General features: G+C 38.3%; 1 protein-coding gene across 5 annotated transcripts; it reads right to left on the bottom strand.

The window, feature by feature from the left end:
* Positions 1 to 37,477: 37,477 nt before the first annotated feature.
* Positions 37,478 to 101,466, bottom strand: PLPP4 (phospholipid phosphatase 4). 5 transcript variants are annotated; one of them, XM_074831416.1, is made up of 8 exons: positions 99,774 to 99,804; positions 99,534 to 99,669; positions 81,553 to 81,661; positions 77,140 to 77,230; positions 73,737 to 73,800; positions 72,077 to 72,201; positions 44,953 to 45,123; positions 37,478 to 40,527 (listed from the first exon to the last, which is right to left on the bottom strand). In XM_074831416.1, exons 3-8 carry the CDS (start codon positions 81,556 to 81,558, stop codon positions 40,328 to 40,330), a joined length of 657 nt encoding a protein of 218 aa, XP_074687517.1. In that variant the 5' UTR covers positions 81,559 to 81,661; positions 99,534 to 99,669; positions 99,774 to 99,804; the 3' UTR covers positions 37,478 to 40,327. The 5 variants fall into 5 exon arrangements, with proteins under 5 accessions (XP_074687517.1, XP_074687516.1, XP_074687521.1 ...); XM_074831415.1 differs by lacking the exons at positions 99,534 to 99,669; positions 99,774 to 99,804 and adding an exon at positions 101,052 to 101,466; XM_074831420.1 differs by lacking the exons at positions 99,534 to 99,669; positions 99,774 to 99,804 and adding an exon at positions 100,646 to 100,683.
* Between the last annotated feature and the right edge of the window lie 42,713 nt (positions 101,467 to 144,179).

Raw genomic sequence — 144,179 nt, 5'->3', positions numbered from 1 at the left:
TGTATTAAGGCTTCTCAACCTTATAAAGAAAGTGGTCATTTCATCTTGTTCTTTTGAGCAACTTTAATATTTTTAACATTTTGTCCAGTGCATTTTTATAAGTACAAGCCATGCAGTAGACTGTTTGTAGAAATATGATACCAAAAAGATTCAAAAAGTGACTAATGTTACTGCATAAAAGCATTCAGATTTTTTTGACCTTATTTTACATTATGTCAGTATATTTCTTATGTGGACTGTCTCTTACCTTCTTCAATTTTATGAATAAATACTGCACTAGGGAGGCCAGGCTTGCAGAGTGCCTTTGGAATAAGTAATATTGCCTTCTCCCCAAGAAGTTCTCCACCAGAAAAATCTAGACTTTTCCCCTGAAATCAGCTGTACACAAATTGCCAGTTCAGAGTTAGTCAAGTAGTAAAACGACCCCATGAATCACACAATGATGAAGGTGGCAATTAGAGTGCTTCTGCGGCAGGTGATAGATAAATCTGACAAAAATGAAAAGAATTTAGAAGGGTTCATATTCTTTCTTTCTCTATATTGCTAGTTCTGGGTTATTCATCAGAGCTTAACTTTGGTAAATACATCCCCAGTACTATTCTTGCCCACAGCTAAAACAACTTTCCTATCCAAGATGAAATAATTTGTTTGGTCAATCATGTAACTTCAGCAAATACAATTAACATAAGTAATACTTTTTCTAGTCTGCGCATTGGGAAAGCCCAGCTCCCATAAAGAATAATCAAATTTGTATAATTGTAAGTGCTGTTGATACAAGCTGGGTTTACTTTTTTTGTTTTGTTACTTTCTTTACCACATCTGGATTGATGATATTGTTGAAAATTACAGCCTATGCCATTTAAACTCAAAACATCCATAAATCCTGATAGTGCTCATATATTCCATTTTATTTTCTATTTGTGCACCAGCTAAACAAAAAGCTACATAAATGGAAGGTGATTATAGTTCTGTTAGAACCATATACTTCCCCACTGCCGCTCTTTTGATAAATTCTGTTTCCCACTCTTACTGTTGGGATCAAGTGCTTTTAAAGTCCAAAGACTTTTTCATTAAGTAGTCTCTCCGCCTAGTGGCTTCCCCAAGCTGTGATCACTGCATTCAGCTTAGAGAGAATGTTGTAAAGCTGGAGGTACATACATACAAACATCTTAAGAACCAAAAAAGTAGTATCTACTTGTATTCAAATATTGAATCAGAGTGACTTTTGGTCGGCTCTTAGCTTTGTATTTATTGCTGAGAGAGGAAAGAATACAAACCAGCTCCATTTCTCACCTCAGAGCAAATGTTAAATCCATGTACAACTTTACTGTTTCTCTTATCTAATAATACTTTTTCATCCCACCAAAAGATAAAACTTCTGTGCAGAAGTGAACAACACGTAAGCTGACATTTTCAAACAGGAGCCTAAATCTCATTAAATCTCAGAAAACTTGGATATATTTGACTGTTGACAATTCCAGAATTAAACAATAACATAAAGGAAATGCTTTCAAGTAAAGATGATGTTTTCGGATACAACTCAACATGGAGTTGAGTTGCATTTTTGTGTTCATCTGCCAGGCACCCACCCAACAGTTAGAAAGAACATTGGGTTCACATGGATGCCACAGAGGAATAAGTGTAATTGAGAAACTGATCCCATATTAATTTCCTGATTCATATAACGACAAGGCTAGAAATAACCAGAACCACTACCTTTCTGATCAAAGACTTTAAAAATAAAGGCTGTGCCCAGAAGCCAATACCCAGATGTACCTCAGTGATTCTGATGTTTCAGTGATGGTTTGACATGCTGGCAGAGTCAATAAAATTCTTAAACATATTGACCTATACAAAGGTCTCAATGCTTTGAAGTGCATTTCTGCAGTCCAGCAGCTAGTTTAAGCTTTCACATTGCTACATTTCAATCCTTTCAGATTTTCAGATTTCTGATCTGTTTAAAAAGATTTGAAATTATTTATCACCAGGATTTGAGCTTCTTTGAGAGTTCCAGATACGCAAAATATCTTTTTTTTTTCCCCCTACAAATGAGTCCATTCCAGGTTATTGTAAGATTAGTACAAGTCAGTTGAGGATTCATTAAAGAAAAGGAGATTTAGAACAGTCATCTGTCACAGGCATCACATTTCCAGTTGTGCTGAGGATATGTCTGCTTGTGTGGAAAGTCTGCCTGTACTAAAGCAGTGCCACTTGTGCCTGAAGAGCTACCTTGCTTCGACCCTCAGATTAGATCAAGAATGGTTAGCACCTAACAAAACTTTTCCCAAAAGTTCATTTCTGTCAAGTCATTTATTAATATAAAAGTGGTGGTCTTCACCAGAGCCTCAAATGTTAAAGCAGAAACATTTATCACACATCCAAGTTTCTGCCTATGACTTCATATACTTTCAGCAACATCTAACAAAACAAGAATAAGAAACATCAGCTCTAGGAAAGTCCAGAAGAATGATATATTAATTTTATCTATTTACAAGACAATTTTTAGCACTTCCTAACATGAATGTGGCTAAAAATTTCATTCTTCATGATACAGATGATTTTTTTTTTTTACACTTACTTTTCCACTCATTGTAATATTTCTATGGTTATATTACTATTGCATCTCAATGATGTACTTAGTTACTAAAAACCATCCTAGAGAAATATAAATTGAAACCAGAAAAAAAATATTTTTCTCTTCCTTCTAATGAACAGTAAAATCCCAGTAGGTTTTCTAGCCATTAGAATGGTTCTTTATCTCAGTATACGCAAAATTTATTTCACTTGTATCAAGCAAAGTACTCACACTTAAATTTTCCATGCATGCCCTTCTAAAATGCTCAAGAATTACAACAGTGAAGAAAACAATTGTAGAATTCTGTTTTTTCAGTTGATTTCTTTAAACAGTGGGATGTGTAGAAAATTTTTACATTTTTATACAGTACCCAGATGGATTGATAACCATGGTGAGGAGAAGGAGGACAATGAAGCCAGAAAGATAACAAACTGAGAGATTAAGTTGTATAAGGCTTCAGAGGGACTGTTTCTCAAAATAAGCTTTTAGCAAAAGTCTAACCTTTCAAAATTTTATATTAATGAAAAAATAAAAAGTTACCAAAATCTAATTAGGAAGAATATAGCCTGATTTCTGTGAAGAACAAAATGGAATGATGTCACAAGGGAAAAAACCTCCAGAGATGTATTTTAAAGAGCTTCTCTCAGAAACATTAAAAAGGAAAGAAGTTAAAATTAGAGCCAAGTAAAATGTTCACAGTGAGACTGAAAGGCCAGGCAGAGTTAAAAAAAGTTAGAAATGTGTGTACACCTATCTTAAGCACTAATTTCAGGACCAGGTTTTATTTACTGATACATCCTCCCTCACCATTGCATAAAAGTGACTTTCTGTAAAATAAGTATAACAAAGAGCAGCTCCACTGATACTAATATCTTGTCCAGATCTTCTCACTAGCATCAGTAAGAGTAAAATAAGCAAAATGGAAGCAATTTCTCTCTCTGATGTTAAACATTTTAGCCCTATCCCTTTGTCAATATTAAGTTAAATTAAGCTTACAGAGGGATAGGGATGTCAGCCCGTATTCTTTTCAGTTTTTTGAAAAAAAATCCAACAATTTTTAATTTTTTTCCAAATATTTCTGTGTAGATGCTTTTTTTTTTTTTTTTTTTTTTTAAAAGAGCTCCACTTAGCCATACTTGTATAATAAGCATTTAGGAAAGAAAAGCAACACTGTGGAATTTCCATCTGATATTCTGATATTCTCAACTGGCATGAAACATTTTTGTTTTATAGGGTCTCTTATTATGTGTTTGCTCTTCAGATTTGTCTCTGCTGCTCCTGATGTTCCAGCTGAGGCTGGACATGGAGCCAACTGCTCTTCTGGCTGTTTACCAAGGCAGGGGACCTCACCACAATCCAGAAGCAAGTTGACACCAGTCAGCTGTCACACACTCTTCTCAGAATGTTGACTTCACAGAAAATACTTGCTCCCTAACATATTTTTTCCAGCTTTCAGTGAATATAACAGGAAACAAAGAGACAGAACAAGTGTATCACCTAATTATAGCATTAATGTTACGCAAGAACATAAGAATTGGCATGGTGTGCATGGAGAGGAGGCTGAGGAAACACAGCCTTCAGCAAAGAGTGAGCAGGGTATGTCTTCAGACATTACTTATGATAATTCAAAGACATGATTGTTTAAAATGCATATAATATGAAAGATATCAGAGTATCAGAGTTACATACAGAGGGATTATTGGTCAGATATGCTGATTCATCTGTACATGACTGCTTAAAATGAATGGTTTCTTCAAAGAATCACAGAATCATCAATGTTGGAAAAGACCTTGAAGATCATTTAGTCCAAACATTTTTGTGAGTGTTCAGTGAGTTTCCTGAGGCACATCACCCTAGCAGAGGTTATAGCATTTGAATGTGGAAATTTGATGCAGGGTCATTATTACAAAGGTACAGCCATCAATGCATGAAGCACTGGGTCTTCAGACCCAATCATGAATGTGTTTGTGCATATAGGGAACTTGAATTTCAGTCCATGCATATAATTAACTTTCTGCTTGCCACTGAGTGTTGGAAAGGAGAAAAAAAAAAAAAAAAAAATCACAAAAACAATTAAGCGAAAGACTTCCCTTAATTTTACTAAAATTCAGGGAAAAACATCCTATGTTCCATCTCCCCTACTCTCAAGAACAGAACAACTAGGTGCGTAGCATTAGGAAGAAATATAGATGCTTTAGGAATGTACATAGCCATATATGCCATCCACATGTTAACAAAGCTCCTAGCTATACCATCTATATGCCATGTGCTTGGTGCTATGCAGGAATAACTGGATGCCACTCTTTGAACAGGTTCCCCTGCCAGCTACTCTGATTGTCATTTATTTCTCAATGCTTTTTAATAAGCTGCTCAGGATCAAGGCATTAACACATTGCATCTGTTGGCCAATAATTACAAGGGATGCCAAGTGCCAAGGCTGAGCTCAGCTGCATCTTCCACTAAAGTACAGAGCCCAGCTTTGCTGGAAGCTGATTTATTGCCACTGGGCAAGGCTACAGATCAGACAATTCACTCCAAATCTGGGCTATCTCATCAGGGGTAACCACACAACACTTGAGAAAGGGACATTTTGCCTGAAAAATATACCTCTAAATCCCAGTATCCCAAGGCTTGTAATAGGTAATACTGCACCCACTTCCTTTCATTGCATACTTTTTGCCTTTACTGACTAATATTAGAAAGAACCCAATTTATCCCCTCTTCATCATACGCCTCAATGTACTGAACTTTTCATAATGGACCAAACCTTCTTCCCTCTATTCTGTCAGAAAGGGGAGTGTAACCCAGAGCATCTGATCCATGATGAATCTGTTGAATAGAAAGCTCGAGTGGGGATATAAAAATATGGAATATGCAGTGATATGGAAATCCCTGTGAGTACATGAAATTTAAAATAACCTGGAGGGTTTCACCTGATTATTTTCCTCAGTAAGTGCTTGAAGCAAAGTTAATGGCCTGTCTAAATAATTTGGCAATACAAATCTGTACTCCTCAGAAATGTACAGGCAAACATTTACTAGAGACATTATATTTACCAATAGATGTTTAATATTTACTGGTGCATGCAGAAGTCCTCAGAAAAGCCCATCAGCTCTTAATCTTTGACATTCTAACAAGAACGTTTCCTGCAAAAACTAAACCACACATTATATTCTAAAGGAGAGACAAAAAATAGCATAAACAGCGTGGAGGAAGTTAGAACTAGAATATAGCAACAGAATCACTAAGTTCTTGCTTCCAAAAATCCAGGCAGCAAGGTAGAGGCAGCAGGCACAGGAGTTGTTAAACATCCTGTAGAGTCACATCCTCATTGTTTATGATCAGACTTGTCCAAGTATTCTGGGACAAGTTTTTATTTTCTTACGATACTATGTGTTCAGGTCAACCAAAATTGTTTGCAACATTGATGCACTAGGTCCCAAATTCTCTGACATCCTAGAAGAACATTATAATTTACAAAATACTGGAATGGACTGGTTTTATTTCTATCACGTCTCTTCACAAAGAATATCAGATGTACATCTGATAATTTTTTTGGCCTGTCTGGCCAGATATAGCCAGTCCACTTGTAATTAGAAGATCTATTAAACACTTAAGCAGTTTTAATTTTTTTACTTGTTTTAGAAATACTTTTTCAATAAACTACTTAAATGCGGGAGTGGATATAATACCCATCTGAGCTTTAAAATAATAGATTGTACTCCAATTTATCAAAACAAGGTGATACAATACAGCATATTTTGCCATCACTATTTTTATTGGTTTATGATATCTTGGATATTAATTCTGTATTCTTCTCATGATTGTGTCTGTGTTTGTGGATCTGCAACTGAGATAGGTATTCTGCTATGAGAATTGCAGCGATTTATCTTTCCTTCTCTGTGACACAAGGAACACAAAAGTCTTACAATTTCTCTTCAGAAAACAATTTTACTTGGGCCTCCAACATTCAGTTAGAGTTTTTTTACGTTCTAATTTACATTTCACCTTTAACAATGGAGGCTTATGTGCAAGTTTATTTTGCATAAGCTTCAAGATAGCTTCAAGAGACTTGTAATACAAAGACTTAGGGAATAGGGTCTATCTTATTAATGCTCTATGTTGCATTCTTCCTGCATGCAAAAAAATGTACTTGCCACCTTCTCATTGTAATAGTCACTTAAACACATTAGAAACTAATTAAAAATGTAAGAAGTGATACTTTTTATAGCCTTCAGAAGTATTTTCGTGAGCTGCACGGTGACTCATTGATCTATGTTTTATAGCACTGGGTAGCCCAATATATGTATTTTTAATGCTTTGGAAAGTGCTTATAAACTAGTATCCCCATCCTGTAATAGCTCATGACTGTGTATAAAAGGAATCCATTATTTCAAAAGGAGTGTAAGAGAGAAACTTGCTTAGAAGTACCTGTATCAGCACTTTCAGGAAAGTCAGAAACTTTTTATTCTGATTTCAAGCTAGTTGTATTATTGTGTAAGATATGGGGTTTTAGATTCCTGACACTCAGACACCTACAAGAGAATTTAATTCACCTGGTACCAAAATTGTTTGGAGGTCTTGGGCACATGCAACCAGCTGAAGTTTAACAAGTTACATATATCAGATGAGCTGTGATAATTGTCCAGAAGCAGATGAAAGCTAAGCTGAGTCACTTATCTCAGGCTACAAAACCACACAGCTGTACAGTTAGTGCGTCTCAAGTGATGAGAGAGAATGTAAGCCTCAGTAACGTGACTATTTATCTGAGTCCAATCTGTAAGCGTAGGGTTTTTGCATTAGGGTCTGTCCTGCAGTTCTTTTCACAGGATAGTCATCACCAGTGGGGTTAGTACTAATACAACACGGTAACAGGGGTAAGAGATATTTTCCCAAATATGGATAGACAGATCTAGGCTTTTCACACTTGTCTCTGGCTAAGCTCAGTGGCTGAGCCCACATGAGGTTCTATCAATAATTAAGGCTATATAATGCTCCTTTGTGCTGTTTATTTACCAGTTAGACAAAGTGTACCTCTTATCAGTTGCTATCAATTATCAGGCATTCTGAGCCATTGCAGAGGAAATATGTATTTCTTCTTATTTTAAATGAAGAATAAGCAAGAAGTTAGCTGTGCTTTCTACAGATGAAACTTAGCTACTTTTCCAACAGTGTTGTTCTGAAGCACTGAGTAAACTAAAAAAGCTTATTCTAAATACTAGATCTCAGATAGGAAGATGCAGGAATTTACTTTTGTCTGATCTGGAGAACATTCACATGTAACCATACACCTTGGATCAGCTGGATTATAAATTCATAATACGTATACACTGTTATAAGAATGGCTTTCCAAAGTTTGAGGTTAAAAACCCAAAACAACCCTTCTCAGTTGCACCAATATTAGACTCCCCTTCTCCAGGCTGTCCTAAGAGCGATGCTTTTCCACAGCACTACAAATGCACAGACTGCGCTTTCTTTCCTATGCACATCAGACTTTATAATCATTTTTTTCTAACTTAGGATACTGTATTTCTGCCTCCTGATTTGCACACAGGAAGATCCAGGGACCTATAGAATGACACAAGCTAATGGATTACAAATCACAAAGGGAAGGAAAGAGTAGAGAAATGACACCTCCGTCCTTGTTTTTCCACCTCCAGCTCACTTTGGGTCCTGAGGCAAAGGAGCAGATGCTCTTCACTGACTCATTCCTTCCCTTTGCCAAACAGCTGGGATAAAGGAGAAACAAATTACATCTCTCCTCAGATGACAGGGGAAGGAAGAGAAAAACTGTTCCATGACTTCCCTTGACTCGGGAATTGACTATGGATTGGAAAAATCTCAGATCCTGTGTCCCAGACCAGCATTAGAAAATGATTTAGTCCTAACAATATCTTCTCTATTCTGAAGTTTATTCCAGCTCCACCATTTTCCACAAGGAGTCAAAGCACCCAGACATTAAAATCATGTTATGGTTTCACAGAAAAGAAGCTTGCAGACATTTCTAGGGGAATACAAAGAACAAAATCTATTTCCCAGACATTTTTGAAGGTGTTTGAACACATCCTTGGTTGATATATTGGGTCACAGTATGAAATAGCAAATAACTTCTGTATCTGCTTAGATTAATCCCTTTCATGTAATGTTTACCAAGAAAGATTACCTTTGGAAATATTTGTACTTTGTTTAGACGTAGCAGATCATTAGCTACTTTGTTAGTCAACACTGGGAAGGGGGGGCCATAAGAAATATCATGTTGTTACCTAGAGATAATGCAATGGAAAAACAAATCTGAGATTATTTTGTAATAATTCATACTTTTTCCCACTTAGTTTGCATAATTTTATCTTTTATCTCCTCCATTCCTCAGATATTAAGACAATAAATAAAAATAATAGTGTCCTCTAAGCCCAGCAAGGTTTCACATATTTTTTTTCCTCAAAATCAGTTAAGAGAAGACAGCAAAACTGGGTGTTTTCTGTGTCACTCAGGGACAGCCAATGAAAGATTATTTATTATTGGATTAAAACACAGGAAAGTTCAGTCCTGTTGTCCTAGGTGAAAGCAAGTAATGCTTTGAAGATTTTATAATCCAGACAAATTGCCGAACACATTTACAGACAGACAAGTGGTATGCAGAGGCATTTCAGGGTTAGAGAGGTCTAAAATAACCTTCAGTGCAGCACACTCCAAGACTCCTGTGCTTTCTAACTCCATGGATGGCCCAGGACCTTCTACACCAGAGTCCATATTCCAGTATGAGCAACAATGTGTTAGAGACCACGGAGCTATTACTGGAAGTCCTTACTGGATACATCTGACCTATAGATGCTGTGGTGATGAGTGAACTATATTAATATCTCGATAATATAGCACAGAACAGAAGAAATGGGAGAACAAGTCAACTGAACAGCTCTTGGAGATGCTATGCAACCATAAAAAACACCTGTCTTTCCAGTTTTGGACAGGATCTCAACATTTATGGAATGAAAAGTCCAGATTTCCATGAAGAGCAGAAGTTTTTCCCCCCCCTCAGAAAGAATTAATCCAAACACTACTGAAGTAAAAGAAAAAATTCATTTAAAAAAAACACCTTCTAGAGGAAGTTCTTTGACCAGTTTATCAGCTACCTGAATGAACTGTGCTTTGAGCATAACTGCCCCCAGCCTACCTGTAGTTGTCTTCCTTACAGACCTCTAATAAGCAGCTTAATACTTTGCAACTTCTGTCTCCTTTGTGCCCCAGGTCCCTCTAGAATCTATTCAGATCTTTAGCATTATATTGTCATGGTTCATTTTAACAGTGTTCGTGGCTTTCCCTGCTATAGAAACAGAATACTGTCTTCAATGCATTGAGCGATACAGAGTTGAATTTTCTTTATTCCTACGCCTTACCTGTCTCAAAATGAACTGCCTGATTTGAGATGTTCCTCTGCATTCCCTCCATCCTCCATGTTTCAATTTTCTGTGAAGCACTGCCCCTACCTCCTAAGCAGAAGGTCTACCTTTGATTCTGCACCCATTTTCTGAAGTTTCAGCATCATCTTTCTAAACATTACAGCTGTTATTAGAAAAGGAAAACTAGTATTTCTATATTTAACAAGCTCCATAAAGTTTATGCTAAGAACAGTTTGAGTCATTTGGCTTTAATCCTTCAATGTATCTTTTTCTCCATCTTTAAGAAGGATGCAGGAGGGGCAATAACTGGTGGTTTAGAAATAAAGAGAGCTAACTAAACCATATCATTACTATGTAATATAATGTGCTTGACTGCTGAATACAGACTTTTTCCGTTCATAAATAATGATAATACCAAGTTCTTATGCAATGTTTTGCACCAGTACAGTTCAAAGTGATTTATTAAAAAGCAAATAACAACTGAGGTTAACTCGGTTAGTTTGCTTAAAAGAAAGAAGTTTACTGTAAAATACAATAGTAAGATATAAATTAGAATTATGCCACTGAATTTTCACACTTTTCCAGGCTCCTAGAAGTTATATATATATCAGTGTCACTAGGATTTCATGAAAGCTCCAGAAACCAGCTGTCTGCAGCTAGAAAGGGCACTGCTAACAGAGGAAACTATTCACAAGTGCACTACTTACAAGCTGTTTCTGGAATTTGCCCCTCCATCCCTGAAATTTCTTATATTTTGTCTTATATGAACAATAGAGCATATCTGCCCAGAGGAAATTTAAGGAACAAAAGCATACATAATTTTCGTCTGTGGCAACCAGATCCTGACTGGGAGAAAAAGAAACTGCCATTATACTTTGCAAGAAAGGGACTGTAATTAACATTAAGACTGATAGGCCCACAATTAACCTGTTAAAAAAATAAAGTAAAAGAAATGAAACAGCAGTAATATAAAGAGAATAACAACTACTTTTCTAAGTAAAAAAAGGATGTCTCAGAGCTAACTGTGCTATAGAGAGTCTTTGCAAGAGTAATTGGGGATTTATCAAAGCTTTTAGCTTTAACATTTAAAGAGAAGGAAGAAGCAGATGAAAGGAAAAACACTGATGAGCTGATGAACATGATGGCAGTACCAGAATGGAAGGAAAAGAATTAATGGACATCTACGGCAGCCTAGAGAAGCAACCTCTAAAAGTAATCACTTGAACTCCAGGAGCTCAACACAATTGTGATCAGATTCAGGTGAAGGTGTGGAAATTGTAGAGCAACCTTCAGGGTGAAAAATAAAAAGGTTAAAGATTAAATGAAAGCATGTGATTGTGTAAATGACATTCAGACTTTGGGTAAAGATCAAGGGACAGAGTACCCCAGTCTCCTCTGTTTTAGTAGGTCACAGCCCTCTCCTATCTCGTGGCATACCAGGAGGTCCCAGGATGTAGGAGAGACAGATATGAAAGCGATAGCAAAATAAGTGCTCTGAAATCTTGCTAGCATATCCCATTCATCTCGGTCTGCTTTTAACCTCTGTCAGTTTTTTCCCTACCCATGTCTCTTCTCTGACCTGAGGCTGCACAGTCTAAGTCACTCAATGAGCACACAAGTACTTCAGAAACAAAAAACTAATAGGAAGACTAATTACCAGCTCCTCCTACTCCATAAAGGTGTGTCTACTTCATTAATTTGCCACTCAGGATTTTACATACATTAATACATATATGATACCCTCCAGTTCCTACCTGGGTTTCATTACACCCGTGTAGACCCTCACAGCCCTACCCTCAAATTAAACCGATTCCACTCAGCCCAAAAGAAACACGGTGAAGTGAAGGGCGAGAGATTGTAAGGATGAACTGAGGAAAAATAGTCCTTTTTCTTTACTTGTGCTTTTTTCTGTAAAGGACTAATGGAGACAAATGTGCAGAATACATCCATCAGAAATTGGGAATAACAGAAAAAGTTAAATAAGCTTAAATTTCAAGATTATGTATCTTGAACAGCTTTTCCAACAAGAAATCCTCCTTCATTTTCAGTATTTAAAAGTAATTTAGCATGAAGCACTACCTAGGTAATCACCACAGAATCCTGCTTGTTAGCAGAATGTCAAGTTCAAATCCACATTAAAAAAATCAGAAATTTTACCCATACAAGCTTAATATAAAAGCTGCTGAGAGGTTTCATTGTTAGCAAACTTCCTCCGAGGAGGAAAGAAAATTAAACTTCAACAAAATAGGTAGAAGTGTATAGTTTCTATTATCGAGTACAGGTTATTATAGAACAACTTTTCCTTTTTTTTTTTGATGCATCTCTCTGATCTACACATCTTTGGTATCATGATTAATTTATTGAACTGTAAAACAACTTTCCCCCTCCCATTCATTTAGGTCCCTCTTTTCACTTCTAAAATACTTTTTAGCTTTTCAAACAGCATATTTGAAGTGTTTGTGTGCAACTATTCTGGGAGTTACTGTTTGAGACAGGAAATCACTAAAGTTTTTTTTAAAAAGCACAAAAGCACACAAGGGAAAATCAGACCCTTCACAAGAGTTATGTATTTTGGCTATAACCTTCTAGAAATAAATTGTGCCTCCATTTTCTGTATTGGACAGGCTAAACATATTATAACACCTAACTATTAATTAATAACTGTTCACTGAGTAACTTCAGTGTCAATTTTTCTCTGTACTTGCAGAGACTACCAAACTTGTTATTCAGTCCATGCACATCCTGCAGTATTATGAGATCATGATTACCCAATTTTTCTTCCATTTACTTTTAGTTTTATCCTAAGTGAATATTTTTAGGCTAATCAGTATCTGTTAAATTAAAGCAGCAATTCCCTCTCATCAGCTCATGTAAGCCTTCACTTTCAGCATTTAACTGTGCACATAAGAACCACCTATATTTAATATAAGTTCAGGAATGTTTGTCATATGAGGACAGAATATGCTGAGAAACTTTTTTAAAATGCATGCAGCATTCAGCACCAAAAGCACAGAACACCACAGTATATATCACTAAATGTTAAAAAAAGTTATAGAAAAGGACACTCACATTGCCATTTATCAAAAAGTTCATTTACTAGACATCAGAGAGAGTAATGACATTCAATGGGAAGGAGGAATAGACACAGTGTAAGTCTCCGTCATCATAGGACATGCTGAGCAGGTGATAAGTCCAAAGGTATTAGAACTGTTCTGCTAATCATATAAATTATAAATATTCCCAAGATTTCACTGAAGGGAGACTTAGTAAGGTAGATTAGACTGGGAGTTTAAGTCATGTAATATTTTGGTGCTGTGACTCTTAAGTTCAAGTGGAAGAATATTTTAGATGTGTGCATCTTCGCTGAGAATTGTGTTTCTCCTATGAATGATATAACCAAGATCAAATATGTGTTTATTTTTAAAGTGCATAGCTTTTGATCTACAAACCCTTGTGAATATTTTAATGAAGATTGAAATATTTTGGTTGAAAAATCTTTTTGTTCAAAAGACATTCTGATGGAAATTTGTAAGCTTTTTTTGACTGGCACACATCACAGAAATTTGAGATAACCCCTGTAGAGACAGAAACTCTCCAAACCCAGGAGCACTTTGCTAATACCAAGATGAAATCAACCAATTTGATTAATTGCTGAAGCCAAGTGAAGTAAAACACTGTGCAAAACAAACATGACTTGTGAAAAGCCCTTCGCATAGGTGGATTGCTATGCAAGACTGAATCAGAGGGGTGCATTGGCAGATAGCTGCGGTACCCCTGTGCTGTGGGCAAATAAAATCAGTACAGCTGCCAACCAGACAGGACTTGGAATTTATTAACAAAATACCAACTTTGTGCTCTCAAAGATCACAGTGCTCACCACCTGGAGAGAGCATATGAAGGAGGGCTGTCAGCAAAGCATGCTGAGAACACAGCCACATCTCCCTACCTGTAAAGGCAACAAGTTAGTTTGTTCTTACCCGTGATGTTTACCTACTTCTGTCAGATCCCTCAAAGCTAGACTGTAATTACACAAGCTGCTGCTACTAGTAGTACATTTAAATAATGCCTGAAATTCAGAGATACAGAGATTTTAAGGATACAGTGATATACTTTTCATATACACAAGAGAAGATGCAGACTTAAGTTAAAGAATGAGCTCTCTTGCATTCTAATCTTTTGACTGTAACCAAATAGCTAGCAAAAATTTAAAAAAAAATCATTGTTTGGAAGCTGATTTGTAAGGCTTTGAGCATGGCTAGATTTTAGAAAGTACTGAAAACTATCACAGGACTGGACTCATGGTGGGTTGACCCCATCTAACTGAGCAATCAAATATAACTATATGACAGGGTGATTTAAAGATCTGCATCTCTTGGTCTCTCCACACTTTGGTATCTAAAGGTTTATGCCAAAAACCCACAGAAATTGAAGAACATTTGTTTCTATTTTCTTGCAGCTGTTCAGACTTAAAAGGCTCCATATAAACAATTAGACCTTATGATATTTATACAAAATGAAATTACTCATAGTTTTGGTGTTCACTTGTCCCTTCTCTGCTGACTGTAATTTTTCATCAGCAGCTCCTTACAACGCAATTAAGTTGGTGGCAGCTCTGACTGCAGAGCTCACGAGATGAATGATAGCATTAGTTCTGTGATAAAGCTCAAGGTTTTGTGCTGAGCTGGTAGAATTAGTATGGCAAATTGCAAGTGACAGATGTAAATGATCCAAGGAATTCCAGCCTGGAACATGTAACTGCCTGTGAATTTGTGGAGTGTTTCTGCCTGTGGAGATCCTTTATAGAGTACAAGGCACCTGCATGCTGAGGAACTGTGGGCTGTATTCCATTTAGCCACCAACTCGCTGCATGGCCTCAGGTGAGTCTGTCCACACTTTTCTGTACCTAAATTTCAGCCTCATCTTGTCAAATTAATAAGTTATCAAAAGGCAATTCCCCCTCCCCAGTCTAAATCAATGAAGTCCTTTCTTGCATGTGGTCTTCATTACACATTACATAAATATTCATAATAACTGTTTCCCATTCACTGGTTAGATTCCTACTCCATAAACTTGTTTTAATATTGGTTTTTCTTTGTCTGTTTTAAAGACCAAGATAATGACAGTATAAATAAAAGCACTTTCAGAGGAAAAACATGTGGTGTTATTATCTGAACGCTTTCCATTTTCCCTTTCATTAACCTTCTGTGATACAAAAATGCTGCTTTGTGTGATTTACTGGTAAGACAGAAATGCACCCCTTTTCCAATCACTTGGAAAGAGATTATATCCATGTTTTCAGAAAGAAGTTCTAGTGTCCAGACAAGTATGCCTCTGTGCCCAATGGTCTTTCAGTTTAGGAAGTGTTTGTGCAGGGGCATTTTCTTCAGAAATTTAACCCTGGCAGAAGGACTAGGCCAGTGATGTTCCTATCAACCTTGCCGAGATGCCAAAACTGAACCTGTGGTCAATGCTGTGGTAGCTAGCTATGACAGGCCTCAGCCTCCTGTGTGATTTTGGTGTGTTAACTCCATACAACTCCATTTTTTCTAGTTTGAAGTAATTATGTTAACCAAGCGAGTCCATGTTGGAGTTGAAGTTTGCAGTTGATAGACCTGTAGCAACTGCCGTGGGCTGAATGGAAACAGTGAGCACAAATGTCTTTGAAAAGCTCAGGGTAGTTTGGAGATAAGCCCTGGCCATTATGTTCTGATCTCAGACTTCTTGTTACAGTCTCTCTTTTAGCAAGGCCCAGATCTTGCAGATAAAAACTCCAGCTGGCATCAAGCCTCACTGCCTTTAGCAATGGATCTGGCAGCACATGGAGAAATAATCGCAGTGTTTGGACCATGGTACACATGTCCTTGAAAATCACTTTAAGAGCTACTCTCCGACTCCACTGCAGCTGCTTATAGCCACAATCTTTTATACTTCAAGAGGGTGCGAGAATGTGGAAAAAAGAAAAGATCTGATTTGATTCTGGGGACAGCATTGGTGTCTGGATTAAAGCTCAGCAAGTTCCTCTTATCTCCCTTAAACAGAAGTAGCACAGCCTCTGCAGGTTGGAAAAATCAGAATGATACTCCTATTTGTGGACTTACTGAAGTATTTGAATAAATTCCTGAGATCTCATTTCGTTTCAAATGTGCTGGTGAATATACTATTCATACCACCAAACTTGGTTTTGCAAGTAACCTTTTGTCCATCTCATGGGTTTTAAATTTTTAATCAAATTACCTGATCCAAAGCTACAGTTTAAGATGACAGAAGGTAAGGTTGGTTCAAGTCTTTCAATACAAACAAAGATCAAATCTTCTTTTGCAGCAGAAATCCAAAGCCCACACAAATATTCTGAGCTATGCTAGGCCACTCCAAACTTCCTATCAACCTCAACAAAAGTGTCAGGATTTGGCTGTTCCTCATCACTTCTTTCAAAATAAACATGTAAGTGCATGGCTTTGAGCCATATTGGTCAGACCCTTATTTAAAAGGTAGTAAAAAGCTTAATTGTGCATAGCTCTCTACTACACAGGTTATTAGGATAAGGCAATAGGAAACAAACTGTAGAAGCTGTTAAAACTGTTTACAACCAGTTACAGCAATTTACATCACACAACCGGTGACATGAAACGATTTTGCTTTCCTAAATGATGGATTTAAAAAAATGTATAGTTAACTCTAACAATTGAAGAACTACATGTCTCTTAGATAATGATGAGAGAACAGAACATTTTTCAATTTCTGTGTATCCAAGACAGCAAAAGAGTGAGAACTGAGATCTAAACTAAAGAAGTTATTCCATGAGACATTATTTTTTTAAAACTTCTCCAGGTTTTAATTTCAAATAAGATATTAGAATATATTTCTAATTCTAATATCTCTCCTCCTGTAAAACTGCTCCAAGGAAAACAGTACAGTGTTTGTTCTGTTAGCAGGGTAGACAAAATTAACTATTTAATGCAGAACTTTTATAGACTGTAAGAAATTACAGGAGAAAATCTATAACTTTAAGTTCAAATTGTCAATAGCCTGAAAATGGAAGGTTCATCTGTTTGCTTTGTACTGGAGTCCATATCTCCAAGTTCAAAAGAGTTGAGGAGGATTTAACTGTCTGTTTGAATATAAACATTTCATCAGAAGCAAAATTATCCACTTAGAACATGTAAGCAGAGGGTTACAAGGGCCTAATTTATACACTTACAACAACTTCAGGTGAATTTTTAGAGCTCCCTTATGAAAATGGTTTTCAGCACTTCGTCATTTCCCTTTTCTGATTTTAAATATACTTTTGTAGAATATTAAAGATGTTTGTGTTTATTTTGGGCTAAGCATATTAGCTTGAGATACTCTTGGATCTGCTGGGCAAGTCATCATAGCTCACTTGCTACGACTTCTATGAACTACGCTATGAGCTTAGGGCTCTCCCTAAAACTATTTTCCCTATACAACTGTTTCCTTATTCTATGATAGTTCAATATTCTTAAAGTCCAACTTCCCCTTATCAAGTGTATTTATTAAACCATCAAGATCTTTATAGTTATTATTCGCAAAGGAAAAGGATTTGTTCTAATTAAGCTGGTATAAAACTAATTATCCAGTGCATTTATATAAAATTTTAATTTCATGTTCATCTGTGTTTATTTCCTTTTATAAAGTTCCCAATAAGTTAATAACCTTTTGCGTGTTCTTTCTTCTCTAGAAGAAACAAACATACATCGTTCTTAGGGTTACTTTTAAATCCTAGTACTGAAAGCCCACCTTTTCACATGGGCTACTGCTTTATTGGTCTGTTCTGTGGAAACTCTATTGAGCCCTATTGGCACTGAAAACATCAGCAAAACTTGCTCTAAAGGCACCTCCCAAATGCTGAGAAACCCAACCATCTGCCAGTAAACTCAACACACTTCCTACTGGGTTTTGTGCTCTTGCTCTTCCTCAACTATGCATGGATCTAGAGCCAAAATTGTCATGCATTTTTATCAAGCTCAAAGCATCCTCAGGGCTTAGGCTGACTGAAATCAAATGTTGGCTGGTGTCTGCTTTTCCTGAGGAGTTTCTCCAGGCTTCATACTTAGAGTCAAGGTCACTTTTCTGCCCTGAGAGACACTGTTACTCCTCCAAAAAAGACAACACAAACTGTGGAGGGAGCCTAGTACACAGACAGCTTTGTAGTTTAAAAGCCCGTAGGCTTGGCTTACGGGCCTTAATATTGACCCATCCAAGCCTTATCAGTATGAAGCAGAATAACTCAGGTATTTGCTTTCTTACCTAGCATTTTATATTTTAGTGAGATAGAGCCACACACAGAATGCTTGATAATCACTGTGGGCTTCACAATTGACTGTATTAGGCTAACAATATCAGCAAATATTTTGTGTATAGATTGATAAAGCAAGATAACTTTTCTTTGAGGTGAATGCTTTCTTTACCGAGTTATCATTCATCATCCACATCAGAAACACATTCCTGTGAACTGCTGTTCTGTTCACACACAGAGCAGCAAGGGGCAGCACGTCCCCTTTTCTCAACACTGGTTAGCAACAAGAATGGGAATTTACAACAGGGCTGCACTGCTTGAATGGAGCAGGGTTTGTCAGCTCAGTGCTGTGCAATTCCTTATATTTGAGTTGATGCTTCAACAGCCACAGTCAATAAGACATTTTCAAAGAGCTTGTAGATAATTAGATTAATGAGTTGACTCTCCTCAAACACACGATTTGCAGTAAGCCTTTCTGCTCATTTCTTTATTGACTGGCACAGTAATGATATCTATTAAACTTCACTCAACTATCAGGTAATACAAACATATTCTGCAGTTGGATGCAGTCAGAGAAGCCAGGCACACTATCGCTGCAGTACATATATTTTCTGAGACAATTAGCAACCTCAACTTGGTATTAATCAGGAAGCAATAGGACTCTAACAAAGTACCAAATCGTATCTTGCTGGAGTAGAGTTCTCCGAGGTATGATGTCCATATAAGGATTGTTTTGTAGGGAATCATCTAACCCTTTAGTTTTCTATTAGTAATGGGATAAGTCAGTCAATCCTCAGGGTGAAAATCCTGATTGCTCTGGAGAACCACCTTGACAAGCCAGAGAGTTAGAAACAGAAAGTACATTATGCAAAGCATCTTATTCACCTCATCCCAGCCCAGCAGCTGGAATTCAGGTTTTTAGCATGGAAACCTCTGCCAGTGTCCTTCAGTGACTTCCAAGTAACAGCTAGCAGAAGCAAAGCAAATTAACAAAAAGTAGCTAGAGCCTCGGAAGAATGGAAGGAAAGAGGATGTAAATAGCAGAAGATGTAGGTACTCTGCACCTGTGAGCTACAGATTTTAATGAACCTAGTCAGAAGACAACTTGTTTCTGACAATATCTGGTTTTGAGGCACTTACTGTTTTAAAGGTATTCAGTTAACTCAGGAAGATGAGTTTAAATGAAAAAATTCTGTTCAAGGAGTTTGAGGAAACATGCACTCACATGACGCATACAAAATGCATGTTTTAAAGGGAGCCAGAAAAGCACTGATATTTTCTTCAGTTTCACCAGTTAGACTGAATGGAAAAATCTTACAGCTTTGGCTAAGCAAGTCCTTTCTGGGACTTTACCATGACCGGTATGAGAAATAAGAAAAACCACACAGAAATATAATTGGCCCAAAATTAGTCCCTCACAAGGTAATTAGCACCTGCAAGGCAAAGGGACCCAGTCAGTCTCAGAAGATTGGGGACTATAAATGCAATAGAAAAATCAAAATTAGTCAGTGAAGAGGTCTAAACTGAACAGGCACACAGGGAAAAGAGCTCCTTAATAACAGCAGAAGGAACAACAACAAAAAGCAACAATCGACAGCACTAGAAGTGTAGAAATCCAAGAACTTGACAAGAGAGTCAAAGTACAAATACCCCAAAAAAAGAAAAAATACTGCACAGCTGGATATCAAAAGGGTTAATGACAAGACTAACTTCTACCAGCATTTGCAAAGCTGCAAGGGAAAAAAAAAATCTGCTACACTATGTTGTAAAGCAGCAGATAAAGCAATAGTTAGTTAAATTGTAGAAAGTGACATTGGTGTCAGGGCACTTACTTGAGAGGAAACCAGTAAAAGAGACACTGCTCTGTAATGCATGTGATATTTTTGGTGAAAAGCAGTAGACTATTCATACAAACGATTATGAGTTGGAGAATAGAAGCGTCCTATCTGAGTGACGGTCTTTAATGCTGGTACATGTGCCAGGATGGGGCCAGATGCTACAGGCAATAGAAAGCAAACACCCAGTGCATGGAGAGGGAGCTCATTAAAACCTGGGATGTAATCACATATTGCAGGGGATGTTTAGCACAATATGTCAGCTGCTATGTGGATGAAAAAGGTGACTTCATTAGAAAAGCAGGGGAATAAAACTTTCCATACAGAGAAAGGATGGATTCCTAGAGCAGGCAGAGATCAGAGCTGAGGAGAGACCTCATCACTCTCTACAACTACCTGAAAGGACATTGTGGAGAGGTTGGTGCTGGTCTCTTCTCACAGATAATTAGTGATAGAACAAGAGGGAATGGCTTTAAACTGCAACAGGGGAGGTTCAGACTGGACATTAGGAAAAAATTTTTCACAGAAAGAGTGGTCAGAGAGTGGAATAGGCTGCCCAGGGAGGGGGTGGAGTCACCATCCCTGGATGTGTTTAAGGGTCGTTTAGATGAGATGTTGGGGGATATGGTGTAGGGGAGAACTTTGTACAGTAGGGCTGATGGTTGGACTCGATGATCCCAAGGGTCTTTTCCAACCTGAATGATTCTGTGATCTGTGTGGTCCATGAACCACATACCCCTCGGCTTTCCTGCTGCAGTGTGTTATCTGGTCATAACAAGAACCTAATCCTTCACTTATACATCCAGTTTTTCAATTAAGTTTAAGAACACAAAGTTCTAGAAGCAAGGACAGCTGCACTGCAGGCGTCATAACCAAAACTAATGGAGATTGTTACCTGACTGCCATGTTGTCAATACAAAAACCACAGATCAGTACAAAACAAGGTGATATTAGCAAATACTTATAGGCACCAACTTTCTGTATTTCATGAAAGCTGTGTTTTAAAGTTTATTGCTGTATTTTGTCTGATGAGGAAGATAAAGGGGGCTGTACCTTCTTAAAGAATTGTGCCCTAAACCAGATGAAGGATGTCTGCCATCTCCTAGAGGGATTCTTGCTGGGACAGTGATCAGTGACAACTTGTGCACTGCATTTAACAAACAACTACTTATCAGTTTAAGAGCTACCAGAAAGTTTAGGAAGTCTTCAGTGCCAGAGAATAGATGGGATGAGGACACATACCACATTGGAAGTGTTTCTTCTTATCCTAGAAAAATATACCTGAACTGTACCTACATGAAAAATGATTTCTTCCAGGTTTCCCACATATAGTTTAAGTTGATGTTTTAAACAAACACATTATTCATTATTTACCCAGAACATTAAGACTTGTTATGTTCCTAACAGCATACTCTCACAAATTTAACAGCACAGAATAATGCTGTGTAGGGTATTACCTTCGTAACCAGGCTGAAGAGAAATCTACCCACATACATCATTGCTAGCCCTCATGTTCTCCTATTTATGGGGATGATTTGCCTAATTCTCCAACAACCTGAGGCGCAACTGTAATTGAAAATATAAGTAGGAGTATAAATGTACAGCAGAATATGCAAGTCTGTAGGTATCTGGCATGTGCGCTCCCTTGAAAGAAAAAAAATCCTCCTGCAAAAACATCCATATCAACACAGGAATTGCTGATAACCACCAACCCCTGTGGGAGATGTGTCATCCTTTCCAAAAGCTTGGTGAGCTACCAGGACAGTGCATGAATGAGAATACTTTATCTAGCTGCAATCCAGCAGGAGCTTAAGATACGTGAATATCCCTACCAAAACAGACAGATCACTACTGCAAATCTCTGCTTTTTGAGGGGTTAAAAATTTATAGACCTTGCTTAATCAGAAAATTGTAATGAGAAGCATAATGACACCAGGTGGTGAGGTATTTTTTATTAGTATTAAGTCTAAACAAATACAAATCTAATAACTTGGTTCATTCTTGCCCCACAATTTGGAGATAGGCTCAGAGATAAGTTACAGAGAAAAATTACACTTAGCATGTTAAGTCTTCAGTGCAGTGGGTAGATCTCCCTTGGGAGCTCATGCATCCAGAGCCAAAACCCACTTAATTTATTTTTGCTGGCAAACTTACTATATAAAATATATGCCTATTTGCTTGTGTGCATTACCAGGTTAATACTGCTGAATTGTAAAGTGAAAGACCCCCAAAACCATTACCTCCTAGTACATAAAAATATGTAGGAAAAAATACAATAAAAACTCTTCCTGATAGCTTTGACAATAGATGTTTGGAAAGTTAAACATGAATTTGTCAGTCAAAAAAGCCTGTGGGATGAGTGGGAGGAAAGGGGTGAAGACGGTTTAAAACTGCTAAAATAAATCTATGATATATATTTATTATGCTTGTTCTTCCAGTAAACCCTGAAGGCCTAACCTAACTTCCCTTGCAAACTGATGAAAAGGAAGTAATTCCAACCTAAGAAACTTCTCTAAAGTTTTTACTTGTCACAACCAGAGTCCAAATTCTAAAGCCAGAGATTTTTTCCTGGTTGCAAGTTTAATCATTCACTTATGCAGATGAATGGATTTCAAACAAGAAAAAAATATTATTGTTTTTCTTTAGCTTGACTTCCCATTAACCTGAGATCTAATCAGAGCATATCTTTTGGAAAGACACACAGACCTGATGTATGGGATTCTAGTAGTGTTGATATCACTACCACTTATACTTAATAATCAGAAAGGATTAAAAATACATTCCTTCACTTAGAAAAGTGGTATCTTATTTCCAGTTCAAGTATTTCTGTCTCAGACTTTCTACCACCAGTTCTTGTTCCAAGCTTTGATTTTTACTTTAGAGATCCTACTTTCAGCATAATAACAGGTTGTATAACCTTCAGCCAGGGGTTAAATATTGACCCTGATCTCTTTTTTTAAGCCTGTGGCCATGTAAGTGTATCCTTCACAACACTGAGGTAGGTGTCAGTGTGCAGTGTGCCAAATATTTGCTAACCCTGGTAGGAAGGATTTTCCTGCCAGCCTTCTGCATAGGTACATAACTGCAGCTAAGCTGTTGCCTAACCTGCTGTGGAATGTAAGAGATGCACTATTACGGCGATTGGTATGCCATCAGTCATTAAAATTCATTAGTCAAGATAGATGTAGGTTATTTAGCCAACTTTCCATGTAATTGATCCATAGTCTTTCTTGGGTAATTCCAGAATTATCCCTAGGTGGATTTAAAATTAAGTATATCATTTATAATGGATAATTCATGACAAATTAATGTAGAGGAAATAAAAACCATTCATACATAAACTGTTGGTAAAAACTCAAGAGCTTCGGAAGTACCATTCAGGAAGCCAAAATTTAGAGCTCCTGCCAAAACTCATCTGATGCTTTCTGCTGATCAAGAGGCAGAATCCTTGCAAGCAGAGGACATCAGCAGCCAGTCTGCACTGTGGAGTGCTAGGGGTGCAGGCAGTGCTGCTCGGCGACTGTATGTTCCTCAGGGATCTTCAGTTTTGCAAAACCTTCCTTCTCCAGAGACATAGGAATGATCTATTTTAATAGCATCACTAAGGATTTCACTGAATATTAGAACTTACCTAAGCAAGCTACAAAATTTGCTGCCACGTGAATGACTGTCTTTGAACAATTAGTTTTGTTTTCAAAGCAACATTCTCTTTAAAATACACTGTTCTGATGGACACGTGCAAAGTAATATTGTTGTTAACTGGGAGGGTTAGCTGTAGAAGTGGAACATGCCAGGTTCTATGAAGTTTAACATAGAAGCTAAAAATAAATTAGAGATGCATAAGTTACACAGTGGATCTTTATGAAAGTAGCTGTGCTAATAAAAAATAGAGAAGTTTCCCAAGTAGAATATCAAAGGCATTAAACTGAATGAGTTGGGGAAACAAATGCTTCTTTCCAGGAAATGTAATCCCTGCTTTGTGATTAATATTTTCTGATAAGTGTTCTCACCTTTAATAGTTGTTTGCTTAAGCAAATAGTTATTTGCTTATGTATTGGCAATAGCTTTCCCCCCTTAAATACAAGGTAAACAGTGGTTTAACTCAGAGAGATTATATAGTTTATGAGTCAATGCTGTGTTTTCTGTTATGCAAAAATATAGATTCTTGTAATTTTTAATGGGACATAGATGTAGAATAATAATACATATGTAAGGTTATTATAGATAACCATCATAGAAAGGTCAGAGTGATAGATATCTTCCCGAAATAAATTAGTGGCAAATTGGATGGTCACCTAAGGATGTCAAACTCACTGTTGAATTGCAGTGGACTCTTTGTTTGGCTTCAAGCTGTGCAAGATCGTTTTCTGAATGCCCTGAGCATTGTTTTGAGTCTTTGGATACAGGACTAAAAAGAACTGATTTACTTGGCTGTAACAAGGCATAAAAATGAGCTCAGCTCCTTGCAAAACTCCTGGTCCCTGGGTGTTCAAGAGCTTGTACTAACCTGAAGCAGAGATCTAGATTTGTTTGCTTGAAACCCTGACCTTAAACTACTTCATATCTTCAGAATACGGATTATTCAAAAGCACCCATCTCTACTACTGTAAGTGATAGATTGCTTGAAGTCCTACTCCAAAACCCTTTGGGACATGGGTAAACCAGAGCTGAGTTTTGATTTTGTAGTGAAGAATAAGCTGAACATCACCATTACACCCTGTGCTGCACTTCAAGAAAGAGCACTAGAAAAGGTGTGCAGCTTCTTGACACCCAGGAATGGGACGGACTCCCCAGATAGAAAAATCAAAAGCAATACCATAGACAACTATTTTGGGTAAAATAACTGGCTTGATTCAGAATCAAGAGGTCATATGATAGTGATGAATTTGGCCTACTGTTTCAGAAATAAAAGATTCTACAATAATTCTTCACTATTTTTAAAGATCTTAAAGTTATGCTCAGAATACATATAACTGATCCTACATGTTCATTTTCATTCTGCTGAAAACTACAAATTGTATTTAGTGGAAGTCCCTGAAATATTTTCTTTCATGTCATGCATGATGGAAATCATCACTGCTTATTTTTTCTGTATGTGCTTTTTTATTTTTACATGAATATAACATGTAAATTTTAGGCTATTTCTAGAAAATTAGACTGGGGTTCCAAAGGAAACTACCACTTTCCTAGTGCAGATGTACTCTGACAGGTAGTCCGCACTGCCCTGCCTTGTCTCCTGGTTTTGTATTCTCTCTCCATTTCAGACTTTGCCAAATATTTCAAAGGTCCAGGTTCTGATGTCTTGCTGCAGTCGCACTGTATAACACTACTGCACTTTACACAGTACTCTGATTTTAATTTTGGCCAGCTGCTAGAGACACAAAAAGAAGCCAGCTTAACCATATCCTAAATGGCCTGCAGCTAGGTGCCAGGGAGTCATTACAGTACATCTATCTAACCAAGGATGGACAGATTAATTTGCAAATGAGTGACCCAAATTCAGACTGCATGGTTTGAGGGTTTGAAAAAGTTTGCAGAATAATTTATTAGTGTCATTGTCTGCAGCTTTCCAGATGTTCTCGTCCTGGAACACACACAAAGGAGAAGATCCCAAATATATGAGTAACATGGATTTGAGACATTTTTCTACTAGGAGGCATGAAATCTGAAAAATTAAAGGTGACAAAACATGCAAAAGTTACTTAAATTAATGAATGACTTTGCATCAAGGCCAGAGGCAGGGAAAAATATCACTACAGTCCTTCTCTCACTTATATTAAGGTAGAGTAAGTCTCTAATCACTATTGCGTGTAAAGAAAGTATAGAAGCTTTCCCGTAAGATGAGGGATACCTTCCCTGAATGCCCAGACAGTATCCCAGGGAAGACACCTCTTTCTCAGTCACACACACCATGTTGATAACACATTGTCTCACAGGCTTCCATTCACAGCAGGGTTTTGTTTAATAATGCTGGTGGCTAATCATGCTGTCACCACTGTCCTTCACCCATCTAATGAAAGTGCCCTCCACTGATACCCACCCAGGGGATGCCACCCCAGCTGAGACACTGGTAATCTCTTCTCTGGGTCGCTAATGCTTGCAATATTTAATCTGTGCACACAGCCGCATTACTATGGATTTCACAGGTAATTTGCAATGTTAGATGGAACAATTTCATTTAGTCTTACATTTAAAACACAGCCTATGGAACTGACAAATCCAAGCAAGTAGCCTCTGGAGTTCATTGTAGAGTCACGGCAAATCAATCTTCTTCATTCACAGGTAACAAATTTCCTGACTGGCTAAGTTGTTAAAGAATTAGCTGACATTAATTTGGACCCTACAGAAATGCAGTAGGTCCTTAGTGATTGCTTACACTGCGGGGGAAATGAAAATGCTTCCAGTTATTTGTTGTATAGCATGTATGCTCAAGTGCAAGTTTTCTCAGGAGAAAAAGGAGAAAAGTCCCAGGCTCAAGGTTTATAGTACACAGCCTATAGCTCTTTTCCATACTCCATGGCTCCCCTCATTAAAATAGAAGTGAGGGGCTATTGCAGAAATGAGTTACTGCATATGGCCATAAAGTGTTCATGACAAATTACTTGGCAAGTGAAGTATGGTCACTGAAATTTAGAAAGGATACCAGACCTCCTTCCACATTACAGTCTCATGAGTCCAAGAATGGAATGAACAAAAGAGTTGAGGCAAACAATTTCTACTATATTCCTAGCTGTATCCAGAATAAATTGCCTATACCTTGTCAGGTGAGTGGTGTTAATCTCCATCTGCTTCAGGAAGAGGCTGTTGGAGTGTGCCCTTGCACAAGGGATAAAACAGCCCTTCATTGAGAAAGTTTCTGGGGTTCACCCCAGCCATTCCCCAGCTCAAGTTTTCAAAAACAAACCTTCGCCTTGAAAGATTGCCTGAATCTCCCTTTTCTTAACAATGAAGTTAAGGCAACTAAAATGAAGGCATCCACTGCCTGCACAAAAGCAAAATGCTCAGCTCAGAGCATCTCAGTCAGTTGCTGACTTTGTTACTCTAGCTCAATCCTCTGTTGTGATCCCATTTCAATAAAATAAGAAGTGACCCTGAAGCCAGCACACTTCGGTAACAGTGGGGTCCCAGCACACAGTCATCTAATAATGAAAAGCCCTCAGTTGTCCAATAAAATAATAAGGGGGATGAAAACAAACCACAGCCCATGAATAAAACAAGCCACAAACAAAGCAGGGAGTAACCCCATGTTTCATGTTCAAATTCTTATCAGGATTTTCACTTAGCACAAAACCTAAGGAAGGAAAAAGCATAATATGTATAATCAATAATTAACCTACTTTATTTTAAGTACCTGAAAGAAAGGTTTATTCAATACCTAGCACTTAATAAAAATTTGAATGATTCTAACTAGAACCAGGCATTAATACTTAATGACTTGCAATATTCCAGACCTATTGCCTATATAAATACAGTGCTCACACAAGCTTCAGAGTTTTCCAAGGCTGCAGTGTGATTTTGATTGTTGTGATGGTGTTAAATGCTTTTAGGTTTACTCTTCACATTAATTTGCCTTTTCAAGCAGTTACTAGCTTGGCTAACAACAAAGATGCACTGAAATGCATCCTGGGGAAGTTCTGGAAAGGGCACTTCAACCATGTTCTCACATACTGGAGGCAAAGCTTGATCATGGACAGTAGCTACAGACTTGAAAAGAGGGTAAATTTTTTTTGGAGTTAATAACCATCAGAACCAGCAGGATCAAATCCATTCTGAAGCTTCAGGAAAAGGGTAGCAGAACTATGTATTCTTAGAAAATACGGTCATATAGCTAGTATTATATTCAATGTGTGGGAAGGGACATGCATGAGACAACACAGTGAATGGGGCTCCAGCCAGAAGCACCTGACAAAGCAGTACATCTGGAAGGATGGTGAGTCAGAGCTGTGCTCTTCCAGACTTTTCCTGTTGAATAGCAGGGTGCTATTATGCTCATTGCAAATAAATTCAGGGGCTCATCTTTAAGTTAGTATGGATGCAAATATTGTTGTTTGAAATATTGCATCCAGGAATATTTTCCTTAGGAGCACACCATGCAACGGAGGAAGGCATTTTCACTGGACTCATTTAACCATAAAGAAACAGAAGAAAAAAAAAATGTCATCAATCCACTATTTCCCCCTAGGACACCACTTCTGTAGGGATGCACAGCCATAAACATTAGAAATATTTCTGTTTACTGCTTAAATCTGACAATTTTGCTGCTGATACATGCGGACACCAAAAAGCATTGTCTAAAAACAAAAACCCTCTCACAATCAAGTTGGGTTTACATTTCATTCAACAAAACCTGCAAGTCAATAACTTGCAATATGAAGTTTCTACTGAGTGTTCCGACATCTGGTTAACCCTGGCAAGGGTTAACTGGCAAGATGCTTTTTCTTTGGCAATTACACTACTGCAGATGAAAAGTTGAGGCTCAGATATTACAGAGCCATGGGAGACCTCAGAGCACCAAGATGGTAACTGGTTTCTGTAGCATTGATGGCTTGGTTGTAACAAGCACTGAACAAAGGATGAACAGGAAAACAGCTCCTGCCTAGCAGAGTTAATGCCAGAAGAGCTAAAGGAAAGATGAAAGTTACTTGTATCCCTCAAGCCCTTTCATGTCCTTCATTGGGTGTTATCAGGAATATAAAAAAAATAAACCAAGCAAACAACAAAAACCAAACACCTTTATAGGGGATTAGAAGTGATTCAACCCCTGTGTACCCCAGACAACTATCTGCATCTACTGTGTAGCAGGAAAGAGCAAAAGATTGTATCAGAGCTCAAGGATCAGTGTGAATAATTGGTATTAAGATTTATTGAAGTGGAACAGTTTGACTGACCCACTTTTAGACTTCAGGGAACTTTCATGTAAAAAAACTATTTTGAGTTTATGATTACTTGTTTAAGAGCATCTGCATGCCAGCTCACCTTACCACAGACAAATTTATAGAAAATTAATGCGCAGTATAATGCTAGTATTCCTCCACTATATTTGACCTCCATTGGTTTCAGCAGTGATCAAAGGAAGTTTGATTTCTTAATAACCAGTAATGACATTAATTTTGGTATAAGCTTGTCTACAGTCGTGATAAGGAAAGATATCTGTATTTGTCCTAAACAGAGACGTGGATCCACTTGCAGCTGGAGATTTAAAACCTCCTCTAGAGCAGTCTAAGTACAGAATGGTCTGATGACTATAAAGAAAGCTCAGAGCCACTAAGCCTCATTTAAGGGCCCAACATTGGGTTGAACCTGGCTCAGACCCCACTTACATCAGCCAGTTCCAGCTTCTCTGAATAAAAATCTGAACTTCTCAGCTGTGTACCCTGTACTGCTGAAAGCAAAAAAGAAACCACCATTTCATTGAAATAGGAAGAGCCAGTGCTTTACAGGAGAATCTCAGTTTCTTAAATAACCACCTTTGGAATCACTGTTTAATAATAATAGGGAGCAATCACCACACACAAAAGATACTCAGAGCCCATTTAAAAAAACCTCACGCCTAACAACTCAGCTTCTAGATGTTTTTTCCTGTGTAGTACCATTAGCTCACAAAAGTTATAGGGGACACTAATGTAAGCATTTTGAAATGACCCAAAGCAAAAACATGCAATTTAGCCTGAAGAAAGACATAGTGTGTTTTATGAAAGCACATCACCGAACCGTAACAGTTGTGATGCTACAGGAGAGCAGGGCTAGAAGGGGAAAGTACTGCTGAATCTTCCTCTACTTACCTGAACATTGTATGACTAGTTTCCCCCTTTGAACCTAACCTTTATTCCTTTAACTCACCGAGAAGTGTAAATTGTTCCTCTTGCCCTCCTTTGAAATTAAGTAAAAATTCAGCATGATGAGGAAGTGACAGAAAAGCTTTTAGTCGAGTTCAGCTGACAACAAGATGTATTTTTGACCCGTTCTCTCCTAGCAAAGATATTGAAATTCAGGTCACAGGGCTGTTTTAGACTGTATTGTGCCTGTTAGTTCTGGTGTTTAAACAAATTCTTCACAATCTTGATGTACCTAGGTGAATGTCAGCAATGCTACCAGCAAAGATTTAGCAGAGGAAAAGTAAGCTTAGAGTCCTTAATGTAGGATTTGCTTCACTAGGTGCTGAGAACATTACACATCACGTATGCTTCTAAATGGTAATACTAATCACAGCAGTGACTCTAGCTATTTAGTGGATTATCACAACGTAATGAGACAATATTTCTATAATTTAACTTGTAAGCACCTTTTTTTCATAGCTGCATTTACTGCATTATAAGTGTTTCTTATTGTATATCCATTACCAGTGCCATTAAACTCTATAAACTATCATGTCACGACTGTAATTTTACAGGAAAATAGTAATACAAGTAGTGTAACTTTTCCTCTTATTTTTAGGAAGGGCAACGTAATGACAGAATACATATTTACTTGCCTAACAGTTCTGTATAGCTCCTTAGAAACTACTATAAGCATTAAAAAGCTACATGTTCAAAAAACTAGTTGACTTCTTCAGAATGATCATTCCATAAAAGTAAAGATGGAAGAGATTAACAGCCTTGATTTGTTATAAGCCAGTACACTTCAAGTTAGAAGCTAGTCTTCATTTAATGGCAGATAGGAATACATTTAAGAACACAAACCCTAGTGCTCCTCCATTTATTCACAGTTAAGGAAAAAAATACAAAGCTGAAAAAGTTCACCAGGTAATCAATTCCAATTCTCCCTTGCTGCAGAAACCTTCCACAAACTAAGGGCCATCAAGAAACAAGATCCATTCTTTTGTCCTCCCTTCACCCATAACACAGAAGTGTTCCACAATTTGACTGTGTTAAACTGCACAGTGCTTAAACTTCACAAATCCCAAGCTGAAATAAACTCACAACTAATTTATTTCCATTTACCTTTGGAAATCTAAAAGAGAATAAAGGCTGTTGTAATCTCTTCGTGTAAAATGTAAATCCACTTACCAGCCAGGAGTTCCTGTAGCACCTCTTCTTGCACCACAGACCAGCTCTAGCCTTTCCCTGAGCTTCCCAGCTCTTATTTAAAATGTTAATACAGGAGCCTGAGTTTATCTGTGCTAGTGCTTGTTCTCCATTAGCCTGAACTGGATATTCAGATCAGCTGTGCTCATCTCTTTTTGGGGTTAATAGCACAGGAGTTTTCTTTTAGTATTAAAAAAGAGGGTACTCTAGCTGATGCTAAAAATAAACTGGTCAAAAATTAAAATGAAATTATTTCGCATCAGAACAATTCACAGAAACAGAAGAGTTGCACTGACATTTTGGGGGAAGTTTCTCAGTCAGGATAGAATTAGGAAAGAACAAATCACCCACTTGAGAATAACCCTGTTACTATGAGCATTTGCTTGACATGAGTGGGTTGGAAGCCTCGAAATAGCAAGGGTAGAAATCATTGTGTCCAGATGCTGGGAGAAGGCTTTATACACTGAGATGTATGGAGAGATTGTAAGCCTTTTTCTATTAAAATATTCCCAAAATTTTGAGTTTTATTAACATATAGAATTAAAACTATTTTCTAACCCATCCCATTCTTGTGAAATAGAATTTCTGTTTTCCAAACAAGCCTCCGAAACGTGATTTCTAGCCCTTTGTTTCATTAAATGATTTCTTTGAAAAGACTAGCTCCAGTCTTTTTCACACTCACTGATACAGAGGTTGTTTTAAGTTGCTTTATCTTCGTTAGACAATGATGCAGATATGAATTCCAGCACATTCACTCCATAGACAAGCTTACACCTCTTAGATTAGAGTGACATTGTGACATTGCCATAATGTTCTTTTCCCTTTCCTTTTTTATAGTGTTATATTGGTTTCAGTAAGAGCTCGCATCTGAATCTTTTATTGTGGCTTCAGTCTTTTGGACTGGAAATGAAGATGAAATGCAGTTTTGTATACACAAATGCTCTGTAATGCTGATAAGAAATGATGTGCACAAAATACAGACTAATACAATAGTATTGTATATTCAGCCTGTCTGGTAAAGGAGATAGTTATTCAACAGTCTGTTGAGTAACAATAAATGATTTGTAAACATCGCCCTCAAAGTGGGGACTCCTTTCTCCTAATGACCCTGATACAAGGAATTGAATACAAAGCTCAAGGAGATTTTTGACAATAATATGACTCCTGGGAGCCCTCAAAGTCACCTACTCTGTGTGTCCAGCAAGGGGCACTGGGCAAGGCTGTTGGGACTAATAAATCAAACATTCCCTTGTTTAGATCTCTTCCAGCAGTTATGTAATGGGCATATATCTTAATTAGCATCTCTTCACTCTTAATCTTCTGACTGGTCTCAGAAAGTCACTTTGAGAGAGTGATGCTGACTTGAATAGCGGCAAAATTGGCCTTAGCTATGGTTCTCACATAAATGGTTCCCATGAGGGCAGATTAGTGTCATCTTTATTTCACAGATTGTTTCCATCCTGCTGCAGTGACCACCTGTCAAAAAGCTGGAGGGTAGAAATAGGCTTCTAAGAGCAGTAACGTCACAACGCTGGAAATATGGAACAAGGGGAATCAGAACAAATTATTTTACAAAGCTTTTTTATTTCACTGAATAAAGTGAACAACGTAGTTTCATTAGCCACTGCTCTGAAGAAGAGCAGCTTTATTAGGTGTGCTCTGTCTCTTCCTGAAGTAGCCACATCTGGATTCATACTGTCTTAAATGGATGATAAACCAATACCTGTGCCAGGCTGAAGATGTCTGAGGGCAGGTTAGGCTAAGAAGTTTTTTGTATCTCAGAAGGTTCTTAAAAGTGAAATATTAGCCAGCTGTGAGTGCATCTGTGTTGGTAGGCTGCCTTCTGAAGGCATCATGGAGGAAGTGAGAATGTTTCTGAAGCATTGTCTCCAAACCACACTCACCAGTCACTCACAGCATCTCACAGCTGAGATGTGCATTTGCTCAACTTATAATGTCAAAAATGTGAAGAACAGAACTCTGCTTCTGCTCCAGCTGTGGATTACTTATTACCTTTTCTCACTGCAATACTGAGAAATGTAAAAGTCATTTTCTTAAAAGTGCCCTGTGGCTTAAGAACACGAGGTTTTGTGTGTCAGGCGATGGCAACGTGATTCCTCCTGTTGGAGCTTGTTTTGGTTCTGTTGGGTAATTCTGTAACGGTATCTAGTCCCTTAAGAGTTGCTTTCAGTGTTGTGGGTAAATGTTGTTTACATTATGTAAGTGCATTAATTATACTTGGAAGCTTATAGATATTGATGCTTCTGTTAACCAAAAAAAACAAAAGCTCCCTCTCTGGGATAAGTGTCTATGTAAGGGATTAAGCTTGGAGGGGTTATTATACTTCTATATTTAATTCTTAATATTCTAAGCTTTTTTTTTAGTGGCTTCCTGTTATTAATTTTTGTTTCGCCCCAGTATGACTACTGCTGCCACTCAGAGGTCTCAATTTCTCCATTTGTTATTCATATGAAGTGCAGGTATTCCAGATTGTTCCATTCCTGAGATTTTCCAATGTGCAAATCTAAATAGCATTTCCTCATACAGGCTTGCTTAGGGCAGTCACAGCAGGGGCTGGTGAGAAAGAGAGAGACTTTGTTTTCCTACTCACAGAGCAGGTCTGGAGGAGGTTTCATGCAGCTTGGGCAGATGTTTCTATTCTGCATGCTGGGTGCCTGGAGAACAGCACTGCATTGCTGAACCCAGGAGGGGCAGGGAAGCGCAGGGCAGACTCAAGTTGCAGTGCTTGTGAGCGGTCTCTCTGGTATCGATCTACATGTGCAGATCCCTTAGTGTCAGTTTATTTATTTCACTGACATTAAAGAGTGAAAGCTAGCCCAAACAGCTTAGCCCAAAGTAACTGCTGGCTGCTTTCCCCGAGCGTGGAAATAACAGAGTTGCAAATGTTAAGTCAAACCATTCCGGTCTGTGAATTAAATCAGTGCCCCAAAGGTGTGTCTGTTGTGTATATCAAGCTGACTAAAGCTGTGACTTCAGAAAAAGGCAGTTTTCAAACATGAACAAGAGAATATACAGCAAAACAACAGAGAAGACCACTTTAAAATCCTCAAATTAATGTAGAGAAGGTGGAAGAGAGAGAGGAGGGAGACTGACACCATCCAGGAGAAGGTATGTGTAGATGTCAGCAAACATTTCTCTTCCCCTTCCCTTCATCAGTGGAGTAGCTGCTCTGGAGATGAAAAGAGCAAGAAGGGACCTGAAGGAGCTCAGAGGACATGGGAGGCATAATTAAAAAAGCACAGTTATACCTGTGGACAAGCAGCCAAATAAAAGCAAACCATATATAAACATTGGAATAAAAAACAGAGCCTCCTTGTGCCCAGCCCTGTGTACTCCTGGAAATAAACTTCTTTCAGACCATGTGAATTGAGTTTTCATATCAAGTGCTAAATTCCAATAGGTCAACAAAATCACAGATGACGGCTGTAAAGCTGCCAGTGAAATTAAGAGCTTTTTTGGTGAACTAACAGAGAATCTCAGCCCAAAGGTTTAAGGTTTACAGAGCCGGTTGAATTGCGTTTCATGCTTGACATTCTGCAATACTCATTAACTGGTCGAATGCATCGCTGTGTTGTTTTTATCAAGTCAAAGCACTGCGCAAAGATTTTCTATTTCATGCCCCGTTCATACCTTGCTGCATGGATTGCATAATGTGGGCTACCCCCAAATGCCTCTTGGTTTTCCCTTTAGAAAGTTTTCTCAGAGCTGGCAGCAAAATAATAACAGGCAGATCTTCTGTAATTTCAGCATACATCTACTGCAGCTCAGATGTTTTTAGTACAGTTATCTGGGTTCACACAAGATCCAAATCCAGCCTGAATGGTCTGAATGTGGAGTTCTTGGCTCTCTGCAACTCTAAACAAAACCCCTGTAGCACTCGGCCAATGTGCCAAGTATCTGTAAAAGGAATCCCAGCTCAATTCAGTGTATCAGGATCTCTCTGCCCAGTCTTGTCATTCTAACTTTATACATGTTGAGTAAGTTTTAACTTAATGGAAAAATGATAAATGTTTTGTCTCTGTTCAGGGCGTGTTCCTGAGCAGGGAATGATTTGTGCGCCTGTAGAACAGTTCTATATATAAAAAACTGTATGAAACTGGGTGCATCCTACCGGAAACTTCTAATATAGTTTTAGCCTCTTAGGAGAGCAATGTGGAAATTCTACTAACCAGATGAGTATGGAGTGTACCCTAAGATAGCAGATGAGATTATATACCTTGTAAAGATGGCAAAGAGTAATATGGAAAATATGCCTACAGGTTATGCTTGTGGGTGTTAATCTTAACTGTTCAACAATACGGTTGTGCTTAGCAATTTTAAGATACACTTTAAAGTGTGGGAATAAAACCCTTGTAGGTGCTTTAATTTTGTATTTAAAATAGTCAATTAAATTAACTAATTTGGAACTATTTTCTTATCGATTTTTACATTGTGTCTAATCTACTAGCTATCCTGTTGTTAATGTATAGAATTCTGTTCTTTTTGGACTTAAGGCATATTAGCACGGCCTTGAATTGTATTTTACAGCATTACGTAAAGATTACCAATCCTACTGAATGCATAGTTACAAATAACAATTGATCAATATGATATTCTTCTGCTTTCTCTGGATAAAACTGAATTTAGCGGTTTTTAAATTTTGATTTCTATGCTTAATTTTATTTCATTTATACTGTTCTGAATTTTTCTAAGTGTTCTTAATAAAGGGAGCTGCTTGTATGGATGATTGCCTTTCTAAGAGAATTGAGAAAAAAAGTAGAGAAAACCACTGGAACATCTGGAGAGGATGCTTAGACTCTTTGATCAATGGGAGTTCTGGGGAAAAAAAATAACAAGTATTCAGCATTTTCTCTCAAAAAATAAATTCTCCATTAGACAGATGTTCATGCAGCTTTTAAACCTCTCAGTTATAGATGGAGCCTGAAGGTTTTCCTGCCCTGTTGAAATGGTAACTGTGAATCTTTAGACTGTCCTTCCCCAGACAAATGTTTAGGCACACAAGCTCTGAAACTTTCCTGTGTTTAGAGCACGTCCACAACAGGATGACTACTGCAATATAACACCTACGTCCAGAAAGGAACGACAGGCTCTCCTTTTCACATTTAAGTTGATGAAAGCTTACTGGAAGCAAGATCCAGCCTACAGTGACAAAAGACCAAATCTCAAATTTTGCTTAGATGAGTATTATTGTGAAGTAACCCCATGCAATACAGCAGTGTTTACAGTGGTGTAATGAAGAGCAGAATTTCTGTTTTCTTTCTGTGAATTAATATAAACATTGTGTAACTCTTCAATACAGGACTCGTATTGTATTTGTCCCAGCTGGCACAGCACTGCTGTAAGCAGTAACACTGGTGAGCAGGTAATACAGAAATTTTATAATCATTGTTACCTATTGCTTGTGGCAATTCTAAACACATTCTGAACACCAACAGAAACCTGTTTCTAACCTTTTCACTCCTATCATCCTGATGCTGCTGTCTTCAAGACTTTTCCCCCTTGTTAGGTCAGAGCAACCCAACAGTCTTCTAACTTGGGAGAGATATATGTTATCTCAAGAAATCAAAATTGCAGACAAATTAGTTGCAATATTTTGCTAATTATCCTCCTAAAAATGTAAGAGTGTGAGCAAAAACTGTGTGAAGCCTTTATTCCACCTTCTGGATGTGATGTGCTTAGTGATCCAGAGCAGTTCCACTGAAGTCAATGGAATTTTAGTACCATAAAACAAAAATAAGGCGCTTTTTTTCCCTTCTCTCAATCCATAGCACAGTATTTTTTTGCCATGGAAAGAAAGAAGGAAAATGAGGTTCTCTTTTCACATTAAATAGAAAGAATAGAGGCCCAAATGAGACTAAATTGCACACAACAAAATGAGAATGAATCAGCATAAACGCTCCAGCTCTATTCCTAACACACTGCCTGAGATCTGCATTCACTGTGGGGACATTTTGCTGACTGGTTCACAATCTTGTGCTTTTCTTGGTTTCAGGATATTTCTGCTGTGTTTGATTAGATTTCATTATCCTTTCCAAGTCTAACCACATTTGTATTAAATACAGCACTAGTACTATTTGAGATACGGAACTCGGCAGATGAAAGGGACCTGTTGAAGTTGATCTGGTTAAATGTTTCAAAACCTTGCAGACTTACACTGTACATTTTCCTGGATGAAAGTTGGATAGCATATTTTGGTTAAAGGAGGAAGGCTGTTCCATTTTAGTGGTATCAGGAATGACTTTCGGAACTGCTGTTGTTTTTCAATAATGCAGTCACATTAGGGCTTGCTTTTTGTAACACTCCACGTAGTATATTAATGAAACTAACTTGGTAACTTTTATTCTTCTCAAAAAAATGATGACACACAGATGTACAAACCCACATTCATGTGTTGTTTTATTGGTGCGTTACAACGTTACATTTCCTTCACACTGAGAAAGCATGAGATTAAAATACATTGATCCACAAAAATGCCTTCCCTACACTGACTTTGCATTGGTAATTACAGCGCCTACAGATCCCTCCACAAGTTTCATTTCATTAAGTCTTTCATAATTTTAATTACATTTTAATCAAAGCTTTTACATTGTCTATTTTATGACTTTCGATTTAAGTATTCCCATTAAAATCTGTTATTCTTTACTGCTTTTCAAAGTTCACCAATTGCTCTTGCAATGAAAGTATTTCTGCTGCATTACACTTCATATTCCAATCTTTTACAGCCACTGCTCATTTAAGGACTGTATAAGCTTTCCCCATCCCAAAGAAGATAGCTTGTTTGTATCAAAAGCCATTAAAATACTGGGAATGTGTACAGCACAGTTAGGAGGCCCCACTCATTTTTGAGACTAAGCCAGGTCTATATAAAAACATGCAAAATGCTCTATGCATCAGTATTAAACTTCTAATTTTGATTTATGATTTTTTTTAACATTTGCATATAATCTGGAAGACTAGGGTTCCTGCTGAAAGAAAAAGCTAATGGCTAAGCCCTACACAATGTAAAGACATGATACTCTTACTCTAGGGCTTTCATTAATCCTCCTGTGTGAAGTAATAGAAAATGATATCCCTCTTACAGAATTCTGTAGGATGGTTTAAAAACTTTATAGAAAGATTAAACCTCCACTTAACTGTGTGGATTTCTAGAATAAGACCTCAATTACACTAGAGGAGTGTTCTGTCAAATTGAGTGCAAATGCAATGCCAGAAAAATTGTGCTTTGCTGATGCTATTTTTGTGAACTAGCATATATACACCAGCAAAACCACAGTTATATTTGGGTAACTGTCTCTATCCTAGGGCTCAGAATACTGTAACTGTCAGTAAAAAAATCCTACCTTTAACTGATGCAGTCAAACTGATATCAGTTTTACAAGGAGATCAGGCCCAATTTCTGCAGAACCGTCCCAGGTTCATGCCTATTACATTCTGTTCCTTAATGTCATTTCCTATTTATAGTTATTTCCAAATATCGTATCAATTTATACATAGTAAGGTTGCATCCACTTGTACACAATTATTACATTTCTTTTTAAAGGGATTCTAATTTACTTGCTTTCTAAAAAAATTCAAGTGTTGCCAATCAGGAAGTAGCTCTTCTCAAAAAATCTACAAAGCTTACCGTTGAGAAAAGTAAATGACAAGCCTTACATAAAGACACTGAGCTGTTTGAATCACAAAATGCCTACAAGGCCAATACATATTCCAACAGGAACACATAAATTATAATTATGGCAGCAGTCTCCTCCAGTCTAAAGCACCGTAATAATGGTCGTTGATCAACGTTGTCTTGATCGCTTTAACCAGCAGCTCCGGCTAAGAAATGTTCAACTGCCAAGGTGTGGTCTGGAACATTTGCCTGCATTTTCACAGGATATCTAAGAAAAAAAAATTCTGGAATCTGACATTCTGCCATCCAAAGGTACATCATTTCACAGGAATGTGATGTATACTGCATAGTGCATACATAACAAAACAGGATCCTACCAGTAATAAATTAACTAAAGTAATACACTTAGTAATCTTCTCCATACCAACAGTGTTTTGATTCAGATGAGTTTCAATTCAGGTACCAAGCCAACCTGCGCAAACACCATGCTCAAGAACATGATGAGCTGAAAATGTAGAATGGGTCTAGTGGAAAACTGCCTCCAGCATTCCTCTGGATATGTTACAGTGCTGGAGACCACCACAAGCATTCATGGTTGTGCGCCCAAAGTCACAAATGAAAATCTTTGCATTTCTTTAGATCACCAGTGCTGCAGTGAGTCACTACACAAGAATGAACATGGCACACCGAGATTCACAGAAAACATTGTGTTTCTTTATCCTCAGAGTTTTAGGATGTTTTTAAAAATTTGTTTTAAAGACTTCAGCTTCTTGAATGTCACGGGTGTTCTTTTCTTTCATTTTGTTTTGATGGTAATTACTGCAAGAGCTCTCAAAAAACTGCTGATGATGTAATACCAAGTTTCTAATCCATCCTATGAAAATATATATTATTGTAAGATGATAATTTTAACAGTGTGGAATTTATTGAATGTCAGAATCATCCTGTGGAACCACTAATGCACGAGGCTTGGCTCTTACAAACCCTTAACCCTTTCATACCTTTCATCTGCTTGATCATTAGTAGCTCAGAATGACCTTGTCAAAACTTGACAATTAATACAATGTTCTACCAGCATGTAGAGATCTTTTTAATGTTAGAAGGCAACAAGATAAACATAAGGATGATGTCCTAACATCAAATTACATAAAGAAATGGCTGGCCACAATAGATGCTGAACATCTGATGAAAAGTGCTGTGTGTACTCACCACCCATCAAAGTCAATGAGTGCTGAAGACGACCAGAACTTTCTAGGAGATACTCAGTACTTCAGAAAACCTGTTTCCAGATCTACTATATCCTCAACCATGTCTTCTTAAAATTGATTTTAACCATTCTCCACATGGGATTGTTCTTATTAACGTTCTTTTCCCTCCCTCAAGTAGTCTATCTGTTTGCAGTAGTAGACTGAAAACAGATAATTCAGCAAGTCAATATGAACTGAAAATTTAAGTATGATGATATTATGGCATTAAAAATAAAGTATTTCTCTTTATAAAAAGGAAAGAAACAAAAGAAAAAACACATACAGTAAGAAACACCGTGTTAAGAGACCAGTTTGGAGGAAATGTGAGAAGGCTAAAAGTTCATTCTGCACATTTCTTAAAGTCATACAGGACCTTCAGTTATTCCTTCTAGAGGCAGGCCAGTAGCATTATCTGCTGTAGGTCTCTCTTCTTTCTTCACAGAGTTCTGATCTAGCAGGCTGACGTAAGATTTATGACAAGCTGTATTACCCAAAGGAGGGTAGTGTTGTCTGTAGCAAATATAAGCAAAAATGAGGCCAATGATCCCTCCAACGAAAGCATCTAGATAAGAAAAGCAACAAAACCAGAAGCACGTTACCATGGAAAGGTCAGCCAGTAGTGACAGCTGTAAATAAAAGACATTTGGTTAACCTGGAAGTGTTTAACCCAGAAAACATGGTTTCAAATTTTCAGAAAGATTTTGGAGCTGAATACCACAATCACACAGGACACATAAAATCAGTATTTTGTCAGGGACATCACCAACATTTTGAATACCCAAAACGTAGATTGTGTGCTATGTGTTTCAAGAGACGAACAGGGGGAATAGAATGGTGTCCATGGGGCATTAAACATTTATGATGTTCCAGCTCACCATTGATGAACATTTGTGGATAAGCAACGCACATATCTTCTTCCAGTTTGCCATGATTTACAATGACCACCACCGGGTTTTCTATTTATGAACAACACAGCTGAACTATGCTGTTTACAACATGCAGAGGTCTTATGCTGACAGGTACACCTCAAACTATGGAACTGCCTACAGTCTGCTCCTTGTCTCTGCCCAAGTACCTGCAGGAAAGAGGGCAGCTAAAGTGCCAGATCTACTCTTGACTGGTTTGTATTCTGGAAGGCATCTTCCAATGCAGACAGGGAAAAGGTAGGATATAAGATGGAAAATTATCTTCCTTCAGGAAGTGGGCCACTGTAGTTAGAACAATTCATTTCACTTGCAGCTCCTGAAAGGCCCCTGAGAAAGACAGCCGTCAAGAACAATTTCAAGCTGGGTGAATTCTTCCTAAAAGCACCTGAAAGGTCAAAGACTAAGCACGCCTGTTAGCTGATTTAACACCTTTTGAATATCTTTCTTTGATGCTCTTTACTATCTTGTACTGCTACCAGAAAATAAAATAAGATAAGATAAAATAAGGTCATTGTATGAGATATTTGCAGCTCTAACACATGGGCAATTTTAAGTTTTCCGTGGGAACCGCAGAGCACCTGAAGGGCAAGATGATTCATTCTGTTGTCAGGTTCTCCCTGACTCTTACTAATACACACCCCTGATCTTGTGTTTCATTTTCAAGCAATCAGAGCAAAATTTCACTGAAAATACACACTGACTGAAAGCCTCAGATCTGAACACAAACATTAACGGAAGTGAGGCAACAGGCACTGGCTAGAATATGACCTGACACCGTGTTTTATTTTAACATGACTTACTAAGCACCCTACCATCTGTGCATACCTATGTTTCTGTATTTTACTTCGGCTACAAAGAAACCACAGTGTAATAAAAATGGCGAATCATTGAGTTTAATGACAAAGAAGGGTAAATCAATACAAATGATTTTTCTCTAAAATACTTAAATACAGATTAAATGCCCTAGTTTGTCAGTCTAGTATATATTAAAACAAAGGGCATGTGGTTCACCTTTCAGTGGGTAATAAATGGCTTGTAATCATCGGAGGAGTGAGATTCTGAAAGGCCTTTTAACAAGAATAGTTAGGGCAAGAATACGTGAAAAATTTAATACTGAGACGGATAAATTTAAGAAATGTGATTGTAAGTCACAGTTGTCTGCTGAGGAAGAGGACTAGACTGAATGACCTAGGAGATCCCTTCTAATCCTATGTTCTCTTCTGACATGCAAAAGGACATAACAAATCTATCACAAAGATGATAGAGACTCAAGTAAGATTTTAACAGGTAATTGTGTATACACAGTATTTGCAAACAGACCAAAGCTTATCCTACCCATACAGGAAGCTGACTGATTTTGTACCGTTCAGACTGTCTATCAAACTGTCATGGTACAAAAGGTACCAAGGGCAAGAATTTTCACTATAGTATACTATTACAGCATCAATCAACTTGTAAAAAGTGTAGTTATTGTGACAAGACTCATTTTCCATAAACCTGTGTTGGTTGCAATTCTCAGATTACCCTCCTTTAGCTGTGATCGACTGAATACTGTTCCAGCTGCTTTTTTATTTTGCTTAACAATGAGGTCAAGCCTATGATTATTATTTTTATTTATGGAGAAACACCAGGTTTCTGCCAGTCCTCTGTAAGTTCCTTGGTATTTCAAGACTTGCTGAAAACTTGCCTAGATAATTTATTTCAAAACCCATTACACACAAATTATGCAATTCTGGGCCTGAGTTTGGGCACCACAGTAATACAAGTTCACCACATGAATTATGCCAAAGATTTCTAGTTTATTGACCTTGACTGGGGGGTAATAAGCAAACACAGAGGCAGCTATTTTGACTCCTGGTTTTGAAGACAACAATTCTGTGTTTTGTTTGAGCTCATGGTAGCCACACTTCCTTTTTTTTTTTTTTTTCTCTCCTTTGCCCATAAAGGAAAAAGAATATTCTTTCAGTCTCAGTATTTATCTCTACTGTTTTTCGTACAACATCTCCTCTTATTTAATGAGTAAATTAACATTTTCAGAGTTATAAGCCTGAAAAGAGATCTAGGGACTTAAAAGCAGTCCATACATTCAAGATTCATAAGGAAATATCTGAATATTCACCAATACCAACACTAATATCTTGAATACTACATTCTCCAGCCAAACTGAAGGGAGCTCATAAAGTCCTCATAATATTAACGTTCTGAGCCCACTCAGTGGCTTTTTAACATAAGGATACTCCACTCCATCTTTCACCTACAGTATGCTAAGTTTTGGACATTATATTGATGGTCCTTGTTCATTCCCCACAGCATAGTTAAGACTCTATCACAAAGCCACCATAAATAATTTAGCACAATTAGTTGACTCTGCTGAGAATAAAAGATGACATCTGAGCTTCTGTGCTGTATATTAGAGTCAACTAGTCTCTCCCTTGAGAATGCAGTTCTTTCAGGTAAAAGCATATGTCACCTGCAGGATAATGTCTGCCAGCACTGTTCTTAGCTTGGGAAGAGCTGAGTTTTCAGCTCTATCCCCATAAACTTCAGACAAAAATATGAGCAGCTGTAATGAACACAGTCATAACCCCTTGGGTGTAGTTTTCTTCTATCATATATAAAATACACCATAATAATCTGCCTCACAGCACATGTTTCAGTACATAAATAATTCATACTCTTGGCAAGAGATAGTACACACTGTAAACATGCGTTCAAAACTTGACAGTAAACCTGTACACTCATTCATTCACACTCCTCTCTCTCTCTCCCTCTTTAACAGAGAGTTCAAACCAGCCAAGTGTCACACGTTGAGCATGAGATTCGTAACTGCCGTCTGTCCCGCCCGCCAGCCTGGCGAGGCACGCACCTCGCGTTCAGCAGCTTTGTGCTGGAGGCTCTCTCCGACTCCAAGTGTCGGTGAGCAAAGAGTAATGAGCCCTGTAACAAGACAAGGTGTCTGCAGGAAACCAGGCGACTCCTTAAAGAACATGTCAAGACTAATGGTTAGTGATTAAGCAGCCATGGGAGAACAGGAGGCTGCATGAACACAAAAAATGGAGCAAGAAAAAGCATGGATGAGCCTTGCTCTGGTATGCTGACTGCTGTATGAGATAAGAAAGTGCTCAGCAGGACAGAGATATGCTTAGTTTAATTGAAACTATGTAGAAGAACCAACAGAATGATATGTCTTTGTATTGGGTTTGCGTGACAAAGTTCTGGTAGTGGGGAGCTACAGGGGTGGCTTCTGTGAGAAGCTGCTAGAGCTTCCCCCATGTCCAATGAATCCAATGCCAGCCGGCTCCAAGACAGACCCACCGCTGGCCAAGGCCGAGCCCATCGGCGACAGCAGTAGCGCCTCTGGGATAACGCATTTAAGAAGGGGGAAAAAAAACAACTGCACAGCAACAGACGAAGAGAGGAGTGAGAATGTGAGAGCAACAGCTCTGCAGACACCCAGGTCAGTGAGAAAGGAAGGACGGGAGCAGAGATTCCCCAGCAGCCCGTGGTGCAGCCCATGGTGAGGCAGCTGTGCCCTGCACCCAGGGAGGTCACCGGGGGAGCGGAATCCACCTGTAGCCCGTGGGGGACCCTACACAGGAGCAGGGGGACATGCCCGAAGGAGGCTGTGACCCTGTGGGAAGCCCACGCTGGAGCAGGCTCCTGGCTACACACAGATACTTCAGTCTGGCATAACGCACATGGAGCCACATATTAACAGTCACTCACATACCCAACAGGTCCAGCTTACAGCTGGTTCCATCGAAGACAGCTATGGCACTGATGTACATTTGTGAAAAATGATGATGTAAAAAACCCACTGACGCAGATTTATACATAAATATGATGAAATATGATGAAATAGTGTATATAAAAATATAGAAGAGTAACAGGCCACTGCAGTATTTTCAGACATTGAAACCCTCAGCATCAATCCAGGAACAGGGAAAATCTATAGCATACAATTGCATTTTAACTCATGCGATTTAATGAAAAAAATAAAATCAAAGAAATACAAGGCTAATTTAAAAAAAAAGTAGATAAAAGGTATCTCCATGGCTCACCTTGCCAGTGATGTTTGTAATCACACATACGCGACAGGGCAATCATCATGGCACAGTAGAGTGGGAGAATTGCTGCACAAAGTCGCCAGCTCTTGCCCCGGCCATTTTCCGTGAAGCAGTGTAACTTTCCAGCCAAGTAGAAGGTGGTAAAGCCAAGGCCTGAAAATGCAACTGATAAAAAAACCCACATAATTACAGTATTTTGTCATTAACGCTGTATGATACTACCCCTTAAGATCTGACAGCAGGATTCTTCTACTGCAGAGGAGTCTTGCACTTTCTAGGGTGATACTAGGAGCTGAAGTAAGTTGAGAAGATCCATCTGCAAAAAACTGAGGTAGTTTCATAATTTGAATGGTGATTCTTATGTAACTATATAAATGATGCTGTTATAACTTAGTTTTTTAAAGGAATGTAGCAAATTGCCTAGGTAGACAGTTATCTTGGGGTTTTTTTTGGTTTGTTTTTTTTTTTAATAAAGCAATCATGATCTTACAAACTTTAAAAAAACCCCACAATTCTTCAGGGGTTAATGGGAAAAGGTAGTCTCCCACAAGATCCATGACATACATATGTTCTCCACAGCAGTGGTGTTATCTAGGTAGCAATGCAAGCAATCAGGCAAGTGAACACCGCAAAGCATATCGACTTCCTTCTCATAGATACTCAGCCTTCACATAATCTGACATGTCTGCAAATATTGTGGTAGCTCTAGACATTCATCTATCCAATAACAATTGATTTTTTTTTTTTTCCTTTAGCAATTTACCTTTTTCGTCGGGGGAGACATCAGCTATGGAAAGAATCCCTGATTTTATTTGCACATTAAATTAAACATATAGGCAAATTGTTAACTCAAGTCACAAAAGCTCTTTCATGCTTAATCTTCAGATGTCTTTCCTGATTTTAGACCTCTTCTAAAAAGTTAAGGTTCAAAGCAGAAAGGGATTCAGTCATTTGAATTACATTTAAATGAGATTTTTAGGTTCCATTAACATGTTTCTATAGAACATGCACAACTGGCAGTGACAACAGAACTCAGGCACCAAGTTTCCATACTGAACTTCTTTCCTCTTGTGGCTGTTCACCTTCCAGATACTGGATAGAATTTATTTTTTTTTTTAAATATGCATTTTTATTTTTTCTAAAAAACATTTGAACTTTTTTTTTTCCTGTAGAAAAATTAGTGCTGCATCTGAACAGGTAGCTCCGTGAAACACTTCTACTTTCTCCACAAATGTCACACTCAATTTTGTTCCTGACTGCAAAGATCAAAATAGAACATAAGCACATAAACCACAGATAGCAAAATTATAAATATTTATGCAAGCATTTAAAAATCTTTTTTCTGACTACCTTTATACTTTTTATCTTTATGATATCTAGGCACCTCTATAAGAGGTAATAGGTCACATTTATAATATATAATTCTTTTCTGATTCTGCCACCAGTGAATTTAATGGTAAAATCACCATCAGTGTGGGATCAGATATGCATCTTTTTTCTAATCTCCTGCTAGGGCTTTTCAAATGCCCTTCTTCTCATGTTCCCAAACACTAGATACGATAATTACTTTGTATTCTGCTGATAAATCTATGGGATGGTCAATTTTAGTTGACAGTACAATGGAGTGGTTTCATAAGTTTATACTACACAGCTGTTTGAATGCAATTACTGAAGATTTGCATTTCATCTTTGAACACACAAATAAATCACTTCTTTAGACCGGCTGTGTTGGAGCAAGACAGAATGCTGATTAGTCATCAAACCACTACACCAAATATATTGTTTCCTAGAAGCTTCTTCAACAAGTGCTGGTTCCGTACTTGTCAGAAGACAGTGGGAGGCAAACTCGAAAATATAACAAACAATCCTGAATAAATAAAACATTTCTTGCAGACCAGGTTACCTTCTTGTGTACAGACCTTTGAAAATCATATAAACTTGCTTTGCCTTTCAGACTACCTACCAGACAAGAAGAAATAATTTCTTCTGACATTTCTACATCATAGTATTATTGAAATGAATGTATTTTCCTAAAAGGAGCATGTTTTACACAGAAACAGGCTATGAGATGCATAGTCAGAGCACTAGGCTATAGCCACCATGGAAAAAATAAATCTATGATCCTGAGACAACATATCTCAGCAAAGTGGAATACCCCTCCTCCATTTTCAAACATCCTCTCCAACTCTTAGTAGCCAGTGTAGACTGACACACTTGAAACAACAAATAAACATTTCTTCTTTCCAGTGTAGACTTTCTCTTGTGCCTCTCCTGTTTGCTAGATTAGCCACTGGAATATGACAAAGGACAACACTGTTCTCTTCCATGCTCTTCCTGTTGCTTGTGGTATTGTCTTTTGTATCAAAGAATCACAGAATCATCTCGGTTGGAAAAGCCCTTGAAGCTCCTCCAGTCCAACCATTAACCTCACACTGACCATTCCCAACTCCACCAGATCCCTCAGCACTGGGTCACCCCGACTCTTCAACCCCTCCAGGGATGGGGACTCCCCCCCTGCCCTGGGCAGCCCATTCCAACGCCCAACAACCCCTTCTGCAAAGAAATGCTTCCTAATAGCCAGTCTAACCCTGCCCTGGTGCAACTTGAAAGACCTGCAGCTCATTATAGGGTCTTTTTCTGATGGTTAAAACACACATTCACATCTGTGTGAGCAGACATAGGGTCCATTTTGCAGACCTTTGGAACTAGAAACATGTCTAAACTTACCTGAGACTTCAAGGACAGGACTCGTCTGCATCATTTCTTCTTCCAGCTGAGTAAATGGAGTGAACAAAACTAAACCTGTCTTGAATATTCATTATCAAGTGCAATTATAGAAAGAATACTTTCAAATACTTCCTCTCAAAAATTAGTTTTATTTTCATATTTCCATTTTCCACCTCAGTTTATTATTTTTTAGATCCTTAGAAGAAGATGAACTGAAATCTGAAGACAGTATTCCCAGGCAGAAGCATCAAGTGCTTTGTGGCTCCATTTTCATGCAATCTACAATGCCTAGCAATTTAGAGGGCTTACAGAAATATTGCTCAAACTACAGAGCAGACGTTCACTTCTCACAGACTCATATTCAGGATTACTAGCACTGACCAGGCAATTTTACTAGCAATTGCCAGTGTGGTGAACAGCAGTAGCAGATTTAGCTAAATGGGCTTTAGAGCAAACTTTGTGATATTTTTTAAAAAGTACTTCCCCAGAATTTGTTTTTCTTTCAGGATCTGGCACATTTCCAGAAGGAGGTGCTCATGAATGAATATGGAAGTTCAGCAGGATCTAGACTTGCACTATAAACAAAGGCAGATTTTTGCCTTAAATGGTTGATGTGTTCCTCTAAACTTAAGGTCAGGAAGAAAAGAGACTCACAAACACTCCTCCAGGGGAACTTATGCCTAATGTAAGATGGAAAAGTAATATAACTATGGTCTAGCTTGTAGCTATGAAATTAATATTCTGCAGAGCACTTTTACATTGCAATATTGTAAGACTGACTTCCATTACCCTGGAGCATGCACATCCAGAAAAATCTGCTTGACCCAACAGTCCCAGTGTGTGTAGAGTCAGCACAAAGAACATGGAATTAACAGCAAAACGTTCTGCAATGCGGGAGTATCCACTATAAATGTAACTATTTATTCCAAGGCAACTCAATTGCTGTGCACTCCATGTAGGCAACTTTGCTTGATGGCTGTATTTTGAAGATGTTGTCAGTCAATAACATCAAAAAAAAAATCAATTCACTCTTCATGAATCCTAGACCTATAAGTGATATTTACACTGAAGAATTGGTCATCAGTAAAATATATTTGAGCATTTTTTTCTGCACCAGCTAGAGTCAATACCTCACTGTATCACAAAGAAAATGCAAACACACGCACACACACCACATGCTCTAACATATTACATACTGCTTAATGTTATAATAAAAATTATTATTCTGTATAAAACACAGATTTCAAAGAATCAGCAAAGCAATGGTCTTCATCTACACCAATACTTCTGCTAAGTTGGTTTCTTCCCAGATCATAAGAAATTAATACTCTATACAAAGAGGGCAAGAGCAACATAAAAAACCAGTCAGCCCTCTTTGGAGACACTGACACAAACGAAAATAAGAAAATTAGTCTGATTTAGTTTAAAACAATGTTAACTCAAGATAGATGTTGATGCAAATTCCAGACACAAATATTTAATTGATTTTAAGTGTTGGAAGAGGAGAAAGGAATGAATCAAACACACAGTATAAAGAAATGAGGTATTTTAAACAATTGGCGTAGCTAATTCAAATCGAAGTCCTGATGCTACAAGTTGCTGAACACAGGAAAACCTCTCCTGAGACAAGCCACATGTTCTGTCAGGGCTTGATAAAATGCTGTAGATTTTGTGAATGTATTGAAAGACAGAAAATGGAATATTTGCATGGCAACAGCTCTGAAAGGTCTCAGCTGAGACAAGGTTGCGCCAGGGAAGGTTTAGACTAGATATTAGGAAGCATTTCTTTACAGAACGGGTAGTTAGGCGTTGGAATGGGCTGTCCAGGGAGGTGGTGGAGTCCCCATCCCTGGAGGGGTTTAAGAGTCGGGTCGACATAGCGCTTAGGGATATGGTGTAGTTGGGAACTGTCAGTGCTAGGTTAACGGTTGGACTAGATGATCTTCAAGGTCCTTTCCAACTTAGACGATTCTGTGATTCTGTGAAGGTTACCATTATTCTAAGTGCTATGCAAACACAGAGAGAGGACACTGTCCTACAAAGTTTAGAAGCTAAAGATACAAAGGCAAAGGAGGCAAGGTGAAGTGCAGAGAATGGAAGGGATTTGCTCAGTCAAGAATGAAACCTGGCTCCTAGAGAGACAGGGTCTGTGCCCTAGCTCGAGGCTTCTGCTGCCGCACTGTCCTCCCTCTGCCTTCTGGAAGGTGTTATTGAACTGTTCTCTTTAAATAAGGCAGCTATGGTTTCCTAAGAAATTAACAAAGGGAATTTTGGAATGAAAAGGGAAAATTTAAGTCTTACAGGAATAAGTGCTATGAGCTATCTTAAAGGGGATAAAAGACTTGAAATGAGAGGAAAACACATTAAGTAATGTTTGATTTGTCCCCTTATTGTTTACTTCCATTTCCCCATCTGCTGATAGCATCAGATAATTGGTTCAGGGCCAATGGGGCTATTTAAACACTAGCAAAAATCCTGGATTTGCACAGCTTTGTACCTTTCTGACCAGATTCTGAAGGGAGTTGAGATTCACAGTGCATGTTACCCATGTTTTGAGTTTCTTTAATGGAATAACTGGAATTCATATGTATTGCGTTTTTGCTCTATTTCTATGGTTTTATTTCAAACTATTATCTACAAAAAATCTTTAATAATGCATATGCACTCTCCAGATAATATAAACGGTATTTAGACTGTCTCTCTGTCATGAATAAACATTAGTTTGTGAAAAATTAAATCGTTTCCATTCCTTCTTATACTTGTTCTAGCTGTTCCACGTTTTCCATAATGTAGACCTACTGGTTATGTAGACTTGCCAGTCAAAGGTGTCTAACTGATTTTGTTTGCAACATGGCTATAATCCACTCCGAAACTGTACTGCAAGTTCTGTCACACAATCCAAGCCAGCGTGGTCACAGAGAGCAAGCATCTTGTCTCTCTGCTCATCAAAATGAATTCCCTATTCCCACTCTCAGAATGAGACTTTTGAACAGCAGTTACACATGGGATTGATCAACTTGAACTCACCACTTTAAGTCAGACCAGTTCACAAAGCACGCTGGGGTTTTTCTCTGCAGATAACACTGCCTATTTTGCTTGCTGAATAAGGACTGTTCAAAAGTTCACAGAGTTGGCAGCCAGAAGGGACCAGCTGATCTTTTCACCTGACCTCCTGTGTATCACACCATTAAGTATGATCCAGTTAGCACCAGGATGTGAGTTTGGATAAAGTATAATTTTCAGATATATAATCTGAAGATAGAGGAGGAGAATTATCTCAGATGCAAGAGGACTTGTATCACCAAAGTTCTTACTGACAAAACCATGATCAAGTTGTAAACCACCACCATCATAAGCCATCTTCATCTGATGATCTGATTCAGCAAAACAGAACAGAAAGAGAAATATAAACACTGCTATGTAGGCAAAAAATCAATAAGGCTCTCCAGCAGCCTTCCTACAAATGCTGCTCCTGCTTCACAATAATCAAGTCCATGCAGAACTGATGCAAACACTGTTACAAGCACTTATTGAGGTAGAAGCAGAAGGAAGTATCTGTTTATTTACTATTACAGCAATGGCACGAGCAAAATACTTCATAGAAAAGAATGAAAACCTGGCATGCCTTCTGCCCAAGGAGTTCATGTCCTAAGCCCTCATCCTGCAACTGGATCAAAGGGTACAGAAGCTTGCCACTATGGCAAACCTTGATGGGGATAATGGCACTCTGTAAAGGTACCAGGTCCAAGTCTTTCAGATCTTATGAACCAGCAGAGGGTAAAAAAAAATGGAAGAGTCAAAAATACCCCAACTGAATAGTTTTTTAGATCTAACTGGATAGCTGTAGGCTTCTGTGTGAAGACAATAAAGTGTTGTTTTGACCTTTACAGGCTAGGAGTTTAGGAATTACTAACTTAAGAAAGTGTCTTTCACCTTGTTTTGTGTAGGTGGGGTTTCTGGTACTGCTACTGGAAGGCACATTTTAAAAATATCCCATAGTGGTACTTGAAGTATCAGCTTCCTCTTGGGCATTATCATTACTGGAAGAAATAAAACTACATTAGACTCAATCTTTCAGTTTGTTTTTATCACCTTCTTTGAAGAAAAAAAAAGGTTCATAGAAGAAATAAGGATGATGACAGCATCTGGAGATACTGCAGACCCCATCCTGACATCTCATTCTCTCCAGACAGGGGATCTAGGTGACTTTAAAAAGCCATCTGTACAGACCAAACCAATTACCAAGTTGAAATGCATAAAGTGAGAAACTGTGAACAAGAATCTGATCTAAAGCACCCCAAATAAATTATTCATTAAAACTGTAATTGCTTTTGTGGGTGTTTTCTGGAAATTAAACTACCCCATGAGGATCTTCAGCTTCTCAAGTTTTAATGGATGCTTTGCTAAGCACACAATACAGGTCCTTCTTTAGACTAAGCAGTTTTTGAGCTGAAGAAAAAATCCTCAACTTAAGTGGCAACAAACTATGAAACTGCAAAACAACCATTCAAATGGCCTACGTAACAATCAGAGAAAATGATCCATCTCTTTGTCTGTAATGTTTTATACTTGCAGTGATTACTGTATATTTTCCAAATGCAAACACATACTATTCATCACTGGAATTGCACAGCAGCCTACTGCAATTTTAGCTAGGGCTACTGGTGAATGTTTTCAGTTTCACACTGTTCAAAGACTGAAATATTTATCTTTCCTGAAGGAAAAAGTATGATACCAAATGGCTGCATAAATTTTAATGCTGAAATTCAATTCAAAGAGGATTTTATAGAAGTACAGTTCCCACACAACATTTTGAGCTTATTATCACAGGCAAAATATTTTTATTTTTTTCCAAGTGGGACAGTCAATCACCTTCCCTTTGGCTTAGCTTTATTCATTTCTTTTCACAAAGAAAGACAGTTCAGCAGAAGCAACATGAAAAGCACATCACAAGATACAAAAGTATGCAGGGACTTGGGAAACAAAAAGGAGATATTGGAGACAGACATATGTTAGAACAAAAATAGACCTATATTATCTGAAAAGCAAGTAGCTAGAGTATTAGTCATTAGGTTGTTTTTGCAGAACTGTCACAGTGAACTCTTATGAAACTTTTTTGTTTTTTCTGACATATTTTATTTTCATGCACCTTTCAAGATACCTCATTACACCTGAAATATCTAAAGTGGTCTCAGGGTGCATCTCATTGCTACCAAAAAATAAGAACGAAGTTCTGATTTGTTCAGTTAATGATGTCATTTACAAAAAGTCCTAAAAGTGAACCTGTTCCATAGCCTGCTTTGTCATTTCTGTTGACAGAAACCTTGAACAAATCCCCTTTCTCTGAGAAGACAGTAAAGACAAGCCTAAAAGGGCTCAGATTCTGGAATTACTTTGAAGACAAGGGGTCAGCACTCATGCACTAGCATGCACAAGCAGCCTTAGCATTAATATAAGCTGCAAGAGACTGTCTTGTAAACTCAGCCCTAATCATACAACTGTATCAGACTAGAAAGACATCTTTCTCTGCAAAGTATGTTTTTTTACTCTTTACTCACTGCCAAGATCTCCATGCTTCCCAGTTACACTTGGTGAAGTTAGAACCAACCAATGAACTTGTACCAGATTTAAACCTAGGACAGAATGATATCAGGATGCAACTGGTCCTTGAACACACCCGTGATGGTGCTGCTCTAGTATAGTCCCTGGCTAATGCACTCACTCTTCTCCTTACAGGCATCAGGAATACCAAGTGTTGACTGGATTTTTTTTTTGTTAGATCAGATATGCATCCCTTTATGAAATAAAGTCCTGATACTATACCTCTAGTTTCCTAAGAAAAAAAAATTTAAAACTGAGATAAGAGTTGCTAGGTTAATTCAAGCAGGTCAATACTAATTAAACAACTACCACCTTGTCAATTATCAATAACCAGAGAATAAATTTCTCTTTCCTGAAAGAAAAATTTATTTTTCCTTATTCACAGACCTTACCATAAATCCAGTATCTAGCCACAAGCTTTAGATCATCAGCTCTCCAACACAAATAGAAATTATTGTCACTGGGGGATTTATGAAGTATCTACTTACAGACAGTCCCTGTCAAGAGCAATTTTTAATTTCCAGTTCAATTTTGGAATATACCAAGTCCCACACATTGGATCAGGGTAACTTCTTGCCTCCTGCTTTGCCATACATATGCTATCAGTAGTATCCTTGAAAACGGATCACATCCTGCTCAACTACTTGTCCTTCCATTCATCACACCACATATTTGTACGAATCTTTCAGGGACGTGCATTTAATTTAAAATCCATTTGAAGCAAATTGGCACAAGCATACAGATTAGCATGTAATGTACAGTTAAAAGACATGTTGAAGAGAACCTTGATGGATGGAAACTTTTTACAGTGGAAGATCGGAATATTTCTGTCAAAAATATGATGCAGCACGGTAGCCAGTGTCAAGGAGTTTGCTGGATTACACCAGTGTTAGTACTGCCTGCAAATAATCCCCCTAAATACTTCAAAAAAGAAACCAGGAAAGCCCCAAGACTGTGCACAGCCAGAGCAGTAATAGTTACGTAGAAGATCTCTGCTTCTTTTTTATACTGCAAGACCCAGCAGGAATAGGAAAATGTTATTTATTCCTGCTACATGGCAAAGTGCAAAGCAATGAAGCCTGATCTATCCACCATTTGCAAGAGGAAATTATCACTGTGGGTTTTATGTAAAGAAGAAGAGTTTGGGGGAGGAAAAAGGCAAGAGATCTGAAGCCTTCCTTCAACCACACTTTAAGTAGCAAAGTGAACCAGAACACCAAAAGGAGAGTGGCTGCATGGCTATATTATACCAACACTGAATTCAGTGCTGGGCTCCTAACTTGTAAGTAACTCTCATGAGAGAAACTTTTAAATAACTCTCTTGAGAGAATTGGGGACTGGAAAGTGGGTATCTTCATTTCCAAATCAGTCTAGATCCTCTAAAGATAGCAAAAATAAAGTTGCTGTCCATTTTGGAGTACACAGTAGAACTGGGGTTAATCTCTTTAATCATGCAGAGAAAAGGAGAAAATATATTACCATATACTACCATTAAAAAAAATATTGTGTTAAATGCTACAGTGTAAAAGACAATGCAATACAACATGTTTGCTAGGTAGGATAAATACCAGTGAGGAACCACTGTTTTACACTGACATGATATCACATACTAAAAACCCTCTTTTTTTTTTTAATTCATGAGTCTTTTGGAGGCATGCTGGAGACATACATAATCTGAACCTCAAACAGACTAGCAAGAGTTGATTTATTATTAGAGCTGGAAAACTAAACTTAAAGAGTTCATCTCACAAGCCCCTCATGAATTCAAACAGCCTTTGTTATTGAGTACTGAGAGGGGTAAATATGTCAAAGAGGTAAAAGCATTAAACACAACCATTCCTGAGTATACTTAAAGTTTGAATTAAGAAGCCAATAAACCCCACAGGAGATTTTATTTTTCTCCTTGCATATCTAAGAAATCCATTCCTTATTTCCCTGGATTCTTCTTTAAGAGGATGAAATATTTCAGAGAGATGCTGCCATACAGCTGTTAATTAAGAGATTTATCTTGAAAATAGGGGAGTAGCAGCAATTACTGCCAAAAACCTGTGGCTTGCAGCTCATCTGTTACTTAAAATGTTCACTTTCAACTGAAGGAAATATGATTATCCTCCATGAAATTGCTAGCTAAAGATAATTAACAGTTCAAATTTAGATACTCAACTATAATTACATGTACTGCAATAATATTTTATATAAATTATCACAGGATAGCAAACAATTCTATTGAAATTCAATAATTTCTTCACTCTGAAGCACATAAATCATTTTAATTTTTCAAACAAATGAATGGCTTTTAAAATGTACAAATCTTTACATTTTTACTACTGGCTAATTTCAATTATTTAGTGAAAAAGGGGAGGAGGAGCTAGCTGTCCTTTCACTCTAAAGACATAATATTTTCCAAGCTCCTTTTTTCTTTTTAGGGACACAGCAAGACACACCACAAATACTACATTCATTTAATTAGTGCTTCATCAAGCAAATCTGGTGCAAGCACGAACTGCATAATCAAATTTGATATCATAAGAGAAGGCAACTCCTTGGGGGAATACAATGGTAATGCACTATCCAGTGACAAACAATACTGAGTGGAACGGTTAATTGTGGAGATAGAAAATAAAATATTAACCAATCAGCCAGTGAACAGCAAAGGTGCTATTCAAGAACTGTTGCAGTAGTCCTCACCTGTCTAAGGTGACAACTCACACCAATGAGACTCCTAGTCTGACTGTCAGAGACTTTGTAACTGTTTTAGAGACAGAGAAAACCGGAGAGATTTCTCTCTCTTTCCCTCAAAACCAAGGAATGGACTTCACATAAAGCTAATTTAGGAGTAATCTTGAGAATGCTTTCTGCCCAAATAAGCAGAGTTTAGCTAGGAGGAATGGGACACATCCAAACAAATACAAACACTGGTATGTGAACCAGTTCTCGAGACTATATTTGCTAGAGATAAATAAGCATTTCCAAGGTATGGCATATAACGTTTCTGGTAACAGAATCAAGGCCAGACCCATGAACAGTCACATGCAAATTATACTCCTGCTCCTCATATTTAACTCCTACCCATTTCCTACCCTACTGCAAGAGGCATTCTCTGGATACAGAGAATACAGCTCTCTTTTTCATTCAGACTCTAGCCTCCTCGCCATACTAAACAATACCAGAAAGCGATATACTATTCTATTGCTTGATAACATAAATACAAAAAAGTCTAAAGGCAAGGGTTGGAAGGTTATTTACAGAAACTAGTGGCTCCATTTTTCTAGACAAGATCTTGCTGTGTTCATCCACGCAAACTTACTGATTTCAAGCAAGTAATGAAGGAAGACAGCCGGAGGAGGGAGGGAGGAGGAGGAGGAGGAGGAAGGAAGGGAGGGAGGGAGGGAGGGAGGGAGGGAGGAGAAGGAGGAGGGAGGGAGGAGAAGGAGGAGGGAGGGAGGAGAAGGAGGAGGGAGGGAGGAGAAGGAGGAGCAGGAGGAAGGGCTTCTTCAGGGCTAACCAAAACTTAAAGCAAATTATTAAGGGCATTGTCCAAATACCTCCTAAACATTGACAGGCTTGGGGCATTGACCATCTCTCTGGGAAGCCTGTTCCAGTGTTTGACCACCCTCTCAGTAAAGAAGTGCTTCCTAATGCCCAGTCTAAACCTCCCCCAGTGCAGCTTTGAACCATTCCCACGCATCCTGTCACTGGATACCAGGGAGAAGAGATCAGCAGAGAAGACAAGCTCAGCAGAGAAGACAGGCTAATACAATGAAGACTAAAATGGCTAATCATGTGATAGAGAATGTCTTGCATCACTGAGCACCCCTCACCAGTTTAAATCATATTTAGTACCAAGTGTCTGTGGAAATGCTTTATCAAAAACATCTGTTCAACCATTCTGATTTCTATTTTCTGATTAATTTCCTCAGTAAAGTCATTCAGAGATTTTTGCCTTTCCCCCTCCTCCCCAGAAAGTGAATGTTTTTAAAAAAGACCTCCTATGATATTATCCACTGCCTGTTTCACCCATAAATCCAACTTACATTGCCTTTCAAAATGACCAGAAACTTCCAACGTAATCATTCTCCAAAAGTTTCTGGCTGTTTAAACAGAACGTAGGAACCCCAGACGGAGAGACTTATAAAGTCACTGTCTTAGTTCAGACTGAAACAAGCAAAAACTAAAAGTTTCAAGAGAAAATCACCAGAGAGATCAGTTGATTACAACAAACCAGTATTAGTTTTAAAAATATTTTGCATAAACATTTTTTGTGTAGGTTTCATTAGATAAAACACTGACTTCATTATTTGCTCAGTCCTCTGCAGAAGGGAGGGAAAAAAAGCCTACCTACTTACTTATCTGTAATAGCTGGTGCTTTGTAGAACTGACAGTAACAGCAAAATCCAAACAAGGCTCTCACAGATGTTCTGTACTTTTCTCTTTCTGGCATAAATAATATGCTTGATTTCCTGCATTTATCTCATAGCTTTTATCTCAAGAGACTTTTAATATCCCCTTGTTTTCAAGAGACTTAAATTAATGTTTTCAGAAATCTTTATGACTGAGATTTCTGCAATTTGATAAATCAGTCAGCCACCTCTAAAGAAAGGTGCCTAGTATTTTAACTTTATAATTCAATTTCAAGGTTTTTATTGATTTATTTTTCTTTTGCTTACAGCAAAATTGTAGTTCATACTCTTGTTTTTATTGAAATAATTCTGGACTGAGTCAGGGTTCTTTGCATTACAAGAACATGTGCTTATGTGAGTCAGCTCTATCACTCTTGCTGCTCAAAAAGTTTTTGAGCCAGCCAGCAGCATTTGGAAAACACACACCCCAACTCATGAAGGTGAGCACCCTGTAGACAGATTTAAAGTCCCCATAGAAACATAATTGTTGGTTTTACTTCCAAGTACCTCTAGTCTAGGCAGAACACTCTCATACATATTCTGCTTTATTCTTATCATGGGCTCGAAGACCACACCATGATGTGAAACACAGTGCTACAAGAGGGGACTGTCATAACACTGTCTTCAACAGCTTATGCCTGATCAGAATGAAAATGCTGCCACAGAAAGTCTTACCCTTAGCCTCTACAGATATAGAAAATTGCCCTATCAAGATTAAGAGCAAGGACTGCTTCTAGCAGTCATTCCTGATCAAACCTGATAAAAATGGTTCACAGCTGATGGGACCAGGGGAAAATTCACACACAAATATCAGCTTCTAGTTCTCAAAACAGGAAATCTGACTAGACCTATGATTCTCTATTTTACTCTTTGCAGAGGAGGATGAAGAGATATCCTTCACAAGGCCAGTGTCTGACTTGAAATTAAAGTTAGAAGAAAGCAAAGAAACATCCTTATGCAGTGAATGCAATGAACATGCAACCAAGCCATGGTTTTGCTTGGGCTATTTACCTGCTTCTCGTACACAGTGCAGTAGCCAAACTTCTCTTACCTCCCAAGTGCTGCCTAAAACAGCCCACTGTTGAGCTTACCTACCTTAAAGAAAACTCCACACTGAAGGTTATATTACTAAGGAAGAGCTAATAACACATCTGATTTAGAAGCATCTCTACATTTGGTTTGTTCTTACACAGAAACGCTACACAAAACCATACCAAACGGATTTCGCAGTGTGATGTCAGTGCTATGCTGCATGGCAATTTCAAGGAATCTCAATATTTGCCAGTGCTGCAGTGAGACTTCTCCTTAAAGATGGTCACAAATTGATATGCCAGCCTCCTCTGTCTGAGCTGAGAGTCATCCATTTTCAAATTAGTCTTGAGCTTTCTGACCCATTTTGCTCCAGAGAAGAGCTGTCACTGCAGTTCACAGATGAAAATTGATCTCTAGATATCTAGTGTAACTCAAAGTCCTTTTAACCGAAAAGGTCAGTCAGAAAAACAATGGTTTTAGGGCTTACATACAGCTAAAGTCTACAACATCACAACAAAGTCTTCTGCAGGCTGCGAAATCAAGCATATACCTTAACATTAGCTTATGAATTTTACCTGAAAAGTTAGAAGTTACACAAGAGAAAAGCGAACTAGACTGAAAGGTAATTAAGCTTGTTCACTACACTGATGAAAGCAAACTGAACAGCTATAATAACCACAAAACAGCAATAGCTGCTGGAAAAACTGGTTTATTAAAATTAAGGTCAGAGATTTACTCATACTCCCAGCTCACTTTTTAAGTTCAGCTCTCCAGCACTTTATGAAGAACCATGTTGACTCACAGAGTCATTCCTTCTTTTCCTCACTAATGACCTAGGATTCAAGATGATTCTATGTTTTTACTTACTCTCCTCTGAAGTCTCTCTGCTCTTGAGTTCTCTGCATGATCTGGTCTCCAGATTAGGAAAAGCAAAAACAAGTAAAAAGTTCCTCCACACACCTCTTCGGTATCCTCTGTGAATCACAAATTACAGTGGACTACACATCAGCAAATCACAGTCCTGTGATCAAAAAAGCAATAGCTTATCTGGTACAATTTCTGATTTTTCATGCAGTTCTTGGTATTGCTAAATAACATGTTACCATCAAGAATCACATTACTTTCAGCTTTTCTTCACAAAGGTCTGCTGAATTTTGCTATATAGCAGAGAGATATGACACCTCATGCTTCAGTTCTTTTAATCCTTTTAACAAAAAAGGCTGGGTGCTGGTGAGAAACAAAGAGCTCTTACATGGCTTGGAAGCAAGCCTACTGTTCACAGAAACACTGACGGAAAGATGAGGACCTTTCCTTTCACCTTAAGATTTGGTATATTCTCAGACAGATAGGTGGTAAGCACTGACAAAGATGAATAGCAAACCTACATGGCTATATCTTTTCATAAAGAAAATAGGCAGATAAATAGCCACCTTTTTTATCCCAATAGTATGCATTATAGTTGCTTGATAAACTGGCACCTGAGCCAGTTTATACTTAAACCCTTGATAGCTTACGGAAATTAACTGTTGATTTTTCTCAGCAAAAGGGTGGAGCACAGCATTCATTTTACCTATTCTAGATTAGGGAACTATCTCCTGAGTACTGCCTCTAAAGTTAGATATACTGCCATTCCTGGACAAGGTGGGATGCTCTGTAAGGGATGAGGTTGGTGGTGCACATGGTCATTTCCTCTACTGCCACCTGCATTCAACGACAGTCATCAAACGCAAATGCCAACAGTAGTATTAGCTTTCCAGTAGAGACTCTTTCATTCTGTGAGGAGCCTTGTTAAAGAGCAGTCCTAAGAAGCTAACACAGAACCTCCACTTCTGGGCAACATCAGTGCTGGAGGGAAAGACATGCATGTTCCCAAGATCTGCAGGATGTGGCAGCTGACCTTGCTCACAAAGGAAGAAATGTTAATGCAGTGAAAAAAGTCAGCTGGGTTTCCTCTCTCCTTATTTGAAGACAGAGCTGGGTGACCTCTGCAGAAGAATTTTTCTTATATATTCTTAAGCTTGTTAAAACGGATTGAGCAATTACTTCTGTCATTCATAATGGAGTCTGGCTACTTAAAGTAGGAAATTACTATTCAGGACTGGTCTGAAGATATAATCTCATTTATTATGCCAGCAGAAAAGGGTAACCAAATACTTTTTTCCTATTGTACTTCCTTTCTTAGAGACACTGTTCTTTCTCCCAACAAATAAGCACAGATGACCTCATATCCAGTACTCATAATGTGCATATCCCTACTTTTAATATAAACAGAATTTACAATGTGTAACATGCTGCACTGGCAATGTTTCCCTAACGCTATATTGAAGCGCACAGTAGGCATTAAGATCCTAATTCCTTGGTCACTGCTTCCATTAAACCTGTTTGCTGATGACTTCTTTGATGTAGTAATGATGGCTATTAATAGATTAGAATTCTCCAGGCAATTCAGTCTGGCATTGATTTTGATCAGACCAAGGTTATGCCGTGTGTTGGAAATGGATGCTTACCTTGATCTGAAAGAAGTTCACACCTGTGAAGGCTCATCCTGAATAATGAAACCGAAAAATCAATTTTTTGTGATGTCACAACCGGTTTCAACTTTGCAAATCTGGCCACCGCAAATATCAGTTACGTTAGCAGTGATGTATGACTACCTGGGTCTTATTTGTATAAAAAGTGCAATTTATTAAAAATATACAGTGAAAGGAACTGTTTCTTTGAAAAACATAAAATTCCTTATAAAAATAGGATCAACCAATACATAAAAGTTGAGCATTTACATATTATTTAGCATCTTGTCTATGAAGACTGATGTAAGTATAAACTATAGCTTGGAAGGCAAAGAAAATAATTTTCTTCTTCACTTCTAAAAGGCCATTATTCTCTCAAACACATCAAGACACCTTCATTCATCAAAGAGGTAATTAAAAAACATACAACGTAACAGTCACTGTTATTGTCCCCACAACCAAATACTCTGATTACATGCTTCATTTCAGATTTCTGATTAAATTCTCTGATTTCTTCAGCAGTATTCAACAGTAATCGCTACAGCTCTCTTCTTCTTTGTATTATACTGGCTGAAAAAAAACCCAAAACCAAGAACACACACACAAGAAATAAGACCTCTTATAAAGCACTATATCAACATTCACCCTGAAACCTGTACAAATCAAACTGAGATGTTACCACAAAATAATTTCTGCAAACCTTGATTTTTTTCTTGCAAAAAGAAACCTCTGGAATCAGTAAAGATTTTTATTTAAAAAAAAAAAAAAAAAATCAATGGCACAATTGCACAATTTAGCCAGAAGTCAACTTTTCAAACTAATTTAAGTAACTAAATTGCAGCTACAAAAATAAAATCACGTACGTATTTTATTTATTTTGTTGCTAGTACAGCACTTTTATATAGAAAGTGGGTTTTTTAATTGATTTTATTCCCATGAATCTATCCAATCCAACATGAAATTGTAAGTTTAATTATCTCTGCAGCCACTGTGTTATTCAGTTGACTAATTTTTATCAAGTTGGTCTTTCAGTCAGTTGACGTGAATTCCACTAGCATCAGTTTGGATCTTTCTGTCTGGGATCAATAGCCAACACGAATCTCCTGAAGTTCAACACAGGGAAGTGCAAAATCCTGTACTGGGGGAAGTAAAGCCAGACTCTTCTCAGTGGTAGCCAGTAAAAGAAGAGACAATGGGCACAAACTGAAGCACAGGAAATTGCGTTTAAACATAAGAAACAAATTTTCACTGTAAAGGTGGTCAAACACTGGAACAGGTTTCCCTGTGAGACAGGTTGTGGAATCTCCATGTTAAGTTATATGCAAAGCTCAATGGGACGCCGTCCTGAGAAACCTACTCTCACCAACCCTGCTTTGAGCAGTGGGTTGGGACTTGACAATTTCCGGGGGTACCATCAACCTAACAATTCTGTGAATCAATCTATAAGCTGATACAAACCAGAGTAGCAAGTGATTATTTCATTTATTCATAGCAGACATATCAATTTCAAGATACCTGTGTGGGTATTCATAGAATCATAGAATGGTTTGGGTTGGAAGGGACCTCAAAGACCGTCTAGTTCCAACGCCCCTGCTATGGCAGGGACACCTTCCACTAGATCAGGTTGCTCAAGGCTCCATCCAACCTGGCTCTGAACACTTCCAAGGATGGAGCATCCACAACCTCCTTGGGCAACCTGTTCCAGTGCCTCACCACCCTCACAGTAAAAAACTTCTTCCTTATATTTAGTCTAAACCTCCCCTCCCTCAGCTTCCACCCATTCATGACAACCATGGGCTTGATCTGCCACTACCAACACTAAGCAGTACAGGCTCCAAGGAGGGTAAATTAAACCCTCACCAAGCCATTCTTTCTCTCTTCAGCACAAAGGTATCAAAACCAGTTTCATGCAACCTCCTCAAATCTATGACAGCAATCCCTTAGCTGAAAAACATAGCTTAAATAGTTCTGACCAATTCAGAAATAACACATTTAAAAATAGTCACTAAAGAAAGCTGAGGCCAAAACTCTGGCAATTGCAATCTGCTTGCAAATGTTTTGAGTAGAATAAGAGCCTAAGCAGAGTTATATCATGATGAATTAATCACTTCCTCTAAGAAAGCAAAAAGGGTCAAGAATTTGGCATTTCATTCACACAGGATTTTTGGTGTTTCTAAATAAAATGTGTTGTGTTACTATTATTTACCCATACTTACTTGTACAAGGACTTAATTACTACAGTCACATCAACATATGATATCCCACTGTCTATGAATTTTTTTTTTTTTTTAACCTAAACAACCTATTTTACTCAACAATATTTGAAGCCAGTCTGTATTGCTGAGTTGCTACTCTTTTCTAAGAAAGCTTCAGGAGATAATCCGTTCAGAAATCTTTTACATGGCAAGTAGATCAGAAGACAAAACTATGGGTTTTGCTGCTTGTTGCAAAGCTGTATGTACATCAGAATGGTCTATTGCTTATTGAGCTGGGATATGAAATAGGTCTCTGGACATATCCTTTCTCTGTACACAATATGGCTTTGGACATTCCTTTAGCTGTTTAATAATAATAAAAAAATAATATTTTCTTATGACTACCCAATAAACAGTCAACAAATGTGAGAGAGAAGGCAGGTTATGACAGTAAGAGCCCCACACCCTGAGACCACTATGCTATGCTCCCCTCAACCCTCTTGACCATCACAGTTCACAACATTCATAACCAGACACAGGAACATGAGACTATTCTGTGGCTGGATGCAGCACAGCGATATTTCTGACTGACAGCTCAGTGGTGTTTAGTTCCTTTACTTTGTTTATCTACTTACTGCTCTGGGAAGTAACATATTAATAGAAGCAAACATCTAAGGTCAGATCTCATCAGGAAGTTGACCCAGCTTTGGCAATGGGTCAAGACTCACTCATTAAACTATATTAACATAAACACATAATACTTTTGTAGCACTTTTTTGCTTGCTATTGGTGGCCTATCCTCATTTATACAGATGAATTCTGGGTCAAAGACTCAGTTAAAATGCCATGGGTCAGGTCTTTCTCCCTCTGATTTAGAGGTCTGTACTCAAAACTCGGTATTACCAACTTGGAAAGATGGTCTGGATTCATATTTTAGGCCAAAATCTTCACACCCAAAAGCTTATGGAAATGAATTTCAGACAGCAATTGGAACAAGACTTGGATTTCTATTAATTTGTGCTTCTAAAACATGCTTTTCTTGAGAGCTGTTTTTCCTATCTTTTTGGTATGCCTCACTTTCCACCTCTTCATTCCCTAAACTGCTTACTAGTCTTCCTTCATCATACACACAAAGTATGCTCAGCTCCTTCTCCACCTGCAGATATCTACCTGCAGTCCTGGTGCAGTCTGCCAGCTGAGATAAAGATGACATTATCCCACTCTGCTCAGCGCTTGCCAGGCCACACCTGGAATACTCTGTTCAGTTTTGGTCCCCGCTATAAAAAAAAAAAAAAAGATGTGGACAGGCTGGAGAGGGTCCAGAGAAGGGCCACAAAGATGATCAAGGGGCTGGGCAGCCTGCCATGTGAGGAAAGGCTGAGTTAGAACTGGGTTTGTTCAGCCCTGAGAAGAGAAGGCTTAGGGGAGACCTTATCACCATGTTCCAGTATTTAAAGGCTGGCTACAAAGAACATGGAGACTCCCTTTTTACAGGGAGTCACATGGAAAAGATGAGGGGTAACGGGTACAAGTTACTCCTGGGGAGATTCTGATTGGACGCAAGAGGAAAATTTTTCACAATGAGAACAATCAGCCACTGGAATAATCTCCCCAGGGAAGTGGTGGATCCCCCAACATTGGACACTTTTAAGATTCAGCTGGATGGGGTGCTGGGCCATCTTGTCTAGACCATGCTTTTGCCAACAAAGGTTGGTCCAGATGATCCCTGAGGTCCCTTCCAACCTGGTATTCTATGATCCTATGATTCTATGGTAAATGTTGCTTTATATCAACTACCAGTCATACAAATAGTCTAACGGTATCCAGTAAAGTAGATAGGTGTTCATTCTTGGTCGAAGACTCCACCCACTAACTGCAAAACTGAAGTTTTTTCCATAACTATCCTTCAAAGGATCTTACATAAAATTATTTCTTGGCAGTAGTAATTAAAATTTTTGTAGCTGACAGTCTATTTTGATAAATAAATCAGAAAAAGTAAAACTCTACATAGGCTAGCCTTTCAAAGACTTCAGACCTAAGGAATGGAAAACTGGTTCAGTTTGTTTGCTCCACTTCTAAAATTGCTAGATTTTAAATGCGTCCTGAAATTAATTTCCCTGCTTTGCATTGTAGAGTGCCTTATGGGATTTTCAGAAGACTAGAGCATATATTGTGATAGCATTGATTTTACAGGGCACCTATTTGTCTTCAAACACTTGTTCTTCATAGCATATTCCACAAGTGGTGCTGACAGGAACCTCACAACTAAGCTTACCCTTACATAGGCAACTTAGAGCATGCACAATTACAGCACGCACTCTACATCACTTGCCAAGAAACATAGAAACAGGCTTTAAAAGAGAATATCAGCGATACTCTGACAGCTCCTATAGCATCATCTTGGTCCTTATATTAGCTAGAAATCAGATCTCTTTGCACCAGTCCCCACAAACAGTGTAAGAACCAAAGGAGACTGTAACTTCTCACGTCCTGCTGCTCATTCCAGCACACCATGCAACCCTCCCTCCTCCTCCTCGTTGTATCTAGTTCTACCACATAATTCTTTCAGACATCATCAGATGTCTTCCAATGTTTTCAATACCTGGCGAGTTCCACAGTACAGTAGCCCAAATAATTATCTCCTGAAGTCTTTATTAGCATACTTGGTGAGAAAAACAAGCAAATGTGCTACCAATGATATACATGAGTACAGAAAATGAAGTTAGCATGACAGCAAAAAATAAAAAATTATGCATCAAATTATTGGAACACACAGCAAACTGTAATATTAAACTGCAGCTTAATAGAGGACAATCAACTGACATGATGAATTCAGAGCAATCTGAAACGAGGCACCAAGCTCAGAAAAGAAATGTCCAATTAGATCAGAGAGAGGTATTTATCCTAGACTGAACTCACAAACCATACAATAACGAGCCTAATTTTAAGCTGCAGAAAAATCCTACTACGTAAGATGCTTAAAATTAATATAAGAACTTTTTTTAATTTGTCAGGAATCACATGTATATAGCAATGAACTGATTGTAAATGATACATAAGAAGGCTTTTCCACATTCAGTGTCTATGAATCTATGTGTGGACCTGAAAGACAAAGTCTGTTCCTGGACTGAATTCTGCAAGATTTCAGTGTACAGGACTTCCAAGCTAAACCGTCCAAAACCAGACAGAGGATAGCAGATATTCCCAAACTTCATACACAAACTCTGAACATTTTTTGCATATTGAGTGTTCAAGAGTTTAAGTGAGCTCTACTGTTCAAAACAAGGAAAAAAACCCAATCAACCAACCTGCAATATCTGATAGAACTAGTTTATATCTGTGACATTAGTAGGACCATAAAGTGAAAAGAGAATTTGCCCTTTTAGTTCTCCCCCTACTTACAGCCACCTGACTGGTGATACGGCAACATCACAGCTACCTTATACTGCTCATACACTTTTCTTCTCCTCTGCCTCTGTGTCATGACCACCACTTCCTCTAGCAGAATAATCGTAGTGTATCAGTTACAGATCTCCTGCAGTTCATTTGTTCCACTTGTAAACCTGTTGGATTTGAACATGCATCTTTTGCTGCTTCAATTAATGGAGTAAAAACACAGCGGGTTTTAAAACGAAAGTCAGCATAAGCTGAGGAGGCACTAGTGTGGTTCAAACAAGTCATCATTCTTTGTGAATGGAAGTTCTAACCAACTGCAATGGGTGACTTGCTGTGCATCATCCGTCCACTCCAGCATCCTTGTGATAGACAATTGCCAAGGATCTGGAAGACATTTTTCTATCTAACCAGAGACAGGCAAGAAATCAACTTAACTTTTTATATCTCCCACTCCTGGAAAGTAAAGGTTTCATCTCCTGTATAACGAAGGAATGGGCATGTTAATCACTTCATGTATTTTAAAACATTTCCTTGTGCTTAGGAAAAGAACTGAATTTTTCTTCAAATTCATTTTTTATCTGTTGCTTGCTGCTGCTTTTTGAATCTTGCTGTAAAGAGAGAAAAATGGTGAAGGGTCTTGTATCAGTCCATCAGCAGTTGCGTTATGTACTTTCCAGCACTGCAAGGAGTGATCTGAGGAAACAATACATTCTCACTCCTGCTGCACATCAGGAGGTTGAAGAAGGAAAACTATGTCCCCCCAGAAAAAAAATTAAAAAAAAATACAGCAAAGGACAGTTCCCATCATACTTCACCAAACACAAGAAAAAGTTTCTTCAGAAGCTCACCACAGAGATGGCTGAAGTCCTCCACTCCTTACTGTGGTCAGCACTTTCAGATGGTGTACCTGGCTTTTGGACATTCACAAACTCCCACTATTCTCAGGGCCATGTTTGAGAGAGACTTGTTTATTATTTGGATAACAAGCTTGCAAAGTACACCCAGAAGAAACCCTGAAGAGTATGTGTGCTTACTCCACACATCTTGAGAGGTTAGGATGCCATGAGGTATCTCCAAGGCAGGCTGCCTGAAGGCTCCCTGCAAGATAACTCTACAGAAGACACACAGGAAGGACACAGGCATGGGGAAGAAATGCTGTGTTTATGATCTTCATAAACACCATTCCTTCAATAAAGTATGGACATAGAGAAGCTGCACGGTATCTTCACAGGTAGTAAGTTTAAATATCATAAAATTGCCAATGGATTAATAAAACCATGGAAATACTAAATATGGAAAAAATAGACCTGTATTTTGGAAGCATTTTGGTCAGAATAGCTACATATAAACCTGGGACTCAGGAATACCTCTGAGCTACTGGATGCAGGCAGGAGTCTTGGCTCCCTACCCCCAAACATCGGTTTGCTCAAACAAGATATACTGGCAGTTCAACCAGAAAAAGAGGCAAAATATGCCACAAACAAACCAGAAGTTCTAGGCACTTCTTTCATCCAGTAGAACCTGCACTACTGGGTAAATTTCAATAGAGTCATTAAATGCTGGGTTGTGCTTGTGTATATTCTAAACTCAAGTTGTTGTTATAAAAAGTTATCAAGATGAGTCACCTAACTTCAACAGTCTTTCCAGTAAAAGGACAACAAAAGACAGAGCTAGGGGACAGCAAACTTGAACGAGGTATGCCAGCTCAAAGTACATTTTCAGCAGCCATTGCAGGTAGAATTCTGTTCCTCATTCAGAGAAGGTAGCACCAACAACCCTGTCTTCATGTGGGTCAACCTTCTGTTCTGATTTGGTACAAAATGCCTCAGTTGTTTCAGGCAACTATAGTTTGCACCTATCTGCAAATCAGTCTTTGGCTTTACAAAACAGTTTGTGCTCCCTACATTTTTCTAATTTGTATTACAGGCACTCCTTGGCACAGGGGGATGAAAGAGATGGTAATTTAAGCCAAGAAAATCATCTATGCTCTAATAAGGAGAACGCACTCTTCTTCAGGGTACAAGTTGACTCTCAAAGTGGAAGACAAGTAGTTCATAACATTTTTATTGAGTACGTAAGGTCAGGTCAGGCCATCTGGGGGTGTGAGTACTCTCACTCTTGTTATACATCCCTGCACTACATTCTTACAGTACAGCATTCACAGCACCACAGACTTTCTTTTTAAAGGCCTCATTTTCATGGATGAGGTTTTAGATCCTGGTATAACAAAGCTTTTGATTGACAGCCTGTCCAAGGAATGCTCTAAGAAAAACTGTTTTGAAGATGAAAAAGGCTCTTGACTGAAGCTTCTAACCTCTCTTTATGAGCTGCCTGGCAGCTTTTACTTGTGATTTATTTTCTTCGTGTGTTCAAGTGAAGTAGAAAATACCAAGTGGTAGTGGGCCACTTGTAACTATCATTCCAAGGGAGGTACTATAGTTTATGTCAACTCTCATCCTCCCCACTTACATTTCAGCAGCCATGAAAATAGAAAAAAAAAAAAACAAACCAAATAGTAACAGAAACAAAAAAACTTTTTTTAGTGCTGCTTCACTAATTCCACAATAAAGAGAGAAAGGATGACAGAAATCTGAAGAATGGAATTCCTTCATTTTACCTTATGCTGAAGGAAGGGAAAAAAGAGCCAAGAAAAAATCTTGGACTGAGTTCATGGAAGGAAAATTTGCAATTACCTACATGTTAAGAAGGCAGGAAGAACAGCTTCTTAAAAATGAGATAAGAGAATAATTTTTCACAGGGAGCAGGAGGTAAAGGAGCTATAGTTCATACATTACACAATACAAAATACTGAAAACGTAGAATTACAGCAAAATATCCAAACATGAATTACTATATCCTCAACATTATCATTGCTTCATATGTCCAGGAAGATAGTATAATGTCATGTTTCCCATATTTTTTGCTTTTCACTCTTCAATCTAGTGGGGGATGAAGTAACAGCAAGAATAAATGTATTATCACAGATATAAACTATTCTTGAGAAAATAATACTAACAATCCTGGTTATCTAAATAGTTTTGCTACACAGAGGAGCAGAGGTTAGCATTGTAAGATTATCAAATACGTACTGATTTTGAGCTTCAAAACACACAGTCTTGTCAGAGACTTAGATATTATAACATCAGGCTTCAAACTAAGTACCTCAAGCAGCTGCAGAATTGCCTCACTCTTGCATACACTTACCAAGAGATAAAAATTACTGCATATAGAACATCTTTTCATTCTTATCACATTGTAATAAAAGGCTTTGTAGTAAGAAATATAGTCAACTCAGCCACATGCTAGTATTGTATTAGCGATGGAGAAAGCTGTTCTGATCATTTTGATCTAGACACAATGGGCCATCATTCTGCTCCAACTGAATTTTGTGTGAGCTGCAGTAACATAACTCAGTGTTTATAAAACTAATACCAGTTAAAATTAAAACCCCAATATGCATTCTATGGCTGCCCCACTGGCACAGGGACAAAGCACTTCGCTGTGTGACGAGCAGTCTCGTTAGAGAACCAGTATGTGTGCCAGAGCTTAGCAGAGCATGCTACACATACAGTGTTTCTAGTCTGTGCAAAAACAAAAGCACGTTGGGTGTCTTCTGCAACTCACACTTTGCAGACTCAGGGTAAACTGTTGCATTTTAGTAAATGAAAGTGACCAACTATAACACTTGCTGAGTGCTAATCTGTAAATTCTAGTACATGAGTGTATACATGCACTTATTTTAAGCCTTTGTTGTTATACATTGATGAAATAATTGCAATCCTCTTGGTTAAGTAAGTGTGACAATCAGATCTGAAGGCAGACTACAAATAGCAATAAATACCACTTGTTCTAAACACCATACGATATATTCTGCTATTGTCTCTTTAATGTAATTGAAGCTTAATTTGAGACAACTAAATTGGTTTATTTCTTAGGACTATAAAGCTTACGACATATCCACAAACATCTACTACTCCCTTATCTGTTTCTGGGACTCAAACAAGAAAAAGGGAACAAGATCAGCTCAGAATTTATTCATCTCATTACCCAACTTGTTTGCAACATATAATTCTGCACAATTAGACAATTTGAAGTTATTACTTTAAAAAAGATCAGAAAAACAAATTCCAGAGCTATGACTTACTGGTACTCAATTGGTAGTTCTCAGAAACAGAACAGCACAAGGCAACAAACAATACCAGTCAAAAAAAAAAAAACCAAAATCAAAAAAGCTCACAGCAATCAAATTATTTTACAGATGAAAATGTTTTATTAGACAATTGACATAAAACACTCTAGAAGTCAGCTCCTCAAGACAGAGAAAGGAACCTTTGTAAACATCTGATTTAATACAACTAATTAAATCAGACATAACGAGTTTTCATAAAGCCACCTAACGTCTGCCAGGATACAGCATAAGCTAGGAGTAGCTGATCAAACTATCAGACCTAGACCGAGGACCACCTCAAAGCCAAACAGAGTGACAAGTGACTGTGCTGTCCTAGGAGCAGACAAGAAAGCACAGAAACTCCTAACTGTGCCAAATTTACCTCTGTTTTCTGCCCACCTGCTCCTCTAAATAAGATACTATTGATACACCTGTAGCCCCCATTACACACTACTACTGTGTTACCACACTGACAGAACAGTCAGGATGTTCTTCCTGTTCTCCTCTGCTTGCTTGAGCTGGGAACAGAGCTACCATTTACTCCTGGCTGTGCCCAGGGCAGTAGACATCTGAACATTCTACCCCTTCCACCCTCAAGCACACAACCTCCCATGAAGAAACCTTAATGATAAAAGTAGTTGAACTGTCTTTGCAACTTGAACTTTGCTTTAATAGATCTAGTACTTGAAAGATATTAACTAGATCTTGCCAAAGCTATGCAGGTCAAACATGCTTTGTCACATTTCATGCTTCAATGGAATATAACAAAATAAATATTTACTATATAGACAAAGGTTATATACAGAAGTCTGCATTAGGGAACAGATACCCCCTCAGAACCACACTCTTCTTTAACCTTGAATCGTGCTTCACTCAACTGACAGTTCTGCTATGGTACTCAGTGATAAGGAAGGGTCACAGGCTCACAACTTTATTTCCAGAAGGAAATTTCTGGGAGTGGTGACCTAAGACAAAAGTCCAGGCCCCTCCAGCAAAAATCAGGTTCATGATCTAACAAAAAAAGAGCAATTCCAAAACATAAATAGGACAGCTTTTTACAAAAGAGGAACTGCACTTAAATGAACTTACAGGAAGAGTGGATACTCGGAAAGCTTTTTCTGCCTTCAGACACCAGATCTGGATCACCTGTGCAGTGCATTTCAGAGTTCATTACTCCATCTGGAAAGCAGCGGTAAAAGAAATCGGGACGCGGTCTACAAAAAACACCATGGATATTAAAAATATAAAAGCTGTAGTAACAAATAAACCTCAAAGTGATTATTACATTTACTGCTTTATTACATACAGAGTTCGTTCCCTTCTGCCTTAACACAGCAACAGAAATCATAGAATCATTTAGGTTGTAAAAGGCCCTTAAGATCATTGAGAACAGTAAATCCAACACTGACAAGTCCACCACTAAACCGTGTGCCCCAATTCAAGATCACTTTATTTGCTGGCAGGCGCTCTCAGGGAAGCTTCCAGTGCAGCATGCAAGTGGGAGTTGTCTCTGAAAACAAACATGCAGGGTTACTCTAGCCTAGAGCAACCAATCTTGCACAGCGCTTCCAGTGACAGAGCAAAGCAGCGTCGCCACCCCACAAAGCTGCACAAGCCTTGCCAACACATCTAGAGAACAGGACTACAACTTGGGCTACAAAACAACTACCAAATTCTAATACCAGCCTTGATGCTGACTCTCTAACTGCATTGAACAAACCTCCGAGTTTCTTTTGACCCTGCTCTGAGCTGAATGATAGCGCGTAGGTTTGACTGGTGTCATACTGATCCTGAGCTAATAAACCATGTAGAGAAGCAAGGTGAATGACCACAGATTCAGAGGCAAGCTGACAGAGCAACTAGTTGGCTGGGAGCGCAGGCAAAATGAGCTCATGTCTGCCTGAAGAAGATGGTGCAGACATTCTTAATTATATTTCAAAAGCACTCTTAAAATAAAAGTGCCAAGTTCTATTATTGTCAGGGCATCAGTACTGTAGCAGGAAGGGTTCATCAGCAACCAAGCAGAAATACTGCTTCCTCAGTGCTGCAAAACAGGTGAACAACAAACGCAGCACTGGACTCTATTAAATAATGGCTATGAATTCAAGTCAAATATGTATTTTTCCGATGAAATTATTCAAAATTTTGGTAAGAGTCAAAAAATACCTAAAAAAAATTTATTTTCCAGAGTTTTGGGTGCTACTATTTTTCTAAGCCCTTCATTCAGATTTATGCTTCCCTAAAAAAATGGCTTACCTAGGAGTCCACTTACTGCTTAGCTCCAAGGTTTGTTCTGCCATGGATCTTGTTACTTGGAAATACCTCATTCAGTAACATGCTTCACACAAAGCACAGGCACTGGGTTTTACAGAGACTCAGTTGATTCCTATTTAATGAGACTAGTGGCACTGGCATCTGAACTCCCACATGCTGTGACTCTTCCCTTCTGTGTTGCCAATTTAATGAACGGGTTTCAGCTCACACCTTTCTTTCATACTCCTTGTTTGCCTGGATCCACCAACCGGTCAAACAAATAACAAAACACAAGGGCACAGATTCCTACCACAGCTGGATGTCACACAATGAAGTTGTACTACACCTGCACCAGGGAAAGGACAGCTTCACAAGGGACTGCTCTAATTCAGTGTGCAGCAGCAGCTATCTTTTTACTAAGATGTATTGTATTTGTCAATCTGTCTTCATTTCTCTTAACAGTTAAAGCTATAATTTATAACATGACAAGACTTACCTTCCCACTATTAATTTAATAGTATTTGTGCAGACGCCATTCAGAGCTAGAGCCAAGGAAACAGCTACAAAACAGAATGAACAAACAGAACAATAACCTAAATACCAAGCTATAAATTGCAGCATTACAGCATTTGATTTACAGACTGAAACCTTTACTGGACTGAAAACTGAATGATCTTTGCAGCCTACTGGTTTTTTTTCTTATTACCCAGACTAAGGACAGACCAAAGAGCATCATAATAATCACGACTGACTTTGTTCTGCTTTTACTCTTGAGAAATCTGATTTCCTTATGCAAAGCCAGTCTTCCTATCATGCCACAGGTATAAATCATCAAATGGAAACAATTATTAGAGAATCAAGTACTGTGTTTACCAGTTTTAGAATTTATTAGATGAAAATCTTACACTCTTTGGGTCAAGCAGAATTCCTGCACAGACATATACGTAAGATATATATATGCATGTATGTGTGTTTATGTTATGTGTGTATATATATGTATATGTATGATGCAATCAAGCAGTCCACTTTGAGGCTCAAGAATTGCCTCTTGGTGAAAACTACAATTGGATGATTTTCTTATTTTTCTTTCAAAAGGATGTGGACATTTTGACTAAAAATGTTGACATTTTCCCCTTACATTTGCTCCTGGGATTAACCAATTTTCCTAGTTAAACTGGAGTAATAAACAGGAACTGCCACAGTAGATATGTCCAAATCATCTTTTTCATTTGTACTTGCATGCCAAGTCCCTCGACTTTCCGAAGAACCTCATCTAAAGCCTGTGGAGATCTCTGCCTTGATTTCAGTGGCACATGGATCCAGTGCATACACTCCTTTCAGATTAAAACTGACTTAATGTTGCAGTCCACACCATAGCTCCCTGTTACAACGTAAGAGCCACTGAATTTTATTTGCCATCAGAAAAAAACCTATCAGGCAAATCTCCAATTTCCAGCAGAATAGTTACAGTAATATAACTTTTGATTGTGACAGCTACACGAGCTATTTTCTCATTGGACTACTGCCCCAGATGCTGCACTTCAGCAGCACTCATCCTGTCTACATAAAATCTTTGCCTGAGGATATTATAGATCATAAAAACGTGTGTGTTATAGGATCTATTTTTCTTTAAGTTGAAAAAAAGAGGTCCTCCATCAAAGGAAAAAAAGGGTTTTCTCAGACTATAGCAATACCTGCCAGCAAAAATAAAAGAACAAGTCAATCCTAGAGACACTGATATTGTTCAAAACTGTCTTCCACTTTCAACACCTATGTCCACAGTGACCACTCAATCCCATGCTCTCTTTTTCCTGTCAATTGTTTTCTCTCCGTTATTTATGGTGATTGCATGGTGAGGTGAAATTTCCTAGAAAGTCAAATGCATGTGAACAGCAATGTCACAGCAGTACATTCTCCTTTTTAAAAATGGGACATGTAGAAATATCGGCTTTCTGAGACATGCGGTAAAGTTTACTCTTTTCATTGAGCTTTGTCCTGACTGTTCATTGCATATGTGACTGAACCTTGCTTTCACTGGTGCATATTCCTTACAACAGCAATCCAAGTATCAAATGACACTGTGAATGTAAGCTGATAAACAAACTGCATTTGCTCTCATTTTGTTCCCCTTAGGAAAGACTCAGACTGCCCACCAAAAGTCACGTAATCTAGTCAGTAGAGAGATGTAGGCACTTCCAGGGGAAGGACTAAGAGCACCTACATTAGGAAGCTAACTACTCCTTACCCTAGATGCACTGAATCACCTTCTTTATATTAATGGCTATGTGAGGGGCAAAGCATTTTCACATCCTTTTAACTTTTGATCTCTTCTAAGTATGATGCCTAAAGAAATTCACCTTTTGGGGGACTTCCCGATCATTCATTATGAACATTATGTGCCAGATCTCAGCAAATAAGCAAAGCTCTACCACAGTTACCATCACCAGACACATTAACGTACTGAATCATATTAATGTACAGTACACTTGAACATAAATAAGCCACAAGAAGTTCCACACTTATGGTGCATACTGAACAGGGATACCCTGCAGAACAGAATATCGAGGCTGGGGTTTCCTTAAAGTCTGAGCAGCAAGGAGAATATTGGGGAAGCTGGCAAGTTTTCTCCTGGGAATCATAACAGAAGTCAAGAACAGCAGAAATAATGTCTCTCTAGAACAAAAAGGTGAGAATAAGTGATGGAGAAACCAATCCAAAGCTCCTTTCCTTCTTAAACAACAGAAAGTGAAACTCCGAAGTGTGACTGTATGCATTTTATGAATCAAAGTTATTTCTATTGAATGGACTTGTCAGTAAAGTATCACTATAAGACATTTCAGAACTTACTACAAATGACTGGCAGCAGCCAAAGCAAAACTAGGATCTTCTCACACTTGCGTTAGAGCAACTGGAGAAAGAACAAGCTGGGAATCCAGCCTTGTCTAAAAAAAATTTTCAAAGGCAGATACATAGTGCCATTTACATCCTATATAGCTAAGGCAAGGCTTAGAATCAGTTTGACTTTATGATCTAAGGGCCAATAAATTAAAGTGTAAATTAGCCAGTAAAACAGAATTTCAGAATTAGGCATATTTCAAACATACTGCCAACAAAACCATTTTCAGTTCTTAGTGCTTCAAAGTATCCTCTGCCAGTGAAAGTGCTTTAGTCAATTTTGGTCTCTGGCAACATCTATGTAAAAAGGATCTGGGCATACATCACTAAAAGACTTCAAAAGATAGGCACAGCCAGAATTAGCTGGAACATTTTAAGACTTACCATCCACATTGTCTCCTCCTCTGCTCGAGGTTGCTGCCTAAAACTATAATTAGACTTCACCCATAGCACAGCCATAGCAGTTCACAGTCCAGGATTAAGTGCACATCTAACTCCACTGGCAGTTTAAGATGAAACATCAGCTTATGATCAGAAAAGCTGAGCCATGAGCACGGATTTTGGAATAGGGAACAGTAAACTCCAAGAGAAGGTCAGAGGAAACAATGAGAGGAGTAATTTCCTACACTGAGCAGCTGTGTCTCACAGGACTTTCCAGTCAAACCCTTAATTTAGAACAGCTTCAGGTACAAGTAAGAGGTAAGTAATAGACTGGCTGTGACAGGAAAATATACATCTGAACAGTCTCTCACATGGTCTTGGCTTTGCTGATTGAATTCTGGCCCTTGCTAGCTAGTCTGTGGAATTAACACACAGAATTTGTACATTTAGAGATATACATAAAACCAAAGGCTTTTGTGAGATGGCTTGCAACTATAACTGCGCTGAAAACCACTGTAATGGACTGTAACGGAGACGGGTTTTCTTCAAGGTTTAGACTACAATTGGAATCGACCTCTGAGAGCTATCACACATTCTCCATCTTGAAGTATGACATACATTACCTAAGAAAGCCTCTTTAATTTCAGTCTTGTCTGTTCGCCGGATTATTTTCACCACAAATATGACTGCTAGTGGCGTAAGAAAGGAAATTGCCTGTAAGAGATAACAAATATCATGTGTGAGAGCATCAATTCCTTTTCAGTCCAACTGATTAATAATTAGTTCCAGTTAGCTCCATTTAAACTGGAAGGCTGAATGATCTTTATCAAACTCCTGACCTTAAGCAAAGAGGGATGATTTGTCTTTGCAACTACAGGGCAACGAATACATTAACATTGTAACACAATTGTGGGTTATAATTGATTTGTAATTGCCTAGAGCTGCATTTAAAATGTCAGCTTCATAAATGAAAAAGCAACAGTCTATAAGGTTCACAAAATTCATACGCTGATCCATACAGATCTTGTGTATTTTTTCCACACACAGCATTGCTCCACAAGGCCACCCATCCAGGCTATGCTCTCAGTAAGACCCTATTCAACATAACAGACTGCAGGACCAACTTCCTGACATTTTAAAATGCTCTTTATTTTATTTTTTGTTTTCTTTTTTGTTTTCTTTTTAACAGTCATTCTTGAATGCATTGAGAAGATCATGTCTTTATGATTCTTCTGTTTACAAGTGTTTGGATGTGAACTCCTTGATTTTGTTCAAAACCAGAAAAACAACACCTGAACCCTTACAAGTATACTCATTGGTTAAGCAGAACCATAATCTTTTATTGTCAGTGCTGTAGGACAGGATTCTTCCTACAAGGAACCTGAAATAGCATCTGCACATCAATGCACACACTTGTTTTTCATGAACAGCATCCCCATTATCATAGAGCAATTTGGACTGTGGTGGATGATTCACTGTAAACATGCCAGTTATCTGAAAAGCATCCTACTTTGTGCAGTGTCTGCATACTGCAGTCTGTCCTCCCAGAGCAGGTATTTATTGTCTTTCGCCAGAGAAAAATATCAGTTTCTCCCAAGCACAATACCAGGGAGTTTTTCATTAGTAGCTTGCCATGGAAACTATGATTTTGTTCCCAACTGGTCCTTCCATCATCCCTTCTGTCTCAGACCTTTAACTGCAGAGGTAAAAGGCAACTTATGGGCAAGGTAGTCTATCTATGCTTCTTGCTGGTTCCAGCCTGTTAACCAATTAGCTTCTGGAATCTACTAACCTCTTCACAATCACATTTGTTCAAAACCAAATCAAGGTCTTTCAAAAACATTTATTCTCTTGAAGAAAAGTGAAAAGGACCATTTTTTTCTTTTTTTAAACAAGGTGAAAATTAACCTGTATATGGCACATGGGGCACCAGGGCTTAAGTAAGATTATGCTATCTTTACTGAGGCTGAACAGTGCCTTACTTCTTAAACAGCCCCACTGAAATAAGAAACAGACAGGACAGACATGTTATGACAAAAGATGTGTGACTCTCTTCTTTTTATAATACAAATTAATCCCAGTCCTCATATCATGCTTTTAGAATATCTGAGTAGAGAACGTGAAAATGCACTATATTTGTTATTTTGGTAGGGTATCTTGGACCAGATTTCCCTCACCTGCATCTGCAAAATATTATCTTACTCAGTGAGCCATACAGATTAAAACACAGTCTGGAGTCTGCCCCCCTTTTTTATATTTAGAAAGGCGTGCATCAGGTCATGTGCAAAAAGATTCACCATTTCCACTTAAAACTCCCTTCTGTCTACAGTGTGTGTGAAATTCAAGTGAGGATGCCAGTGCCATATTACTACCACAGAAATGTTCACTTCTCTCTATCCTCAGCATTAGTTTAATTTCTGCTTTTAGAGACAAAGAGTGAAATTTAAAAAAAAGGTTAAAGCAAAACTTAGAATTATTAGTTTCATTCTAAAAAGAATTGCCACCAGGAAACAAAAGAAGAAAGATATCTACATTCCATTGTTGAAGAACATATAGAAATACAGCCAGGCTGACAAGCTTATAGTGGTGGTTTAATGGAGTTAGAAATCTTTTGAACAAGCAGGAGCAGCAGAAAATATCAGCAAAGGATAGAATTCAAGTGGCAGCTTGTTCCAAACCACTTTACAATCAATCTTCAGAAATCTGGTAAAACTGCAGATTTCCTCATATTTCACAAGCATATGGACTTTTGAGAGAGATAAAGAACTATTCATGTTTGCAGTACATTGCTGTTCCTTACACAAAAGCATTGGCTGGAAGGTCTTTTTTATTCTGCAGCAAAATGCACAAATACAGAAAGTTTGGCTTGCTAATGATGCCTTTTTCTTTATTTTGCAAAAAGATTCTCTATGGCTCATATCCATAACAGATTTGGCAACAGTCTAATGAGCAACACTCTCCTCAGATGCATCTCAGTAATGTTTTCTTTTCCAGCAGTGAAATATTCCAACATTGCCTTGCTTTTGTGAAACATGGACGAAATCTCTCTCGTTCATTATTCATCCTGGCAAGCCACAGATATGCTAAAGTTATAGGGACTCCCACGTACTTCCATGATGCATTCAAGAGAAGTTGACAGTACCTCACACTTTCCAAGAAAAGGAATATCCACTGAGAGAGAGCCAGAACAAGGCTCAGGTCTTTCTAGCCCTTGTGGCTTGCTTGCTACCCACACAGAAGTCAGCTTCGTTGAATTTGGATCTGTGTTTGGAGTATTCACAACATTTCTCTTGAATTCAAATCTCTCAGCATTTAAAATAATCCAGCAGTTCATAAAGTCTTAGAGATTGCTTTCTGGTAAACCATAGCCATATACTTCAGAGTACAACACTAGTGGTAAGAAATTCTTTACATAATGAAAGCTTGTGATCAATGCTAGAGTTGGATTTTTCTTCTTTTTGATTAAAGAAGAAAAAACATTTAGAAATTATATACGTTTCTTAATTTAAAAAGCTGTTCACTGAGTCACCGAGATGTCAGTGGTCTGAGCCAGAAAGAGAACACAGACTATACAAACATTATGGACTCAGAGGTGTCTGGAAGTTCCATGTGCCATGAGGTATACCAAAAGCTGGCTCTATGGGAAGTGGTTAACAGGAAAATGTACTACACATATCCCAGCACTGTGCTTCCCAGTGGCTAGTGCCTAGAGAACAGAGGATGGACTAGTAATTACCCCAACTGGTTTCAAAAATAGTTTCACCACTGCAGCAAAACTCTGTACAATGATTCACTACTGGTTCTTGAACCTTTCAGTTATAAACACAGATCAGAGAAAGCATGTAGCAAGGTAATGCTCAGCCTAAGGAAAAATGACAGAATTTACAGAACGGGTTGTTGGGCGTTGGAGTGGGCTGCCTGGGGGGGTGGTGGGGTCCCCATCCCTGGAGGTGTTTAAGAGTAGGGTTGATAGGGATGTGGTATAGTTGGGAACTGTAATGTTAGGTTAATGGTTGGACTGGATGATCTTCAAGGTCTTTTCCAACCTAGACGATTCTGTGATTCTGTGAATAACTCAGTCTTTCCCAGCACAACAATTTAATGTTTGGTTGGGGGGGGGGGGTGTTGTGTGTGTGTATTTTTACACAGCTGTCTTCCATTTCAGGAAAAACAGGCCTTAATCTGAAAAGTAAAATCCTGGCTTCACTGAAGACACAGAAGAAGATGCTTTGACATAACGATACTAGGATTTGACCTCATCTGCCATGCTCACTCCTGGAAAATCTCCACTTTGACTGATGAAGCTTTTGCAAAGACTGACCTACTTATTTTAATAGCCTGAACTATGACCATAATTTCTTAGCATTTCTGTAGCAGTCTATCTTTATTGCACTCTTATATATGTAGATTATTACAATTGTTAATCATTGCTAGTGAAGGTTATCAAAACCATGAATTTTGATAACCACACAAACCATCAAAATCAGACAGCCAATCTGCATGTCAACATGAGCTGTGCTGGAGAGAGCCAGAGCGGTGACAGCAGAGCAGCTCTATGATATATTTAGTATGTTTGTTGACAGAAGCTAAAACAAAGGTTTTTATCTACATGAAAAAAAAAAAAAAAAAGCATTTGGAGGCAAATGTCTCAGTGCCTAACATGCCAAAAACAAATCGGATTTAAAAATTAAAGCACTTAACCTAATAAGAGCATGGCAAGGTTTTGTCATGTCACCTAACCAGCTAATTCAAAAAGCTTCTCTAATAATTTCTCTAGCATCGCTCTAAGTTAACACTAGCTTAAATCCTAAACTGTAAAATCAACATTCATAAATTCAGTCACCTGGTAACGCTGCTTTTTACAAACACCCTATGAATTCCTACAGTTTGTCGTTTTGGACATCCCTAGTTTGGAAAACAATTGTCATTAGAATTAAAGGAACACCCTGTACTTCTGAACGATTTCCTACTGCTTACCAAATGAATGTGTACTTAGTTTACAGCCATCAAACGACCAATAAACCTTTAGTACTTACAAACATAAGACGCGTAGGTATGTTGTCTGATTGCACCAAAGGATTTTTATACAACCAGATCTCTTCTGGCTGGATAACCCGCTGGAATGGATCCAAAAATTCTGTAAAACTGAAAATAACAATTAAAGATACAATTTTTTCACAATTTGAAATGATGACTGAAAAACCCAGAAGAGCCCTGCTGATTTAAAGCTTCTCACAAAATTAATTATGGTATAACATGCATGAATTATCCTTATAATACATTGCTATCCCACCTCACTGCTTTTTAGTAATACAACCTTCATAAATATACCCTTAGGAAAATGACTTCTAATAGTCTATATGCTACAACTTTATTCTCCACAGTAAAGCTTATGGAACTTTTATAAACCGTAATTTTATTTTTTTGTGGGAAAAGTGTGCAAAGAATATTGTGGGGTTAGAAAAAAAATCACATAGCAGATGTTTTACACTGAACAAACTATATACCAGATATTGAATACAAAATGTGTCTTTCAAATGTCAAGATTCAGACTTTGAAGTATGACAGTTGTATTTGCAGGATCACAAAGCAGGGAGAAAGAAGCAGCCCAGACAATTCCTTCTACTGATAGAAAGAACAGATAACTTTAGGGAATATCTCCAAAAGAGACTTACTCCTAAAACAGGATGAGCTCAAAGAAACGCTTTTTTTCTTTTTTCAGATTGCCAGTATTTTATCTGGCTGTCAAGCTTAAGAATAGTCTAGCTCTACCAGAAATGTCTCATTCTACCAAAACTGTTTCAATTTCATTCTCATGTCATTTGGCTCTCTTAAAAAACAAACAAACCAAAATAAAACAACAAACCAACCAACCAAACCCCACAGTTTTGTAATTACAGTATTTTGAAATGAAGAGCATCAAAATTAAATGTTGAGGTTAAAGTTTTATATAGAAAATAAATTATTTGTGTGGGTATCTCTTGTCCAGCACTGAAAGAGGAAGCAGGAATTGCGATCTTTGACTGCAGTAAGAAGTTTCAAAAGGTTTTTAGGACTACATAAATTGTCTCTCTTCATTTAAGGCATACTCTTTTTTTCCACCGAGTTCTTCACTGGCTTTTAACTCTTTTTAGCTTTGAAGTCATATCAGACTTCCTGGGAAGTTTTGCCTTTACTGTACTCATTTCAGGACTAGTTTACTAGCACTGAAAGAATGGCTGCTGAGAGAAGACACAGGGACCAGTTTTCTGCAGGCTGGTCTTATCTAATAAGCCCACAGAGCCAGAACACAGAGGTGTAGTGGCCCAAAGTTTTTTTTACTGTAAATTTCCCAAAGCCAAGGGCTTTAAAACCATCCAAAACCATGTTTTATACAAGTAACAGCTACAACAATTGACTTTGTAATAGAAAAAGCTCAAAGCAATCTGTAAAGCAGAGTAAAATTAAACCATATATATGCAACTCTCCCCTGTGAAGACAAGTCCTCAAATCTAGCCAGGTCAGCAATTTCCTAAATAACAACAAGCCTTATCCAGTCTTCTGGGTCTTAGGAAATCCTTCTTTTTATCCCATGTGAGGATTGACCAGCTGTTCTTCATTTTCTCACTGTAGTCTACAATCTCTGCATTAGCTAGTCTCCCACGTTCCCAGCACCTGCTACTACTGACCCCCTTTACCTGAGCACACTCACACTCCCACTAGGTAGAAGGTACAAAACTCTGTCTACTCCAGAGAGCCCAACTGACCTCTACTTTCTAAAGGAAAACAATGAAATCTGAGGACCAAACAAGTCAAACACAGTCTTGTCACTTGTACTGATAGTTATGCTTCCCTTACTGATCTACGTGGACAACCAGATTCTTCTGGAAACTTAAGGAGTCTGGTATTGTAAGGAGAGTATTTACTATTATAGTCAGCTTCTTCAAATCCAGGGTCTGACCCTGCTCTCCAAAGAAGGTGCAAAGTGAATTTCAGAATTGTCAAAACACTTTGTTTCAGTGTTTTCAAAATGAAAACTTAAATCTTTTTTAAGTTTAGGAAATAATGGCTTGTGTAAGACATGAAAGAGGGAAATATTTCTGAAGAAGATAATTTCCAGGAAATAAAACACCTCATATATGAAAAATTCATTTTATATATTTTCTCTTCAGCTAGAAAAATAAAGGTTGGTTTCTAGACAATGCAAGCAACTTTGTTTTCAAATTTCAACTGAGAGTCCTAAAGTATATTATTTTTATTTTCAGTCTTTAAAGATATTGACAGAAGCTAGAAGCAATTAACTGCTGGTTGAAAGGGTTCAGCTGCCAAGTAGAGTCACAGGCCTGGGTAAGGCATCAAACATGTGTCACCTGGGAGAGCTGAATAGCAAAGTTCACAGCTATCCAGGACTTAACATTTGTTATGAAGATGTATACAGGAACCATGGCCAGGACGTACTTCACCACTGTCATCTAAACGTAAATAAATAGATAAGCACATGCATGTCTGGGCATACAAGAAGTTAAAGAAGCCAGCTGAGTTTCAATGACTACATTTTTCAGCCAGTCATGTCTTTTCTGACATACTCCCTCAGGTATTTGCTAGTTAGACTGTTCTGAGGCAGTTTTCAAAGCACTGGGACTGAAGGATACGCCAAGGAATGCCTTGAAGCAAAGACACATTCTTTGATGTATCTAGGCCTTGAAGCATTTCTAGTAACGCAAAAAGCAAATAATACACATTTATGTTTCAGAGTGATCACAGTATATCCGTGCAACACTGCACTTTTGGAAAACGTGTCACATTAGACCAGAGATTTAATTAAGTTGACATGGAGACATTTGATATTATGAGCAAATGCCAACAGAGTTAAAGGTTTGGGGCTCTTGTTCTTTTGTTTCCTGTCTGCTTGTGATGTAAAAAAACTAAGATTAAAGTATAGTTGTTTAAATCTGAGAAATAAATAAAAATCAAATTCACAGTTCTGACAGGAATCATGCTATGACACCACAAATATGTGCTATGTTGTAAGATTTAACTTCTTTAAGAGCAAAATAACATGTGCTAAAGAGATTAAACTAAAATAACACAAATAGTATCTGATTCCAGTTGAGGACTGATTTTCTGATTAGTATATACTTGCTATCTGTACAATTCTAAAGAAAGATTTATTATAATTATTATTTTATTTAATAACAGCAGTTTTGTATCCACTACATATTAAATCTGATTATGTATCCATTTCTTCCTCTGACTTGTGTTCTGAATGTCTTCCAAGAACAGTGCTCAAATATGCTGAAACACAATGCAAAAAACCCCAAAAATTTAATTGCTGAAACCACGTAAAATAATTTCAAAATCACTACTGAAGGAGGAAAAAAAATAGATGTAGAAGGCAGCAGATCTTGTCTGTGTGAACAATACAAAAACACAAAGTAAACAGTTAAAGGAAAGTGACTATATAAAAAGAAATCACTTTTTTTTCATCTTCAGAAAGAGCTCAGCTGCTAATTAAATTTTTATGCCAAGACTCATAAGAGAACAATTCTCTTCTTTTTTTGAAGCATCACCAATGGGCAACTGGATACGAGATTTCACAAGCTTGAAGGCAATTCCCTTTGTACTCTATTAAACAATCATGAGGACATACTGGTTTCTAAGCTGCCTGACACTTAGTGATTTATGTTCCTTCATCCTAACCAAAAGTACAGTCTATTACTATTCATAAGCCAGCACAAGCTTGTTTAAATGCCTAGATGTTATTAGAAATGAATGTAGTCCTTGGATAAAGAAAACTGGTTTCTAGAAATTTTCTATTATGCCTGAAAATACATGCTCAGTCATATAATGTCCCCTGGTAGCAGGTGGGCAACTTAGAAAGCTTACTTCGTATTAGTACATGAAATTTTACTATTAGCTTTTTGGCCTTACATTTTCTGCATGTTTACATATTCATCCAACATTGTGAACAGTTTATCAAGTAAGACTTTGAACACTTCAGCCTGATAACATATATGTAAGGCATAAAAGGACCTCCATGAGCTTCAAGAACCTTTAACTGTGACTTTCAAGGCAACCTAATGGAAACAGGAGCCCTAATTTCTTTAAAAACATCAGTGCCCAAAAACAGGTGCCCAAGTGGCTTGTAGTTGCTTTGGACATCCCAACATTACTGCCTACAACCCCACACTAAAGAAAAATGTTGTCATTTTCTGAGGACACAAGCGCTTCCAGGTTACAATAACTTCATTTCCATTTAACGGCATGTAGCCCGTTAAGATAATTTCTATGCAAGAACCATATCACAGACTGATCAAGGTAAAAGTGTACAGTAGTTTTGTGACAATATGGACTAATAATGGGGTTTTTTTAATGAAACTATTCAATGGTAGTGAATCAAACACTGTATAAATATCTCACAGAGTCTTTGCCCTGTGCTTCCACAATGGTTTTCATCTCCCATAAGTAACAGCAGGGTATTGTTTAGCACCTCATCTTATTGTTTCAAACACTGCTTACAGTAGCTACCATTCCCTGGCATTTAGCAGGGATGAAATCAAGAAGCAGTGACATTTGGCAGTTGCTAAGATCAGAGAAAGAGTAATAAGCATTGGCAAAGTTGGTAAGGTGAAAACCTTGAAATGTTAGAGTAGAAAAGTATGTTACCAACCTAGCAACAAGAACAGGACAGGAAAAGGATAGATGGGCCTAACATCAGGATTGTATTGTTGTATCCTGTTAGAGCAAGACAATGACTAGTGTGAAATCACCTCAGAAGTACTTACTAGTGTTACAAGGACTGCCACTGGCCAACAGCTCCATTTTCAGAGAGTAACAATATGAAATCACACATAGGCTTTGGTCCTGGCAATCTTGGAGACTTAAATATCTGCTTCGTCAGAAGAGTTAGACGGTTAGAGACTGCTTCCTGGGTTTAAGGATCAACTAAAGGATGTACAAGGGGGTTTTTTGCCTTTTGCCTTGTCTCATGCAGACAAGGCTTGTCCCAAGTAACAAGTGACAATAACGAAGAGAGGACACAGAAGACCGTATGGCATGACAAAAGTACCAGAAGAGAATGAACATGAACTTGTAACTGCAATACTCAGTCTTTCATACCAGATGCCTAATGACCAACTCTCCTCTTTTCTAAGCTTCATCTGTTGATAAGCAGATCTGATGCTAAAATGGCTTTACATGCAATTCCTCATTGGAACAAGTAATGAAGAGATAGCAGGTGTTCATAAACCCTTCTTATAAATCACCTCTGAGGTCTTGTGGAAAAAAGTTTGGCTCTAACCACCTCTTGCTGACGGCAGAACTGTGTGAGCAAACTCACCACTACCTCTCCCACAGAAACATATTAGCTGCGACTGTGCTATTGGAACTCCATTGTGAACTTTCTTACATGGATATTTCCTTGAGTATTCCCCAAATTAGGTCTCAAATCTAGTAGTAAAAGCTTTTATAGTGTATCTGCTATGTTAAATTGTGCCATCATTTGTCCTAACACTAAAACTGCATAGCTGTGAGCAGCACCAGGGATGCTGAAGTTGGTAGGGCTCTGTGTAGGCTGGCCTAATTACAGAGTATATACACAATACATAACTCTGTGAGAGATTCTCACACAACAGATTCGCAGCGCCAACATTTTCAATGAAGAGCCATAAAGTAGAAGACATTATAGGGCAGAACAGCTGTGAAGATAAGAAAATTATGTTCTGAAAGACAGAATTTGCATTAGGAGTTTCCAACAAGTGACCTAGGCTAAACAGAAAGAGCCCAGTAGGCTGGGCACGTTGCACTGAACGCTGCTTAGTCACATTGCCTTTGCTCACATTTGAATCCAAGACTTCAACTTATCCATTCTGCAACATACTAACAGTGGGTAAAGCATTCCTGTCATGTTATTTGATATACCTGGAAAGAATAACTTATTCTCATGCCATGAGAAAACCCAGTCTTGTTTATTCCCGATAGGCAATTTTAAGGAAAAAAATGCTACATTTTAGTGGTTATCTTAGGAACTCCTGCAAAGACAGACAAAATATGAAAAGCTTGAAATGGTCTGTGGCTGGAATGCAAAATTAACAGAACTGAAGCAGACAGGATAATGATGAGGTGAGATAAGAAACAATGCCTGTGGTTTATCACTGTCATTCTGCTCACCACAGTCGGAGTTCAGTTTTTGAAAAGCTGCTGTCTACGCTTATTAGCATGATGAGATAGTTTTGTGTTAGCTCAGAGGTTAGCACAAGGAAAGAGATCTGAGCCATTTAATTTCTAAAGTAATTTGGGAAATCCACAGTTTCTCAGCCATGAAGAAGGGCATTATGAATTGGGGTACAAAAAATATGACCAAGGCCCAATTATTAATGATGAACTTCAGTTTCACCAAGGAAGAAGCTGACATAAATTAAAAGTTTAACATCAATACTATAAACTTTAGTTTTGATAGAAAGAGAAACTTTCCCTATAGTTAAGGCACAACACTGGGTATCAAGAGATTTGATGCTTTCTGCCACTGTTTTCCAAGGCAAGGTAGGGCAATTCATTCCAGCAAGAAGTGTCAGCATCAGAGCAAGACTCCTAATGCTGTACTTTGGTCATTAGCTGACCTGGTATTCACATATGCCAAGTATGCACTGCTGACAAGCATTCAAGTAGGAAAGCAACAGCTTTAACCACCATGGAAATCAAAAGTAAAATGTTAAATTCTAAAATATGTTAGAATTTATATTGCAATAGATATTGACTGCATAAGAAGCATGTACATGAGAACAGAAATTAATGTTTTATTGGTTCTTCACAGGCTTTGATGGAAACGTGTTATTACTACCATCATCTTGTAACTGCACTAAAACCAATTCATTAAGTAATTTACATTTGCACTAAGAGGTACAGAAGCAGCTGTACCAATAAATTATCTCTACTTTTTTAACAGCTAAAAACTTGTATTTCCCAATGCAATGCCAGGCAGTGTAGACACCTACCACTTCTGATTAACAATCTATAATCCTAATATGGAGCTTTATTGGGTTTGAGTGTCCTGCAGGATACAGGGTACTTAATATTCACCAGGAACACCCTACAAAGATAATTCAGAAGCTGTTTTTATTGCTACGGCAATGAGCAGATCTGATGCCTCTCTTCATTTGCAGTAACCTTCTGTTTGTAGGCGCAAGTATTTACGAAGACTGAGAGGAGTACTGGCAGAAAGCAAATGTTAAGAAAAATGTTGCAGGAGGCTTCTTTCATTCAGTCCCTATTCAGTGCTCAATACGGCTCTGGGAATAGTGCAAGTTGATAGCATTTTTTAAATTTCTGTATTTTTGAGAAGCTAGAAATGAAGCCTTCATACCACTTCCTGATAACATTTGATATTCCAATCTGAATGTACACAGCTTTCCCCACTTTCAATTTTGTGGGTGCACTTGTGTCAGGAGGAGCCAAAAGTCAATGAAATTAAATCCTGGGGCTGATAAGGACAAAGAGTGGGGGCAATATTTTTGGTTTTTTATTTAATGTCACTGGCAAGTAGAGAACTGGTTCTCAGGGGTAGGTTTGGCTTCAGATGAGTCAGTATCACTTGCTGTAAACTATTTCTGAATATTTTAAATTAGCTAGCAATTGCAGTGTGACATTTAATTAGCACATATGCCCACATTAGCCCTTCAGATATATGAGAAATCATTTTGATCAAGAAGAGATTGAAAATAAATTCTGATGCAATTTTAAAAATATACATATTACCATAGCTGTCATATTTCCCAGATGTGGTGAAAAAAGAGAGTTTCCAGTATTTTATTCAGTCTTACTAACAGGTTTCCCAGATTTGTCTCGTGTATCCACAGATTCAATAGATATATATTGGGGATGACTTCTTCTAAAGATGAACAGCCACCCTCTTTACTCTCCTCCTTATGTACTATTACTGGGCCAACAAAGCCAACCATGACGTGAGACAGGTTCTTCAACCAGAACGTGTCTAACTAGATAGAGTCTGTGCCAGTCAGTGTCTCTGAATGATTTCTGAGCCACTGGACCCTTCTGTGATACAGCATCTGGGGTATTTATAAAGGCTTCACCAGCTGTGCCTGAGATTAGGCTCAAGTCTGCTACAGCATGTGACATGAGTCACGTGTACCCCCACTGAATATACATACGAACAGAAACAGGTTAAAACCAGACCCAACCCCTCTGTTCAAATTTTCTCTTCCTTGTTTGGCCCAAATTCAAGAAACAATATGAATTAAATGAATCAGCAAGGAGGCAACAGCTGGGAAGCCTGGGCTCAGTTAAAAGCTCAGATCTTGAACTAACAATATAGGTTCACAACAGGAGTCCTGTAGCTTATGAAATAATATATAAATGATATGTAAACGTTCTCAGACTACCTAATATGAAATAGTGAACGAGCAATCTTTTCACAATGCTGAAAAAAGAGACTAGCCTGGAGTTTTAGAACCTAATGTTAGTTTCTTTAGTACCTAAATTACACTTCTACTGCTTTCTCAATCCCTGGCACTTGAACTCTCTCTGGGTAAACTGTTTTCTTCCTGTGACATTATTTCAGTTGTACTAAACCTAAGAGAAAAGGGAAAGGATTATCTGAGCATACATGAACAGCAATTGTTGAGCAAATGAACATGCAATTAACGTAGCCAGCCAGTTTTTCTTGTGCGCCTGAAAGAATCCAAAAACTTCCAATCCATACATTCTCCTTGCTCATGGGCTGAGCACTTTGAATGCAAGTAGCACTAAATGTCGCTGAGTATCATTATTGCCAGTATGAAGTGATTGAATCTAGAAAACTCCCATTCAATGGGAATAAAAATGGTTATCCAGGCATTAAACTACTTAACTGGCTTAGATACAACCTTTTCACCATCATTTCTCTTCCTTAGAGAAGCAGAATATTTGGAAATGAGCAAAGTGAAAGGAGGAAAGAGGGGACAGTTGGTCATGCTGCATTGCAGCTTTGAAGAGAAGAGCAGGAGACAAGAGTGGCTATACTGAAGCAGAAAAAAACTACTGCAAAATTAGTCAAATTGACATATTTTGGCTCGTTTTACATTTTTAAAAGTTCCTTTGACCTACTATTGAAAGCCATCTTTGCATCTTTTGCTTTCTTGGCAGTAGAATATAAAATAAACCATTCTGAAACAAAAACATATTTGTTTTGGCATTTAGCTCCTCCTGAGGTGAAAATGCAGTTCAGTTCTTGTGATCCCAGCTCACATGGAGCAGTGGCACACTTCAAGCATGAGGCAAGCAGGTCAGGGCTGCTACTAATTATGTCAGTGTACAGTACTTAAGGCAATCCAGTACAGCTGCACTACGGTTACACAGATAATCAACAGTGGCAGTCTTACTGAAACAACAGATACCAGCAAAGTGAAAGCTATTCGTTAACATTTTCATTGCATTATCTCTCTTTTTAGCTAATAAAAAGCATGATTTATGGTATTAATTGTTGCCTCTATGCTCTGTTTTTATTAAATATACCCTATGATGCAAGCTATTTCACAAAAGCCATTTTAATGTGTGGTTTGGGGAGAAGGGAGTAGAGGGAAAAAAATCATCAGTATATGAACACTGATGTAGCTGTTAGAAGTTTCAAAGCTGGCAGCAGTACATTATTCTAAAGTGAAAAACAGAATTCATATTACAGGCTTAAATCACCAAAGCACTTATCTGAATAATGAACCAAAACACACTACACAGTCAAAATTTTGCTTTTGATGTTTTTTAATTCTTGTTTTTATTACATCTCAACCTGTTCTCAGCCAAACAACTCTCCACAGTCCCTTGGACAACTATCATAGCAATTTGATAGAGCCAAGTAGTCTGATAAAGTTTCTTCTGTTTTCATACCTGCATGCCACACTCCTATTGACTACAGGTTTGGACCTGAAATGAAAGTCAAGGATTAAACTCGCAAAGATGCTGAGTTTCTCTTAGCAACCAAAGCTTTCCCTCTCCATTATTTCTGTCCCTCCATCACTCCTTCTCCAAAATTCCCTTTGTAGCTCACTGGTACTTCAATGCTGCTCACTCCTGTCCCTCCTGCAACAGCTCTTTAAGATCTTGCTTGGAACAAGGTTTAATCAGTTGGAAGTGACAGCTTGGCCCTAGCAGCTTATTCAGGAGCAATCTTTGAAACATGCCAATACGTTTCTCCATGCTGCAGGACCTCATCTCCGATCAGCCACTGCCCCGCCCCCAATCTCTTCAAAAGCCCCATTTCAAAAACCTACTACTGCTACACAAGAAATTTTCTTTCTCACTCAGCTTTTTGCCAGAACCTGAATTTTAATAATAGGAGCACAATTTGATAATTTTCTGCCTAGTTATTTTTAGTCTAGAATATCTTTTTTATATGATATTTTTATTTGTATCCCATTCGCGATGCACTACTGTTTGCTCCCTTTAAACATATGATGGATAGACAGAGACATGACCTTGAAAGAGAACCTATATGGCAGTGAAGCCTGTTCCCACATAATGCTGTACCTGAGGGGTGGTATAGGCTGAATAAAAGTGAGGATTAAGTAATATCACACAAATTGTCCACAACTAGAGCTAACTGCCAAAACACATTCTCAGACCGCTTTTCCAGACCAAAAACTAAGGAGCTGGTAAGGAAGTGAGAGAGGGGAGAAATACTATGGACCAATCTAGAAGGCTCAATCAAGAGGTTTTTTTATGTTAAATTAAAACATTGCTTTTTGGTCAAGCAGGAACATATTTTAACCCAAACTTAAATGAAATATTTTGTCTGGGAGTCCATTAAACTAATTTTAATAAAAAATGCATTTAAAATGCAAAATTTAAAATAAAATACTTCAGTATTACTAAAGAGACACTTTTTTGGCCAAGTTATTTACTAAATGTGATACAAATTCACAAGTTATTTTGATCACAGTTGCTGTATGCAATGACTTCATTATTCTCTGGGAAAAAAAAGAGACCGGTCTAATGATATTCACAATCAAATCCAACTATTTTAAAATCACTCCATCAAAAAACACTTGTGTGAGTAACTACATGTTCCAGAGCATTAATAATGATATATAAAAAAAAATATTAAAGATATAGTAATAGGGAATAGGAATATCACTTTTAGCATTTTGTAGCAGTCACTAAAGTCCAGTAGCAATAGTTACACTCCTGTAAAGCACCCTGGACACTAAATGAATGAAATTATTAATGGTCTCTCTGCGGGCTATGAGAGTACAGTCAGGCTACTAGATTTGTTCTCCCATTACTGAAAATTGGCAGCTAATGAAAACGTAACACTTTATATCAAATTATACTCTCCTCTGTTGTTTTCGATTCGCAAGGCTTCACAACACTTGGCAGGGTGCCACAAATCCTTCAAAGCTGAAATATTTCTGAGCTGACATTTACACCTCCGTTATAAATTCTAAAGAAGTAGTAGAACTTTTCACTCAAAATAGAGTAAAATGTTTAACTGCAAGATTCCAGAGCAAAACATTTCACCTAATCTAGGATTTGGTTTTCCCCACAATCTCATCAATGCAGAATATTTAGAATATGGTAGCTGGCATGGCGCTGCCCTCCAGCCAAAACGGATCAGCTTCTGCTCAGTCTTTGCTAAAGTGCTCTCCAAGTACCTGAACTGGTAACACCATTTCCTTTTCTTCCCATCAACATGAGTCAAAAATCTCTTACAAGAAATTTTGCTTTAGTGGCTTTCAACTTTTCCCCACGCACTGCGGCACTTTCAGGCAGTGTAAACTTCAGTCCAATAAGTTGATTCGTGCCAACTTACCAGACCACCTAGTCTGTCTCCTCACAGCCGTGCAGCAAAGCAAAACATTATGTAAAATACTCGCAAGATACTTCAGTGTAACTTGCTTTTTAAAGTTTCCATTGGTGGAGATTCTACATATGCCTCAGGCAATCTATTACAGCGCTTGAAAGTCCTTACAATTAGGTTGTATTTCCCCACACTCAGCCTAAGTTTCCCTTGCTACAAGTTTAAATATCTTTCCTTTCTGTACAATTCCAAAAGGGCATGAAGAGCAGTTTGCCTTCTTCAGACATCTTTATGGCAGCTGCTTACATGTGAAGATTACTGCCATGTCTCCTCAGATTTCTAGATTAAACAGCTCCGCTATTTCTATCTTTTCTCAGAAAAGGTGTTTTCTATACCCCTCTTACCATCTTTTGCACTCTTCCCCAATTCTCTGAAATTCACCTGCATAAGTAATCTTAATCAGCCACTCACTATGAAAACACCAGTTGTAAACCCTGTTACTCTAGCCTACTGTGCCTACAGTAAAACAATCCCCACTTACTGCATTTTATCTATATGCAATTTTAATTAAAATTCAATAGTATTTTACTATGGAAAATATTTACTCATTTGGATAGTAAAAGCTAAAATGTTTTGTAATGCAGAGGAATAAACAAATACAATTCACAGTGACTGTAGCAATCTGATTTACAACAAAGGAACATTCCTAATCTAGTTTTCTGCAGAATCATTTAGATCAGTCACAGAGTTTCTTGCATAGCAATGACTTGTGGTCCAATGATCACAAATTTACCATTTACAAGGCAAAGGGAAAACATGAATGAGAAGTACCTTAAAACCCATGTAGTTATGAAAAGCTTAGCTCAAGTGCCATATCTGATGACAACTTTGTCTTTTCTGTGAAGACAATCAAATTGGATCATCTGTAAAGCAGTTATTCTGATTCAGTAACCAGTGAAGCTTTCCTTAATCGTTCAGGTTTAAGTCCCTGATGTTCATTAGTGGATCACAATCAATACCTTAAATAGGGACATATGTATTGTCTTTAGCTTTCTCTCTCTGTCCACTAATCCTTGCCAGTATAGATGCACCACTCAAACATCCCATGTTCTGTGCTTACTACAGAAGAAGTTACAAGACACACTAAATGTGATCCTTAATCTGCCTTTAGCATCAATAATTCTGCCAACTATTTCCAAGTACTCACTTTTCAAAGTCACCAACAGATCGGGAGACTGTAAAGATCTTGGTTTACTGTGCCAGGTATGAGTGCACTCTCAGCAGTAAGACTGTACTTTTTCTTAAAGTCTTTGCCATAAGAAACACAGTTGTGCCACAGCTTGCCTGTAGTTAGATCAAAGTATAAATATCTTTTCTTTTAAAGAAAAATTTCCCTTACAGAAACCCTGTCAGTCTTAGTAGCATTCTCACTATAAAACATGCTCAATCAGGGCTGGGAGCAGATAAAAGCACAGTGTGCCAAAGTCAGTGAGTAAATAGGATTCAACAGGAGACAAAGTCACCATTTACTCCAGAAAAATATGGATTTAGCATCTACAGTAACATCCTTTTTTTGCATGTATTCAGCTGTGAGTTCACCATGGACATCAACTGTAAATCCCATCCTATTAACAGGACAATTAGAATTCCTGTCATTAAATCCCCCTTTTTCCACCACTGGGACTCAGGGAAGACAGATGAAATAAACTTAGTTCCATGATCTAAAGTATTGATACATCAGTCTGTAAAACAGTCTACCTTTTCCACAAACGGACAGGTATACTTTCCCCTCAGTAGCTGTTATCAAAGTCAGTAAAATCCTACCCTAGTTTCAAGAAATATAATAAGAAAACAATGGAAACAGAAGCTTCAGCTCAGTGGAACACCAAGTACTAAGTGTCTCTGTTAGCTCGGTGATACTTCATAGATATTAGGACAGGCACACGGTCATTTTATTGTGTACTTCATATTACACTAGGCATAATAAGTATTTATGGCCTTTTGTTTTACAGTAACCTCTCAAGGACGCAGAACTGAGCAAAGTTAAAATTCAGGTTACTTTGTGATATATCAGCTGCATCCAGCGAGTTACAGAACTCCATGGCATTCTAATTCTTCCATCACTTCAAAGGTATAACAGACTCTGATGAGCACTGGAACAAGTCTGTTGCTTGCCACTGGAGCTCAATATGCAACCTTTGATACATGTTCTCAGATCCTAAGCACCAGAGAGACTACGGTCTTTTTTAGAGCAGGTCTTTCCCTTAACTGTTCATTAACCCTACTTCAGCGAACTAGACTTCAACTCAGGCCATGAAACTAAATCTTTCCCTCATTTTAGTATCATCTATATTATGGTTTACAATATAGTACCTATTTTTAAACAGGTTAGAAATCAAACATGTTGGTGTTCTCACTTCCTATTGTCATTACTATTCATGAAACTAACACTGAAAAAGCTCCAAGCATATTTAATGTTCAATGGGTTTGGCTACTGTCCACATACCTCATGATGAAGACTTTATCAATTAAATGAACAAAAGGTGAGGAAAAAAAAGTATTACTCTCCTTTCTTGAAGAGAAAATAGGGTACAGAGAAATGAAGTCCAAGACTTTTAAGATCAGAAGCCAAAAATCAGGTTCCAAAAAAAATCAGAATTATGGGATACTCAAATCAAGAATGTAGGACACAAAAAGACTAAGAAGCTCATGCGGCCAAATACCTACTCCACTTTGAAACATTCAGCTAGAGAGCCTAGGCTTAAAAGGTGCTTTGAAATCTTGGTCCAACTGATTTGTGCAATTTGGCAGCATTTGTGTCAGCATGAGGAAATAAATCTTAATGTCTCAGACTGGTGATTTCTTCTCAATACCATTTTGCTTATATTCCCTACAGATCTCCAACTGCTCGTGATTCATAGCTCAGTCTATCCTCCAGAAATCCAGTAGATACAACAGAGAAAAGGCAAGCGCAAGCTGAGAAGAGTAAAGCGGAACTGCAGCATTGTGGAATTTGCTCAGCTAATTGATTCTCTGTCTGTGTTAACAAGACAATACATAGTATCATTTATGAAGGCAACATATGCAGAATATCCAGAAGATCACCACCCATGACAAAGAAAGCTACTTGAAAGAGCTTTCCACACTAAATCATTTCATGCATATTCATAACTTGATTAGAATCTTAATATTGTAAACTTGTAAGAAACCCAACATGCACAGAATCAGCATTTATTTTCTCAAACCAGAGTCTGAACATGGCACACACTCACCCAAAAGATGCCAGCATTAGTCAGTACTGTACACTCACATGTGTGTAATGTATACGTATGTTAGTCTGCAGATAAACATTTATTCTCAAGGGAGGCTGCTAATGAGACCGTGCTGTAGGGAAGCTATCCAATTACTCTGAACGACATTTATATTTTAATCACATCACACTCACTGAAGAGCTCGAGGTTTGATGAAGCCATCCTTGAAAGACTGTCTTTTTAATCAATTAGCTCTAGAAACATCAGTGATATGCTGTTGACAAGTCATGGGGCTAAATATACAATACGTGCAAATTCTTCTGTCTTCCTAGCAAGACAATGATGTGGTCTTTTAAAACTTCTGAAACAGCTGAAAAAGTTTTCCTTGTAGGAAACATGTTCTGGTATAGGTATTTTGCTAAAAAAACAAGACATCCCTACTGGCAATTACAGGCTCTGAGCTACCACTCAATGAATTCTTTTCAGGACAGATAAGAGCATTGTTTTAAGGGCATCACTCATGTAAAAATATCAGACTTGCTCACTAATCTTTTTACAATTGCCTTAACTGAATAAAACCAAGTCAGTCAAAACAATTTGCTTTCGTCAAGCATTAAGTGACAAATGCCACTGTCCACATGGAGCAGATGAAAGACTGGCCATGTTTTACATATTTTAGCATGAATCAGGCATCTTAAGATGTTCCAGGTCATAGGAACAAGTACAAAATGAAGAAAATGGAGATTCAAGACCCTAATTCAATCATGCTTCAAATTAGCGTTCAATTTTTTTCTATAAACAAAGAACATGCTCACAGTTGTTATATTAAACAATAGACCATTACTACTTCTGAGATCTTACATGAAAAATTTCACTTTAAAAAAATCCAGTTCTGTACCCATGGATATTTCTTAATAAATAAAAAACTAAAGAAACAAAAATATGAAGTGAGAATTTATTAAAGTCAAGGTTTAATTGAAAAATATTTGAAACTGCATAGTGTATTAACAATGTAATGGTCAAATTATAACGTGAGAATTTTCTTTGCCTAGTAAGTAGCAAACCATCTATGCTCATTAGGATCAGTTCAGCCCAGTCAAAAGGTGTAAGGCTAAATATTTTGAAAACTAAAAATTAATTTGTTAATGTTAAGAATGGAGAAAAACTGTAGGGCAAACCAGAAATATCACTGTTCTCCTTACAGCTTGTGACTTGTGGCTTGAGAGCTGTCTTGCTGAAGGTACTCAAAGAACATCTATTTACCTTCCCAGTAAAGTGTGCATTAAGTATGTTTTTGACTTCAACCAGTTGTGTTTGGGTTTTGGCTGGTTTGTGGGGTTTGGTTTTGTTTTTTTTTTTTTTAACTCCTGCTTCTAAATTTCAGACAGCTGTAGTTTTTCTAATTAATCTCTCCTAACTAATCCTTTCTTCAATACTAGTAAATCCTGAGGGCTAAAATGCCCTTCAGCACAGATCTTTGTAAACGCAGAGAAGCCTGAGTTGCTGATTTCAATACCTAAACCAGTCTTTAACTGCTAAGCGAACTCTTAGCAATTGCTAAGAACACAACACCTAGAACTGAGTCAGTTGTTACCAATATCCTCCCTGAGTGTCTGTTGATTTCATCCAAACCAGTACACAACCATCAAAAACGTGTATTACTTGTAATGGTGTACATTTGCATGATAGAAGAGATCTTACATAACAACTATAGATTTCTGCCTTTGGTGGAATGACTAAAGTTGATAAATATGGCAACTGTGGGGAAAAAAAGGTTGCTGGTCTTAAGTACAGAAAATATGACTGTTGTTGCTGTAAAATACATTCAAATTGGCAATACATTCAATTTCAGCAATCATCAACATAAGTTTTCACACCTCCATTTTTATGAAATGACATTTATCACCAAGCAAAACTACAACATGGAATATGCACCTTTTTCTCTTTTGCTTTTTATGGTACAAAATATGCCAGTATATTACTCTAAAGTATATTAATCAGTAGGTTGAAGCTAAAAAGACATCTGAGAGGCACAGATGGTTCACGATTGGCAAATAGCTATAGAACCATTATCTTCAAGGTCAGACTTTCAACACTACAAAGGTTGGTAGTGACCCAAAGTCATCAACACCTTCTCAGAATGAACTAATTCTCTTCAGTCCAGTCCCTGATGGACCAATACCGAGATGATCTCAGACCAGCCCTCAACTCACGGATGTTAACAGCCCTCCTTCCCAAAGGAGGTGGGAACTGTCCAGCCTGCTCATTCCTAGAAATAGGTTCTGCAGTAGAACCTACATTTCTGCTGCCTGGATTCCAGTCCCAGGGCTTCCAAATTTGCCACTAATTGTTCATTCTTGAAAAGATATTTTAATGAACTCAACACTCCATAAAAATCCTTGCCCTAACTGTCTACAAAACCACAAAAAACACAGAATTTAAACCTCCATAACGTAAGTTTCAAAATATGAGTAACTGCCTCTTTAGAAAAACTGAGAGAAATACTGAATATTATCTCAACAGCAAAAGATTACCTTGGTGTTAAGATTATCTGAATACAAAAGCTATTCTTTAGTCTACCTAGAGATTATATTCCTGCACCATTACAAGCAAATAAAGTACAGTTCTTCATGAAACTAAACACCAACCTGAATTTAGAATATTAAGGTGTTTGGTCTTGTAATAGGTCATTTAGAACATTTATTGACATCTACATTGTCAAAATTATTCCCCAGAATTCCAAGAAGCTAGGAGCTGAGCTACATGAAAACGTGAAAAGTGCTTGCGTAGGCATTTGCCATTATGGTGACTCTACCAAAAGCTTTTCCTTTAGTCACCCCTCAGCTGATTTTAAAACCACAGCATAAAGAATAGTGAAAATTACAGAATCTTTTAGAGAGGAAATGAAGACAGAAGACAAGCATAACCAAGAAATTACTACTTATAATGGGTCATGATTTACATATATCATGGTAATAAGCTATATGAAGAGATGTCTTACTGGATGGTGTACGTGATGAATTACACATGCAGTTGTAATGAAGAGAAAGGTTCTGATGTAGCATCAAATTCTGAGGTCTTTGCTCATCTTCTAATTCCACATATTCCAGAAAAGAGTTCTGCTGAGACGAACAGGTCTACTTGCAAAGTAAGATGCAACTGAACTGAAAGGTATCAAAGGTACCTTACAGGGTTTTGAAGGTATCAAAGTTTATATTAAAATGAAGAGGAACACACTTACCAAACATGTTGCAAATCAAAAGAATTGCATCAATATTCAAGACTAATGAGCACTGAGGAAAAACACAAACACCAGTAAATTGGGCAAGTTATTCATTCACCATGAGAGGTCAAGAACGGCATCGCATCAAAGCATTTCAGTATCACCAGCTGTAAGTCAGTATCACAGCTTAATAGATGCCCTGTGCTATTACTGCCTGCACCTGTGACCAACAGCATCATCCAGCCTTAAGTTGACAAACAGTAGCAGAATCTGATCCAGTTTCAGTGATACTTCTGAGAGACCACAAAAATTGAGAATATTCATCTTCGAGCATTAAGGAAATGAAATGCAAACTTATATGAAGAGTGGAACTTTTCATCATTCAAATGCATGGAGAACACAAGCTGCCAGAAAGAAAAAACAGGTACAGCCCTGAAAAGAAGGGGGAAAGCCTGCCTGAAGTACACAGAGCAAAGTAACACATAACTGCTTTTTCCTAAAGAAGGTAAAAAGAGTGTTCCCGCAGCGATAGCTGCACATCTTTCAGGGACCAGATTTTCACGACTTTCCTTCCTACATAGCAGCGTGCAGAGACGCATCTCACACCGCGCTACCCCCCCTCACATCTCCCGTTCGGGCTCCGAGCACCAGCGCGGAGCTCTCCCGCACAGGGTGCCTGCCCCGGGGCTCACTCACTGCGGGTTCCCGCTGCTGCAACCAGCTGTTGAGGTGCATTTATAGCCCTGGCAGACGAGCCTCGGTCGGGTGCTTCCTGGCTTTTTGCACACTTCGCTCACAAACAGTAGTTTCTCCGACAAAAATTTCCCGCAGGTCTCCGGCAAAATCTCAGGGCAGAGAGAGGGGTCCCCGCGGCTCCCGCAACGACTCACCCCGGGGAAAAATTTCACCCCGCACCCCAGAGGGGGAAACGGCGGCAGTTCCCCCTCGCTCAGGGCTCCCGAAAGGGCCGGCGGCAGCCGGGGAGGGGGGTCCCCCGCCGCGGGGCCCGCCTCGCCGCCACAGCCCACCGGCCTGCCGGGGGGAGCCCAACCGCCCCCAGCCCGCTCTGAGGGGCGGCCGGGGGGAGCCCAACCGCTCTGAGGGGTGGCCGACCCCGCACCCCCAGCCCGCCCCGCACTCCCCCGGCCCGGCGATCCGACACGGCGCCCGGGTGTGAGGAAGGACTCGGGCGCCGAAGGAAAGTTGAGGCAGTCTCGGCGGTCCCCGCCGGCGCCGTTCCGGCTGGAGCCGTGCGTGTCCCCCCCTCCCCGCTCCCGCTGTCCGGCGGGTACTCACACGAAGACCCCGAAGAGCAGGACCCGTATGCCGATCTCGATCGCCAGCTCCCGCATGGTGGGTCCCGGCGGGCTCCGGCAGCCCCGCGGCGCCGCCTCTCATTCCCCGCGCGGGGCGGGGGCACCCGGGGCAACTCGGCCGCCTCACGCCGCCCGCCCGCAGCCCGCCCCGCCGCCCCGGGGGAGGCAGAGCCCCGCCAGGTGCAGCCCGGGCCCCTCCATCCCCCTCCTCCGCGCCTCACGGAGCCGCCGCGTCCCGTCGGCGGCGCGGCCGGGCGGAGCGGGGAGCGGGCAGCGGCGATGCCGCCAGGCTGACGCGGCCGCCGCCGCGGCGGAGCCCAGCGCCGGCACGGGGGGGAGGGTCCCGGTGACTAACGCGGTGTCTCCCCGCGCGGGGGCCGGGGGGATCCTGGGGACTCCCCTCCCTCCTTCCCCGCCCCCGAGCCGGTACCGCGCCGTCCCGCCCGGCCCCTCGGGGCCGCCCTGCGCCGCCGTCACCCCCCGCCCCGGGTCCCGCCGGCCCTTCTCGGCGGCCCTGGGCTCTTGCCCCCACCTAACCCCGAGGAAGGGAGGGGGCTCGGGGCCCTTTGGGCGCGAAGGGGCGTCGAGAGCGCTTTTTCTGTCTGGTTTAACGCGCCACTCCCCCACCCTCGGCTGGAAGGGAATTAACCCCCTGCCCATCCGTGCAAAGGGCTGGCGTTGTGTCCCACCGCCGTGCTGTCCCCCCCCCCCCCCCCCCCGAAAGGGTACAGCTCCCAGGAGGGGCTGGGCTGGCCTTGCTGGGTTCATCTGATTCGTAAGGAAACGCTGCGCTCCCGAAAAAAAAAAAAAAAATCGGGGCGGGGGGGAGCACCACTAGGCACAGATAATAGCGGCTGTTCATAAAGATGTAAACTGCTGGTCATTTGTGCAACGGGCAATTACATAGCAGACCACCCATGCTGACACCGAGCTTGGCACATTTACTTGGTCTTTGTATAAAGGTTTAACAACGTTTGAATACTTTCTGCAGTATGTATATAACAGGCTTTCTGCCCATTCATGCCGTTTTAAACCCTACTTCTTATTGTTAATGCAACTAACCCAGCGTGTCACTCCTGCTTCACTTGGTCTGATGCTGCCCAGTATGTTATATTATAGCCTAAATTTGCATTTAGTGCAGAGCCCGTGCGTTCCCAGAGCTGGGTCCAGCTCAACCTCTGCCTAGAGGAGGTAGTTATGTGGGACAGCAAATTGCTGGGATGGGAGAAAGACAGCAAAACAACGATGGCCTTGGTTACTCCTGTGATTCCTCCAATCCATCCTCCCTTCCTGCCAATGGCAAGCTCTGAGCCACACTAATCTTTGTATTCCCTTAGCCTAGTTTTGCACAGAGTTCATTTCACTTCCTCTCTGCATAGAGGGATTGAATCCTGAACATCTTTATTGTAAGAGATGTTCAGCCTTAAGCCACAAAATGCAGCAAACTAATTCACATTTAAATGTATTTAATTATCTGCTTTCTTGTGGCCTTTGAAGGCATGTCCTTCAGGAAAGTGTTCATAGCTATTAATACTGCACATAGTTACAAAACAACCATCAGTATTGCAGTAGGCATTCAATTCGCTTTACTACATTATTATTGCTAGAGAATTAATGCCAGAGAGGCTTTATTAAACCTATCTGCTTAATATAACCACTATGCATCAAATGGAAGCTTTCAACTCTGAATTAACTACCACGTAGTAAAACTTTTATTGACCATGTTTGTGGAAGAAGAGAGGCATAAGCTTCTAACATCATCTACAGATAACTACACCAGTGCTAGATTTGTTGCAAACAGGGTGACTGAAGCCCAGAAAACACAGGTGTGACTGGCATTGGCGAGAGAGCTTAAAATGTGTTACTTAAATGAGATCTTTCTCCCCTGTATGCCTTATTTCACCAATTTTCAAGACAGAGCCTGGTCAACTATTTATATTCTAGATTTTAAAAAAATGTGATTCTGTTTCAGGAAACAAAGCTAAATCATGAAATCTCCATATTAATCTGCTGGTGGTGGTAAAAGACAAAAAGACACGTCCCCTTCCTTTGCAGACACTCAACTAGTTTGTCTTCTCCTGTCAAATATTTGTACTTCCCCTACTTTGTACCCCCAGTGACTGAACATGTATGTATATTGTTGCTAGGTGTGCACAAAAAAAAATTTTGTTTTCATGAATAATCCTTCCCTACAGAAATAACCTCATAATTTGTGTGAATCAAGCCAGTCATGAAACAAGGAGCTGCAGGGGCTATCAGATAATGCTGGCAGTCTGTACTGCAGTTACCAGTTCCACACAAACCGTGGAGGAGGCAGGTGACAGAAGTGGGTAAGCTCTGTTTGCTCTCCTTGAGCGTCTAGACACCATGTATATAAAGGGGAAACAGTTACAAGTCACACATCTTTTCCCCTTTTCATTTTTGTCCTGGAATTGTATAGATCTCTTCAACTGTGTTGCCTTAGCCCATGGATCCTTCAGCACCTTTGACTTCGCTACTATCCTGCTACAGAAGAGGGGATTTTCCTCACAGATTAGTATTAGTGTTTGGAATCATTCAACTCTTATCAGCAGAGCTAATAAACAATACTATTTAGAAATTACACAAAATTTGTCCTGCTGCAGCTATCTACTTGCAGTGTTCTGATTCTCCAATATGTATCAGCTGATGGTGATTTATGAAGCATAAATACTTCAGATTGATTTTTTCGAAACTAGACCCAGCTTGCAGCTGTCTGCTGAGCAGAACTTGCTTTGACTTTAAAACCAAATATGAGGTATAGGGATAATTGGCAAGGAACAGATTTCAGGCTACATTGTGACGTTAAGCTACAACCCTGCAGAAGGAGCAGTGCAGAGTCACTGCGCTGCAGCAGATTTCAGAGCAAACCACAATGACCCTGGGAACAACCCAAGTTCCTATTCATCCCATCCCTACAACAGGCACAGAAGATGCTCTCAGTGCTGTTTGTTTTCTTAGGTGTGACTGCAAAGGAGAGAGAACTGATGCCACTCTGATGGAGACAGTTATCAAGCCTTTTAGGTGACTAGCTAGGGTTCTAGGTATTTTTCTCTCACAAGGAGTAGTCTCTATTTGTACTGACTTCAGTTGGAGAGCAGAAAGGAGAAAGCTACTTGAATCCTTTCCTCAACTGTATACTTAGAGGGAAGGCTGAGCCACCTGCAGCCTACTTTCAGTCCACAAAGAGATGTTCGCAGGCAGAAACAGCTGCAAAGCTGATATGGCTTTTCTGGAGGTTACAGCTCTCTGCCAATGCAGCAGGATGTGTGTGTGCTTCTTACCTGCCTTGGGACAAAATTTTGCAGCTCATGGTAAACTGAGTTTAAAAAAGACTGATTTTCCCATCAAAGCGGATAACTTTTATCCCACCAAAAAGCTGTGGAAAATAACGACCTTGCAGCAAAAGGGACATGACAAACACCTAAGTGGTAGTAACAGCTGAAACTGCAGAAGCTGGTTTTTTAACTGTTCCCTAGAGCTTGTAACTCTTCTGGGATCTTAAGGACAAAAAAAACCTCACTAGAAATAATGTTGTCTGGCCCATTCTTAGGTCTTTTAGTTGTGGAGGCTCTGAAGTCAATGGAGTTTCATGGGCTGATGATGTCTTTTCTTCCCTATAAAGGATTCTTAAGAAGGTTACATGAAAGTCTAACTTTTGTAATCTTATGTGGCTACATGCACTGGTTAGTGAAAGAAAAATCACAGGTCCAGCCCAAAACGTTTGTTAGACGACAACACCATCTCCACCTACGGTTTTTTTTGTGTTTATCAGAGACAAGTATTACCTATAAAAATTGATAAATCAAGCATTCCCAGGCTGCACTGGGTGAAGAAAAAATTCTCTGTGAAGATCTACCAGTAGTGTTTCAAAAGTTGAAGAAAAACATTTCAGTCCTAAGGAATGCATCATCAGTTGGAGAATGCATGGGTTTCAGGAGGGGAAGCGATAGCAGGATTAACTTTAAAAAGAGTATTGTTCAATTATTTCAGAATTCAGATTAATACTTTTAAACAACCTCTGTTTTTCATATCACTGCAAAAATGTAGAAGGTTGAAAGTCATATTTAAGCCCCACTGAAGTTGATAGGAATCTTTCTACTGCTCAAGATGTTAAAATCTGTCATTTATCTCCAAAATGAAGCATAGCAAATTCCTACCATTGTGCTCACTCAAAAAGTTCCAGTTAAAACTAAATTTCACAAAAGAGCTCATTATTATGATTGGTAGAAAACAAAGGATATTTACTATTAGGGCCTTACATTTGTTCGTTCTTGAATCATTTAAAGCAGTGATTATGTTCACTCTGTTTTTAAACTTCTTTGGGCAAAAAGTATTTTTCTTTTTTTTTATTCTTTCAATGCTTAGTATTAGTATCTAATCTATGAATAGAAATTCAAATACTTTGGTGTATTTTTTACAAAATCACATAAATTAAATTATAATGTCAGAAATTAAACTAAATTTCAAATGGAAGCCATTTAGATCCCCAAAGTGTACCCACTGATTGAAAACATATCAAAATAGAACATCTCCTCTATTTTAAATTGTTTCACTTCCTTCTTTTTTTTTTTTTTTATTTTCTTGAAAGGAGAATTTTGTGGATCTAGGCACTTTTCAGAAGTCCAAATCTTCATTGTAAGGGTCACGTATGTAAGGGTCAGCACTTGCAACGTTGGGGCCCATCTGCACAGTAAAACTAGCCCATTTCTTAAGTTTTCTCAAACTTCCTAACCCTGTCTGGGTTAGCAGAATGCAGTGGAAGTTGATTGAGCTGCACTCTGAGTATACCTTGCACATGGGTTCAGATGGCATATGTGTACAGTCAGCTCTTTTACCCAAATGAGGTAGCAAATGAGCAATGACAGTACCCATGTCCCTGTGCTACTCAACTAATGTACTAAAAGTATTGTCCCTGTGAGTAAGAGGGAGGTCATAATCCTGCTGAGGCAGTGGGACTGAAGGCAACAGGCAACACGAGAACACAAACACAGCTTAAGGACTTCATCCTATGCAGGCAGGCCCTTTTGTGTGCCTCAATACCTAATGAAAACAGGAGGGCTTTGTATAGATTTACGCATCTGCCCAAGTCAGCCTCATTGATTCTGCAGTGACATTATTAACCATGTGAAACTCTTCCATTAAGTTGAACTGGTGTGACCAGTTCACATCAGTCAGTGAACAAGAGCCACAGTTTTTTCCTTTTCTTCCCTGAACTTTTTCCAAAATGCTGTCATTCCATAGCCCACTTCTGTCTGTCATTCACTATTTTGGGTTGTGTAACCTAAACCAAAATGATGAGGAATTAAGAGAATAAGAAATACGGACCAAATATAAGCACATAATTTATTTCTGAGAAAATCTCTATGTATATGTATGAGTACCTCAAGGGAAACTCTTAAATCTGCATAAGTCATTTCTTAATTACTAGAGCTCATTCCAGAAAGAACTAGCCTATATTTGTTGTTGTTAATTTCTGTGGTACAAAGCATGGTACAGAATGCTTTAGCTGATTGCCCAGAGAAAGATTATGTGACAGGTTTGTCCTACATTAGGTGGGTCAGATCTACACAAATAACTCAGAATCACGTTACTTAACAGTGAAAAATGGCCATTATTTTTTGTGTTATTACCAAAATAGTTATTATCAGTAATTACTGTTATTATAACTGAAATTATGATTCCTTGAGATCTAAAAGATTCCCCAGAAAAGAAAGCCAAACCTAGAATTTTCAGATATCGTACTGAGAAATTTATCTAGAATATCTGAAACAATCGTGCTGTCTATGGACCAAACACCCTCGCTCTTACCCTTTATAAATTTACTGAGGCTTTTTACAGAGTAAATGCCTCACTGTTGAAGCCATGAAATCACGGTTATTATTCCCTTATATGCAAAGGGGAGTATCTGAGAGCTGAAAACTTTGGTTTATATTTCCTCACAATGATGCTGCTACTGTTGAAATGAGCAGGAAGTGTATTTTGAGGAAGAGCCTTTCCTTTCAGAAAGTAAGAATTATACGTCCAGCATATAATAATATCTTACACAAATATTAGATAGGACTTACTACATAGCTCAAGTTTAGTGCTACCTCCAAGTGAGATAGGTTTTTCACAGGACAAAGGAGGCAGAGCATTGATTCTTTGTTAACCCGTATAAGGAGTCTGGAATGAGCCCTTAAACCAGGCAAGGGTCTCACACCAACACATATATGTGAAATAATTTTGTATGTTTTAAGAGATGTTGGTTAAAGCTTGACAATTTTGTCAATTGTTCATGGTTCTGATGTAAAATCAGGTACAGCTTGGCAGCCTGCCACATTTATTTTGGAGTTATTTACACTCAGATTTGTCACATGACGTAAAATTGATGTGGGTTCAAATCCATTCAGATCATACACTAAGACTTGTCTGGATGAACAAAATTTTCAGTTTCCCATTGCCAAAGTCTGTAGACAAGCAGATGATTAAGCAAAAACAGCTGGCCAAACAAACAGTAAAATCAAGCCTGGCACAACAGTTGAGTAGCTTTCTATTCTTCAGCAATTACAATCTATTAAATAAATCTACTTATTCTTTTAAAGACATAAATGAAAGCCTATTTTAGCTCCTTTCTTATACTGCCTTTATTTCTGTCAGTATTTTTTTCTTTTACCTTTTCCTGTTTCTCTTATTCTTCTTCATGTCTGCTTGACTAACCAAATCTAGGTCACCATGGGGAAAAGCCCTCATTTTCTCTTCATCTTCTGCACACCACATATCCGGATTCCCTACGCATACTCACAAAATTACCCTGATGTAACTGCTTCGTGCTGATTGACATCTGGAGTAATCAGGACTAAAGCACAGGCAGAGCTCTCTTCTAGGGGAGTGGCAGCCAAGAGCTTGAACTTTAAACTGTCTTTTGCCAGTTTATGTCAGTCAAGAATTTTACCTTTCTGAATGGTTAAACTTCCTGGAGTAGTGGAACACTGCCAGCACAAACCAGTTTATATAGTTTAATTCAGGAGATTTTGTCTATTACACATTATTGGTCTATTACAGCTTAGTTTGCTAATTTTGGTAAGTGAATTTTACATGAGATTTACATGAGATGAGTAAAAATTTAATCTGCACCAACAAAACCCTTTTCCAGGGTGTAAGAGCAATCTTTGCCTAGTATAGGACACATGTCTTTGTGTGCCAGCGGTTTAGAAATCAGTCTATGCCAATGAAAAGACAGACTTTATTCTAGTTCTAACCTTCAACAACTTCATAACAATTGACTAGGGAAAGAAGTGTCCTGCTCATTAGAGAAACCTAAGTAACACTGGTGGTCTTACTGGAGAGCTTCATCTATACTGCACACCCAGCCCTTGTTGTGTAATTACTAGAGTAACTCTAAAGTCATGGAGGGGTTTTTTAAGGAAACCAGAGTCAAGACTGAGAACGTTTTACTTATTCTGTACATGTCTACACTGATGCATATGGCAGCTGGGAAGTTCCCATCATCAGTGGACTTGTCTGCTATTCCATATATACTGATGATGATTGCTTTCCTAAGCACCTATTGGGGCTCTGATGGACAAAAGAAACTCCAGAGAACAAAGCTCAAAGGAATTACAAACCCCAATCAGCATGATGTAACCATGCACGTCTTAATTGCCCTAGATATCAAATTGTTAACGTTTCTGTTTAGTTACTATACAAAGGCCTACAACTGGCTCATGATTATGTCTAATTAAACAGTTCTTCTAAACATTAATGTATCAGCGTATTTCAGTAGTTGCCATTTAATGAAACTGTGTCAAGCATATAGTCTGAAAATTTATTAGGCTTGAATGTATGTGCTTGGAGCCATCGTGTGGCTCAGGACTACACTGCAATAAACGTGCTACTGCCCGTACCCGGGCACAGGCAACCCTGGCCAGTACCCACTGCATTTGGGCATCCTGCCTTGCCAAGGCAGCGAGCCCTGTGCACTCCACTTCAGCTGCTTTCAGTGGAATTTGTCTACTGAACCCTGACTTACAGGTTTGAAAATACGTCATCTCTAACTGTGCTTGGCCGCCATTGACAGGGGCATATTTTCAGCTGGCACATTATTGCACCTAATAATCAGCATCTCAGTGAAATTTGATAAATCCAAATAATTAAATTCATGTATATATGAAATTGATATGTATTATTTATGAGCCAATTGACATTTGGAGCACTGTAGCTTTAGTACTCAATGTACTGTGTATATTGCTGTGGGGTTACAGCTGTAAAAGTATTAATGCTCCCATAATAACCTTGTGATAAATTCTAGTCTTTAACATTTACTATATTTAGTATTCTTGTGCAGTGTTTAATAGGGGACTGTGACTTAAAGCAGACGTCTGCTATCTTTAATCTTAAGTAACACTTCATGCCAAGAATGGCCTTATTGACTTCAATGAAATGGTTGTGTAATTACTTTTTTCCTTTTCTTTGTTTTTTGCTTGTAAATGTAGTAAAAACAACAGTTGCCACAGACATTTCAAATGACTCTTGACCCAAAAGGGAACATAATGAAGCAGGAAAATTAAATATAAGAGGTAAATGGAAGAACAAGCACAAACAACATAAATAGCGCAAAACAAAATAAAATGGCCACTTGGACTGAAGTTGCAAAACAAACACTCCAAAGTTTGAATATGTCCTGATGGTTTAGTACTCAGTAACAATAAAGGACCATTTGTTCAGGTTTCACTTGGATTTTTTGAGACTACGAGCCATTTCATCTGAATTTTGTGTAGTAAGGAAGCCAGAATATTGAAGCTACTCAGAGCAGGATTTTGTTCTAACTCAATGCTATTGGAAATAGCCCCAGGAACAGCAAAATGGGTTGAGACAGTGCATTAATACAGCTTCAGACTGCATTCCCCTTTAAGCATGCCATTTGTTGCATAGCTGAGGAATCCGACTCCGTAAGGGCACACTCGAGCGCATGGGGATCAGCATTCCCAGCACTGGAAGAACACTGCGTTCAGTGACTGCTCACTGCAGTGGTATCCGACAGCTTCAAAAACAATGCGTCAGGGGGTTCCCAGCAGGAATCATGTTTTATTGCTGTTCTGTGGGCTTCCTCAACCACCTATCGTGTCAGTGATATGTAGGAGGAGAAACAGGATTTTCTGCTAGATGACAATGAGACCAGTTTCTGAGTTGTGGCTGTGAGATACTGCAAAAGTGATTTCTAAACCCAGGACTAGGAAACAACATCAGGGACTCCATTCGTCTTTAAATTCTTTGATGCTGTGAGATTGAGTGCATTCACCCACATTGCGGCAAAAGAAGCAATTTACTTTATCCTCACATTAAGTGTCTTTCTTACTTTATTGAATGCTGAACTGTCCAGTCAATAACTGCAGAAGTGGAAGCAGAGCTCTTAATTCAATGGCTAATCAGGATACATCAATGATGTTCTGTCAGACACATAACACAGGTCAGAGGAGGGCAGAAACATCCTGATTTAGTACTGCTTTCCGTAAATGCCACTGAAGGCAAACTGAAATTAGATTTGAATGCTTTACGCTACTTGTGACTGAGGTGACAAAACTTTGTTCCCCAGCTTGAACCCTGGAATTCATGCTTCATAGCCCTTACTTTGTCATAATTTATGTGCTTGTTTAAATACAGAAGTCATTGCTGTCTGACCCGTCTAGCATGATGTAGATATCTGTCAAATGAAGATACGTGGTTTAATTTGTATAATTTCCAACATATAGTGAAGAATCTATTTTACCATTAATCAAGAAGAGGAAGGACAGGGCAAGTGTCAAGGAGTATAACCTTTTAGATGCCTAGAAAACATATTCATAATTTCATTATTTTCTGTAAAGTAGGCTGAGAAAGCCTGAGAGAGCTTGGTGATAATTTTTACCTGAGCTGCACTGTGACAGCCTCAGTACTTTCATTTTCTTTGCCTTCTATATTATCTATATTTAAAAAATCAGCAGATCTGCAACTTGAGTAGGCTAAGGAGCTGATTGGGTGCATTTGCGTGTGTTACTGCTAATTTTGCAGATCTTGCTGTAGTTCCTTGAGGTGAAGACTACTAATTAATTAAACACAGTAGCTGAATCCCAGCTTATAACATATAGCAGTCTGTGTTCCAAGCTGGTTTGATCAGCAGCCATTAATGTTTTCTAGCAGGGAAAGTATACACCATTTATATAATAACCCTATAGTTCTGGACACCAGCAGCTCCATGAGTTAGCAAATCCCAATGCCCTTCTCTAAGTAAGCCAGAGATCGACTGCCATATGTAAGTGGAAAATGGTAACAGTTGTTGATAACAATGACATAAAATGATAGGCAGGTGATTTAAATTAACTCCACCGAGCTTGGGTGCCACCTCAGGCTACAGCAATGTTGGTGCTGGCCACTCTAGGCACATAATTAATATTTAGGTCTCAATTTATGAGACAACCGTGTCTCCTCTTAGAAGTAGAAATAAGCAAATCTGTTGATGGGCAATTTTCCCTGGGGAAGCCAAAGGCAAATATTAAATATTTATTTGACTTTTAAAACATATTATGAAAAGTTATGTATTGATTTGTAAATAATGATAATTGAATAAACTAGAGCAAAATCAGTTCATATATAGTTACTCTCTACCATTGCAGGTAGATTTTAATCAACTAAAGAATAAGTTTTTATACTGTTTGATGATAGAAAGAAAACTGTTTAACATTACACTATGGCGATACTGATATGTGTAAATATTGAACTGTAGAACTATTTCTGGCAAAAGGATCTCTTTCTGCTGTGCACATACCCACAAAAGGATCCTATTGTGAATTCGACCACAAATTACACGGTTTTGAAAAGGATATCGATTCCAACTAAATGAAATTGTGGGATTCCTATACAATTCAATATTCATTGAAATTAGTTCTGTGTATTTATCGTAATCACTGTGGTACCACAGGAGTAATAATGATTAGCTACTTATTGTTGGGTTTTAGGAAGGAACCTAATATTACTCTGAATGTTTAGTCTCTGCAAACAAAAAAGAACAGAGCGTCTTTGTTAGCAATTCAGCCCACAAATATAACAGGCTTTCTGTTGAAGTTTCCAAGGCTTTTAGTGGGGCTTGACATGTTCTGTGCTCAAATTTGTTCTAGAGGGAATATTTAACTCAGCTTCATTGGAAGTGGGGTACAAGAAAGCAGTAGGTACTTACCAGAGATAAGTTAGAGGCTCTTTCACTGGACTGGCACTGTAAAGTTGCAAAGATATTCATTAGCTAAAATGCTTTAAAATCTTTAGGAATGGATTTAATTAAGCACACTGGAAAATTCCTGAGTAAGCAACAAAGCTTTATTTTTCTTACGTTAGGTTGACTTCACTGATTATTCTGAGAGATTTTTTTTTCCTTTTCCTAATGAACTTTTTATTTAAAAGAGTAAAATGAATAAAAGAGAATTGCTACTTTTAGAGGAAGTTATGAAAAAGCAACGTCTTCAAGTGCTTGAATAATTCATCCCTCTTTGGTCCCCAGTGTTGTTAATGATAATGTATGAATGTGGTTAGTAATGTTATGCCACATTTGTGTTGAATATGGCAAAAAAAAAATAAAATGAACACATCGGACTACTTTCTAATTATCAAAATTCTTAGAAAGGTTTCCTTTTCTCAGGATCCTCAATCTTCTCATTTTGTCTCTCAATCTTGCAATTTTCTTACTAGTTGACTATTAGAACTCGTATCATCTTGTCTTGTTCTCTGCTAGTAAAAAAAATACTGAGCATTTTCTACATGGTGGACATGAAATATTCATTATTTGTATATACCAAAATAGAAGGCTAACTTTAGTAATAATAATGAAAAAAAATACATTATTTTTTTTAGGTGGTTCCAAAACTGTGGATCCCCATTTTACCCAACATTTGTGAAGTTTGGACATAGTTTTTTGGATACTGGCATTCCATCCAAGTTTCCTAACTAGGGTGGAATAAATTCTTGGAGCCAAATTACAAGTTCAGTTACACTTACTTTTCAGACCTCTGTGATTTTCTGATTCTCTTTTTCCATGTCTCTTCTGATTCTTCCCTTTTCTTCTTCTTCTTTTGCAATCTATTTAGTTTTTTCTCCTCCTTCAGAGTTACAGCTTTTCCCAGCCCTATTTTCTGGCTCTGTATAATCAAAACATGTTTTCTGGACTACAGTATAGGTCTTGATGGAGAAAGGGGATAAATTACCAGCTGATGTTTTAATGCTGGTATTAGCATAGTTAATAGGAGTGACCCTTTTCATGCTCAAGAACTGGAATCAAGAGAAGTTTAGATTTATGGTGGTACAAAAATATCAAAGCATTCTCATATCAATATAATCCCAAAATAACCTCAATTTCTCATTATTTCTGAAGTGACTATGACTTGCGCTTCTTTGGAGTTTTCTGCAGCAGTAAAGAGCAGTTTAGAGGCTATGACTCTAATTCCTGCTAGAGGCAGTGAAAAAAGAAGTTCCTTAGATTTACAGTATCAAACCAAGGGTTTAGCGGTGTAGTGAAGAAGGCCACTTTTGAACAAGGGAATCAGGTTGTGATTTGTTTCAGTGCTGTTTTCAGTCCACGGATTTGGGCTGAAAATTCCCATCACTTCTTTCAGAAATAGGTCCTTTAGATCCTAGCCCAGAAAACATTGTTTGGGTTTTATTATTTCCTTGCTTTTAAAGGAAGCATATGGATACACCATGAAGTTAATATTTCATGGTATATTTGTTGTGGTGTAAGAGTACAGATATTAATTTTTAATGAAAAGACATTAGCTGCAGTTTGACAAGCTATTCATTGGCATAGCACTGACTCTTCAGTTGTCTTTGAAGTACTGACAATGTTCCCACTTAATTACTGTTTTGTTTTTATGACACAACAATTGTGTCATTATCGTGATAATCTGTTTAGTGACTTTTTGAGAAGGGCATTAAGGTTTATATTTACCAGGTTTAAATTTAAATTTACACAACTAGAGTGACAAAACCAGCATAATCTCAGTTTACTGTAAACTGGGAAAAGATAGTAATGGAAAAGTTTAGGAAAGATTGTAGAACAAACACAATCATTTTATAGGTATAAGAGGTGCATATTTTCATCTAGAAGTTCTCAGAGGTCATGAACACTGGATATTTGCTTACAATTTTCCTTCCAGTGAATGAGGGCATAATAGTTTTTTGCAACTGTATGAGCTTTGTAGACCTGGCAGAGAGAGAAATTTGTAACTGGTTTACCAGGGATAATTTGAGGGGAAAGTGCTGTGCTGGAGCACTTAGTCTTTGAAAAACTGAGACTGCGCTACCTGCTGTCTAGGTAGACACAGTAGTGATGGTAATCCAAATTAGCCCAGTTTCAATTTATATCCAAAGCACTTTCAAAAAGTTACACAGAGCAGGGTTTTTGAAAGCAAGTAAGAGTTCAGTGGTTTTCAGCTCTAAAGGTATCAGTGGGGGATCTGAGTCCTCCTTTTGTCCTCCAACAGTAGGTCACAAGACAGGCATACATCTTTGCATCAGACACATGATGAAAGAGTCCACAACACAAGTTTCTGCAAGGGAGAAATCCATGTTTCTTAATTGTGGCAGAGAGCTGCAGCTTCTTTTGAATTTTCCATGTCTTTCAAGCTCTCTGCAGAATCAGAGCAATGTTAAACTGTTGTTAAGAGAAAAGTGACGCTAAAACTTTGTGAGTTTTCCTTCTTGCTGATAAACCTATCGCAGCAACTTATTTTGTATCTAGAGACAGAAAATAAGGCTCAGAAAACATGAGCAGCCAGTCTGGGTCTTTAAAGTGCCTGATTCACTCTTGGAAATGTAAAGTGCCTTGAATAAAGAAATCAAAAGAATAGAGGCATCAGAAATCAGGTATTTCTTCAAAAAAATGTAGCTCTGTATAGATGGTAATGATACTTGCAGATAAAAATGAGCGAGTGAGAGAGAAAAAAGGCTTAAGTTCAGCTCCCGAGATGTAATTATATATTGCCATTATGCTTTGCAATTTTAATTGAGTCATCCAGCTCTCTTTTATAAAGCCCCTCCCACAACAGTCTGAAACATTTGATGTTCAAGAGATCAGACATAAACAAAACCACAGTGTCGAGCACAGTGGGCACCTGTCTTACAGTGACACCATGCAGTATTTATATTAACATTTTAAAACTTAGAACACTCTCTTTACTCAAAATTGAGTTCATTTCAAAACAGCTCCAAGCTGAAAGAGACCAGAAAAACCCCATTTAAAGCTCTTTTTTCTTTGAAGAGAATATCAATTTCAAAGGCACACAAAGCCATCACAGTCTGAATTGAGATGAAGCTACCAGTCCCTAACCAAAGCACTGTAGCCTCTGGAGTTCTTAGCCTTGTAAGAATTACTTGTAATCCTTAACAGAATTGCATAAATATTAAATAACATACTTGATATTAGAGAACATATCATATACACTACTTTGCATATATACTTATTATGAAAGTAATAGCTCAAATTGTTGAATGAATCAAACCTTGCCATGCCATATGGGAAAGCTATCTACTATTTCATTTACTGTTATTCACTGCATAATTTTAAATCTATTGCCTGCAACATATCTGTAGTAAAATAACTGCTATAGTAAACACTGTAATACCTACTCTCAAAAGTTTGCCTTTTGTATTGTGATTGTTAGAACAAAGGCAGCAATGACATTCAGTGTTATTTCAACTTATGATTAAAATCCTGGGTACTTCCTTCTCTCCTATAAGTCCCAAAGATCCGGGTTCTTTCCCCGGTAACCTGCGTGTCTTCAGGCAAGTTAATTACCTTTAGTGGGAGCTGAGAAACTCCAAGGTGGTGCTGAGTTCTGGATGACTTTCTCCAGCCAGAAGTTTGAACTGCGAAACGTGAATAAAAATATCTCCATATTTCCATGCTAAGCAATCTTAGAGCTTGTGTCACAAGAGGACATAATTTTTAATAAAAGATAGAAAGATAGGGTACATAGACTAGATATATAAAAATGTAAAGCAGAAATTGTCATTTATAGGTGTTCAAAATATAATTGCAGTAAATTTGAATGTTCTCTTTTTAAATTCCTCTCTGCTTCAGAAAATAGTTGAAATGAGCAGGCTGAAAAGTCTTTATCAAAACTGGAAAATTAAGGTTTTAGATTCAGAGAACTTCTTCGCTGAAGGGATCTAATTTCTGGGAGATCTATTTTTGTTTTTCCTGCAAGGCCAAACAGTAGAAACATTTTGTTTCTCAGGGGAAAAAAAAAAAAATGTTTTACACAGAAATGTAGAGTGTCTGATCAGCTTTACTGAAACAGTGATTTCTCTATGAAGCACCAGCTTCTTCCCAAGTTGGCAGATCTTGGCATACACAGGGAGAATAGGGACAGTTTTGCTGCTTGCACAGCAAATGACCTCATGTCTAATGAAAGGGGCATTACAGTGAAACATTCAGCTTTCCTTTCCTTTCTCCACATCCCCCAGCCCTTGCTTCTATAGTAAGTTGACTTTGCATGCCAATAGCAAAGCAGATGGGACGCTGCCCCTGCAACAAGCAGATTTTAAGTCATGGTGTAGTCATAAAAACTCTGAAGGCTGTCCTTGAATTAGTAGAATAATGTCCCGCAGAGAGATGAAGTTGCACAAGCCACATTTTACCTCAGCAAGACTGTGCAGCTAAATGCACAAGGGGGTGGGAACTTTGTGGGATGCTGAAATGATTTTATATTTCCTGTAAGATTTCTTGAGCAAAAAGGGAAGCTCATAAACTCTCAAATTATTCATTTCAAGATTAGGCACAATTGGAAAATCTTGGGGCTAAAGTGCTGTGCTTTCAGCTGTGATTATATCAGTGGAGCCTCTGAAAATGAAAAACAAGTTATGTGGTAAACAAAGGGGATCCCAGCAGAGCAAAATCTTACTGTAACATCTGTGTTTATCTTTTAGCAGTTCTGGAGTACTTTTCACGAGGAATGCCTGGGGGAAAGTTTTGAAAATAGGGCAATATTCTCATCCTTACTAGTATTTGTTGCATATGTATATATGTTAACAGGTAGAACAGCCTACTAGGAGTGGGGTCGTAGCACAAAATGGTGCTGAGCTTTTGGTGTTTGTTATGTACATTTGGGGAGGGCTGTTCCAGACTGTATCTAGGCTGGTGCCCTGGATTGGATGCCTGTGAGGTCATTCACTAGATGAGTTTTTATTAAAAAACTCATTAGATGAGTTTCCATTTTTCAGATTAGGTGGATCTTCCAGTTGGTTTCATCCAACTAAAACTCAGTTACTGTGCTCTGAGGCACGATGAGATCAACCAAAATATGGTAAATGGAAATGATCAGGAGATTCTCTCAAAGAACACACTCCTGGTGCTAATACACTGATGAGGACGCAACTTCAGACACCAACAGCAATGTTGAGACCAGTAAATGCTTATGTATCGATTCAGGCTTTCAGGTTCCCAAACCTCAGAAATGATTCATCACTCCACTGGAGTGCCTAGCAGGTTATTCACTGGAACTGGCTTGGATACATTTCAGACCCTTTTGCTGTGAAACGATTCTTTGCTGACTCCAGCCACTCTTCCACAAAAACCACTCAAGGTGCCAGAGAGGGATATCACAGACAGTCCAACAGAGCTGTTTGTCCAGTCACCAGGCTGACAGCTATCGTTCATTCACATTCTACTTCCCTGCATACCTCTTCCTGTATTTATCTGGTGATGAAATGAGGGTGTGAATGCTAAAATAGATGTCTGAGACAGCTGGTGTGACTATTTGAAGACTGTAAAAAAGAAACATTTCTCCACATTTACATGTGTGCTTCCTATGCTCTGTTTTTATAGTGGTTCACTTCTGAAAGGAGGATGTCTTTACTAAGGAAGAAAAGCCAAGAAGTAGACCAGGAAATGGGAGCTAAATTCCAGTGCTATATACAGGTTAATTCCTATTTTCCATCTAACCTTATGCAAACACCTTGGTTACTGTGTAGCATTGTAACTGCACCAAAAACTGAGCTGCATAACAACAGAGGGAAAAACTTGTGAGGATTTGCTTAGATCTCCCGTTCATCGGTGCATATCTATTCTACTTAGAATTTAGTAACTACAGATGAGCAGGACCTAAAAATCTAAGAAAAGCAAAAGACACCCAGGCATATCGGACAAAATGAACTTCCATATGGTGTGGGAATTTGTAGCACACGTTGGCAAGAATCCATTGAATGAAGGGGAACCGACCTGGAAGATCCTACAACACATCACTGTCGAGCCAGCTGCAAATCATCAGTTTTGGAATCCAGAAGGGAAGTAAATATGCAACTGATTATGTGGGCAACACTAAAGCTGAGTTAGAAACAGAACACAGCACAAATCTCTACCGTGAAAACCTAATTAAATAAGGACTGGATTTCAGCATCTCATCTCCTGTCTACGTCTGTGGTCTCTTATTGACAGCATCCTGGCCCAAACTGGTCAGGAGCCTTCTGAAGGATGTGAGATCTCAAAGACACAACAAATGTAATTTAGAAGCGGGCTGCAACAGATCACAACTAAAATTTTTGTCATCTAGTAATAAAAAAAAATCCCAGGAATTTTTTTGCTGTGATGGTCAGAGACCTGTATGATAATGAAATATTCAGCAACTACCAAGATTATGTCTTGCAAAAGGGAAAATCACACTCAGCTACAGAGAGGTTAAAGTGACAGGTCAGAAGTGGCTCAGGAAACAAGAGGGAAACTCTCAGAAAGGTTTAACTAAAGCCCTGGGGTTCAGGGTCCAAATCCCTGAAAGAAGATGGGAACAAATGCTGCTCTAATGAGTTCTAACGCCAATTATAAATTACATCTTCTGCTCACTCATGAAACTACATATGGCAGGTGCAAGCAACACGTGGTGTTTTTAAATTATCTGGATTTGTTCCACACAGGAAAAATACATCCTTATTACTTCTTTTTATGAGATCCACCTCTGTTACCTTACGCTTAATGATCAATGCAATATAAAACATCAGTCACTGCTACAAAAAGGAGCACAAACAAACCATGTTACTCTGTTGATTTATACCTAGTGTGGCTGCCAGAGTAAACCTAGGAAATGCCTCTTCCTTGCTGTGTTAGAAGCTACAGATTATAGTAAGCACATTTTCAATATTTACTCTGTACATCTTGGCTTGGGGCTGTTAATGTTTTTAGAGTAAAACATGTATTCATAGCTTAATTCCTTACTGAGATCCCTCAGATCTATCTCAATGAATAGTTTCTTAAGATGTTGCTATTATTTAAAAAAAAAAGACTTTTGACTTTTCAAATAAGAATATATTTTAAAAATACACTGAAGAATGCTTTCATTTCATGTACGTGGGACTCAGTGAGAGGGGAGGGGAAAAGTTATGTAGGCGTTTTCTCCCTAGTGTTTCTAACCTTTAACATGTTTGAAAATGCACCAGTAAACAAAGCAACCTACCTAAAATGCTTTAACAGTTGCTAAAATGTTTCTATCTTTTTGTCCCCTCCTGCACTAACCCACACACATTTCACTGATCTTTGTGGAAAAGTCAGCTGACATATAACAAAAAATGATGTCCCTTTTATGCTATTTTAAGAGATGAATTTCATAGGAAATTCCAGGGAGTCTCTTCCCCTAGCATATTTTGCAACTTCATAAATAATCTTTGTACACACCTATTCCATTTCTATGCTACACAAGTCCAGAGTAAAATCAGCCTTAAATCTTCATCAGTTTTTTGCAATTCCATACTGTGGCAGATTGGAGATTGTACAGCAGCTAATAAGCTAATAAATATAACATGCAAATACATAATACATTCTATTGTTAGCACTGTTTATCACTTCTATTACAAACAGCTCTTAGAGAATAAAATTAAATCAATGTTACTGTCCTATATGGTGTTCATATAATAATGAACAGTCCTGGTTCAGAAAGTTTACATCTATATTGGCCAGTCAGAGAAGAAATGGGGAAAGATTGATATACTGATGTCAGGTATAAAATGGGCCAGTCTGAAAAGCATTTTTCATTTAAGCCCTGTTGACTTTCCTGGAAATTGGGATCCTAAAAAAACCCTAGCTCTGAATGTTTACCCAAGAATCTGAATTCAACATGGCAATCATATCATCTCAGTTTGTCATCTCATATATTGTGTAATTTAAGTCATTTACACTCCCTTTATAGTCAACTTAGAGAGAGTAGCATCTTCAGGGAGGAGGACATCCTCTCTATTTTTGGTACAGATTTTATGATGGGATAAATTTCTTTATGAGGTACCTATATGTGGTGATATGGTTGAGTATAATGCTATTCAGGAATATTAAAATAAAGGCAGATGAACAGAAGCTAGTTAATATATTTTAAGACTTTAGTTCTCATGAGGGTTAAAATGCTTTCTAATTTTGTCCTTTGTTTTTGTGATTTCACTTTTGCTTTGTTTTAAGCTGGTCTGACAACATTTGCTAGTAAGGCTTAAAAATAATCCCACTGTGAAACCTCTTTAAAAGTAGGTGTGGATTTTATTCAATGAAGTCATCTAAACCATAAGATCATTAAACTCTAATCACCTCTTTACATGTATGAGGTATTATATGCTACCTAGTTTCATGAGCTTGGCACTAGGAGTGACATTGCATTTGGAAGAGGTATTTCAAGCTGACTTACAACCTCTTGAGAGAGAATGCAGTCAAGCCTAGAGACTTCTACTGTATCACAGATTTTAGCAGATCCCAGACACTATTAGCTATAAGCATACAAAGGTTAGTTCACAAGTCAACAGTAATTAAATGTTGCTCTAAAAGGAGGTAGAATTTTAAAAGAGAGCTAAAATTCTTTTTGAAGATTGCGCTTTTTGACATCAGCCAATCCCTCCTCTGGCACGGGCACCATTTCAGTTTTAAATCATAGGCAAGCACTGTTTCTCATAACTTGTTGCTAAGCTCACAGTCCCTGTTTCTCAGCAGGACCCCCAGCTTGCTGCAAATGAAAATAAGCCTCTATTTAGGAACACTTTCTTTCAAAATCAATACAACATAAATGTGCAGTGGCACCAGACAGACTTTTGCAAACAACCTGACATTTATTACTCATTTGGAACATGTTATTTTAGGATCCTTAAATCAGAAGGATAAAAACAAAATTAAAAATATGTCTCTGCTTTTGACACTGCCTATCTCCTCATCCCCTTCTCCAAATATTTCAGCTCCCCCTCTGTAATGTTCAAATTGTTTCCCTAGTTTCCTGACATATTAATTCTTTCATTCTGAGTGGCAGTCATGCTGTTTTCAGAGGTTCCATTCTTGTCTGCCAAAGGCTAAAAATAAGTCTGGTCACCAGTGCATCCAAGGTAATCCTATTCATATGTTGATGGTCCTTGAAAAGCCCTTCATTCCAACCTGGCAATGCCTACAAGTTACCTAATTCCCTTCAATTCTGCTTTTCTAGAATAGAATTTTTCCCTTAGTCCTGACAGCATCAAAGTAAATGGGTAAAATGAGCCAATGCAGCAATGTTCAAAAAGATGAATGGGTAGAATGAACCGTATCCATCTTTCATGAGAGTAATGCTAAAGTTCACCACCCCGTCCCACAGCTACTCAAAAATGATGCCACTGGATTAAAAATAATGAAATTTTTAACATAGAAGCTTGGATTCTTTTGTATCCCCACCACAGGCATCCTTACTCACAAATAGGGGCATATAGACTCTGCCCTAGTGTGGAATAGTCCAGCACAATGCAGTGGAGGTGGTAGGGAGGGACACGAACAAGGGCAAGGCAAAAAAAGTTATTTTGATACTGAAATATTAATTCCTGAACCTTAACGCTTGGTATTTGACTTTTAATTAAAAGAGAACATTTTCTAGTGAAATAGAGAGTCCTGAGCATATCCTTTTCCCTCCAGGGAGGAGGCCCAGGGCCAGCTCTGGGCCAGCACAGCAGAAGGCTGCCCCTTCCCGCTGGGAGAGCTCCCAGACGCCGCTGCAGCCAGTCCCTGCCCCTGGGAGATGCTTGGTGCTGAGGCCTGGCTTGATCTACAGCTTCTGCCGCACCACAGCACACCCTGACAAACTGTGTTCACACAGTAAAAAACAACTTCGCCTACAAAAGACAAGAATTTATTGTGTAAAAATGCAATTAAGGATATAGCTCTAAAGAAAAATAGTTGTAGTACACCCATAACTAAATATAATCTCTAAATTCTGATAAATCATTACAGAAACTGGTGTTAAAAAACTCAATAGTATTACCAGAATTACATATTGAACTGTCTAAGGGCTCCAAATGGTTTTTTTCCTGAAGCACTTGCTCCTTACATATTGGCTTCCCCAGTAGCAGCTCAGGTCTGCAATGTTAGAAAAATCAGTAATCTCCCACATGTGAGAGCTTCTGTTCTGTTCATCCCTCCCTTGTCAGGGAGCGAGGCTGTGTCAGAAAACATTGAGATCCCACAAAAATGAATGCAGGTCATGAATTATTTAAGACAAGTATTAATATCTACAGAATTAATAAAATATGTTGAGGCAAAGTCTCATTATTTTTCAAACCTCTGTTGTAATGACTCATTGCTCTTTGCATGTGAAATTATACTCATATAATCTACGTTACAATCAACTAAATATTATTTTCACAAACCCAAACGTTAACTCACTTTTTTTTGATACTGTATCAGGAGTCATTATTTTTCCTGGTGAACATGAGACAGGTTTTGAACACCCCTAAAGCCACAAATTTGGTGGCCTTCTACGACAGGGTTACAGTGCTGGTGGATAAGGGAAGAGCAACTGACATCATCTACCTGGACTTGTGCAAAGCATTTGACACTGTCCCACATGACATCATTGTCTCTAAATTGGAGAGACATGGACTTGATGGATGGACTACTTGGTGGATAATGACTCGGCTGGATGGTCACACTCAAAGAGTTGCTGTTAACAGCTCGATGTCCAAGTGGAGAGCAGTGACGAGTGGCGTCCTCAGGGGTGGGTGTTGGGACCGGCGCTGTTTAACATCTTTGTCACCGAGATGGACAGTGGGATCGAGCACCCTCAGCAAGTTCACCAACATCACCAAGCTGTGTGGTGCGGTGACACGCTGGAGGGAAGGGAAGTGCCATCCAGAGGGACCTGGACAGGCTGGAGAGGTGGGATGTGCAAACTTCATGAAGTTCAACAAGGCCAAGTACAAGGTCTGCACATGGGTCGAGCCAATCCCAAGCACAAACACAGGCTGGGCGAGGAGTGGATTGAGAGCAGCCCCAAGGAGAAGGACTTGGGGGTGTTGGTTGATGAGAAGCTCAACATTGCCCAGCCATATCCTGGGCTGCATCAAGAGAAGCATGACAAACAGGTCAAGGGAGGGGATTCTCCCCCTCTGCTCCACTCTCATGAGACCCCTCCTGCAGTGCTGTGTCCAGCTCTGGGGGCACCAACATCAGAATGACATGGCCCTAGTCGAGTGGATCCAGAGGAGGCCACAAAGATGATCAGGGGCTGGAGCAGCTCCCCTGTGAGGACAGGCTGGGAGAGTTGGGGGTGTTCAGCCTGGAGAAGAGAAGGCTCCGGGGAGACCTTATAGCAGCTTCCCAGTACTTAAAGGGGCTACAGGAAAGGTGGGACTCTTCATCAGGGGGTGTAAGGATAGGACGAGGGATCACGGTTTTAAACTGAAAGAGAGTAGATTTAGATTACATATAAGGAAGAAATTCTTTCCTGTGAGGGCGGTGAGACACTGGCACAGGTTGCCCTGAGAAGCTGTGGCTGCCCCCTCCCTGGAAGGGTTCAAGGCCAGGTTGGACGGGTCTTTGAGCAACCTGGTCTAGTGGAAGGTCTCCCTGCCCATGGCAGGGAGTTGGAACTGGATGGTCTTTAAGATCCCTTCCAACCCAAAACATTCTGTGATTCTATGACTAAAGTGTTAGACAGAGGAGATTTGAAAAACATTACATTTGGATAATTTACATTTGAAAGGTAAAAAGAAATGGAAGACTAGCCAGGGAGCCATGACACTAGGTCTAAATTCTTTTCTTGTGTGCAGCAAGTGCTATTGTAGTGATGGGTACCCAAGGATAGTGAGAAGATAAAAAGAAATTAGAAAAAGGGAGTCACAGGATTTCAGGAGGTGATACGGCTGAGTGATAGTCCATTTGTTAATAGTGACATTAAAGCTTTTTGCTTTGTCATATAGAGCTCTAGAAGCATGACTATGTGACAGCTTCCCAATGCAGTCTTTTTGGCTCTTCATGGAGTTATAATCCTCTCAGAAAAACTACCATCACTCTGGATTTAAGCTTTTGGCAAGGATCCCAGGAAAGAAATTTTGCTAAGGGACTAAATTATGTAGGTATTGAATCAGCAGATAAAGAAAGACATTTTTAGAACCATATGTGCTGGTACAGCAGAGCAGAGAAGTTGTCACATATGAATATACATTTGTATTAGATTTTTCCCTTCAAATGACATTATGACCTCTGTTTTCAAGAACGTGTACTACATTTTGTAGTGTAGCTGCTGTTGCCTAGAAGGTGAAAAACAGACCATGATGAAATTATTCCATGCACAACATCTAGAATCTGATTTTCTCTCCTTAGAACAGCAGTCTGGTTATGGAAAGGGCTGAGATGACACAAGGTGTTTTTCCTGTTGGGTGTGGAACTTCTCAGGTACTTCAGGTTGGCACATAACAGACACTGAATCCAGTTATGACAGGTGTTTCTAGAGTGTAGTAATCCAAAAACGGGGAAGAGTAGATATGTTTCCATCAACAACAGAAATGTAAACATTTTTATTTGAAGGAATGTTTAAAAATTGGAGTTAACAAAGGGATTTAATTTACTCTATTTTAAGTGAGAATTCTCATAAGAACTCCGGATAAGGTTTTCCTGTTCCATGGTTGGTAGTCTTGAGAGAACTCAGATTTGAACAGTACTTGATACATAGGTTGTCAAAGTCAGGTTGGACAGGGCTTTGATCTAGTGAAAGATGTCCATGTCCATGGCTGGGGGTTGGACTAGATAATCTTTAAGGTCCCTTCCAACCCAAACCATTCTATGGTTCTATGGTTCTACGATTGGAGTAGGTGCCCTAAGGTTAGTCTGCCTTTTGAAGTCTAGAAATTCTTCTAAATTGCTTTCTCATACTCAGGTCTAAAGAAGGCCACATGATGTGACCATCACAGATCTGTGAGCCACTAGTCCATTTTTCTAAAGTAATCAACATGCAAAGGCTTTCCCAAAATTGTCTCAGAAGACAACAACAAGCCAAGCCAATCTAAGCCTGCTGTCACCAAAAGGGACCATCCCATCCTTCATCTTGATCCTGCTTCCATAGAATTACCCTTAAATTACTGTTAGTGTTATGTGGCCCACAGGGTAAATTCAGTCTTTTCACTATTCAAATGAAAATGAACCACTTAATTTTTGGAGGTTACATTTTCAGTCTGATGATTCACGCAGAACTGCATGAATACTAATGCTTGCTCAAAGAAGCAGGAGGGAACTTGCAGCTGGAGGAGGTGAAGTTAGATAACCCCTTGAGACGATGAACCCAGTTATGAAACTGCACCCTGATATTCTCAAAAATTCCTTTATTCTAAATAGTAAAGCTTTGAAATATTGTGCATAATACATAGCAATTTCACCTCCACAGAAAATTTCAATGAAATAATAAGAACAAGAGATTTTAACACAGAGATTCAATCATTACATCTTTCATTAAAGAAGTGTTAAGATAGTCTGCCCTGTATCACCTCTCAGCAGAGCCAGCCATAAAACATGCAGCTGCATATTCCAATTCAGGAAGCATTTCAGTTTTTATGTAGCTTGATTACTGTTAAAAGATGTTATGAAAATGGCTAATGTTTGATGGACATACTGGTTGATTTTGTTTGTGCAATGACTGTGTAGACTCCCTGTAGGATGATCAAAATAAATAAATGCAAGGACCAGTAAAATTTCCTGAAGTGCAGTGAAAAAGTACAAATAATATTACAAGTAAAATCTTTGCTTCTCAGCCTTAACTATGTTGTGGATAAAGAAAAATACAATAGTTGCTCCAGCATGGTCAAAATTTCTCTTCTCTGAAAACAGCTTTGAAATATCCCTTTTCTACTACCAAAGAAAATGTTTAAAGTAACTTTTCTTTGTAATGTAGCTAATGTAAGCACAAAATGCTTCCTCCCCTCCACTGTTTTTAATACCACGCTATCTTTGGTTTGTCTGCTGTCTTTTCTTAAGTATCTAAATTATAAAATGATAAACATATTAAATTGCTTTCTGTGGTGTAATGGTGAATCTAATAAAAATAAATAATTTCAACACCATGGTGTTCTAGGCTGGTCCACTTTTCTGGTGCTTAAATGAAAGTAGATAAATTTATGTAGCCAACTTATCCATCAGTAATGCCACTACCCTGTTTTGGTCCCACAAAAATGAAATTACTTTTTGAGTTACTGGAAGTCAATGCTCTTCAAATCTAGGCACTTACCTCTATAACAAACATAACTAGTGTGGATTAACTATTATGAAGAAAAGATAAAAGTGTGTATACACCATTTTGACAATGAGATATAAAAGATGCTCTATAGTACTGCTGGAATGGAAAGTGAACCCCACAGCCAAAGTTCACTGGTTAAATTCCAGGAGAATATCCTATATTCTGTATATGGAGCTAACATAACACATAAGAGTAGAACCACATATAATTTAGTGCAAATAAAGTAACTGCATTTTATTTATTAACAAACTGAATATTTTCATAAATTATTATAAATTAACATATATATTCAAAGCCTTATTTTGGTATAGAGAAGTTAATACACTTTTAGAATGCAGATTTAGTCTCTTGTAATCCTTGTCAAGTGATCAGACTGTAAAAAGCAAGAAATGAAACCCAAAATAAGAAAGGACAAGTTTTTATTTTTGAAAAAAAATCAAAAGCAGACTGCAACAAATCTGGCTACAGTTTTTCTGTATTGCCACACTACAATCTGTATAACACCGACAGAAAAGATTTTTAAGAAGGTAAATGAAATAAAAACCTTTTGATATCTTCAAAACTGTTTTAACAGAGGCAAACAAAGAATTCCAGCGTTATGTTTAGAGTTTAGCCAGATGCTTGAAATATGTGACCTCTGATAACTTCACTGATATTTGCCTGTTCCCATTTTGAAAAATCCCTCTATACCTTCTGATATATTTTCTCTTTTGTTAAAATTAATGATTCAGCTCTGTAAAGATTTTCTTGTAACATGCACTAGTACAGTGGATATAGAACTCCCTGAATCAAAATAAATGTTTTATAGCATCTGTTTCTAAGCTGCAAATTCTTTTGAGAAGTGACAGGAATCTGGGACTTCATAGTAGCTAAGCAGAGTGGGCAGACCTAATTGCTAAAATCAGATATGCATGGGGGTTTTTTGCAGTATAAAGGCAAAGCAAAGACAGCAATTCAAGAGATGCTACTATCTCTGTCATATGCAGTAAATTACCTTGTTATACAAGGAGTTATACAAGGAGTATTTCAGTACAGATTGCTCATTTGAATTATTTGCTGCTTGGACTGAGTGGCTGGAATTCAAGATCAAGTGTGATATGTTATATTCATGGGTAGAGGAAAGGAAACCTCTGTCCCTTTACAACATACACAGTTTCAGGTCTACATATGAAAAAAGTAATAGAATAACCAAAGCAGGTAGGAAAAAAGAAGCCAGTATACTGATAAGCCATCAGCTTTTTAGTACGGGGCTGGCAGAATAAATGCAACTTCTTGACCTTTTTCATGGGAATTAGGGGAATAGTTTCCTTCTAAGATAATGTTTTATTGAGACTCAGAATTTCCTTGTGCTGATCCTTCACCAGCATGATATGTGCATTTCTGCGTACTGATAATCTCTGGCCTCATGTCTGCAGGAATCACAGCTTTGCTAAGAACTGTGTACTATACCTGAAAGCAGAGCTGGTTCCATTTATCAGTTCAGTGATTTCCTCAGACTTCCCTGGCATTTCCTTCAGCTCTGCAGTTCATCTTTGCCAGTACCTTTCCCCCTTTGAATTCCACCTGAGTCAGTACTTATTGATTTGCTAGGAAAATTTTGACTTAGCTCCTCACAGAACAGATCAACTATTAAAAAATATCTCTTGATTTTCTGCTTATGTACATACACCTTCTTCCTATCTCAGTTTCCATTAATCTGGCAATATCTCTTGACATATCCCTTTGCCAGTTCTTGTACTTTCTCATTTCAAAGACTGTGTATTGTTTGGCATGTTGTCTATGCTTTCCTTCAGAAACTGTCTAAGTATCATTTGCTTTTGAATTTGGGGGGGGTGGTTTGTTTGTTTTGATTTGATTATTCTAACCTTAGTTTCTTGTATGCAGTTTTGTTTTCTCATAGCCCTTTTGGGAGGATTCCCACCTACAGTGTGAATGTTAAGATCTGAATATACTGCTGACTATTGCATCTTCATCTATCTCAGTGTCTTCATCCTTATGCTCTGCAACTTGGTAGAACTCTATATTTAAATATGTATCTTAATGCCCTTTGACACCTCGGAGTAAACTTTACAGCCTTTTTTTTTTTTGTACTTCTCTCTTTTGACTAACTTGTCAGTTCCACCACAGAGGCTGTCAGGAGCTACACAAAGTACATGCATTTTGTGAATTAATATTTATAAAGTCAGGCAGTGGGATGTGATTTTCATGAAAGAGGTTTCGTGCTAAATAGAAAATATTTGTGTGTTAAATTGTCCATCAACAAAGAACTAATGCATCAAAGAATGACCTTTACTTGTTCATCTATGCCATCAGTCTTAATTCAGAAACCCAGCAATATCCTTAAACAGGATAATTATGTAGTTAACCTCACACATAAATCTTCAGTGTAAAAATTAGGCATATGGGCTGAATAACATTTTAGCTTTCAGTTGCCATTCTACAGGATTTTGTTAGGCTAATGAGAAGAAACAGAGGAATAGTTTATAAGTTCAGGGGTGTCATCTTAAGTCCTTGCTTGAATTCAAATCAAGGCCAAAGAATCTGTGACAGAAATACCTCATGTTATTTGCTTAATTTTGCAAAACTCTGAATACCAGTTTAGTGAAGTCTGTTCTTGTGCTGTAGAGAGCCTGGGACGGAAGTGTCACGGCAGTATATGAGTAACCTCAGCTTTCACCTCCCAGTACGTATTCTGGGGTTCCTGTATCTGTTGTTGATGAAAGAAGGCTGATTATGCTTCCCTACAAAAATACACTTCCCTGAGAGCAGGGATCTAGAAACAAATGGGCCTCCTTAAGACAGTGTATAATGTTGAAGATGTGTAACATTTGATGTCTCTACCCTATAATAATGAGATTGTTGCTTGTAGAGCAGCTCCTGAAATACACATTACTGCTTCTCAACATGCAGTCCACCAAGGGCATTGTGAAGGAGCTAAAGCACATGCTGTGCACCCGAGGAATCACTGCATGCATAACTGCTGTCAGCTTAGACTTTTACTTCCTCAATGGCTTATTCAGGGTTATGTCAGTAAAACAGAACTTCATTAGTAGAAATCAAGGTGCTGTCCTACACTGTCAATTTACAACTTCTATTCAGACAAGCTAGCAAGATGCAAAAATAGCTTTAAATCATATCTATTTTCTATCCTTAGATCTGCTCAGGAACCAATGTGGATTTTTTGCTGTAATTACAAGTTAAAGTAAGTTTAAAATTTTGCCCTAAAACTAGCAGACAACTGTCCTTTCTGAAAGGTTGTTCTGACAAGCAGGGACTGGCAGATTACAATTTGAGTACATCCACGCAGAACAATGTCAAAAGGAGCTACTGTCCTGAGAAGATTCCCTTCCTTTCAAAGTATGTCTGGATAATTTTTCTCTACTGCCCAGTATTTATCCAGTGATTTCCATTTACGTGTCTGTTCCTTTTCTTCTTGTTCAAAGGGATCTGTCCATTCTTTGTGATCAGATTCAGAAATCATTCCAGAGATGGGGTTTCTAATTACAGACATGCTATTTTCATATGTGTATATCACTGCAGCTATTTTTTTCATCTGCTTTTCTTCCTCAGTAAACTCTTAAGATCTTTAGTCTTAACTTATAAATTCTGAATGAGTTAGTTACGGACCACTGGATAAACATTAGCTACAGTGACTCTAAGCTGATGGCTAATGTAATTGCTTTTCACAGTAGAAATGCTACACTTTCTCTTTTCATCCCAGAAAGAGTAGCGTCCTTCCTTCTCCAGCTGAACCAGTAAAATCAATATAATTGTAATTTCACTGATTATCATGTTCTTGTGATTATGAAAGGCTGCATTCTGTGAAACATCAGAGGAACATGATCATCAATGCGAAGAACTCCCTAAGTATTAGACTGATTCCTTCTTTTTCTGTAAGTAAACACAAACACATATACCATTTATCTCATTCAATGCAAATTCGATTAGATTCTACGGAGAGTTTGAGCTCCATCTTCAATGCAGCTGATTGTGCTTTGCTGCATAGATCTGCTAACTCCTACTTTCAGACAGCAGATTTAATCAGTGAAAATAAATTACTTAGGAATTAGCTTCACAGGAAAAGCTGGCTTAAAAATTGATCAATTTTATTGTTTCAGAAAGTTCATAAGTGTATCATTTTTCCCCAACAGACACATCTCTCAGATATTAACTCTAATGGAGCAGGTTAAATTATTCATGTCTTTATAAGATGGGCAGGATTATCACGATGTGAAATGGGTAAAATAGGTGAGCTATGGAAACTATGGAGGGTCATCTATCATAATGTACTAGGTAACCTTCACATACATGCCCAAGTGTCTTTGATTAAGGGCTTTTCTTCCATAACTTGTGATAGATGCTGGAGTGTTAATATTCATAAACTTGTTACTGAAGACAGAGAACATATTCCAAAACAGGAACTGGGCAGTAGCCTAGAGAGGGAAAACTAAGCTTTCATGAAAAAAAAAAATTTAAAAATTGCCCACAAGGGAGAAGAGAGTTACACGTAGCAATGCCATTATAAGAGGGTTGTAAAAGCTGTGTAGGAAAAAGGTAATTTATTCTAAGACTACTAAATTAAGTAAAGGATGTAACAGGAAGATGGCTTTAGCAGCTGAAGTCTGGGGAGTTCCAGCAGCCCATAATATAAATAGGGACCCAGTCTGTCAAAAAAAGATATCTGCTACAACTATGACATTTCTTCCCTCTGATTTTGTGTAGCGTCTGTAGCATTAATTAATGCAACAACATGTTGTGTGCCAAAGATTCATAGTCTTTTAAAGAGGGCCCTCTAGGCATATTTGGAAAAGTTCCACAGACTGCTGATTTCTCTTTCATTCCAGAAACAGAGACAACCTGAGTGCTGACAATCATTGCATTTGGAAAGTAAATTGATTTAGCTAAACAAAACAGAACAGAGAGTGAGAGAAATTGAGATTGCAGGAAAACAAGGTCATTTGAAACGATGCTAAAAAAATGTCTGCAAGACTTACATTCCATTCATTTGCTCAAACATCTGTACGCTGCTTTGTATTTTTTATAAAAAACAGGGAGTAAACACTGATAAAAACACCTATATTTTTAGGCAAATTTAAATGTAAAAAGCAGACAGAAGAATTAACTATTCATTGTTTTCCATTCTCATGTTTATAACTTAAAATGTTTCAGTTACCCAGTTAGACATCAGAAAGAATAATGTGGGATATAGGGGATCCGTTACTCATCAAAACCAAGAAACAAACATCCCTCAGGATATAAACTTCTTGGCTACGCTGTTCAACTTTTGCCTTTGGGAAATTAATGCATTTTCAAAATTTAGAACTGTTTTTTTCAATGAGTAAACAAAGAAGAATTCAATTCAGCAAGAATCTTGCAAGATAAAGCTAATATGAACATTTTTTTGGTGCAATAAAATTTATTCTTTAGCAGAACTTGCAGATAATATATAAAGCCCCACCAAACCATATACAGGAAAAACTGGCTAGCTAGTAGCTGTAAAACCTTCAGTAACACCCCTTCAGTTTGGCTCATCCTGCTCTGTTAAGTTAATAAGGTAGTAGAGGTAACCTGATTAAGGCAGAAGCTGTTTGCACCCTCATGTTAAACACTTTGTTGTCATTCCAAGCAGCTGTGGTAAGCTGAAATAACTAATGGAGATCATCTCAGTTGTTCACTCTCCAAAAATCAGATTCTGTTCTTTTCTTCACTGAGACATATTTTTCATCTTTATGGGCAGAAATTCTGTATTATCTTTTTAGCTCTTAACTGCCTCTTCAGTCCCTGTGCAAGAGAGACAATTCTGGAACATGAAGGTTGGTGGTGTTTAGCATTTTGAATCACTGCTGCTCTCCCAGATGTGCAAAACCTATGGTTGCTATTCCACCAGCTACATGTGGTTTTACAGTTCTCTTCTTCTGTGGCTTCCAGAAATCTGAGGTGAGATTTCACATGAAATTCATCCCCAAATCAGAGGGGACCTGTTTTGCTAAAGCCTCATACAGAGCCTAATAGCACCAATGGAAAGATTTATTTTGATTTTGACAAGTTTTGTTTTGCATCTCCAACCTATCCATAGAGACATCTCGTCTCCCTCTTCTGGCAGGTGGTGACTCAAGAAACAGCTTCAACATTACTACTCTTGAAATATTAGGGAAACTTATTCCCACACAAGTTCCAAAATTTGGGAGTTATTCCTCCAAAATAAACTCTTGACTGACTCCCTAGTACCAATTCCAACTGCTGGGTCTTATATAATCCATTGAATTTCTCTTTTCTTGTCATTATAATGGCTTTCTTTTTTTATTTTCTGTTCATTATGTATTTATTGTTTAGAAGATAAGACTTTAATCTTTCCGTTCACTCATTTCTAAAAGTTCAGTCATGCTTATCCAGTACAAATTTGATTTAATTTCTTAGCACAGGCCACAGGGAAATTGAGGAGGTGCCCTTCGTTAGTCTCTCTTGTAATTACGTTTCTAACTCTGCTTTCTAAAACAGCTCTTAGATGCCTTCAGTTCTGGGGCTGTTTTGAATCTGATCAGTCTCATTATCTGACATTTTTAAACTGCTGAAACAGGTAAACTAGCCTAACTTTGAGATTATTCAGTATTTGTCCAGTAATTTTAAGTAGAAGGTATGAGGAAATGCATTCAGTGAGAGATTTGGTTTCTTTGAACTTTGTGATATTACTGCTAGTGAATAATAATCCATACAGACTCAACCACTTACAATAACAATGCTTAACTCCGTTGCATCCATCATATATACTTGACAGTATATACTTGATTACATAGGCAGAGTCAATGTATAAATTTTCTAATATCTGGAACAGCTAATATACTCCTTTAGCTGACTGATTGACTAGTTTTGTGGTATATGAGGGAGACAGGTATTTTTCTTAGGTTGGCACAGATTTCCAGTTTATGGAACTATCAGTTCTTTCTTTTCTGCGTCTTCCCTTTGAACATAACCCCTTGGAAATGGGGTCTGTTTCCCCTTGATGAGTAAATTCAACTTAGGAGAGTGCATCAGGGCAGAAATTCCTGAAAACCCTATGGCTGCATAGGGAGACAACAAGCATTAGCAGTAAGATCCCTTTGCTTTAAGAAATAGTTCATTGCTGCCCAGAGGAATTCAAATTATAGAAAAGGGATAAGAAAAGAACCCTCAACAGAAAGCAAATCTTCTTTCTCCTGGACTGGTAGAGAGTTCTCTTGGTCAATGCCACGAGGGTCCTGAGGAATACATAAGACTGGCATCCCTCAAGACTCCATTTGGCCATGATACAGATTGGATCACTGTAAATTTTTCTATTCTCAAAAGAACGGTCTTTGCTCTCTAGACCTATACAATCTGGTGTGAGTCTAAAAATGAGGGAGGAGGTGGTCAGCCTTCACATTTCTCTTGAAGCAGCCATCAAAACTGCCATTTATTTGTCTCCGTTTGTGATACTTTCTGTAACAACACATCTCCTACCATCAGAAACTGGACTGAGAACATTATTACATTTTACCTTGAGGTTAATTGATCAGTTAATAGCACCTCTAAAAAAGATAGTAGCTCCTTAGCCTACTAACTCCAGGCTTTGTACACATCTAGCTCCACAAGCAAACTTGAGTATTGGTGGCTAACATCATATAATAGATGTACAGTACAGCAGTGAGTATACAGGTAGTATCTGCTAGGATAGTCAGACTGTCTTTGCAACTGCTTCAGCAATAAATGAGTGGTATTGTTTGGCTCATGCTTTCTCCTCTATCTCATCTGACATCAGGAAATTGTGGGTTAAAGAGTAGAGTGACTTAAGTATATCCTAGTCTTTTCTGCTGAAGGTATTCCATAGTATATCTGATTCACCATTCCCTGCATCTCTGAGATGCATCTCAAACTCAAATCTCTGCCATGCCCTGAGAGCACTCCAACCCCTAGGCTGTAAACTCAGTTGTGGATATCTTTATTTCATTCCAAACCAGAAGTACTTAATTAATTTTACAAGAGTACTTGATTAATGTTACAAAACCCTACAGGTATGGCAGATTAAGCCCTCTGCAAAGATTACCTATAGCCCTCTGAGATCACTTTCCTGGTAGGTAAGGAATGTGGTTTAGACCTTATTTTCACATGTATTAGAGGAAGATCTTCTCTCACATCTTAAAGAGATGTTTTAACAAATATGCCACATAAGCCAAGGGTCCAATGTCCCTTTACACTACTTGAGTAAACTACACAGAAAAAAATACTTAAGAGTTCACAATCGTGAATGCTAAGAGAGAGACTAAAAGCAATTATGTTCCCTCAGTTATGGTCTATGCCAGCTATTGGCAGCTCCCAATACAAATTGATGGCTTTTATCTTTCTCTTAAGCACTTCCAGCCATTGCCCAGGGATCCCAGCCAGGAGCCCTAAGACTCAGGGTTCAGGCCTTGTCTCCAGCTTTCTGGACATCACTTCTGCACTTTCTCCCCATGTCCTGATCCTTTACTCTTACATCACCAGTTATCTCTCCAAATCTTATCATTCAATTACCTTTCTCTCCCAGATACTGCACACATCTGGAACAGGATGCTAGAAAATTACTGGAATTTACATCCTACAGATAGGCTCACAGCAACCCCACAAACCAGCCTAACTCAGGCATCAATCTGCAGCTTTTCTTTGACACATCTGAGCATGTCATCTCCCTTTATCTCAGAGTTCCCCATCTTCAAGAAGGATCTTACTGCCTTTCCTAAGAAGTGCAACACAATCCAGTACTACGTTTTCCTGTCTCATACCCTATCACTCTCCATCCACCTTGAGATGTACCTGTTCTCCAATTATACCCCTTCCCACCTTTTCACCAAGTATCAGTGACCATCTTCTACCCATTACAATCACACATAACAAGAGATGCGATCAGTCCATGTGCTGTAACTGGTGATTTAGCTGCATATGTCTACTCATCTGTCTCTGTGAGTGAATATCAGCCTCAGCAAATCAAGCATGTATTTCAAAATGCTTTTTTTACTCCACCAGGCAAATGAATGAGACAACCCAACTCAATTATAGCCAAAAATTTGCTACCATATTGCTTGTAATAAAAAAGTAGTACCCTTTAATCTCAAAAGAGATATCTATGATTAATTCCTGTCCTCCACCCTGGTCTTTTCCTCAGCTTTCATTGGAGGCCTATCAAGTCTTTTAACCAAGTCTCAAGCTCGTGTGTTGATTCCCATCACCTGGGCCTCTTTGTTTCACCATTTGCTTTTCCACATCCTTAAAGGACCCAGACATCTTGTTGAAATGCAGTTCTAGCTGCTGCCTTCAGACTGGTTGGAAATCTTCAGACAGAATTTTCCTGTGTGTCTGTTATCAGTAGAAGCTATCCTAATATCCTAGTAATTTATTCATCCAGCACAAAGTGAAACTTCATGCCACACTGGGTCATAAATACCTTCTGAAATCTGAAAATTACTGTGGAAAGGGAATTTTCACAGCAAGCTCTCCTGAGCATGCTCTGACATTTCAAAATCCAGTGGGGAATACAGGTACCCAAAATGTGCAAAAAATCGCAGTTCCGTAACTAGAGACAAATTTGGATGTCTTCCTTGCTCTGAAAATTCTGAGAAGTACAGTTTAATCTGAGCGTGATTTGCATCTCTCTTGGGTCACCTCAGGTTTTTCAGCTTTTACTTAGCAATGCATGGTTTACACTCATTTACAGACAGCTCTGGCTTTGGATCAGCAAGACTTTTAAGAGGTGATTGAATTTATGTTCATCATGGAAAGCAATTAAGTAAAAGCAAAGCATGATTAAGGACAAAGGGGAAAATACTAAGATAGAAGCAACAGAAACAATGTGAATACCCTGTTCAGCCCCTCGAGTCCTCTTGCTTGTGGCTATACCTCATCTCCTTTTTTTCCCAGGGACCATCCTTACTCTCCTGTTCTTGGCAAAATCTGTATTCATGATTTTATCCTGGTGTTAATATATTAGAATTGAATGCCAAGAGCACCACAATGGGATAATATGATATGATATTAATTTTAATCCCAAATTAATTAATTGCAATTACATAGAACAAAATACCAAATCAATTATATATATTAAAAAACATAAAATAACATTATTTAGTTTTTCATTTTCTGTGAGTTAGTCATCTGATTTAATTTTTCATCTTGCACAGTACAGTTTTTCTAGGTCTGTCTGTTTCTAGTGTTAGTGTATTGCTATTTTCACAGGCAGGAAAATTGCAAAATTCATTACTCTTGGTTTTTTGCTTTCTTATTAATTTAGTCTAAATTAATCAAAAGGAATTCTACTGGAGCATCAGTTCAGCTCGAGGAGTTAAACTGATCAGAAAGTAGAGGTTTCCATCTTTAGGGAAAATTCTGTTACCAGAATAAAACTTACATTTTTTTCCAGAATCCAAACCAATAATTTGAGTTAGAAATGTCCAAAAACCTACAGCTTCTCAGTGAATCTAATATTTGAGAGCATTAATTTAATTGGGTATGTGCAATGGATTTCCAGGGACTTCTACAAACACTCCTACTGCAGACTGGCTTAAAACTGTGCCCTGAGGCATTTTAGGATGAATCTTTTGGACCCTGTTTTGAATTCAGAAAGAGTTCATTAAATCCAAAATGTTTTCACTGAATTTCCAAAAATATTTTATTTAGATAGAAATATCTATTAACAGCTCAAAAAAGAAGTGCCATTACTGGGAACAGGTGGTATACATACATAGCTTTTTTTAATAATTATACTGTCAACTTCAGTGTTTTCTAAAAAATCAGAGATGGTTTATCATAATCATTAAAAAATGCAATTGAAAAGGTTGCAGATGAAGCAGGAAGAAAGATTTGCACTTTCTTACTAGCAAAACCAGAGCTTTTTTATGTCAAAAATAAAATTTTCTTTAGTACTGAAATGTTAATTAAACCAGTTTTCAGTAGAAGTATTTCATGCACTGAATAGTTAAAAAAAAAAAAAGGAAGCAAAACCCAGTCAAGTGACAATTTTGAAAACTCAGTAATAAAGTCAATTAAATATTGATTAAAAATTGCAAAAGATTAAATGGAAAACAAAATGGGATAATTTTGAACTCTCCCAAATAGAGACAACTTCAGAATTCTTTTCAGATTTATCTTTATCTTTGTTTCTCTAGCTCCAGCAGCCTATAAACAAAGTGAAATAATTCAATACTCACTCTTTGCACAATTTTTCCCACAAAAGCCAGTCAAGATCTAAGTGAAATCTAAGCATGAATGTGGTGTGAAAACCCTTCTTCAGGGAAGGATTTACCTAAAATTGGGGGATCAAGGGCCATTCCCTATTACCACTGCTTGGGGATCCACATGCACTGGGTCACAAGATAGAACTGCATTATACAAAAATCTTGCCAGTAGATCTAACTTACATCTGCATTGCAACTGGAGCAGGCCTTGCTGTAGTACTTGCTCAGATGGCTCATTCATAAAGTATTACACTTATAGGGGTAGAAAACACCTAATAATAAAACCAAATTCCAGAAATATTGTCCCCATCTGGCATCTTCTGTGGTCTAGCCAGTACGAGTGGAAAGAGACTGTATCCTTTCCCAGCTGCCAAAGCCACAATGCTAGGTCTAGTCCCCAACTTGCCATGTACGGTAACGTCACTGTCTACGTAGTGCAGCAAGAGTTTAAATGAAATAAGTTTTCAGGCAAGTTCTTTCAGTGTGATTATAGCTAGTGCTGCAGCATATAAGATACAGAGATCCCCTCAGACAGGACTGTCAGCTGGAAAGAAGAGGTCTGCAAATATTACATGAAATTGTGATATAACTTCCCATGGTTAGTTCTAAACAAAAGAAGGGCATCACAAAAGACCTCAAGTTATTCTAGATATTAGAACTAAATGGAACTGTTTCTGACTTCCTTCTTCTTCCAAGAAGCAGGTGCAGGTCTAACAAGAATATAAACTCTGATGACTTCTTCCTATAAAAACCTGTCCAGAAACATATTACTGCAATAGTGTGGGGTCCTGAAATGAGAGTTTATTTGTCAATAAATGGTAATTTCAGACAACGCAAAGTCTCTGCACTGGAATCTCTTGAATCTGCACAAAGTCTCAATGGAGTCTGCAAAAAAATCCCAAGCTTGAGGGTCTGAGCAGGGGAGAACCCTGCAGCTGGAGATCCTCACCAGGACTTTCACCTGACTTCACATGTCTCACCCTGGGTGTTCGTCTCTTTGGAAAATCATTATGATCATGGGTGTCCTCATTGTTATTACCTGTGATGCAAAATTTCCAAAGGCATCAGATGTAAACAAAAGTGAAAATGTGCCACTGGATTTGATTTTTGATGGCTTTTGTCACATGTATAGGTGTTATAGTTTTAATTATGGGTTTCAAAGCATCATAAGTAAAAATCAGTTACCATTATTACAAATAGAAAAAGGATTCAGCATTGAATAGGCAATATTACTCGAGTTATTTTGGAAGGGTAAAGTCCTGAGTCTACCAGTATCAGTAGCTGAAATTTTTTCATATACTCTTTTGAGAGACCAACGAAAAACCTGTATGACGGAACAGCTTCAGGATGAAACAGTACACCATACTCACTAGTTTTTCACCTGTTGCAGTCGTTTGGAGTTTAAATTCATTTTGAAATTGAGAGAATTAAAAACTGTCCCATCTGCATATGAAAGGCTGATGGGAAATTACATTCTTCTAATTACCTTCAATGGTTTTCATTTGGTATCAGAAGGCACTGCACTACATTAAGACGTTGTCACTCCCACCATAACCAGTAAGAATGGAGGGCTTCTCCCCAGGTTTCAGTGGGAAATAGGAAGGTCAATATAGATTCATTACGTGTGAAGTAAAGGACTGTAAGGTCTGGTTGTGGCTAATGCCAGGACAAGGTGCTGGAGGTGCTTTTGTCATACCGCTATGCTGAAAAATGAAACACATTAATCAGCCCTCCTTGTTTGGGGGAACACAAGAGAAGAATATGCTGACATTTTGAGAATAGCAAGCATTCTCTTTTGATGTTTTATATATTTGTCAAACAAGTAATTAAGCTGCTTTGTAAATGTGCTGCAATAACAATAAAAATACAGTGAAAGGACTCAGGTAATGAGTGGTGTGCGTTGCTGGGAATGGGTAAAATTTAGTAAATTGTAGATTAAGGATCTAAAATTCTCTCGATGTAAATGCACTGACAACTCTGTAATTTGTGCCCTAACAGAGAGAAAATGGAACAGTACCCTTCAATCTCTTCCTTCACACCCACCCTTTTCTCATGTTTCTCAAAAAATCATCTCTCAGTGTTTCAGAGTTTAGTCACATTCTATAAGCTCTATGCAGTTCCTGTGGCTTTACTGGGAGGTTAATACCTTTGACTGTTTTCAGCTAGTAATACATTCTTGAATATTTGCTGTGTTTGAATCCACGTTTAAGTCAGAGGTACTAAATATTTTGAAGAGGAGAGATGTCTCCAAAACAAAGATCTGACAACACTCATTTGAGAAAACAGGGCAGGAGTCTGTGGACCCTGTGGTCAGGGATTCAGAACTGAATGGATGAAGGTGCGTCTCTAAATCAAACTGAATTTACTGAAGCAAAACTATGGATAAAGCCCCTGAATACTTCTTGGTGTCTGGAAAAAAGTTTGCCTGAATATGATTTAGCAGATGGAGTAGGAGAAAAGGACTTCATGCAAAAACAATTGCTTAAAAGACATGCATAACGTGATAGGGAACTGAATTCATGAAATATTGCCTGGAGTGTGTGAGCTGTTAATATTATTTTAAACAGAACGATCAAGAAGAGAGCATGCATAAAATTATAATATATGTATATTAATGTATAATATAAAATATTCATTAGCATACAGAAAATTAAAATAAGATAGCATCTAATTAATCTGTTTAACCTCTAAATGACTAATTAATCTCATTAATATAGTCAATATTTGCTGATAGATAACAGAAATTAACTGCAGTTTTTTCCTCTTCTATGTTTAGGGACAGCTGTGAAGTCATAGAAAACACAGAAGTTTCAAGAGATTGACTTTTCCCTGTGTTTGTTAATGGATATTTCAAGGATGTCTTCATGAAGAAGAAGCTAAGACAGCAGTTACGTGGAAGTACAGGAAATGAGCCTAGCTGAACGGCAGCACAGACGTAGCAAGTTCAGTTTTCATGTGGATTTATTACCTTGTTATTTGGGAGGTCTGGAGCCAAAGATGTGGCTTAGAGCTTATAAAAGCAAATTGATTTTCATACTTTCCTTCTTCTGTATATTTAACAGTGATTCTTTACCTATTTTTCTGTCTATACTTCAGTTGTGCTACATTTCCAAATGATCTTTCAGTATAGTCCAGTCAGAAAAGAGACATGAGTTACGATTTAACAGCCCTAATCATTATGTAGACTAGATTCATTCCTGCTGCTGTTTGGTAGTGATTATCAAAAAATATGTCAAAACTCCATTAAAAATGTTGTTTGGTCAGGAATTTAAAAATTAGCCATAAAATGCAGTGGGTATTGAAACAGTATATCACAACTCAGCTTAATGAGGTGCCATAAATATGTATGTACCATGTAAAGACTGCTACCCAATGATTACTTTTTTCAATAGTAGCTCTGCACTAATACCTTTGAAGAGGAACTGTTGAATCTAAAGATTATTTGAAAATAGATACAGTATCAAACTTTAAATGTATTTTTACACACCAAGAATTTCACAAACCTCATTCCAGTTTTCCATTCACTGAATCATTATAGGAAAAGGACCACCTCAGGCAAACTAAAGCATTTTCACAATTTTTCAACAGTTTTTTCCTCTTCAAAAATGCTGATTTTGAAAAACAGAGGGGAGATGAGAAATTTTACAATTCAGGATACTTTGTAATTATTACTGTCTTATAATTACTCCTAAAACTGCTTGGTGTTCATTGTATGCCTTCACAAAGCCTTTGTTAAAGTTTGGATATTTTTTATTCTGGGTGGTAAAGAAAGAAGCAAATTCTGTAAATTAAATCCAAAATTAATGCCAAAAATTGCCCTCGTTTACCATAATTTAAATACATACAGTCATTTCATTATCCCCAGTGGTGTAAGTAATGTCCTGCTTTGCTCTGGATGGAATTAATTCCCACACAGCCTGGGAAGTGATTTGGGATCTTTGAATACACTATGCCGGATGCAAAAGCAAAAGGCAGATTGTTGTTGTGTCCCCTAAGAATCAGAGGCTAGGGAAATATTCATGTTCCATCAAAATGGGGTTTTTTTTCATGAAAAAAAAAAAAAAGTTACTGCAAGATTAAGCTCCTGATATATCAGCCTTTTCAATACAAACAAAACTTGAAGCAAGTAATAATATCACTGACTTCAGTGGAATTGTTAGTTGCCTGAATTAATCCATGAATTTATATATTTTTTTGCAGCAAAGTCTTTGAAAATTTGACATCGCTCTCTGTATGAAGAAAATCTGAATTAGCTAATGTACCCTTGTTCTATTCAAAATACAGTCATTAAGACATTTAAATTAAATATGATCAGCCAGCTCTGATTTAAACCTCAGCATTTGTAGGGTTTTAATTATAGTACAGTTTGTGAAACTTATACACAAGGTTTGTTAAAGATGCAGTGCTCGTTGTCCGTGTTAAAAACCACATAATGTACTTCTCTCCATGTGTAAATACTCCAGGAAACCAAAACAGTAATTTTGATTAAACAAATAAAATCTCTTACATAATTAAAACAAAGTGGAACCTCTCTCATAACAGCAAACCTGTTCTGCTTTCTCCAGTAAGGGAATATTTTGTGAATCTCTAAAATTGTATCAGTTCCAATGATGAAACTCAGGCAACTATAGCAAGGCCTAAAGAATCAAAGGGGAAAAATAATTCTCAGAAACCTCCATCTGTTTTCAGTCTAGGAGAGGACTTGTAATTTGTGGAAAGCACCAGAGTGCTGTCTGAAAGGGTACTGCTTCTGCTCATCTGCTACATGTTTCCAAACACTGTAAGCGTTTCACTTTGATCTGGGAAGCAATTACTAATGTATTGTGGTCTGCTGTTTAACAGCAGTGATGCAGCGAGCTATTGACAGAGAAAAACAGACTCATCTATTAAGTCATTTGCTACCCAGCAGCTATGGTAAGGAAACTCAAATATACAAGACAAAGCAACTAAGATCTATTATTTCTAGTAGGAAATAAAACCAAAACAAAACAAAAAACCAAACAGAAATAATAAGATAGGTTTTGAGTAAATATCAATAGTCTTTAAAGAAGTCTTAAAATGAAAAGTCATTAATGTGGGAATGCAGCTGTGAGATGCCAACCAAGGGCTTCCCAAGACAGATATCAAAGCGAGAACAAATACTTTAAGGCAGCAGACTGAGATTGGCCATCAAGCTGGCAATGGCTGGAGATGAGTTTCTTACAGAAGAACGTACACCCAATTGTTGTCTGTCTTCCAGTCTTAATTCAAGACTTGGAATGAATTAATTTGAAAGGAATTTATTAAAACTTGTAGGAAAAGACTAAAATGTAGACAAGGGGAAACAAGCAGAACAAGGGCAGCTTTTTAAAAACTTTTCTTTGTGTGCAATGAGCCTGTGGCTAAACAAACTTGTGTACGAGTATATTTTTTCAAGTTACTTTAGTCATCAACTTCCACATCTTCCTAAAAGCACAAATGCCTAAATACTCATAAATACTTATAAATGCCTAATATAATTGATTTCATTGGTTTGACAGAGGAGAGAGGAAACATATCCCAGCTATCCAGACATGTATCCCAGCTATCCAATCGACGTACTTACAGCTACACAACCACAGCCAGAGAGGGGGTTATTACAAGAAGGCTTTTTAACAAAGAGAAGCATTTAACAGGGTCTAAAGCTATAACCAGAGCTCAAACCACTGTGCCATATCCTTTCCCTCAGGTGTATCAGTTTTACATGAGTAAAGTTCCATTAACTTCACTGGACCTGATTTAAGTGGAACAAGGGTTTCTTGGCACTTGAATATAAGATGGAACTCACTGGAAAGATTTCTCTGTGCAGCTTTTAAATACCGCACCACAACTATAAAAAATTGAAAATTCTAGTACCATCCTGCCCATCCATGAACAAGCAGTGATTTAAACTTGCCAGTACAATCTGCTATATCTCTGCTCCTGCTGTATCCTTGTATCATACCAGGCATGCTGGTGCCAAAGTGCAGACTGCGTGGAGCCAATAAAAACTTTGTGTAACAGTAAGATATTTCATATTTACTGCTTTCACATTGGTATAATTTCACTGACGTTAATGTAATTACCTCTGATTTAGTATGGTAAAAGGATACAGAATTGCATGCAACAGATAGATAGGTAGTCTCCAAGTTATGACACAATCCTTTTGAATTAAGCAAAAGGCAGCTGAAGTCTTTCCTTACTCATTTTAGACTGTACACTTTAATAGCACCTTATAAATATTTATGAAGTTCATAAACAGACATATAATATTTGAGCTTTAATTGTTTAAGGACATTAAAACTTCATTTTAATAGAGGTAATATAGTTTCTGAATTCTTAGTGTACCAGCCCCAGACATTGCATTTTTAAAATTTAATGGCAATGATGGGT

Source organism: Strix aluco, chromosome 7, assembly GCF_031877795.1.
Source record: "Strix aluco isolate bStrAlu1 chromosome 7, bStrAlu1.hap1, whole genome shotgun sequence".
Classification (NCBI taxonomy): Eukaryota; Metazoa; Chordata; class Aves; order Strigiformes; family Strigidae; genus Strix; species Strix aluco.
This window is presented reverse-complemented; position numbering and strand designations above follow the sequence as displayed.

Coding starts and splice junctions, on each gene's coding strand:
- PLPP4 (XM_074831415.1), bottom strand. CDS start 101,107: ATGCGGGAGCTGGCGATCGAGATCGGCATACGGGTCCTGCTCTTCGGG. Junction 77,231..81,552: donor TACCTACGCGTCTTATGTTT/GTAAGTACTAAA, acceptor TATCTCTTACAG/GCAATTTCCTTTCTTACGCC. Junction 72,202..73,736: donor ATTAAATTAATAGTGGGAAG/GTAAGTCTTGTC, acceptor TGTTTTTTGTAG/ACCGCGTCCCGATTTCTTTT.